Below are 144,179 nucleotides of genomic sequence, written 5' to 3' on the forward strand. Positions count from 1 at the left end.
AAGAGAGACATAGCAGACTTTGTGTCCAAGTGCTTGACTTGTCAGAAGGTGAAGTTTGAACACTAGAGACCGTCAGGGAAGCTGCAAGAGCTCCCTATCCCAGAATAGAAGTGGGAAATGATCACTATGGATTTTGTGACTGGGTTGCCTCGTACCACGCGAGGATATGATTCGATATGGGTAATTGTAGACCGCTTGACCAAATCAGCTCACTTCTTACCTGTAAAGACTACATACTCTGTGGCACAGTATGCCCGGCTCTACATTCAAGAAATAGTCAGATTGCATGGAGTTCCGGCTTCCATAATATCTGACAGAGGGCCCCAGTTCACTTCTCGGTTTTGGAGAAAGTTGCAGGAGGCACTTGGCACACAGTTGAACTTTAGTACGGCTTTCCACCCTCGCAGCATCGGACGATCGAAGGACAATCCAAACACTGGAAGACATGCTTCGCATGAGTGTTTTGGATTTTGGAGGTCAATCGGATGATCAACTAGCTTTGGTGGAGTTTGCCTACAACAACAGTTATCACTCCAGCATAGGAATGGCACCCTATGAGGCACCATATGGAAGAAAGTGTAGGTCTCCTCTGTGTTGGACAGAAATGGGGGAAGCGAAGGTGCATGATGTAAACCTAGTGCAGTACACTTCAGAGATAGTTCCTTTAATCAGGGAACGATCAAAACTTTCGTGAGGCGTAAGAGTTATGCGCACAGACGGAGGGATGTGGAGTTTGCAGTGGGCGACTATGTATTCCTGAAGGTTTCTCCAATGAAGGGAGTCATGAGATTTGGAAAGAAGGGCAAGTTGGCACCTCGGTATATTGGACCTTTTGAGGTTACTGATAGAGTTGGAGCAGTTGCCTACCGGTTGGAGCTACCACCCAACCTCTCTCACGTTCATCCCGTGTTTCACATCTCCATGCTCAGGAAATACATTCCCGATCCTTCTCATGTACTGCAGCCGGATGTGATAGAGCTAAAAGAGAACTTGACATTTGAGGAGCCATAGTGGACTACCAAGTGAGACAGCTGAGATCAAAATAGATCCCTATGGTTAAGGTTTTGTGGAGGAGTCAGTCAGTGGAAGAGTGCACCTGGGAGTCAGAACGGGACATGCGTAGCAAGTACCCTTATCTGTTCAATGTATAATCATGTGCTTTATTCTGCCTTGTGTAAAATTCGAGGACGAATTTTTACGTAAGAGGAAGAATGTAACACCACTGATTTTTATATATTATTATTGGGCTTCGTGTAGGTATCCTCAATTCGCGGAAATTCGACAGTTGTCCGGATCTGTGAATTTCCTACGCGATGCACTACGGGAAAAGTCTCTGAATTGGATCGAGGTTTTGGCTACCCCACCATTGTCAGGCATTCCGAGAGCGTTCCCGAAGTCGGAATCGGCAAAGGTAAACCCGAACCTTGCTTTTTCGTAATTTTCTAGTGCTTAAATAGGATTAAAAATCCATAAAATATTCGTGGTAGCTTAGAAAATTATGATTCTTTTTGCAATAGCTTAGTAATATTTCTAAGGACCGCGGGGCAGAGTTTTATAATTTTTAGAGCTTATTTGAGCAGTTTTTGCAAAAATGATCAATTATAAGGACTAAATTGAAATTTTACATATTGTGATGAATGATTGATTTGATGGGCCCAGGAGGGGCTGTGTGATGTGATTGAGTTGTGGATATATGGATTGTGGATATAGAAGTGTGTTTTGAGCCCTTTTGCAGGTTGGGTAGGTCCTAGGTATAGGGGAGACTATGCCGGATTTTCGGCACGACTTAGGACGTATTGGGTCTTTTCTTGATTTGTATTGAGTCATTTGTATTAAATAATTGTAATATAATTGTCAGGTGAGCCGATGCCTTCTTCCTTCGCCCACCACATGATGATTGCCACAAGTCTGTGAGTAAAATATTAATTTTAATTGTAATTTCGATATTATTATATGTCAGCATGCCCATGCATCACTTATATGCATATAATTATGTTAAACTCTAGGCACGATTTATGTTGCATTGATAACTGTTAAAGTGCCATGAATGTTGTTGCGGTAATTTGGAGCAGTGTGCGTGCGTTGGCGTGCGTGTGATGTGGTGTGGACTATGGATAGGACGGGTAGTCACGGCTTGAGTTCTTCGCTGGGACCCGATCCTTCGAGGGGTAGTCACGGCTTGAGTTCTTCGCTGGGACCCTCGATTTGGTTATTAAGTGGAAGTCCGAGCTGAGTTCTTCACGCACCAAAGTTGGATTTAAGAGAGTCAGATAGGGGATCAGCTCCCATATATTATGATTGATGTTACAGGGTGCGTGAGTGCTCCAAATTTACCTTTTTGATGTTATGATGTGAAAGTGTTGTTGCTGTTGCATTTCACTCCACAGGTTGCATTAGTACTAGATAGTTATAGAGATTATAGTTAAAATTGATATTTTACTCTCTGAGTCGAACGCTCACTCCTGTTCAAAAATTTTTACAGGCCACAGGAGGATATTTTGTTCTGGGTTAACCTGCTTTTCTCCTTCGCAGGTGTTTATCAATAATTGTGTAATTTTATTTACTCCTAGAATTTCCGCATGTGTTAGCAGTAATTATTTGAATTTGGTCTGTAATATTATATTCATGTTGGACCTGTAAACTTAATATTTTAAGTCTGTTTTGATGGATTGGATGAGGGAGCTGAGCTCCCATTTATTATTATATTGATGAGTATGTGGAGGGTGAGCTGAGCTCCCCAATGGATTGTTTATTGTGTTTACAGGTCGGGTGAGTCGAAAACTCCCCGTTAGAAAGTCCATTTTATGGCCGGACTCTGTCCGTTTGTTTTCTTGAAATTGGGCCCAAATGGGCCTTAGAGTTGGGTTAATGAATAGTTAAGGCTTACTACGGGCCTCGGGGGCTTTAGGCTGGCCCAGGTCCTAGTGCCGGTCCGGCCCATAGGTTGGGTCGTGACAGACCACAAAAGTCTCAAATACATATTTGACCAATGTGATTTTAATCTTAGGCAAAGGAGATGGGTAGAATTGCTGAAGGATTATGATTGCACCATACAGTATCATCCTGGAAAACCTAATGTAGTGGCTGATGCTCTAAGCAGGAAGTCTTCTGGTAGTTTAGCCCATATATCTACCAAGATGAGGCCTCTGATTGGTGAATTACATGGGTTGCTAGATCAGGGAGTAGAGCTTGAAATCATAGCTAGATCATTCTTAGCACATTTTCGAGTTAAGCCTATCTTGATTGATAGAATTAAGGCTGCTCAAAAGAGGGACTCTTAGCCATGTGTGATTATAGATAGTATTCATCAAGGCCAAGCTCAAGGGTTCATGTTAAATGATGATGGAGTTCTTCATTATGGCACTAGACTTTGTGTCCCCAATGTTGATGAGTTGAGAAGAGAAATCATGGATGAGGCACCATTCTGCTTACACAGTACACCCAGGTTCAACTAAGATGTACCATGATTTAAGGGAGCATTATTGGTGGGGTGGCATGAAGAGGGATATTGCAGACTTTGTTGCTAAATGTTTGACTTGTCAGCAGGTTAAGGCAGAACATCAGAGACCATCTGGGTTACTTCAGCCGTTGCCTATCCCTAAGTGGAAGTGGGAGCATATTGCCATGGACTTTGTTGTGGGTTTACCTAGTACACGAGGTGGTTACAATGCAATCTGGGTGATAGTGGACAGATTGACAAAATCTGCTCATTTCCTTCCTGTGAAGACTACATATGATTTTGCTAAACTTGCACAGTTGTATATAAACAAGATTGTTAGTCTTCATGGAGTTCCAGTTTCCATTGTCTCTGATCGTGGTACTCAGTTTACTTCTCGATTTTGGAAGAAATTCCAAGAAGCTTTAGGAACACGAGTAGACTTTAGTACTGCTTTTCACCCTCAGACGGATGGACAGTCAGAAAGGACCATACAGATATTAGAGGACATGCTTCGTGGATGCGTTATGGATTTTGGTGGCGGTTGGGATCATCATTTGCCTTTAGTGGAGTTTGCTTATAATAACAGTTATCAGGCAAGTATAGAGATGGCTCCATATGAGGCATTATATGGTCGAAAGTGTAGGTCACCGGTTTGTTGGGACGAAGTTGGAGAAAGAAGGCTTACTAGACCAGAGTTGATACAATTAACTTCAGAGAAGGTTCGACTAATTCGTGATCAACTTTTGACTGCTCAAAGTCGACAGAGAAGTTATGCTGACCCTAAGCATAAAGATGTAGAATTTATGATTGGTGATCATGTATTTCTGAGAGTTTCCCCTATGAAAGGAATCATGAGGTTTGGGAAGAAAGGGAAGCTTAGCCCTCGTTTTGTTGGTCCATTTGAAATTTTGGAGAGAATTAGAGCAGTTGCTTACCGTTTAGCCCTTCCACCTGGTTTTTCACATGTACATCCAGTTTTCCATATTTCTATGCTTAGGAAGTATGTACCAGATCCATCTCATGTTTTACAACCTCAAACCATGCAAATTAGGGATGATATGTCATACGAGGAACAACCAGTAAAGATTTTAGATCGACAAATTAGGAAACTCCGGTCTAAGGAAGTGGCTTTGATCAAAGTCTTGTGGCATAATCACTCAAATAGTGAGGCCACATGGGAGGCAGAATCTGAAATGCGAGCCAAATATCCTCACTTATTTAATTCTTCAGGTTAGAATTTTGTCTATTCAAATTCGGGGACCGAATTTTTTTTAAAGGGGGAAGTATGTGGAAACCCATATACATTTATTATTTATTATTATTTTATTTTAATTAGCTAATAATAATTTAATATATTTATAAAAATATATATATATTTTATTGGATGGTCTGCTTAATTATTTTTAGATATATATATTATTTTTGAAATTAAATATATATCTGCAATCTGAACAACCCAGTTCAATAATAACTCTTATCCCATTCTACACCTAATATGTCACGACCCAACCTATGGGCCGGACCGGCACTAGGACCTCGGCCAGCTTAAAGCCCCCGAGGCCCGTAGTAAGCCTAACTATTCCTCAAATCCATAACCAGGCCCACAATTTAGGCCCAATATGCATATAAAATAATTTAAATCAAACTGTTATAATTTCATTTCGGGCCAACTTAGCCCAGAAATTTTCAGAAACTAAAATCAGGGGAGCCCACTCAACCTCAATTACCTCATTTACAAACTGTTTAAATACCATACAAATCTTCATTTATTAATCTTAAAAATTTAAGTTCACACAACCTCTACCAAGGTCCACACTATTTCTAACACATGCGGAGTTCTAGATTTTTAATTTAGAAAAGATAGTAAAACAATTAAATAATTGACGTTAAACCTGCGAGGAAGAAAACAGGTTGCTCTGTAAAATAACTCCAAATAATTTTACTTTCATCATATATTTTTCTTAGAATTTTTCTCCAATTTTTCCTGTTTAAGAAACACTGTATTTATGCTCCACAGACAGAGAAATAATAAAAATTGTCTTACCCGAAGTTTATCTGTGTCTCAAAAATTCCAAAAATTTATGAGGAAACCTCTGGAAGTTGAACCATCTCCATAGCTCACCGGGCCACCGCCGGCACCACCGCGCACGGTGGCCGGCCGCCGGTCGCCGGCAACATTTTTCGAATCTGATCATACCTCCATGTTCCTCTCCTCTTCCTCAGTCCATATATGGTCTCGGATCGTCGATCCAATGGTCGGATCGTCGTAGATCTGACGAAAAAGCTTAAAAAATCCGAAACTTCTCTCCTCCATATCTCACTCATCCGACCTACATTTGCTTCAAAATTAGTGTCAAAAGAAAGCTCTCGGAACAAGCTTTCCAACGCCACCGGAATCGCCTCGATCGGACGTCGGACGGTTTGAATCGCGGAAGCCGCCCATCAGGCGCGTTTTCTCTCTCCTCTTCCTCTCTTGCCGCCGTTTCTGGTGGTCCTGGACGTCGCCGGAGGGTCGCCGGCCGGTGGGGAGCTGCTTGGGACGTCGCCGGCCGGTCACCGGAGAAAGGAAGAAGAAGAAGAAAGGGAAGGAGAGGGAAAGAAGAGAAATGGGGGGGGGGGGTTTTCCTCCTCCCGTTTTTGAAATTTTTTTTTTTTTTTTTTTTTTTTTAAAAAAAAAAAAAAGCTGCTGTGACAGTGGGAAACCCACTGTCACACGCCAATCCCATTTTTTCAATTTTTTTTATTTTTTTTATTTTTTAAGGGTTGTTACATTCTTCCCCCCTTAAGAAAAATTCGTCCTCGAATTTTCGAATAAACCAGAGATATGGAAAAGAAGATTATCAGAACAAGTGCAATCATTACTCCTCCAGCTATGCAGAGATTGGTAAAACATTTATTCTTCAAACTCTTTGTACATTATATATGACATTCTATTACTCTCTTATTCTACTATGGTGTCCTATTTGTCTTCATCTCTATCTAGAGATACTCTTATCTCTTGGCTATTCATTGACCATTCTTCTGACACTTCAGGTATTCATTATAACTCTATTACTCTCGACTTGATATCTGTTAACTTTAATTAACCTAGGCGCTTACCTCACTTTTATTACGCCCTAACGTGTCTCTTGGTGACTTCAGTCATCATTCCTTTGTTTTAATAATCTCTGTTTTCCCCAATGACATAACTTATGTTCCTTATTCCATGGTATCCTATGAGTAGCTTTCCTGTAGCACCTAATCTAGGCATCTTGTTCGAGATCTTTACTCTTCCTATGACTTTAGTGGTCAATACCTATAAATCTTCTCCTCCCATGATACTTCAAATTTTTAATCTCTTTTGTGTCATTACTAAGGTACTTAGACCAACCTCTATCGATCTTATGTAACTAGTCAGGTAGAGTCTCCTCCAAGGGCCAAGTGTATCATTTATCAATATTGGAAAGTAAACTGGGTCTCTCCTTCTAGGTAACAAAAGTGTTTATATTCTCTGACAACTCAACCCATGCGACTTATCAACTCTCACTCCTTCTCTGGAATATAAATATCTAGACTTCTTCCTACAGCTTCTTAGTATGTGGCCTACTTCTGACACATTAGCACTCAGATCGAGGCTCTACTACTCCTTTAATCTATCATCTCATAATAACTTGTTTTAAACGTCTCTTAGTGTGTTCCTAGCATACCTATTCCTCCTTATCCTCATCATTATAACTGGCTCTATCGAGCTCTTTTTCTGTCCTTTGCATCTTATCCACTTCCTTTTTCCTATTTCTAGTATTGTCGATATCTTTTCAACCTGCTGTACTTATTCTTGAACCTTTGTTTTCTCTCATTCTTATACTTTATCCTTCAAGGATGTCCATCCCATCATCAACTTCAACTTTCATTTTATTTCTTAGTCTTATCTTGATTACTAGTTCTATTACTTCGAGAATTCTAACCTTACAATTTACTCCTACCGGCACATTCTTCACCCTTTGTAACACTTATAATTAACCATAGAAAATTCTTTTGGTATCCCCTTTTTCCAACTTAACTATCAGAACATTATCATTCTCTACCAGCCTCAGTAGGAAATTGCTCATCCTGGATGGATAGGAGCCCTTGAAACTATAAGTTCCATCTGAACTAACACGGCTGTGGGAAATGTGTGCCATGCCTTAATTCTAAACAAAATACTTCATGTGTTCATTCTCCTTAATATAATCACATATATTGCCCATAGCTTTCCAAACTTCCATAGCTTTCCAAACTTGAACCTCAACTTCTCCTATTAGCAACAATCTCATTCGCTGCAACTCATTCACTATTAGTATTCTCTCCAGCTCATAGTTTAAAACAGTTGCAAGCCTTAGTAGCTAACTCAATTTAACTCCTGTCATTACTCTGGTCATCCTTTCATACTTAACACTAGGTATGTACTTACTGTCATTCTCATATCAAGAAATTGTGTATGAATTGGTGCCTACCAAACTCTCAAATAACTCGGTCTCCTTGACTCAGTCTCCGTTCCTTATATAACCCTCTTATATTCAACTACGCTCGATTGTCCATATAATAACGTTTAATCTATGTTTCTTGGTCTTTCTCTTCAAATTTCATCATCTCTTAGCACAATTGTGCTCTACCTATAAGATATCATCTGCATGAACACTTTACCGTACCATTATCCTTCCTGACATAATATTTTATAATTTATTAACTTTACTTATACTCGACCAATGATTCATATCTATCATCGTTTATATTGTGCCCTTAACTTTTGTTGATTCCTGAAAGATTTCTCTCACTAATAAATTCTTCCAACACTAATTCCACCCTTATCTATGGTCATTAATTTGATCCTTGAACTTTCTAGTAATTTATTACCATCCATACTTGTCACTTTTCATTCTACCCCTACTGTTGTTCTGTCGTTATTGCTTCACTGCAAAGTGATTCTGTTGATCACACTAAAAATGTTTGCCTGACATTCATAACGAACCTCTAACTACCTTCTCACTATCTCAAAAGTCTAACCTAAAACTTATGTGTCATTATCTATAATTCTTTCCACTCATCATACCTATTTGATCCCGTAGACTGACTTTTATTCAACTTACTATTTACTAACTTCTTTTTCTCTACCTAATTAGGTAGTCCGCAATACCATCGCACACCTTCTAGCATTTACTCATTATTATGTTATTCCATACCTCCATCACTATTCTCACTAATGTGGTCCCATTTTGGGTTTTCCATCCTTGTCATTCTCCTTGCCAAGAATAACACTTAGTCTACCCTATATCTTAACTTTATTCCGTTTATTACGCGCCCTTCAGATTGTCCTTTCATTCATTTCCTTTGTCTTACCCAAAATAGAACTTGACTATTCTATCCCTGGTTTCATTCTTCTTCCTAACATGACAAATTGTATTTGCCGACTATATCTTTCAGAGTCTCTGCCGCGTTATCACATATCTGTGCTACTCAGATTTGGTCCTTTGACCACTCTAGCTGGTATTCCCACTGGCATTTAGATTATATTGCATCTGCAATCAATTGTCCAAACTTTCGTTCTGTACTTTTTCTATCCATTGGCCTTCTATAATTTATCTTTGCTAATTTATTTCTCTTAACACTATTATAATTAGATTATACTATTATTTTGATCAATATGAAGTTAGAAAAGAACTCAGGAAATTGCGGTCATACCTTTATCGTATGATTTCTATTCTTATCCTTTAGCTTACATAATACCTTTACTACCTCGAGAACTGATTCTGCAGTAATTTTATTTATTTGTTATTATTATTATTATTATTATTTTTCATGTTTACTCAATTTGCCAAAACTTAAGATTCCGGGCACCCAAACCCGTCATCCAATTCAAAGGATTTACATCCATCGTGATCTGATTATATATGATTCCTATAATGAAACTTGTATCCTCTGCGGGATACCCGAGCCAACTACTCTCTACCACACTCTACAGTCCCATCTGGGGCACTATTTGGTTGGTCACCATCATTAGTAATAACTTTCGATCCCTTCTGAAAAGATAGGACTACACCCTAACTTGCTGCAACAAAGGTACTACATTTACCACCTTGCCCAAACCATGTCAAATTAATGACTCTCCTATCATATCATATCTCTGTAAATCATCAATTCATAGTTTTGACCGTCCCTAGGTAGTAGGGTTGCACTTTACACCTTGCTAATACACACAAGGTATCCTATTCTCACTAAGTTCTAAGCAAAACGTCTGTCATTCTGCAAAAATCATCCAAAATTCCATACCGAAGACTAGATGGTCTCACTCTATAGGTGTCACTTTTACTTTGTAACTAGTCCGAAACCTCTAGTCTGATGGCAACTCTTAATGCAACTCTAGCTCATGCTAGGGTAACCGAGTCATTGACTCTAGTTACCACCTAACTGTAACCTTTCGATATTCTAGCTCTAGACTCTTAACCAGGAGTTCCCAACTCCTTTGCAGATATAGAACTCTGTTCTGGTATTACTGTACCAAAACAGAGGCCATCAGTAAACACCCTCATTATGGAGCACCACGGGGATGCACGCAGCTCTACACAATAATCTCATGCCTGCAATCAGCTTACAGAGCAGACATTGAGAACATTGTATAGTTACTACGATACGTCCTGACAGACTAGGTCTCCTAATCTCTTATCTCTCCTGAATCTTTTATTATCACAAACTTATTCTGACTGAGTCATCTACTGATGACTGCCAGCAGTGGTATCCTCATCCTTATCTAGGGCAACTGTACTTTCAAGACTCACCTTTATGTACTCGTGCCTTGCACGAAATGGGCACACCATTTAAACCCATACAGACAGAAACATAGCATTTCTTGGAGTACGTATCCTCATGATAGACCTCACATGTCTACTAACTCTATTTCACATTTCTATGTACTCCACGAAAATCAAGACACTAATTGAGGCACTTTTATATTTCCCGAGGTATAACGCAGAATCTAGAAGCAAAGAATTACAGAAAAAGACAAAACAGAATCCTATACTCCGCATGTAACATCCTAACAAGACTCCTTTTACACTCCTAAGTATTTTATTTCCCATGAATCTAGAGCCTAAGCTCTGATACCAACTTTGTCACGACCCAACCTATGGGCCGGACCGGCACTAGGACCTGGGCCAGCTTAAAGCCCCCGAGGCCCATAGTAAGCCTAACTATTCCTCAAATCCATAACCAGGCCCACAATTTAGGCCCAATATGCATATAAAATAATTTAAATCAAACTGTTATAATTTCATTTCTGCCAACTTAGCCTGTAAATTTTCGAAACTAAAATCGTGGAGCCCAGCTCAACCTCAGTACCTCATTTACAAACTGTTTAAATACCATACAAATCTTCATTTATTAATCTTAAAAATTTAAGTTCACACAACCTCTACCAAGGTCCACACTATTTCTAACACATGCGGAGTTCTAGATTTTTAATTTAGAAAAGATAGTAAAACAATTAAATAATTGACATTAAACCTGCGAGGAAGAAAACAGGTTGCTCTGTAAAATAACTCCAAATAATTTTACTTTCATCATATATTTTTCTTAGAATTTTTCTCCAATTTTTCTTGTTTAAGAAACACTGTATTTATGCTCCACAGACAGAGAAATAATAAAAATTGTCTTACCCGAAGTTTTTCTGTGTCTCAAAAATTCTAAAAATTTATGAGGAAACCTCTGGAAGTTGAACCATCTCCATAGCTCATCGCCATCACGCACCACCACAAGACGGTGGCGCCACGGCCGGCCGCAACATTTTTCGAATCTGATCATACCCCCATGTTCCTCTCCTCTTCCTCAGTCCATATATGGTCTCGGATCGTCGATCCAACCGTCGGATCGTCGTAGATCTGACGAAAAAGCTTGAAAAATCCGAAACTTCTTTCCTCCATATCTCACTCATCCGACCTCCATTTGCTTCAAAATTAGTGTCAAAAGAAAGCTCTCGGAACAAGCTTTCCAACGCCACCGGAATCGCCTCGATCGGACGTCGGACGGCCGAATCATACGAAAGCCGCCCATCAGGCGCGCGCATTTTCTCTCCTCTTCCTCTCTTGCCGCCGTTCGTGGTCCCGACGTCGCCGGAGGGTCGCCGGCCGGTGGGGAGCTGCTTGGGACGTCGCCGGCCGGTCACCGGAGAAAGGAAGAAGAAGAAGAAAGGGAAGGAGAGGGAAAGAAGAGAAATGGGGGGGGGGGGGGGTTTTCCTCCTCCCGTTTTTGAAATTTTTTTTTTTTTTTTTTTTTTTTTTTTTTTTTAGGGGTTGTTACATAATAGAACTCTTGAAATATATATATACCCTAATCATCTCTTCTGCTAAACTTTGCTCTCAAAACCTGTTTGTCACCTCCTTTTTCTATCAAATACTCTCAACAGAGAATCCCTAAATTTTTACTTCTCTATTCATCACATTCGATTCTATTTTCAAGGTAAAAATTCTCATCCCTTGTTCAAAAATGGGTGAATCTAATTTTATTTTATTTTCTTGATCTATTACAACTACTCTATAAATTTATTTTTTTTATAATTGATATTGAATTAGATTGATCATAATTATTATTGGACAATAATTGATTGTTATATATATATATATATATATATATATATATATATATATATATATATATATATATATATGTCAGTATAACCATTCCTCCCACATGCACAAATCCTCCACCGCAAATCCCCAAACCATTCGTCTCGCATACACATATCCAAATCCGCAAATGTATATATATATATATTTTTTTTTTATTATTATTATTTAATATTTTTTCTTTTCTCTTTTTCTTTCTTATATTTTGGGTGTGTAGGAGATTTGAATATTCGATCAGTCAGTTGAAATTGTCTCTCTTCCATTGAAAATAACTATTGTCTTGGAGATTCCAGGTGAGTGGTAATTATAGTACATGGCACCGTTTTAGTCTCTTTTAAAATTTATTAGCATTAAGTTTGTTATTAAATAAAATTTTAAATCAATATTTTAACAATTATTTTATATGTGATTTTCTAGAGTTTTATTTTATTATTGAATTTTATTTCGATTTTGATTAAATAATTGATTTTGTCAACTATCTCTACATTAGACCCATTAGGATTCCGGGAACAGGCCTTTAATGTATTTATATTGATTGATATTTGACTATAAAATTTACCGATGTGTTACTGAATTGATTTGATTTTATTGACTCTCTGAAACTATTGAAATATACTATTAGAATTGCACTATCAGTTATTATTTGCTATCTGAAACTTTTTATTGATTTTGATTGATTTGTACAAATTGATTTTCTATTTTGAATTAATTTGCGTGCCCTGATTCATTCGTTATCCGCCCCGCCGTGTGGACTATCACGGTATTAGGTTGCATTGTCGAGTCATGCATCATTGCAGTTTATGGTTTGCATTAGTATCATATGCATTGATATCTGTGAAGGAGGAGGAATGTATCTAATATCTGGTAGCACGCTTACCATCTAGCCTTTGGTGATGTGGGGTATCATCACCCTGGTGCACTGTACCATAAAATTTTTATTGAATGAATTTTTTTTATATATATGTTTTATGAAGTTATTTTATTAATGATTTTTGGCAGCATGAGCATGATTTTATTGAATAGAAAATTTATTGTGAAATTAATCAAGCGTCTGCCTGTTCCTATTCCGTTGTGTGCTATAATTATCATTCACTGAGCATCTAGCTCAAACCACGTTTTCTCATGCATTATCTGTTTGCATCAATAGAATTCTGCAACTGATCCAAATATTCAGTCCATTTTCTAGAGAGAGACAACTTTGATTTGTTCTCATGGTATGCCCGAATTCATATTTTCTTGGGCTAATAATTAGTTTAGTTTATTGAACAGTTTAAGTTTTTATTGAAATCTGTAGAGACTCTGCAGTTTACCTATGGGATATTTATGATGTTTATTCAGCATTTTATTTATTTGGATTTTGTCTATTTTTTTGGGGATTAGTAAGTGACAATATATTCATTCAAGATACTCTGATAAGGCTTGCATGATTTAAGAATACTTAAATTATGCGCCAGTCACATTTCAAAATTTTCGGTCGTGACATTTTGCTACTAAAAAAATGAACATTTTTATATGAGAAGAATTTAATATATATTATTATTTTTTTTAAAACTAGGAAAAAAATAAGGGGTATCCCATTTTTAAGTAGTTTAAGGGTGCCCCCTTATAGCCACACAAAAAGTATTTATTATTTTGTATGAGAGAAAATCCCCTTTTAAAATAAAAGGGTTTTAATTTAATCATAATAATTCTTTCCATTGGTATAACCCAATTTGACCAAACCATTATAAAGTTATTGGTACATTTTTATGAACCATATCAAAATAATATTTTAGGGAACGGCTCTTAATCTATAGTGAAATTCATCACACTGAAACATCATAAAACATTTCACACTTTGATCCTTAAACTCACCAATTTTTTCAACATTTGGGACACCCTTTACCTATATAACACTATTTTTGAATTATTTTCATAACCCAACTGTAGATAACAGCATATATATTTAAATGGAGAAACATATATTCCCACATGACATTAGAGTTTCAAACAGTCACTACATTCATCACTCAAGGCATAAAACTAGGTATGTTTATATCATATTATCAATATCAAATCACAAAAAAAAATGAACTAATAAAATGACAATTGACAAATGTATGAATTAAAAAAAAAAAAGAATGGTGATATCAATCCTCATTATACCTTCATCCTCTTATTCTTATAAAGAATCACTCCACACTAACCAACTCAAACATTTTCCTACCCATACTCACCAAAATGGGACGAAGATTGATTGTGGATGACCTTGACAGTCCCCAATATTCTAGATGGGTCAAAATAAAGTATTATGAACTGGTGGAATGAAGTCCTTGTGCATCCGCTACTTACCTTGCGACGCGATTTAGAAAGAGTTTGATGGAGAGTGAACTAAGTTTCCGTGGGTCTCTTTATAAGTAGATCTATTCTTGATATAAACGATGTAGTTTTTGAAGAACTTAAAACTGTTTCCCCCTTTCTGAACAATTAAGGATGGTATTTATAGGGAAATAAAACCCTAAAATTAAGGGCGAAGATTTTAAAAAACAAATAAGGGAAGATCTAGAAGTACCAAATTTTATTTTATTTTAATTATTATTTTTTTATCCTAAATATAATGGTAACAAAAAAATAAATAAATAAAATAAAAATCAAAGGTTTAGATTAAATTAGGATTATTTTGTTTCTACTTCTTTTAATCCAATGGTCAAGAATCCAATCTTACAAATTTGATCAAAGGTTGAAATTAAATTGTACAAAATTTTTGTTCTTTACTTTAACTAATTCTTGATCTAATGGTGGGAAATTAAATCTCAAAAAAAAAAAAAAGGCTAGGATTTAATGGTACTAAAATTTATCTTTATTTCTTTAGCAAACCCCTAATCTAATGGTCTAAAATTAATTCCTAAAATATTTAATGGCTATGATTAATTTGGGACTATTTTGTCTTATTACTTTTTGATCTAAGGGTTTAGATTGATTTTTACAAATTAAAAGGCTTAGATTAAAATGTACAAAAATTACTTTAACCAACTCTTAATCCAAGGGTGGAAAATTAAATCCTAAGAAAATAGATGGCTAAAATCACTTTGTACCATTTTGTCATTTTCACTTTTAATCCTAAGGTCTAAATTAATTCTTACAAAAATTAAGGGTCAAGATTAAAAGGTTTAAAATGATTTAACTAATTTTTAATCTAGGGGTGGAAATCAAATCCTTAGAAAATTAAAGGTTAAAATTAAATTTATTTTTATTCTCTTAAATCTAATGGCTAAGAAATAAAATTAAAAGGAAAATAAAGAGTGAGGATTAATTAAAACAATTTTACTTTTTTTCTTTAATTTTTAAAATTAAATTTTAAATCTAAAAAATGAAATTAAATTTTTATAAAATTGATGGTCAAAATTAAAATCAAATTACAAATTAGAATTAAAATAAAAGTGGAATTTAATAAAAAAACTTAAATGAGTTAGGGAATTAAAAGTAAAATAAAAATAAAATTGAAAATTAAATTAGAATTAAAGTAATAATGAAAACAACAACCTAATCGATAAAATTGTAATTTTATGTTTTTTAATTAATTAAATCTTACTTATTATTGTTTTTTTAAAAGTTTTTATAGGGCCAAACAAAATATAGTATCTAAAAAAAAAATTATTAGTCCGGACAAAATATAGTGACTATAGTGCGACTCATCACTTCACTCCTACTGTCTTTCTTCTTCTCCTCTCTTTTTCTCCCACTCACTAGTCCTACTCGCCTTGCCTCTCTTTTTCTTCAGTGCATTGGTGCGATCTCTTAGAAGACCATTCGAAGATTGCACCTCCCTCCTTGTGCTGGAGCATTATGTTGGTGAGTGAGCTCCCATTTTTCTACACTCTATTGTTGATTTTCTTTATCTATTTTAGTCTATTAATTGCTAAAACAAATGGATTATTGTTTGAATAGATTATGCCTTCATCATATCACTTCATTATCCTTCTAACAGCCTGTGTCGCCGCACTTGGGTAAGCTAGCCTGCTTGATTTCTTGCTTTTTTTAATTTTTTTTATGCTCTTTGATTTTTTATTGTTGAGTTTATATGAAATGAAATACTTCGTCTAATGTCTACTCTTGTGTGATTTAATATTGTGTTTGAAAAACAAATGACTTGTTCATAACCCAACAAAAGAAATTGAACTAGTGGGGAACTTGTGCCTTTAGGAAGCATGCTTATCTTATTCATTATTGCATTTCCATATATTAAAGATCAACCTCCACGTTCCATAGTTAGTATTTTGAAAATTTAAAATGATATTTCTTTTTTGTTTCGACCACTACATTCATACTTTCAATATATTAAGAAAACAGAACACATCATAAATATTATCAGAGGCTTTAGCATATTAATTTTTTAACTATAATGATACTAAATGGAGATTTTGACATGACCTCTGCAACTAAAGTAGTTTCTATTTCACGTTTGAGAGACTTAACTGGCTTCTACTTCCTAATTCTTAATTCCTTAATTCTATCCAAAAATGAGAAAAACATATTAAATTATATGGGTTAGACTTTTATCATGATGTGGTCTCATTCATACTTTATTTCATTTGCAGAATATTCCTAAATAAGGCTAGGTATAAATGTTGAGCTGTTTCTTTTTGTTTTATTTTTATCAATTACTAAATTATGTGGTCCCATTCATATTTTATTTTATTATACCTAAATGAGGTTAGGTATAATAATTCTTTATCATTTATCTTGACTTTACTGATTAATGAGAATATTTCTTCTACTTTTAAACTTACAATACTATGAGTGTGAGTTTGTGAGTTAATTATTTGTTTGTTATATTATCTATATTAATGAGAAATGAGAATTGCATATATTATTTAAATTAATGGGAATTTTTTTTATTTCTTTATTATTTTTAATAGCTCAACATGGATTCTTCTAGTGGGCAAGAAGATGCAAAAGCTTAAAGTATAGCTGATTCTAATCAAAGTAAAGCTGAAGATGCAGTAACATCAAATACAAATACAAAAGTGAAGAGATAGTCAGTTAGGCAAGGTCTCTAGTTTGGGACCACTTCACCAAGTTAAAAAATAAAGAGGGATAAATGAAAGGCAAGTTTAATTATTGTAGCAAAGAATTTTGTTGTGATCCAAAGAAAAATGGAACAATTGCACTTAGGAATCTCATGAATGCATGCAAAAAGCGCCCACATGCCATGGAGACAGGGCAAACACAATTAGCTTTGCATCTAAATTCAACTAATGAGAATGTAGAGGATGTAGGCACACTTACTACTTCGAAATATGATGAAGATGCAATTAGGAGACTCTTGTACAAATGACTATCTTTGATGAATTGTCTTTTAGATTTGTTGAAGGAGAAGAATTTAAAAGATTCATGAGAGCTTACGTACTAGATTTAGGATCCCTTCCCATTACACTATTTCACAGGATTGTTATCAAATGTTTGTTGAGGAGAGGACAAGGTAGAAGTCTTTTTTAAAGAGAAATTGTCAAAGGGTGAGTCTTACTACTGATACATGGACATCATTGTAGAGAATAAATTATATATGCATCACTGTTCATTTCATTAATAATGATTGAAAGTTGCATAAGAGAATTATTAATTTTTGTCCTATTTCTAGTCATAATGGTAAGGCCATTGGTAGGGCAATTGAGACTTGTTTGCTAGAGTGGGGGTTAGATAAGATTTTCAGTATTACAATAGATAATGTAAGTAGTAATGATGCAGCTATCTCTTATTTGAAAAAGAAGCTTGCAAATTAGGTTGCTAGTATTGTTAATTCTAGTTACCTTCACATGAGGTGTATGACACATATAATTAATTTGGTTGTCATTGATGGCTTAAAAGAAGTTAATGATTCAATGATTAAGGCAAGGGATGCAATGAGATACACTAGGAGTTCTCCATCTAGGTTGAAAAAGTTTAAGGAGTGTGTTGAATTTGAAAAAAAAATTGAAGGTAAGACTTCATTGTGTTTGGATGTGCCCATTAGGTAGAATTCGACCTACTAAATGTTGAACACAACTATGAAATATGAAAGGGCATTTAAGAGGTACGAGTCACAAGAACCTATGTTCAAGATTGAAATTGCAAGGAATGGGATTCTTGATTTTTATGATTGGTCTCAAGTTAGGGAAATGACTGATATGTTGGGACATTTTTTTGAGCTTATTTTGCGTATTTCAGGTTTCCGTTATGTCACATCTACTATGTTCTTTAGTAAGATAAGTGACTTGGCTTTTATATTGAATGAATGGATAGGTAGTAATAATATTGAGATGAAATTTATAGGGAAAAGAATGAGGGCCAAATTTAATAAGTATTGGGGGGCTATAGATAAAATGAATAAACTTATTTATTTTGCTATTATTCTTGACCAAATTTGAGCATATGGAGTATTTATTTTTCCACATGTATGGTAAGAAAATGGTGTGCAGTTGTTCTAGAAAGTTAAAATGTCATTGAATGAATTGTTTAACGAGTGCAAGAGAATGTACCAAGCCAATGTTGAGCAATGAAGATAGTAGTTCACAGATCTCAAGTGGTATTGTATGTTTTTCGGTAACTGTTAAGCCAAAATTCTTCTTGAAGCATCACTACAAGAAGCAAAAGTTGGAGGCTTTTGGTGGTGTAGATTCAAAAACAGAGTTGGAGGTGTATTTGAATGAGGCGATTCAAGAGGAAAGGGAAGATTTTGATGTCTTAACATGATGGAAGATTAATTCTGAAAGATTTCTATCTTAGGAAAAAATGAAAGAGATATACTGGCAGTTCTAGTTTCTACAATTGCCTCAAAGAGTGCTTTTAGAACTAATGGGAGAGTGCTTGATGTCTTTAGGAGTTATTTGACTCCTAAAATTGTGGAGGACTTGATTTGTGCATAAAATTGGCTTCATTCATCAAATAGATCAATAAATGTTGAGGAAGATTTGGAGGAATTTGAAAAGTTTAAAGAGGGTATGGAATAAATTCATGTATTCATTTCAATTTTGTTGTTACATATTCTTCATTTAGATATATATTGAGTTTTTTTTTTTTCTAAACACTTCAATTTTCAGTGCTACCACCTATTGGAATTACATATGGTTTAGTAGGATCAAGTTCTACCCCTACCTCTCAGATGTAAGTTTAATTATTGAAATTTTAGTATTGATTTATGCTTGTTTTAGTTTGTGCTTTTTTATTCATTTTTTCTCTATCTTCTTTATGCAGCTCTAGGTTTCAAATAGACTCTAAATCTTAGACTGCTCTAGGACTCCTATCTTTTTTGTGATGCTGTGATGTTAGACTAGCCATTTTTGTGATGTTGTCATGTTAGACTAGTAATTTTTGTGACACTGTGATGCTGGACTAGTCATTGATGTTGTGATGCTAGTTTATCTTTATGAACTTTTATTTATTAATTTTAATCCATTATGGCTATGGACTTCTATGTAATATTGTGTTGTGCGGACTTTTATCTAGTAAACTAGTAATGTATCGTGTTTTAATCTTATAGACTTTTATGTAGTTTAAATTTATAATTTTATGGAACTCTTATGTAGTATGGATTTATAATTTTATGGATTTTTATATGAATTCATAATTTTATGGATTTTTGTATGAATTCATAATTTTATGGATTTTTGTATGAATTTTGATGTATTATTTGTATTTATTTCTTAGGAGTAAACTGATTTTTATGTAATTTTATAAAGATTTCAATTTACCATAACTAAACCGAACCAAACTGTCTATTTTCGATTCGATTCGATTCGGTTATTCTTTGCAGGTTAGTTTGGTTTGGTCTACTTTTATCTTTGATTTGGTATTTTGATTTTTCTAGTTCAGTTTGATTTGAAATCGAACCGACCGAATGCTCCTCTAAATTTTAGGACCAAAGTTTTTTCTTTTTAAATCAATGCAATATTTTTTACTATTTTTTTAAAGCTTGTCTTTTGCTTTTAAATTAATTATATTTAATTAATTCTTTAACTTGATTATTTTATTTTTTTAATATAAAAATTAAACCGATTCAATCAAATATTTTAATTAAAAATAAATTCTAACCAAATTTTTATAAAAAAAATCCAATAAAAAGACAAATATAAGTCTTATATGGTGGGAGTAAGTAGACTAAGGAAATAAAATTTTGCGTAAAATACAAAAAATTCTCTTATTTAGTTTGCATTCTCAAACTAAATTATTGAGAAGTAAACTATTCTACTTTAATTTACTTAAAAATTACTTAATAAGTTGCGCTTCCTTAATTAACTGTAATATAATTTATTAATTTATCTTTTAATTTATTAAATTTCACATATTATCTTTTATAAATTAAGAGAAAATTCACTTTATGAAAAATTAATTTATATACTAAATATATTTATATCATACTTAGAAAATAAATTTTCTTATAGTGTTATTTTAAAAAAAAATAAATTTCTTATAAAATTGGTCATTTTTAATTGAATTAAGCAAATTATTGAATGTTCTTGATATATATATATGCCATCACTTATAAAGCAGTGAGTCTCATATTATAAAATTTAAGAAATAATTGATTTTTGATAAGCAATGAGTGCACCACTTTTTAATACACAATGTACACCATATAATTTATCTCAAACCAATCCTTAATTGATTAATTTGATTTTTATATTCAAATGAAATGGACAAATAATGCACCCATTTACATATTTAAAAAAATAATCATTTTTTTTTATCTTAACAATCAGCAAAAGTTAAAATTAATCACATTTAATTCATTAATAAAATGTAAATATTATCAATATTGCACTTAATTAATGCTCCACCAATCATCATCTTAATCACATTTCTTAATCATGAAACTATAATTTTGTCAAAAATATTTGAATATTAGTGTTCTTCTTAGGTATACCTTACGGGTGATCATGTACAATCAAAAGCCAACCATTCAATGGGTCGGTTTGCCGGGCCTCATCGGCAAAACAACAGACACCTATCCAATTGTCGTGTGTGGTCAAGCATAGTCACGCTCAACAAGGTGTTGTTATCCTATTGGCTAAAGGAATCCAAAAGTCAGAGGAAACTTCCCAATTCAATCAACCACATATGATGTCAACTTTTGATAGGAATCATAGCTTGACACGTCCCAATTCACATGGTCTAAACTGTGTTAATGAATTACTAATTGGATTTATTAGGTCTTCTTGTAAACTAATTGCCCTTCTTCTTGGAATTGGAATGCAACAAGCAAATTTTACATTTAAGGATTTATTTATTTTATATTTAAATAATTATATATAATTATTTAAATATAAAATAAATAATTATTTAAATATGAAATTTAAATGTAAGAATTATTTTACTAATAAAATAAAACTTTAATGATTAAATTATTTTAAATTAAAATGTAATTAATGACGAAAATTATTTTATTAATGAAATTTAAATTTAAAAATTAAATTATAACTAAAAAAAATAAACGAATTTTGATATACTTCAAGAACTTAATTATAAATTACATTTTATAAAAGTAATATATTTTATATTTTTTTAGTTGAAATGATTTCAATGCCACCGAACTGATAATATAATTATAAATATTCGATTATAATTTTAATTTTTATAATGAGCAAAGGTGAATGAAAATTTCAACCACAAGTTGGTAATGTGTCCCTTCTAAAAGTGTCCAAGAAAACAAGAAGGGTCTTGTTAGTTTAGTCAGCAAAAACGACCCACTAAGATATAATTAACACCCATATTTTTATTAAAGTGTCAGCTACGTCATTGATCTTTACAACACATAATGACGAAGAATTTCCAAGGCCTTTTCACATCAACACCCCGTGATAGTCATAGAGAGGTGTGGACTATTATTATTATTGACATGGAAAGAGGCTTAAAAAGATTGAAGCAACGGGAAGCTTCTCCTGCTTTACTGGAGCTTTTGACAAGGAAAGCTCTCTTTTGGTTATATCATTGAAAGGGTGAGAGTTCTTGCTACTTCTTTAGCTTTTATATCTATAATTCCTGGGTTTTTGGAATGTTCTTGCTTGCTTCCTTCTGTGTTCTAGACCACATTGCTTGCTCTGGAATTTATTGAAATTGTTCTCTGTTGACTTTTTCTTTTCTTATATGTTAATGGTGATGGTTGTCTTGTGTGAGTGTGATTGATGTTGAGGGCTGCATCTCTTATAGGTTCTTTCCAAGCTTTTTTTCCAATGGAGATTTCTTCCATTAGTGGGTTAACTGAACTGGTATGATCATTGTTTAATGGAGGCACTAATTATCGAATTCTGTTCATTATTTGTAAGTGTTTTTAGAGTACAGTGAAGATTAAATTTTTACTAAAAAATTTGAACATCAATTGATTGATAGGAAATGGAGGAACCCAGCTTCATAGACCAGTGGCCCATGAACTCCATTGATGATCTAAGCTTACTACCACTAGTATCTGCATTTGGAGAGAACATGCAACATTCTTTGTCTCATCACCCAACTTTCAACCTCAAAACCTCCATGGAAGCTTCTTCTAATACTGTAGGCACTGTTAGACCCTCAAAGCAACTGAAACCAAACGGCTTCAATTCAAGCAAAACTACAGATTATAATCTGCCAAACCCCCAAGCTGCTTTTTCACCAAACATTCTTTCGTTTGCCAATTGCACCAACCCATATCAAATGGGAATGGCAAAGCCTGAAGAGGAGGCTGTTTGTTTTAAAAACATCAATACCCTCCCTTCTGATACGCTGGTTTCTCCAGGGAACCAAAACTATATGTTCAAGGCATGCCAAGGAGCTAAGAGGATCAGCACCAATAACAGTAGTAGACATTCTCAAACCCAGGATCACATTATAGCAGAAAGGAAGAGAAGAGAGAAGCTGAGCCAGAGATTCATAGCTTTGTCTGCTATAGTTCCAGGCCTCAAGAAGGTATCATCTTCATTCTTGATTAATTATCCTTTCTTTTTGTTCCCCCTCAAACCCAGTTGCTAATTTACCCAGAAATTTTGGAAATTTGAACATTTTAAGACGGATAAGGCTTCTGTTCTTGGGGATGCTATCAAGTACTTGAAACAATTGCAAGAGAGAGTGAATACACTTGAGGAAGAAACAAAGAAAAAAACCATGGAATCTGTAGTCATTGTGAAGAAATCTCAACTGCTCTTTTGTGACGATGAAAATTCTTCCTCAGATGAGACTTTCTCCGAAGGCTCTGTAGATAAGCCTTTGCCGGAAATTGAAGCAAGAATCTGTGACAAACAAGTGCTTGTAAGAATTCACTGTGACAAAAGGAAAGGAGTTTTGGAGAAAACTGTGGCAGAAATTGAGAAACTTCACCTTACAGTGGTCAATAGCAGTGTTCTTTCATTTGGGAATTCTGCTCTTGTTGTTACTATAATTTCTCAGGTAATTAATATCCCAGTTTTATACAAGTTAATTCTGCTCATAGTCTCAATTTGTATCAGCAAAATCACTTAATTTTAATATTTTCAGATAGATAATGAATTTGGCATGTCAGTGAAAGATCTTGTGAAGAATCTACACTCAGCTTTCAAGTTGTTCATGTGAACAATCCCCAAGTTTTCTCAGTTCTTATAATATTCAAGAATCTGCTTTCTTTACTATGCTTCTGCTGGAAAGTTTGAGAGATGCTAGGAATAATCCTTCTATACATAGACAGAATCGGTCATAGACAAGGCCTGGAATGCTCCACCATTTTATATCGTTACTTGTAAGCTTGTTTTGCTGTGAGGTTCATTTTGCAGGAGGGTGTTTTTCATTTTTTTTTCCCCCTTTTTCTGATCATTTTTGCATGGATAGAACTGGACACCCACCTGTTTTAAAAGAGGGACCTTACAGCTTGTTTGGGCTCTTTTTCTAGTGGGAGGTAGAGAAGTCAGCTGAACATGTTAAGTCCCTTTCCCACCTAAGGTGGTTGAATAGGGAAAATGATTTTTTTTTTTTAGACAAACAGGCCTTTGTTATTGTTGTATTAAAGTGTTTTAGAGGCACATTCTTGGGCCTCTTTTTTATTAATTCCTTTGTAATGTCTAATGGTTTGACAATAATGGAATAACTTTGCTCAACTTACAATTAATTTGCATATTATTATTATTATTATTATTATTATTATTATTATTATTATTATTTAATAACATTCCAGCTTTGAAATCCCAATACCCATTTGGATTTTCCTTGACCTAAATTATTTGTTTTAAGGAAAAATATGTCCCTTTTTGAAAATGAAACGCCTGTAATTTTGTTATTATATATTGATTATATTCTCAAATTCTTTTATCATATATGTATATTTTTTAAATTATCATTTTTATTTTAAAAAATTATCCAGGAAACTTAATAAGAAATTTTGTTGCCTTGATCCAATCTGCCATAAATTCAATATACAAGATATATGATGAGATCAATCTATTAAAATAAAATTCTTGTCAAGACTCGGTCTATTATGAACTTAAGATACAAACATATGGTAACCTTTTTTTTTTTAATTTTAATATGGTAGCTTTTTTTTAATGAAAAATTTCATTAGCCTTCAAAACTATTTTCATTTTTTTTTTTTTATTATAAATAAATTAGATTCATAATTGACAATGGCTTGTGGAACCGACACATTGCCAAACATCATCTTGACAAAATTTTCAGGATTGACAAATTTTTGTTCCTTGTGTTAAAGTTCCAAAGTCCTTACCCATTTAAGACAATAACAATATGCCAAATTTTAATGCAATTTCTGGTGCCATTATTGCCATGTAGGTGCTTACTATGGATAGAGCTCAGCTTTCTTGAGCTCAGCTTTCTGGTTGGTGCTTGATGATGACCATTGAAGAATTGATAGTCTATATTTATTATTGTTATGTGACTTGAATTTTAGATATATTTTTATAAATCTAAATTATGATTCGAGTTGAGATTTGAAAGTTTGCATTGTGATTAATTGACACATGATGTTAGGATTTGAAAGTTCTGAGTGATTGTATATTGCTTTTTTTATCATAGTAAAACTTTTTTTCTTGTCTTGCCCGTGAATATAGACTTTATAGTCAAACTACGTAAATCCTGTGTTATTCTTTTTATCTTTTCTTATACTGTGTATTCCTTAGATTTGTATTTCTACTATTATAATATTTTTTTATAAAAAAAAAATAAAATTATAAAAAGAACATAAATTATATGAAATTAAGAATATTAATAAAAATTGATATAGTTGTCGGTCAAAATCTTATTTGACTTAAGTACAATTAATTTATCATTATAATCATACACCTTAGTCCCCACTAAAGATTATGATCTTTCCATGATTTTAATTATTTATCTCTCTAACAGAAATTTGCAAAATTAGTTTCTAAAAATGATAAAATGATTAGATTCCTTACCTTAAAATGATGACAAATAATAATGGGCTTATTTTCCTTTATTATTTGATATGACATTGCATATACTATGGATGATTTGATAGAGAAGAACATAGAAGAAACATTTTGCAAATTTATATAATTCCATTTCCTTTGTCAATATTAATTTCAAAATTTGTCTTATCAAATTAATGAAACTTATAAATGAATGTGATAGTTTAATGGTAAGCCAAGTTAGATGGTGTGATCTTATCCTTATATTTGATTTTTCATAATAATGTAATAATTAAATATTATTTTTATTTAAAAATGTGATTAATTTATTATGAAATGTTTTAATATGCATCTTATTGAGACTTACCTCGAATATAAAGGTAGACCCTCTCTTATGAGTAATAGATAAATCGAAAATCATAATCGATATCTCTAAGCTTTAGGCCTAAAGAGACTAATATTATCATACTTGAGAATTTTTTTTTTTCTTTATAAAAGTTAATGAGAAATTTAGCATTCATGACTTTTATGTTGATAAATATATCATTTTCTTATAATTAGCGGATATTTTTGACAAAACTCATAAACCTTTCATTGATTTTGGTATTCTAATTTTTTTTAATTTCTTGAGAAAAAAAAAATAAAAGTCTTGTAGTCTCTAGAATAAACTTGAATAGTTAAAATTTTTAAGCAAATTTCATATTTTTTTAGCATCATGAAATATTTGAAAAAATTTTAAAATTTTAAAATTATATTAAAAATAAAAAATTGATCAATTAAAACGGCACATCGTTTAACACCTTCTTGGCATTTGGCGCACAATATAAAAGGGCGCACAAAGACTTAAGCGGTGGAAAGCAAAAAGCGTTTCAGAAAAAAAAATTATAATTTAAAAAATTTATTTCATTATTTTATTATTATTTTAATATCTAAAATTTAAAAAATTATTATGCAATCTTTAGGTTCTCCGATATATTACATTTTAGTTTGAAAATTTTTGAAAAATTAATTATTTAACTTTTTTATTTTTAATATATAAAAAGATAAAATTAAATTAAGACTCTGTTTAATTTAATTTTATAGGAAATTCATTTTATTTATAAATAAATTCTATTTCTTTATTTAATATATTTTATATGAAATATAGGATTCATTTTAAATGAAATAAATTTGATATTTAAAATAAATAAAATAAAATAAAATGATATATAGTAAGAAGATAATTTTATCACTTGAAATATATATAATTTTAAATTTAAAATTTATTTACAAATTCTATTAATTTTGATAGAATTTAGTTTAGTTATAATAAATTTCATAAAATTGATTATTAAGATTTTTAAATGAATTTTCATTTAAATTAAATACTAAAATTTTAAACTTATAAATGAATTTTACAAAATTTAATAGAATTTATTTATACCACATACTGCCTAAATCGATTTGTTTCATTTTATTAATTATGGACTGGATTTAAACCTTGTTTAGGTTTTATTTTTTTAAATAATATTTAATAATATTTAATTTTAATTTCAGAACCAATAATCAATTAACAAAATAAAGAAAGTTAAAATATCCAAAAAAGCATTCATTTTTTTTACTGTAAATTAATAATAATAAATAAAATTAACAAAACGAGATAAATTAAATATTTTTTTAAAAACACAAAAATTAAGATTTTATTTATAAATTGTTATAAAATAAGCTGCTACAATCAATAAAATATAATAAAATTTACTGATTTTAAATGAAATTCTATTAAAATAAATTAAAAAGTGAATATAAAAAAATATATAAAGTACTCATGTAATATAATCTCTTATAAGTTAATCTATATATATATATATATATATATATATATATATATATATATATATATATATATATATTCACATTTTAATAGCATCATCAAAATTTAAAAAAAGACTACATCTTTTGAAAAAAAGAGAATTATTTTTCTTAAAATTGATTTCATTTTCATTGGATAAAAAATATTTTTCATTAACGTATTTATTAAATACATTAAATATTAAAAAATATAAAAAATATTTTTCAAGAAAATATGTTTTGCAAAAGCCTACATCTTTTAATATTAATACACTTGTAAAAGAACTTTTGAAGCAAATATTAAAATATTTGGATCAAAAGATTTTTGTTTTTTTTAGAATGTGTATAGTGTGGACTAGGCTAAATTATAATCATTAATTTATAGTATTTAATAAATTTAATGTTTACAAAAACTTTTCAAAAATCAATAATTAATTAAAAATTATATTATATTATTAAAAATTAAAAATTTTCTTTTGAATTTTCAATTATTTACTTTAGTCTTTGATTGCCATTAATAATTAATTGTAACAATTAAACTAAACATTTGATAAACTTTTTATCCAATTCATTCACCAATTTTCAAATGAATATTACTAGGAATTACAATACATTCCTACTATATTTATATAATTTTATTTTTTTAAAAATTAAATATTATTTTTGTTAATTTCATCCCCACTGTCATCTGAGAATTTGCATTAACTTTTTCAGGAAATAATGAATTAACAGAACGGTGTCGTGGTGTAGTTGGTTATCACGTCAGTCTAACACACTGAAGGTCTCCGGTTCGAGTCCGGGCGACGCCATCTTTTCATTTTCACTCCTCTTCTGCAACGACATCGTTTTACACCAGTCTAAACAAAAACACAACAACCGTATTTAATAAATTTAATTAAAGCAATTAAGGCGCTAAACTCTGCGAAAATTTCTTAGAACCCCAAAACGGTTCTTCCACGTCATCACTAAGAACTTACCTTGAAATCCAACGAATCTGAACCAATAATCTTTGCGCTCCACATCATTTTCTCTCCTCTCATTGGTCCAGCCATGCCACGTCAGCACCACGTAGATGCTCCGCCATTAATCCAGAACTCTCCCCTTTATAAACACCAGAGCCAGAGCCTTCATTAAAATATCAAATCGTTAAACCTAATTCATTCCTTTCGTGATCACAATGGCTTGTAAGGTCTCGCTTTCTTTGCTGACACTGGTCTTCGTCGTATTTACGACTTTGTCCTCCTCTGCCGCTCTTCTCTCCACCTCCGATTTTCGTTCTCCGCCGCCGACGTCGTATCCCAAAGCCATGTCGGTTAGTTTTTCTCTTGAGTTTCTAGCTCAATTAGGTTATAATTCTGTGTTTGTTGGTTTTCGATCTGATGATTGTGTTTGGTGTAGGATTTGAAGGAGGCGATTGTGAAGGGGTTAGGGTTTCAGGCGGATGATTTTAAGATTTCGGGATTTGATATGAGAGATGCGTTGGTGGGCCGGTCGGTGGCTTACGAATTCGACACTGAAATAGATAACCAGGTGCTGCCGTTCAAGTTGTTGGAGGATGTGAATCGATGGGAGTATGTGGATTTGCCCATTTTTAGAGTTGAGGAAGGAGGACCAGTTAGCCGTGGTGATGAGAATGGGATAGTTAAGCAGAGTGTAAAGCCGGACAATGGGTTGCCTGTTCTGGCTCCGTTTCAGCTTGCTGGACCCATGGAGATCTGGATTCAGGATGCTAAGGATATGCGCATTTCGTTGCCGGTATTTATTTATTTAAAAATTAAATTTTGATGCATTATTTGATTGCATTTAATTTAAAATGTTGTTTGCTTTTGTATGAATTTTGTATTGATTGGTTTCTTGGTAGCTAGATTTTTGGACAAAGATGATGCCTACCTGTCCTTGAGCTGTGTGCTATTTGTGATGGGTTGGTTCAAATTTTCATTTATTGAACTTAGGGACGATTATGGGGATAATTCTAATGGTTAGGATTGATGATGTTATAATTAGATAAGTGTGAAAAAAGGATGTGAAAAAGGATCCTGAAGCTTATGATCTTTCAGCCATTTGAGTTACTGGTTTAAAACTATTTAACATGACCTTTAATGTTGTGGGATCATGACTGGATTATGACCTTTATTGATATTGAAAATTGAATTGTGGAGCTGTTTTTAATTTAAGTGATCATGCAATTGGTGTGGTGTGATGCCTTGCACTTTGATTCCCATTAATGTACCTATCCCATAATCATAGATGAGTTATAGCTATTGTGCCAGGCTTCTTATTGTAATCAAAATTCAATTATGATTCTGTTCATTATTTATGTGTCTAATGAATTGTGATTATTATGCAGCACGATGTGGATGCTGGCGTCTTGAAGAAAGTAGTACTGGCAGATGGTGCAGTGGTTACGGTTAAGGGTGCTAGATCAGTTAGCCTACGCCACCCAGTTGATCTCCCATTGCCCTTCAACCGAAGTCAAAGTGGTTTCGCCTCTGGTCTTCTGGCCCTTGCTGAACAGCTTCGCCATGCTTCTAGGACCCAAGGAGCTCCACTCCTATCTCTTCGCATTGTTGGTCCTACCTCCCTAGCATCTCCATCATCATCTTCTTCTTCTTCCAGTAACAGACTAAGGCTAAAACGCCTTGCCCCAGGCCTTGTGGAGTTATCATCATTTGCAAAATCACAGCCCGTTGATGCCCTCTCTCCTCTTGATTTGGAAGAAGCCGGAAGTGTCCTAACTCCTAAACATTTCACTACAATGTGGCCCCTCGCTTCTGTAAATGGCTCAAATGCAAATTTGCTGGGTTTTGAGAAATTGCTGGCATCTGTGTTGGGTCCCAAGGCAAATAAGAAAGGTTCATTCAGGTTGTTAAAGGCAGATGTGTCAGCTCAGACATTTGTGAAGATAGGATTTGGGGTTGAAAAGAAGTTGAAAGAAGGGGATGGGTTTGATTGGCAGGGCTTTCCCGAGTGGAGGACAAAGCCTGAGTCAGTCAGGATGCATTTTGAGGTTCTGGCTAAGGTTGATGGTGACAAGATTGTACCAGAGAGGGTGATGCAGGTTAACCCTGTGGTTGTGGAAGATGCTGTGGCATCTAATGTGCTTGTGGGGAATGTGACCATGTCTAGGGTCCCTGTTGTGCACACACCTTCTAACCCCTTGACTCTGTAAATGGTTGGAGCCTGGGAGTTGAGTTAATTTTGCCCCAGTTATCAAAGTGTGTAAACCTTTTTGCCTTTTCATCTCATTTATATGATTGGTTGGAAGAGATGTAAATTGTAAAGCAATTGTGCATGCATATTATAAAGGTTATGATTATTTTTTTTCCAATTTCAGCATGCTGAATTATTATGGGTATCCAGATATCTTAGAAGGCCTCCCTTCTACATGTGAATGGTAAGTTGTATTTGTTTCTTGCAGATTAAGATTATGACTACTGCAGGGCTAGCCTTAGAGACAGATTTCAATAATTTCTGAGAGGATTTTCAATGGTTGTAATAGTTTATCTGCCCCCGGTGGCTCAGTTTTTGATCCATTTCATGAATGCTGAGAAGGTGGGTTTTCTTTTGTGGTCCTAAGGGTGATATTCTTGTACCTTGGGCATATATCAATGGAAAGAGAGCAAACCATCAACCTTAGCTGCATAACAACAACGCTCAATTTCTTCTACAACTTAACCATCTGCTTGCGATGAAAAAGATGTTAAAAATGATGAAGCTCTGTTAGTCTCTAGATTGGCTAAAATTTATTGGAAGGATTCATTTTGAAAAGGACTCGTTATAAAGAGGATTTCCGTTTTTAAACAAAATCATACAAGTTCCCTACAAGCACTCGATAAATTTACATGATAAGCTTTTCCTTGAATATGAAACTATTTCCTGATAAAGGAAACTCCTTTCTGAATGCTTGCTTCCAACTCTTTCTTCGCCTTTTCCAACCCAATTCTGTTGAGAGATTTAAAAGGTGAATTAACTGAATACATAATTTGCCAACAAACAAATCACAGTGGATTGATTGAGCTTTATATGCATACCTCTCATACTCGTTAAGGGGGCCAAGTTGAAAGATTTCCTCAGCTCCATTACGACCAAGTCGTACCTTTGTTGCGAAGAAAGGGAGTTCTGTCACCTGTTACAGACAATATGCTAGATTATTAAAAAGTTCATGTAGAAATCCACGAGATGCTCACAAACAAAGGGTTTTCAAAATTACCTCAGAAGCTACAAAAGAGCATTCCACAACACCAGCATCTCCTCTCAAGCCACGAAGGCACGCATCTGCAAATTTAACAGCTGCATATGCCTGCACGTGTCATATCAGGCTTTTCTTTATTTTCTTCAACATGTTCATAAAGCAAACTTTTTGAATCAATTGGTTCAAGAAGAGTTACAAATTGGACAATAAAAAAAGGAAATAAAATGGGCCAACCATTGACAGTGTTGCCGAGCCGATCCCAGCTTTTGCCTGCCAATAGAATTAAAAAACTCAACTCTATATAAATTAAGCAATCAAATATATCAAGTGGATAGAAGTGGCAAATATCATAAGCAGTTCAAGTAACTTGTGTTGTTTTACAATAGGAATTGCACAACTTGGAACAATGCATTAGGAAATGTTAACATATAAATGAGAGATTATGGACCAAAAGCATAAAGAAAGATTATAATAAAGCAATCTTGACAATGTTTAGCCTTAAGAAGGGAGTCCTCTCAGAACATACTCTCAGAAGAGAATTTAATAGTAAGGTTTCTAAACTTAAAACACTGCCACTAGCAAACTTGCCCTGGATGAATTAAGCAAAACTATTCTCCCATGAGAAATCAGGACTCTTCCTTTCAAAGTTACAATTACCCTCCAAAAAGTTCCCATCATTTTCCCTAAACTAGAAAAAAAATCCCTTCATTATCTTCTACTTATATATTATTTTTTATTTTTACTACCGTTCACAAGTAACATTGTTGATAATTAAAAAAAATCTTGACAAGGCATGATTAACAAGCAAATTGAGCAATTAAATTATAGGCTGTATGTATGGAGAAATACATTGGCTGTAACTTAAAGCTCTAGATCTTTGTACAAGCTGACAAGCAACAAAAGGAATGGAAGGATGCATCATTGATGCACGTTATTTGCTCATATCCCATGTTTCAAGCTTACCTGAACAACTTCTGTTCCACCATCTTGAATACGTTTGGTCAGGTATTCAGTTTCTTCCGGCGTGAAGGAGCAAGGAGGCTTAACCTGCGAAGAGTGCATCAAGTTCATTACTTCTATAAACGCTCCCAGCATATGTGCCACTAATCAGATGGTAACAGTTTAAACATCTAATTGATGTGAAATTTGTCAAATAATCTACAGCACCTGCGACAAAAGGGGTAAAATTGTAACTCCTGCATGGCCTCCAACAACTGGAACGTCAACTTCCCTAGGATCAAGTCCCAGAACTTCTGCCTGTAATCACGAGAAAGAATTTAGAAAGCTTCTGAATACAACTAACTGAAGGCAGAAAAATTGCAAATCATATAAATCCTTGTTAGAGCTCTTCCAGTAACTATTACATTGTTTGGCAAATTTAAACAATTTTTACCTTGCAATTCATTGGTGCTAGTAGTTTATGTAAATGAATATTGATTGTTAGTCCCATTTTCAATACATACCACAAAAGTGTTTGCTCTCACAACATCAAGCATTGTAACTCCCAAAAGTCGCTTTGGGTCATAAGTCCCGGCTTTCTTGAAAACCTCAGCTGCAATTGGAACTGTAGAATTAACTGGATTACTGATCAAATTGACAATTGCTTTGGGGCAGGACTTGGCAATTCCTTCACAAAGGGTTCTGACAATCCCAGCATTGATGTTGAAAAGATCATCCCTAGTCATTCCTGGCTTCCTTGGAACACCAGCAGGTATGATTACAAGATCCATGCCTGTAAGAGCATTCTCAAGTTGTGGCTGCCCTAGGAAACCACGAACCTAGAAACCCAAAGAAAACAGTTACTATAAATTGCTGTATAGTCTAACTCATTATTTTTTGATCTTCCCCTTGTCTAACTTTTCAATTACTTGGCTAAATGATTCTAAAAATTTTGAAAAATTTTAAGTAACAATTTAACTCCCAGTCATTAAATTTTAAAAAAGAAAATGCCAACTAAATCTAATTTGTTTCAAATTACTCCACTTGACTTCCTAAATTAACAGCAAATATATCAGAGTAATTCAATCTTAAATACAAAAACTAATTAATGGGGATTAATTACTACCACAGCACCAGTGTCCATGTGGCTAATATCGGCAGTAACACCAGGTGTATTCACAACATCATAGAGATGAAGAACTGAGACCAAAGGGTTCATCTTCATTAGCATAGCAAGAGGTTGGCCAATGCCTCCAGCAGCACCCAAAATAGCCACCTTGAACCCAGGTGCCCCTCCTTTAGCCCGGCAATCAGCCCTCTTCAGAACAGAACTTCCCTCCATCTATTCACAAGGCATAGTCCACAGAACATTCAACAACACAATCAAAACCCGTGAAAAAAAAGGTTCAGTCTTGGCTACCATTTATCAGTTATTACATGTATTACTTCAAAATTCAATAAGAAAAAAATTAAAATAGGTAAATAATGAACAATTTTATCAGACCCTGACAAATCTGGTGCAGAAAATTCTCTGTCGAGCTCATTTTCGAATGGTTATGCATATCCAGTTCCAATTGAAAATAAAATGAACAGTTCAGGTTTTGATTCATTACCCAGAAAAACTATCAGGAACAACACAAAAATGCAAGATACTATTCCTTAATCCTCACAACTTGCAATACTCGAAAAAAGTGAAAAGAGAGAACCTGGAAATTGGGAGGGAGGAGATGAGCTGATATCCTAGCAATCCGCTGTGTAGCCTCTGCACATGACTCCATGGCTATGTGTTATGATAGAGAGCTAGTAAAGATACCACAAACTACAAGTACAAGAAAAAAAAAATATAGAACTTATTTAAAGCCAGAATGAAAATGAAGAGATAAATGTGAAAATTAAAATATAGGGAGTGGGAAGCAAGAAGTTGACATTTTTGTTTTTAATTCTCCATCAAAATTTTACATTTTTTTTTTTTGTGGAAACAAATTCTTGAACCCTTATCCCCATCTGAATTATTGAATTGTTGTGGCTCTCATATTTTCTTCCCAAAAAAGAGTTCTGATCTTTTCTGCTCTTTACTTCTCAGTTCTCACATTTTTTTCGAGTCTCTTGATCAAATCCACAACCCAAGGCGTCTGTTGATTTGGCAGGCAGAGTGGTTGTATGAAGAAACATGAAAGGATCTGTTCAGAGGCCCAAGAGTCTTGAGACCTCTCCGAACCACCTAGAAAATTTGTTGGATCAAGATCAACCATAGCCCAGTTATCTAAAGACTTGCCCACAAATTTCTGGTTGTGGAGTAACCCTTAAGAAACTCAACATTGAAATTGAACTATGGAGGGCTAGTGGGCTTGGGATTTGCTTATCATGTGATATTCAGGAAAACAATTTTTATTTGAAATGGCCAAAAACACATTTCCTTGTGTACTAACCGTTTTAATAGTTATCGATTATATTATTAATTACTAGTAATTAAATATTAGTTATTTATGATTAATTATTTACATATAAATTTAAAGTAAAAGTTAAATGTTTTAGCAACGGTTAACTGTTAAATATTATTTGTTTATAAGTACAAGTATTTTGTAAACATAATTATTAAATTATTTATGATATCATCTTATTGATTCTAGTCAAAACGCTCTGTTTAAAAGTTAAAAGAGTAACTTTTTATAAATCACTCCCTTAACTTCTGGATATTACTATAAACATTATGGCATTGAACAATATAAATAAAAAATATATTATTTTGATTAGTCAAAATACTAAATGCTACTTTAAAAGTTATTATAAAATAGGTTATAAAACTCTTGTTTTTTTAATTTTAATAAGAATTTAATTAAAAAATTGATAATATTTTTTATCTTTATATTAGTAGTGAATGGGATTAAATTCACCTATAAAGTAGGTCACAAATCATTTATGATTTGATTCATTAATTTCAAGATTTAATTCTTAATCAATATTGTAAAGAGAAAACATACTTGTCTATTGAGTTTTTTTTTCACTTTATTTAATTTAGAAAATAATATAAAATGGGATGAAATATAATATATTTCATGTCGAATAATTATTTTTAATTTATTTAATTTTAAATTTAAAATAACAATTTAATGAAATAAATAGTTAATAAGTCTAGCTTTTCATTAAAATTTAAAATTCATAAAATTATTATACGTAATTAATATCTTTTAAAATTTTTAGATATTAAGTATTTCTTTGGTATTGCGTTTAAAGGGCTAAAACTCCTTTTTTAAATAAAAATATCATTTTATATGTTATTGAAAAAAGTAATTTGAAACAAATTATTTTATTATTTTAATACTCTTATAACTAAAACTTATCAAATTTAATTTTAAATTATTTTTTAATACTTTCTAATTAGTATATATAAAAAAGATGATTTTATTAACAATAATTTCAATAGTAACAATATATAAATAGGTGAATAACTTTTTTATTTTTTATATTTATTTATCTTTACTAGATAATACATCTTAAATTAATATTTTATTTCTAATATGTATATGAAAATATTTAATAAAAGTTGAATATAAAAATTTAAAAAATATTAAAATAAATAAAATTGCCTAAATTAAATTTAACCTATTTAACGTGAAAATCAAATATGCATAATTTTATAATTTAATTTGATGATTTTAATTTTTTTTTAAATTAATTTCAAAAAAAAAACACACACAATATAAAACAAACTTACTGTATATACTTACACTTTTAAATAATTATTGATTGTGATAATTTTAATTTAAATATTTTAATTTAAATATTATTAAAATTAATTTTATCAATCTGAATTAATAAAATACATTAAACCCATTCAAATCTACCCATATATAGCCCTAGGCCATGGTACCTTCAGCCCCGTAGCCCCATAGAATCAAATATATACATATGGTCAAAGGGTCAAAAAAAGAGCAAATAAAGAAACAGATTATAGTCAAAGACAAAGAACGATGAGTGTTATCAGTGTCAGAAGAGGAAGCTATTGAAAACTCTGCAAGGTTGATTTATGCAAAGCATAAGAACAAAACTGGGCGACCTTCTAGCCACCTTCACACAGAAGCAATTAAGTGTGTCTTGGAGTGTGTTCATACTGATATATGGTGACCAACAAAGACTCCCACAAAAAGGTGGTGGAAAATACTTTGTAATTTTTATTGATGATATTTTCAAGAACAAAAAAGTATATTTCATGTAGGAAAAACTATGGTATTTTATAGGTTCAAGCAGTGGAAAGGTGAAGCTAAGAAATAAATTAGCTTTATTTAAAAAAAAATATTTGCAAGAAAAAATTTAAATAAATTTTCATACAATTATATTATTTTTAGTATAATTTTTATTTATTTTAAAATTGTTTTTTAATAAAAAAAATTAAATTTTTTTTACCTATTAAATTTTTAAATATAAAAATTAATAAAAAAAATCAATTTAATTGAATTTTTATAAATTTTTAATTTCTAATCAGGTCAACAAAAATTTAGGTTAAATGCATTTGATCAGATGTAAAGCCCAAGAGTTCTTGGATTTATGCAAATGAGAAACTTCATTGTTACATAGGGGGTATGGATAACTAGAGATATTGATTACTTTAATTTTAGGTTATGTTTAGTATAGCGTAAAGTAATATAATGTAATCAATTATATCATATAATTAAAATTGTAATATAATATAATGTAATTATTATTATATTTTTTTATTTAATTATAAATAAAAATATAAGTAATGTAATGTAATGATAATTTTTATTTTAATATTTAATTTATTTATAATTTTAATAATAAGTGGTAATGATTGCAATAATCGATAGTTGAGTAATAGTGGTAGCTAAGCGATGGTGGTGGCAGTGGCCAGATGATGGTAGAGGTAACAATAACTCAGTAGTAATAATGATAGTAAAATAACGATGACAATAGGGTGGTGGTGGTAGCGGTGGTAATGATAGAGTAGTAGTGATGATGGTGATAATATTGATAATAAAAAAAATTTTAAATAAGTAATGATGATTACATATATTTTTGTATGTAATAACCATTACGTTATTTTAAGTATAATTAATTACATTACGTAATCATCATTTTATTATATCAATTTTTTTTTATATTATCAAATAACGTAATAAAATATGTAATGTAATCACGATTACATTACAATTTTGATTACACTATACCAAACATAGCTTTAGAATTTTTAGTTGTCAAATTTAATTATGGATATATGTTTTCACTTGAGAGGAGCTTTGGGAGGAAGCTAGAGAGAGGACTCAATGGCTTTGTTTGAAATAAATCATTTATAAGAAAAGAATTTAATTGAATATTCATGTAATTATATTTGATTTTTATTTTTTAAATAATTTTTTTAAGTTAAAAAGATTTTAAGTATGAAAATTGATAAAAAAAAAAAAGTAAACTTGTAAAATTCTATATTTTAAACAAAAACCTGAAATGAAAATGGAATTAAAGCCCCAAGTAGAAGAAACAGAAAAGTTGTAGTAAAAAAGAGAAAGAACTTAAACCACAAATGGTAGAGATACATATAAAAAATTAATTTAATTTGAAATTAAAATTTTAAAATCTAATTTTCAAAATAAATTGAATAAACTGAATGGACAATTCACTAAAATTTTATGGACTTTTTCACTACAATAAATTAAAAAAATAGCTACCAAATATACTAAAATTTCGTAGGTAATCAGTGATTACCAATGAAATTTTTTCATTCACAAATATTAGCGTAGGTAATTTTTATTGACGAAAAAAATGTTGTTGCTAAATTTACCGAGGAAAAAAATATTATCGCTAAATTTACAGACGAATTATTTTGTAGGTAAATTTAAATTTTTTTGTATGTAATTTCATAAGAGATTTTACTCTTATAAATTACCAACTATTTACCGATAAAATTTTTCGTTGGTAATTACCAATAAAAATAAATTTTCACAGTCAATTTTTATTTAATATTTTTTAATTTGGTCTTTACTTTTTAATTTAATTTAATTTTTAATTTAACTTAATTTAAATTAACTTGTAAATTTAATTTAAAATTTTCAAATTAATTTTTTAATTTTTTTAATTTTTAATTTTTTTAATTTTTTTAATTTTTAAATTAAATATTAATTATTAATTATTTTAATTTATAATTTTTTAAGATTTAATTGACTTAAAAAAAATTACTAGTGGGTCTAAAGTAGGCCCCATATATGTGACTATGCTACAGTTGCTCTATGTTGGGGAGTAGTTTTCTTTTTATAGACAAATTCACTACCCTCAAATTATTCCCAAATGATGTGAGAATTTCACATTTTTTATGATTTATCGACGAATTACCGATTAAATGTATTTCGTAGGTAATTACCAACGAAACATTTTTTGTAGGTATTTTTTTAAAATTTTATTTTCTATTTTCTCCTTAATATTACATACGAAAATCGTTTCGTTGGTAATTACCGACGAAAACCGTTTCATTAGTAATTACCGACGAAAATAATTCGTAGCTAAAATTTTTTAAGTTTTTTAAAATTTTTTTCCTATTTTTTTCTTAATATTACCTACGAAAAGTATTTCGTCGGTAATATTACCGACGAAATACTTTTCGTAGGTAAAATTTTTTTAGTTTTTTAGAATTTTTTTCTCTATTTTATCTAAAATATTACCTATGAAAAGTTTTTCGTTGGTAATTACCGATGGAAACAATTTGTAGCTAACAGTTTTTGAGCTTTTAAAATTTTTTTTTTCCTATTTTCTTCTTAATATTACCTACGAAATGGATTTTGTTAGTAATTACTGACGGAATAATTTTTGTAGGTAAAATTATTTTACTTTATTAGAATTTTTTTTCTCTATTTTCTCCAAAATATTATTTAGGAAAAACTTTTTATTGGTAATTACCGACGCAATAGTTTTCGTAGATACAATTTTTTTAGTTTTTTAAAATTTTTTTCTTTATTTTCTCCTTAATATTACCTACAAAAAGCCTTTCGTAGGTAAATTTTTTTTTAATTTTTTAGAAATTTTCTTCTCTATTTTTCTTTAATATTACCTACGAAAAGCTTTTCGTTGGTAATTACTGATAACAAATTTTTTGAAGGTATTTTTTTAAAAAAATTTATTTTCTATTTTCTCAATATTACCTACGAAAAGCGTTTCGTTGGTAATTACCGACGAAAAAAATTCATAGCTAAAATTTTTTAAAGCTTTTTAGATTTTTTGTTTTTTATTTTCTCCTTAATATTACCTATAAAAAGTATTTTATTGGTAATTACCAATAAAAAATTTTTTGTAGGTATTTTTTTTAGAAATTTTCTTCTCTGTTTTTTCTTAATATTACTTACGAAAAACTTTTCGTTGGTAATTACCGATGAAAAATTTTTGGTAGGTATTTTATTTTAAATTTTATTTTTTATTTTTTTCTTATTATTACCTACGAAAAACGTTTCATTGGTAATTACCGACGAAACATTTAGTCGTTATTGTTATTATTTGGTAGCTAATTTTGTCGCCAATGTTAGGTATCACTTTTACCTATGAAATTACATTGTCGGTAATGTTTTGGTCGGTAATTAGTTGATAAAAATTAGTTTAAATTTTATTTCTCTTTTTCGTCGGTAAAGCGTCAGTAATTCATCGATAAATTACCAACGAAATTCTGTAGTCGATAATTTTTATAGTTATTTTTAACATTTCTTGTAGTTTGGTGACCATTTCTTATATATATATCTACTGGTTTATTTTTCTTCAACTGAATATAAGTATTAACTACCATTGACCCCAAACAAATAGAAAATTAATTGTAACTAAGTTTTGGCAAATCTGCAAATTAATTACCTTAAAATTTTTTTTTAATCCAAAACTACCTATCATATTTAGAATATTAAAAATATTAATTATTTTTTTAATTTAACTTAAGGTTTTGAAAACCGATCGGTTTAACTATTAAACCTTTATTTACAAGAATTGGAGAAAATCGATTTGAACCGGTTGAGTAATTGACGAGCGGAAAATTCAAATGGATTTGAATTAATTTTCCGATCCGATCTACTAAAAAAAGAAAAAAAAATTACAATGTGCAGCAATAAATATTGAATCCAAGACTAAATAATCATTTTTAGCCAACAAGCCACTAAATCATAACATTGTTTTGCAATTATTTGATGATATATATATATCAAATTAATTAATAATTTTTTTGAATTTCATTCACTTATAATTTTAATAATTAAACATATTAATAATTTATTATATTACTATTTTAACTTAAATTATTGAATTATTTTCCTATTATTATTATTATTATTATTATTAATGTTTAATTTTCATTAATATGAATAAAATTATTATAAAAAAATTCAATTTTAATTTTTAAATAATTTAATGTTATATTTTAAAATTTTTAATTAAATATCTAAATCATTTTTTAAAAAATTACACATTAAAGTTTAACTAATTTTTTAGTTATTATATAAAAATATTAATTATAATGAAGTATCGTTATTAATAATTATATATTATTTAGTTAATAGTACATCGGTTTAATCCCAATTTAACTTGGGTTAAATTTTGAACTCTTAACTCTTTGTCTTCACTGGTTCTATGACCGGTCCCAGAGTAAAATCTTGTTTTATCATTTATTTCTACTGAATATAATAAATATTTATATAATTTTTAAAAACTAATAAATTAAAGTAATTAGGTGAGATAAAAGGGTAATTTAGTCAAATACTATTATATTTTTATAAACATGAAGTTATCCAATCATTTTCTTAATTATTGTTCAAAACCTAAATAAAAATGAATGGAGGAAATAATTATTAATATTATAGGTTTAAATTTGTTGGTTTGAAGGATTAAATGTTATGGTATTTTAATGCACTTCAACATAAAAAAAAAAAAATTTCTAATTATCATTCTCTTAACATTTTTTACAGAAATATTTCTGATAAGAGAAACTCTTGAAGAAATAAAAAAATAAAAAATAAAAAGATATGGAATTCATCTTCTCATCTTTTATTTTGTTTTATTTTTTCCATCTTTCTTTTTTAATTTTTCTATAGGACAAATTACTCTCAAATCCCTAGTTTGCCAAAATTAATTATTTAGTCTCTACATTTTTAAATCCTAATTAAAATATCCTTTGTACAATTAATTAAACTCTTTAGTCTTTTTATTCAAAAAAGACGTTAATCAATTTATTATAACCTTGAATATTTATACTGTTTAGTCCCTCACAATTTAGTTATTTATATTATTTAGTTCTTATAATTTTAACAATTAATACTATTTAGCTCTCTAATTAAGGTTAAAATAAATTGATTAACATTTTTTATAAAAAAAAAATTAATAGAAATATAAAAAAAAAATTAAAGAGTTTAATTTTTTAAAATATAAAATATTTTAATTAAATTTAAAAAATACAACTTAATTTCCACAAACGACGACGACTTGATATATTGGTTGGTCCATGGCCCTCCATTCTATATGTAGACTAGACTTTAGCATTGACAAAGGGAATGGTGCACTGAATCTCTCCAAATACCTATCAATTTGCTTTGCACTTCTTCCTTTTTTAATTCAGTCAATAAAACAAATTAAACAATTATAGTTTCTATCATTTTCATATATACCTAACACTTCCATATTCTCTATCCATTTCTTCTCTCGTGATCACAAAATAATGTCACTCGCTGATTTACCAAGATTTCCTTCAGCTACCTTTTGAAATAAACTAACTTTATTTCTTGGATTTGTATTGTCGTTGAGGAACATACATATCTTGTATTAGAACTTCATAAAAAGAAAAATTAATTAAATATGTACTTTTAGTATGATGTAATGATGCCTTATAAGAAGATCATGCATGAGAGTTTATCAATCAATAATTATTTACCTTTTGTATGATTGCATATGGAATGTAGGGCTAAGCATTCGCTTCAAATCGAATCAAATATAATTGAATCAATTGAATTATTATATTTTAGAAATTGAATCGAACTGAAATGAATTAAAAATCGAATTAAATTGCTCTATTTCGATTTCGTTCAGTTTTAATCGATTGGTTTTTGAGTTTTAATTAGTTTTTTATTTAGATTTGATTTTCAAGTTATTTGTTCTGATTTTAACCTTAATTTGAATCTAATAACTATTAATCAATGAAATTAAATAATTTATATATAAAATTACATATAATTTATAAATTTTCTATAAAAATAAATCGAATTAAAAATCAATAAAATAATTTGGTTTAATTCAGTTTAATCAATATTTTTGTCTTTAAAAGCAAATTAAACCAAAATAACAGAAATTCTTAGAATATAAAATCAAATTGAACTAAATTATTTTAAAAATCGAACCAAATTATAAAATTAAAGCGATTCGATTCAATTTATTCGACTTAAACAAAATAGTATTTACCCCTAATGAAAGGTCATAAAATCTAGTTAGTAGTAGGTGGTTTCCTTAAAAAAAAGTTAAGATGGTTGTCTTATCTTGATTTTAAAAAATTTCAAAAATGCCAAAATAATTTCCTCCATTTTCCTCTAAATATGATAAAACTATCTTCTATTTTAAGATCACAATATATCATAGAGGTTATGTTCACTATAAGGGTAATAATCTCAACAATGAATAAGAGTCCCTTTATTTTAAATTATGTTATTTCTTCATCATGTGCTAAAACCAAATAACCTATTTTATAATTTAATCCTAATCATGATAGAAATTTATCTTAATTAGTAACAATATTAAGTCATAAAAAATATAGAAAATAATTATTTATTTAATTAAAAAAATATTTCTTCTACTTAAAATATTTTAATATGGGATACAAGTTTACCATGCAATGGAATTAAATAGTAAAAAATGTTATTTTTTTAATTAATTATTTATTTTTTTATTGAAATTCAACTTATTTTGAATTAATTTGGAATGAGGCATTTTCAAATAAAATCATATGAAATCTTGAATTATTCATTGATTTTTTGAGTTATTTGAAATTGAATTATTTAAAATTGAAAATAGCAAATCACATTGGATTGGATTGACTAATAGAGATAATAATTATTACTTCTACTTTTTTTTTTTCCTTTATTTTTTGATATTTATTGAGTGTTGAATTTACAATTCTATTTTTGTGGACGGACCATCTTTGCTAAATTTCAATTTAATTAAATATAAAATAAATGATTCATCAATTATATGCATCACAATTTGATTCTGAATTATTATTAATAAAAATTTAATTTCAAAAACATCTTAGAAGATTAATTTTTAATTACCTTAAATTTTACATACATGATCTATATAAATAGAAAATTAATGTAATTGAATGTAAATTTAACTGTGACATTGCTTATTTTGTGAAATTTAATTAAAAATTCAATATATTATTATTAATTAAGAAAATTCCATAGTGAAATTGATGTAGTGTGAGAATTTGACAAAGAAACATAAGAAATATCAACTTTCCACATCATTACAAAGAAAAAGAAAAAAGGATGATGAAGAAAGAAGCTTTCCATTGAATCATTGGGGTGCATGAGTTTCCTGGAAGATCAAAATCAAATGACAGCTACTTAATCCTACTTGTTCTCTCTCTCTCTCTCTCTCTGGCCATTTGACTGAGACAAAATGATAAAATTTTCTCAATTAATTAATTATCATTAAGTCTATATTTATTTTACAAAAATATTTAATTAATAATATATATTTATTTTTTTAAATGATTTAATTTTTTTAATTAGAAAAATATTTTTTATTAATTTATTTTTTAAGTACTTCAAATGTTAGAAGATATAGAACAATGAAGTGTAATAGATTAATTTATTGAATTTCCATTATTTATATATTTGCTTTTTAATATCCAAGAACAGACAAAACATCCATTATCAATCCAACAAATATTACTTTGCATGGCTTTCTTTTCTATTAGCCACACACTAATTTCAACATAAGCACTTAGTCATTGAAATAATAATAATAATTTCATAGTCATACTTGTATATAAAAATAAAAGATTGGTAAATGAGTCAAAGTTGAACCAATTTGAATTTATATTATTTAAAATTTAATTTTTTGAATAAATTAATTTAGTTTGAGACACTCAGCTTACAGGTAGAATATTTGATTTACCAATTTCATTGCCATATAAAAGATTTCGGATCAAATTGACAAATAATTCGAATTGTTTTGCGTTTGATCTTTTAAAATATTAATTTTTTTAAAAAAATTATTTAAAAATAAAATTTATAATTTTGATATTTAGATCAAATTGGAGTTGATTTAAGAAATAATATAAGTTCAAGAATGGTAAATACAAAGTGAAGAAAAAGAAAAACCCATTCAGATTTTTCAAGAAGAAATCTCTTTGGGGAAAAATATCCAATTCTGATAGTTGTTTTAAGATTTGATGATAAGTAAACTAAAGTGGTAGAACTTTTTGGGAAGTGTAATGAATTTGTCAATTAATTTAGGATAAATTATAATTTAGTCTCTGAGATTTGATAAAATATATAATTTAATCTATGTATTTTTAAAGCTAAATAATTTAATTTTTAAAATTTAATAAAACCTATAACTTAGTCCTGTCGTTAAAATTTTTGTTAAGTTACTATTAATTTTAGTAAAAATAACTAAAATATTTTTAACTTTATTTTTAATACAAAAATAATTTAATATTTGAGATTTTATTTTATTGGTAATTTTATCTCTAAAATTTGATTAAACCTATAAATTAGTCTCTATAATTTTAAAATCAAATAATTTACTCCTTAAAGCAAGTAATTTTATTTTTTATTTTTTAAGAAATATAATATTTTGAATAAAACTCTGCCTAAGTAGTTTGCGCTTAGCCGGTCCCAAGCCCGGATAAAGGAGGAGGGTTGCGGTAGGTGACAACCAGCGTAAAAATTTCGTCACACCTTATAATATGGATTCAAATGATATAAACGTTGGGGTGTCCTATACTAACGACGCGCTACATCGGAGCCCGAGTGTAGTGAGAAATATGCAAGAATGTAAGGCGTTCACCGAAAGTAATGCGCCGTGCTGGCACCCGGGTGTGGTGTTAAGTGAGCAAGGGTTCTCACATCATGGACGGGTGTGGGTAAAGAAGTTAGTCCATAGGACAGATACTAGAACAGATAGTGGAACAGAACACAAGATAGACATAGAAAATAATAGAAGATATCATAGAAGGAGACCAATTAGGAAGGAGCAGGAGGAGGATCAAGGTTGGTACTTGGAATGTTGGATCACTTATAGGAAAATTAATGGAGCTTGTGGATATCTTGGAAAGGAGAAGGGTGAATATTGCTTGCATTCAGGAGACTAAATGGGTAGGAGAGAAAAGTAAGGAAGTGGGTAATTCAGGGTACAAACTGTAGCTTATCGGAAAGGAGAGAAACAAGAATGAAGTGGGCATAATCATAGATAGGATATTGAAAGATGCAGTAATAGCTGTGAAAAGAGTAGGAGATAGAATTATACTAGTAAAGCTAGTACTAGAAGGAGAAACAATAAATATTGTTAGTACTTATGTCCCATAAATAGGACTCGACAGTGAGAGTAAACAAATGTTTTGGGAAGATATGGATGATTTAATGCAAAGCATACCGAATGAAGAGAATGTTGTCATTGGTGGAGATTTGAATGGACATGTAGGAAGTGATAGATAAGGTTATGAGAATGTTCATGGAGATTTTGGTTTTGGCAGTCGAAATGAGGAGGGAAAAAGCATCCTGGATTTTGCTATGGCATACGACCTAATACTAGCAAATACCTACTTTATAAAAAGAGAGTCACATTTAGTGACTTTCAAAAGTGGGCAACATAGAAGCCAAATCGACTTCCTCTTAACCAGGAAGACAAATAGAGCTCTATGCAAGGATTGAAAGGTCATTCCAGGAGAGGCTTTAACAAGTCAACATTGGTTGGTGGTTTTGGATGTCAAGTTTAGGAACAATTCAAGTAAGGTTAGAAGAAATAGTGTAGCTCAAACAAAGTGGTGGGAGTTCAAAGTAGTAAAGCAAGTGAAGTTCAAAAATGAGCTTCTCGAGTCCGAAGTATGGAAGCTGGATATGGAGGCCAATGATATGTGGATACAGATGGCATCAAAGATTAGAGAAGTAGCTAGAAAAGTACTTGGAGAGTCTAAAGGACATGGACCACTCTCAAAAGAGAGATGGTGGTGGAATGAGGAAGTACAAAAGGCAGTGAAGAGAAAAAGGAAATGGTATAAGAAATTACCTAAATGTGATAATAATGAGGCATATGAACAGTACAAGATAGCAAAGAAAGAGCCAAAAAGGCAGTTAGTCAAGCAAGAGCACAGGTCTTTGAAAAGTTATATGAGAAACTTGGAACTAAAGAAGGGGAGAAAGATATTTATAGATTAGCAAGGAGGAGAGAAAGGAAATGTTAAGATCTCAATCAAGTTAGGTGCATTAAGGATAAAGAAGGAAAAGTGTTGGTGAAAGATGAGGACATTAAAGAGAGATAGAGAAATTATTTTAATGATCTCTTTAATAATAGTCAAAATGATAATAGCGTGAATATAGATTATAGAACAATAGAAAAGAATGTGAATTATACTAGAAGGATTAGATCTTTAGAAGTAAAGGAAGCACTTAAGAAATGAAAGTGGGTAAAGCCTGTGGACCCGATGAAATACAAATTGAAGTATGGAAGTGTGTTGGGAGATATGGGAGTGGCATAGTTAATTAAATTATTTAATAAAATTCTAAACTCAAAGAAAATGCTTGATAAATGGAGGAAGAGTATTTTAGTACCTATTTTTAAAAATAAGGGAGACATACAGAGTTGCTCAAACTATAGAGAAATTAAACTCATGAGCCATACTATGAAGTTGTGGGAGAGAGTTGTGGAGCATCGACTATGTCATGATTCTTCTATCTCTCTCAATCAATTTGGTTTCATGTCCGGTCGTTCAACTATGGAAGCAATCTTTCTCATTAGAAGCTTGATGGAGAAATATAGAGATGTGAAGAAAGATCTACACATAGTTTTTATTGATTTGGAGAAGGCTTATGATAGTGTTCCAAGAGATGTCTTATGGAATGTGTTAGAACAAAAGAGGGTATCTATTAGGTACATACAAGTGTTGAAAGATATGTATGAAGGAGCAACTACTATTGTGCCCACAGTGGGAGGGGATACAAGAGATTTTCCGATCTCAATTGGATTACACCGAGGATCAGCCATAAGCCCTTACCTTTTTACATTAGTTTTAGATAAATTAATGAAACATATACAAGAGAGTATTCCTTGGTGCATGATGTTTGCGAATGATATTGTTTTGATAGATGAGACACGAGAAGGAGTCAGTAGAAAGCTAGAACTTTAGAGAAGTACTCTAGAGTCAAAGGGTTTTAAGTTAAGTAGAACGAAGACAGAATACATGCATTGCAAGTTCAGTGAAGGCCAAACTGGTGATAGGAAAGAATTTAGTTTGAATGGAGTGGTACTGTCCCAAAGTAATCACTTTAAATATCTAGGCTCAGTCCTTCAAGTAGATGGGGGATGTGAGGAGGATGTTAGTCATAGGATTAAAGCCGAATGGTTGAAGTAGAGACGTGCTATGAGAGTTTTATGTGATCGTAAGATTCCCAATAAGTTAAAAGGAAAATTTTATCGTACAGCCATATAACCGGCTATGTTATATGGTAGTGAGTGTTGGACACTGAAAGAGTCATATACGTCTAATGTAAGAATTACAAAGATGAGAATGTTAAGGTGGATGAGTGGTCATACTAGACTAGATAAAATCCGTAATGAGAGTATTAGAGAAAAGGTAGGAGTGGTGCCAATTGAAGATAAGTTTAGACAAGGGAGATTGAGGTGGTTTGGTCATGTGAAGCGTAGACATACGGAGATTCCAGTTAGACAAGTAGAGGACATAAGGTTAGAGGATAGAAAGAAAAAAAAGGGTAGACCTAAATTGACTTGGAGAAGAGTAGTACAACATGACCTAGAAGCATTACATATTTCTGAGGATTTAAGCCAAAATCATTTAGAGTGGAGAAAGCAAATCCGTATAATCAACCTCAAATTTTTGGGATAAAAACTTAGTTGAGTTGAGTTGTATAATATTTTGAATAAATAAGACCTGGAATCTTCCAAGGGATGAAAAGAAAGGAACTGGATTGTTTAACGAGCTGCTTCAGAAATTGTAGTAGGTGGTGGACTATTTTGACAAAAGGTATAAGGGAGGAGTGGAGTGGAGTCATCCTTCTTCACTATAAGATTTCCAAGTGGCGGGCAGTCAATCTGGGCGGCCGTAGCCTTCCAGTTTTGTGCTTCTTTTTTCGCAGCCTGACATCTCTTGCCTACCCTAAAGTAATAAAGGTCTACTTAATATTGCAGTTATTATTTTAAAAAATATATTTTTCATAAAGTAATTAAAAAATATATTTTTCATAAAACGCGAGGAGTTGTTCCCTTGAAAAGGGCATTTACGTGCCCAATTTTCCTTCTCTATGAAGGTATTCACATGTACATTTTCACATGAATTGTCATTGCATGGACAAACTCACCCCAATATTCAATCCAACCTCGTGCCTAATATGTAATAGCCTACCAAATCTTGAATTTCCACTGCTCTCTTACTACAAACTCTGACCATTGAAAAAAAAAAAAAAAATTCGCCCCCTAAAACTCTCATAAGCCCCGCCGGCATGTCGGTCGGAAAATATTCCCGGCAATGTTATTCTTTGGTATTTTTCTTTCTTCTTTTTCTTATGCAAGTTTCTCCAACCAAATCAGATGAGCTTCAAATGCTTTTGAACTTGAAGGCCTCTCTCAACAAATCAAAAACTAATGTGTTCAGCTCATGGACAGGAGAAAACTCTGTTTGCAGCTTCACTGGAATTTTTTGCAATGCTAATGGACTCGTTAAGGAAATCAATCTTTCCCAACAACAGCTTCAGGGTGTTCTTCCTTTTGATTCAATATGTGCTTTGCAATCGCTGGAGAAGATTTCTTTAGGATCAAATTCTCTTCATGGTAGCATCACTGAGGACTTGAAGAATTGCAGAAGCTTGCAGGTTTTGGATTTGGGTGGGAATTTGTTTTCTGGACAGGTTCCTGACTTGTCTAGTTTACGAGAATTGAGGATCCTGAATTTAAATGGTAGTGGATTTTCAGGGTCATTCCCATGGTATTCACTGGAGAATCTTACCAATCTTGAATTTTTAAGTCTTGGAGACAACCCATTCGATGCAACAAGCTCCTTCCCTGCTGAAGTTCTGAAGCTTAACAAGTTGTACTGGCTTTATCTTACTAATTGTAGCATCAAAGGCCAGATTCCAGAGGGTATATCAAATCTTACTCTGCTTCAAAATCTTGAACTCTCTGATAATCTTTTATCTGGAGAAATCCCAGCAGGAATTGGAAAGCTCAGCAAGCTTTGGCAACTTGAGATTTATAACAATTCCTTGAGTGGGAAACTTCCGGTAGGATTCAGCAATCTCACAAACCTGGTGAATTTTGATGCTTCACATAATAAGCTTGAAGGTGAGCTTGGAGAGTTGAAATCCTTGAAACAGCTTTCTTCTTTGCAACTATTTGAAAACCAATTCTCCGGTGAGATTCCTGAGGAATTTGGTGAACTGAAGTACCTAACAGAGTTATCTCTTTATACGAACAAATTCACCGGTTCACTTCCTCAGAAGCTAGGCTCTTGGAGCGACTTCATTTACATCGATGTTTCAGAGAATTTCTTGACAGGTCCTACACCTCCAGATATGTGCAAGAATGGAAAAATGACTGACCTTCTTATCCTGCAGAACAAGTTCACAGGCCAAATCCCAGATAGCTATGCGAATTGTAAGTCTCTGATTCGTTTACGTGTAAACAACAATTCACTTTCAGGTACTGTCCCTGCAGGAATATGGGGTTTGCCAAACCTTATTATCATTGATCTTAGCATGAACCTATTTGAAGGTCCTGTGACAACTGATATAGTTAATGCAAAGTCTCTGGGGTTATTAATTCTAGCTAACAATCAATTTTCTGGTGAGTTGCCTGCTGCAATTTCACATGCTTCTTCCTTGGTGTCAGTCCAGTTGAGTTCAAATCAATTTCATGGCAGAATCCCGGAAAGTATTGGTGAATTGAAGAAACTAAACAGTCTTTATTTGAATGGAAACTTGTTTTCTGGTACCATACCAGATTCATTAGGCTCATGTGTATCCCTCACTGATATAAACCTCTCTGGCAATTCATTTTCCGGGGAAATACCTAAGAGTCTGGGATCTCTTTTTACTTTAAACTCCTTGAATTTATCAAACAACAAACTTTCTGGTCAAATTCCAGTTAGTTTATCATCTCTGAGGCTAAGCAATCTTGATCTATCAAATAACCAGCTGACTGGTCCCATACCTCAATCTTTATCCCTTGAGGTCTTTCGTGAAGGCTTTGATGGAAACCCAGGTTTATGTAGCAATAATTTCAGGAATATTCGACCTTGTTCAGCCACTTCTAGCAATTCCAGTCACCTTCGAGTACTTCTATCTTGTTTAGCAGCCGGACTGCTAGTTTTGGTCATTTCTGCTGGTTGGTTATTGCTTGCGAAGCAAAGACTGAAGAATCTTGATCATCCACTGAAGCAGAGTTCTTGGGATATGAAATCGTTTAGAGTACTAAGTTTTAGTGAAAGAGACATCACTGATGCCATTAAATCGGAGAATTTAATTGGCAAAGGAGGATCAGGAAATGTGTACAAAGTTGTCCTTGGTAATGGCAATGAACTGGCTGTGAAACACATTTGGACATCCAATACCAGTACTGATCGGAAAAGTTTACGGAGCAGCTCAGCCATGCTGACAAAAAGGGACTTCAGATCAACAGAATTTGATGCAGAAGTGGCCACATTGAGTGCTGTGAGGCATGTGAATGTGGTGAAGCTGTACTGTAGCATAACAAGTGAGGACAGCAATCTACTGGTTTATGAGTATCTACCCAATGGAAGCTTGTGGGATCAGCTACATTCTTGTAAGGAGATCAAGATGGGGTGGGAGTTAAGGTATGCAATTGCAGTTGGGGCTGCAAGGGGATTGGAGTACTTGCATCATGGGTTTGATAGACCTGTGATTCACAGAGATGTGAAGTCAAGTAATATTTTGTTGGATGAGGAGTGGAAGCCAAGGATTGCTGATTTTGGACTTGCAAAGATTGTTCAAGCTGGTGGTGGAGATTGGAGTCATATCATTGCTGGAACTCATGGTTACATGGCTCCTGGTAAAATCCTCTTCCCCTGTCATTTACTTCTTAGCTTCTCTCTTCTGTTCTTAGATTAGGATTTAAATGCTTGCCTAGCTAGTCACATTCTGCAGTCCAAATTGGTGAAATTTACTGTGCATAATCAAAATTGTCATGTTTTCCTATATATAATTTTTTGGAACTTGCTGCATAATTTGACTGTTTTCTGTGCTATGGAATGCAGAATATGCATACACATGCAAGGTAAATGAGAAGAGTGATGTGTACAGTTTTGGAGTAGTCCTAATGGAGTTGGTCACAGGAAAAAGGCCAGTAGAACCAGAATTTGGAGAGAACAAGGACATAGTATACTGGGTTTGCAGCAAAATGACAAGCAAAGAGAATGCACTTGATTTAGTGGACTCAAACATCTCAGAGAACCTGAGGGAGGATGCCATCAAAGTTCTGAAAATCGCTATGCACTGCACAGCAAAAATCCCAGCTTTAAGACCATCAATGAGAATGGTAGTTCAGATGCTGGAAGAGGCTGAACCACATAAACTTACAGATGTCGTTGTGGTCAAGAAAGAAGGTGGAGCTAGTCCAGATGAGAAATTGAAGGCCACCAGCATATATGATCTCAGCACTTGAAATTTTCTTTTGAAGCTTATTCACTTGCAGTAATGAGCATGTAATTTTTAGTTTAGTAGTTTACTGATATTATAGAACTCAGCCTGTGAAATTTGCAGCAGAACTTTAGATTTCTAGGTAGGAGAAGAACCTTAAGCATCTGAAAGAACAAGGATCTGTATTATTTAGATCTCATCTTTTTGTATTGAAGTTACACAAAATGACATTTTGCCTTGCAAATGTAATGCGTGTTCTTCAGGATGGCAATGCCCTTAGCAATTGCCAATGTGAATATGTTGGTTTAATTTCATTTATGGTTTGATTATTTAATCATTTAAATTTGATTTTCTTGATTTCAATTTGCATAAAAATGATTTAATGTTAACTTGGAATTCAATTTAGAATGAATCTATATCACAATTCACCAATAGAGATTTAATTACAGTACAAATTAAAATTGAATAATTTTATTGATTAAAACTTCATTTATTTCATGAAAATCCGTATTTTTTAGTGTTTAGTTGCTCAAAAAGATGGGTTGGTCAAAGAGAAAAATCAATCATTTTTAAAGAAAATAAATTTCTCTTTTAACTTTGATTTTCTATTTTTAAATTTTGATAATCTTATTAAAATATAAAAACACATATATATATATATATAAATATATATAATATTAGTTTAATATTGTAATTAAATAACAGAAAATATTTTTATGAAATTTTTTTTTCAAAAAATATTTTCTATAAAAAATATTTTTTTATATATAAGCTATTTTTCACGAAACAAACTCAGCCTAATTAAAATTAAATGATAATGATTATATTAATAAAAAATATAATAATTATTTTTAATGGAATTTTTTGCTATAAGAAGGATTGGGTTTGGGCTAGATAATATATTAAATTAAATTATTTATGTTTATTTCTTTTATTTAAATTATTAGAATTTAAATTTAAAACTTTATAAATTTAGAGAAAAACTTATTGATGTGTCTATGCTTAATTTATATAATAAAAATACAAAATGTTATTTTAAATTTAAACCAATTTATCAATTAAATTAGTCTTGAGGTTAATATTTTTTCCTTTCACTATTTGTGGAAGCTATTTTTTAAGAAGTAATAGGTTTTCAAGACATTATATAAAACTTTAATTTATAACTAAATTATATTAAATTAAAAATATTTTCTTAATATTAAAAAAAAATCTAATATCTTTCTCTTTCTATAAGCTAACTCTCATATAATTAAAAAAAAAATAATATTCTATTTTTCCTCAAATCCTTTTTTTTCATATATTTTATTTATAATAAAAAGAATATTAAAGAAAGCATTATAACAATTAATAAGTGGTTGTAAACATTTCTTCATTGGGGATAAGAGAATAAGTAAATTATCTTCAATTTTACACTTAAAAAGTGCTCATTAGGTTTTAGCTTTTGGAGAAGCCCTAATGTAAGAAATAAAAAAAAAAAAATTTCCTGCTTTTTATAAATTATAATTATAGTTAATTTTAGTTATTTTTAAAAGTTTATTATTTTTTTAATCCAACCGTTAAAATTGAGAATAGAATATTTTTTTTTAACAAGAGAATAGAATAATTGAGGTTGAATAAAGACTAGAGAGAAAAAAAAAATCCATGTTTTTTTACATTTTAATAGTTAAAAAAATTCAGTCTTTTCAAAAAAAAAATTCAGTTTTTTTTTTATTTTTAACTTAAAAATAATTAATTATTTTAAATAATTTAAATATTTAATTAACAAATATTTAAAAGTAAAATAATTTATCAAAATAAAAAAAATAGAAAGTTGTGTGGTATTTTTATGCTGTAGAGATTGCTAAAAAGATACTATTATTATTATTATTTTTAAATTATAAGAATAATATAATGTTTTACTTAATTAATAGTAATTTTAAAATAAATAAATAATAAAAAAATAAAATATTTTACTCGTCAAATTTATTTATAAGTAGAAAATAATAAATATATTAATATTTAATTTAAATTAAAAGTTAAAATAAATTATTTAAAATAAATCAAAAATAATTTATCTATTTATCTTAGAATTAATATCGACGATGTAAAAAATCATGTTATCTTAATAATTTTTTTTAAAATATTAATTTTATCTTCATTTTAATATCTATAACACTTAATTAGATATCTTTCTATACGTCTAATAAATTAAATTATTTTTAAGAACTTTTTAATAAAAAAAACTTAAACTACTTATTAAGTATTTTTATTAAATAATTAATTATATATTTTTAATTTAATTTTTAAATTAAAAAATATATTTTAAGTTAAAAGTAAATTCTGTTTATTTAAGAAATCAAACCAAACATTTTTAAGGTGAACTAAAAAAATAATAAACTTTAAAATTTAACTAAATTATAAAAAGAATATAAATAGAAAAAGTGAATAAAGATTAAGGGAGTTTCTGGTAATAAACTTTTAAAATTTAACTAAAATTATATAAAAAAAAGACTATAATTACAAAAAGTGACAAAAAGATTAAGGGAAAAATGTTTCTAAAAATTATGGTTTTTATAAAAATATCTTTTTGTCCACTTTTATTTATGTTATTTTATCAAGGTTATTTGTTATTTTGAAAAATTAAAGAGTATTAAGTGATTATTTTCTATTTTTATTTTTATTTTATTAATTATTTTAATTATTTTTTAAAATTTATCTTATTATTTTAAAATAAAAAGTAATTTCATTAAATTAAAAAATATTTTATTATACAATAATATTATGATTTAATTATTCACTTAATTATTCTATTAAAATTTTAAATCATAAATAAAAGTGTAGGAAATTATAACTCTCACATAATTAATCAATAATCTTCTAATTTTCCTCAAATCCACTTATTCCCATGTTTTATTTATTTAATATTATTTTTTGAAAGTGTACAAATGCAAAGAACAGGAGAGAATAAAACAGAAAGCAAAGCATCATATGCAATTAGGCTGGCATTTTTTCATTGGGGAATCAGAGAATTGGTAAGTTATCTCTTCAATTCTTCACTTTAGAAATTGGTGTAGATGCCCAATCACTAATGGGTTTATTAGGTTTTAGTTTTTCCACAGTTTCACTCACTCCTTCACTCGCTTCCTCTCCTCCCTCTCTCCCTCTCCTTCCTTGTCATCTTCCTTCCCTCTCTCATCCTTTCGCCAGTTGAGTCTCTCCCTTTATCTCTTTCTCTTTGCATTTATAGCTCTTAAAAAACTGATTTGGTGTGTTTTTTCTTCTTGTTTATGTTTTTCTTTTTGTGGATTTGTGTAATTGTGCAGGAAGGAGTTTAGTGTTACGTGTACGAAATCTTGGGTATAAGAGTGAATCACAACTTTTTGAGTTGATGGAACCGGGGAAGGCGATATCATCTGAGCTTAATCGGAATCTTTATGAACCAATTGAGCCGTATAGTACTGGTTTTTTTAAGGTTTCTGATCTTCACACTATCTACTATGAGCAGTCCGGAAATCCCAGCGGGCATGTGAGTGGTCATGCTCCATACTTGCAATTTTCAGTCTTTTCATGTAAATTTTGCATTTGGGTTTCTTGTGTTTCTCAATTTTTTTTTTGGTTTGTATTATTTACTTTGGACATGTATGGTACACTTGTGCAAGCTAAGAGCGGATCATCGCTTTGGGGTTGGGTCGGTGGGTGGATGAAATTTGAATAGCTTAACTGCTTAGGCTTTGTTTGATGGAGTGGATTAGTTTAGAGCAGCTTTGAAACTAAAATCAAGTGAAAATGAATACTGAACCACTAATTTTTCTTGTGAAGGCCTCCACCTCCTTTTTGAAATATCATTGCTATGATGAATCCTTTATTGCCTGGCATAGGCGTGGCGGTGGTCTTTATAGTTGGAGTTAAGGCCCATTTGTTTAACCTATGGGTTTGTTAAAATTATGTTTATTATATAGAAAATAACTAATAAAGATGTATATCATATTATTTGTTTTATTATTGAAATGGACATTTAATTATTAATTTATCACATATATGAGAGATAAAAATATAATTTTTTAAATATATTTTTTTATGTATATACATATTTTTTGATCATATAAGAATGAATACTTAATATTATATTACAATATTTTTATATTTATCCATTATTTCTTATAATTACGAATAATTTATTGATTTAAATTGAAATAAAGAGGTCTTTATATAATTCTTTGGTTGATCACTTGATCGAACTTGTTATTATCACATACAAGAGTAATAAGAGTTTTCCCTGTTGGAAAATGTCTGCTGATATGCCTGATCACTTTAACAGATGGTGATACTGAGGACTTGGACAGTAGTAGCATGTATTATAAGGTTGAATGAAGTCTGGCATTCTACAATGCTAATATTCTCAATGCTTTTAAAAGTTACATGCCTAGCTGTTGGCACGTGTAGAAGGTGATTACAGCATAAAATGAATTTTAGATTCAATGGTCTTACTTGACTTAAAATAGTTTGTCTTTATGGAAGTATCTTCCTGTGATTCTTCCTATCGAAATTTATACATGATTTCTTTTGTTAAAGAACAAAAGATAATTGACAATGAGTTTTCATGTTGTTTATCATATTATTAAACCCTTGTTGCAGCCGGTTGTCTTTCTTCATGGAGGCCCTGGAGGAGGAACCACACCAAGTAATCGTAGATTTTTCGATCCAGAATTTTACCGAATAATTCTATTTGATCAGGTTAATATTCTTGCTACTCATCATCAAGCTGAACTATATGCTGCATCTTGTCTCTAAATCATGCAAGTGTGTGCTCCTTTTTCACAGAGGGGTGCAGGAAAGAGTACACCTCATGCTTGCTTAGTGGAAAACACCTCATGGGACCTCATTGCTGACATTGAAAAGCTAAGAGAACACTTGGAGATTCCAGAATGGCAGGTCAAAATATTTTTCTGATTCTTAGAAAGGAAATTTGATGTTAACTTTTTGTGGTGGATTTTAATCTTCTTCTACCATACAGGTATTTGGTGGGTCATGGGGAAGTACACTAGCTCTTGCATACAGTCAAGCTCATCCTGACAAGGTGCATAACTGCTTTAGTGAAATTCTATTTCCCAGATAATTTAAACCAGGTTTTTTGAAATATAATAATAAATTCTTATGATGTAAAATTGATTCACGTCCCCCGTTCATTTTTATATTTTTTGCAAGGTTACTGGCATGGTCCTCAGAGGGATCTTTCTTCTGCGAAAGAAAGAGATTGAATGGTTTTATGAGGGTGGTGCTGCGGCTATTTACCCTGATGGTATGCTAAATTTAGATATCATAGTGGGTAATGTATTAGCAATCTAAGATATAACTTAAAATTTGCATTGTAGATTTTGTGGAAACTAATAGGAACTTAGTTGGCAGTTGCTACTCAGTGCATGTTTTAAATTAGATATCATTAATAAATCTTACATGTAAGCTTATTCATTAGCTTTTTGAAGACCTGCAGACATGATGATGATTTCTTTTTTATGATTTAATTTTATAGAAGATACAGAAAATTTGTGGCTGCAAGCAATTCTCCATTTCAGGGTATTTTTGTAACATGTGAGGTGAAATCTGACATTTGAAGGCTGCACAACTACCGTGCAGCCCTTGTTTCGGAGATAATAAACAATAAAGAAATATCAACCTTTTTTCAGCTGCAAAATAACTTGTACAACCAAATATTAAGTAGTTGGGAGAGAAATGTTATTTTATTGTATTGATTCTGATTAAACATGTAGAAGTATTCTTAAGTTGCTTGTGTATATGTTCTCATTGTACAGCTTGGGAACCATTTAGAGATCTTATCCCAGAAAATGAAAGGGGATGTTTCATTGATGCTTACAGCAAGAGGTTGAACTCTGATGATATGGAAACACAAGTAAGACTCTAAGAGTTGTCATCTTCTTTCAACAAATGCCTACATTTTCAAATTCGCACTTATAATTCTATGCATATACAAGTGTGAAATATGATGAGAATCAAGTGCATGTCTCTAAATTGCATTTGAACCAGATTCTTATTATAGAAATGATGGACACATTGCCTTTATAATTGCTTAGTACGCAGCTGCTAGAGCATGGACCAAATGGGAAATGATGACTGCCCATCTTCTTCCAAATGAAGAGAACATCAAGAGAGGGGATGATGATGATTTTTCTTTGGTAAGTGACTTGTGGGTCAAATATTAAGGTTTCTACCCTTTTCTCTTTGAAAAGAAAATTTTGATGCATTGTTCTATTTGAAAAAAAGAAAAAAACAATTCAACTTACTATTTGGAAAGAAAATAAGTTTCAACAATTTTGCTTAAATTTTTATGAGCTATGTTCTTATTGAATACCTATTTAATTACATATGAGGCATGTCTAGGGTATTTGTCATGGAGTCCATGCTCTATGTCCAATCAGTGGGTTTTATCTATTTCACTATGCAAAATATTCATACTAAACTTCATCAACTTATACGGTATTGAATAACTAAGTGTATTATTCTTGTACATTAAAATAAATGGCCTCAAAATGCCCAAAGTTTCTGCATTAAAAGAAAAAGGTTCATTGGAAAATTTTCTCAGTTGGGTGCTTGAAATGTTAACAATGCAGGTGAAAGTTAATCCATATGGTATAATTTTCTTGCATACTTTTATATTTGAGTATAATATTGTGAACCTGTCATCTTTCATCCTTTTGGCGCAATTTATTGAATGTCAGGCAGATTGATCTAGTTAATTTCAAACTGCTTAATAGTGCATGGGTAGGATGATTTAAATCTTGACTCGACATGTTTGTGCTGTCACTTGCAGGCATTTGCAAGGATTGAAAACCATTACTTTGTGAACAAGGGCTTCTTTCCATCAGATTCTTTCCTATTAGACAATGTTCACAAAATAAGGCATATAAATACTACAATTGTACAGGTATGCATTGCCTTCATTGCTATCCGTCAGAGAGCTCTTGTGGACAGATGGATTCAGTGATTAACCAATTAATCCTGAAGAAGGGTTCAAAACAATCAGTGTACCCTTTTTGATATTTCATCTGTTTCAGTGAGCAGCTGCTTACCTTTGTTTTTTTTTCTTGGCCTATTTTTGGGCACAGTTTGGAATTGGCCTTCTGGAGGATTGCTGCGTGATAAAGTATATTTGTTTTTTTCCATCTATAATATGATCATTTCCTGCTGTTTGGCCATATTGTCAAAATTTTATTTTTTATGGTTGTCTGAATGATACTGCTAAAGCTGTTGATATTGAAGTTATCAGTATTTCTTGAGCAGCATGAGGAGGTGGCACTTGAAGTTTGCCTCATCCAGATGAACCTTTTCTTGAATTCTTTTGCAGGGAAGATATGATGTTTGTTGTCCTATGATGTCTGCTTGGGATCTTCACAAGGCTTGGCCAGAGGCAGATTTTAAGGTACAAAAAATTTCTGGATGATGTTATACTTTATTCAAAGCAAATGAAGTGTGCGTGTGTGTGTTTGTGAGAGAGAGAGAGAGAGAGAGAGAGAGAGAGAGAGAGAGAGAGAGAGATGTGTTTCACTGTCCCCCTACAATTCATTTAGTCTCTAGGCATGTCTGATGTTAGCACCTATCTTCTAGTGTAGATTTTTGTTTCCCAATGAAGTGTATGCGTGCAGATTCTCCTACTCTGTTGCATATTTCAACATTGATGATGAACTATCATGGAGAGTTCTGTGTTAGTTATTAACAGTTCTATTGTGGAGTACAGCGTAACCCAATTTGTAGATGACCTTTTCAGTTTTTCTTACAAGTTGTAACCTTCCAAGTATCCATATTATATGGTTGCTGGTTATAAGCCTTTCTGAATTCGTCTTTTGCAAAATCTTGTAAGGGCATAAGAAACCCATCCATTGATGATTTGTTCTTTTATCTTTGACAAATATTTGTGTCAAAATTTGTTTTGTTTCTATCAAATGCTCATAATTTCTTTCAGCTGATCTAACTTGACAGTTGACACTAATTTTTATTATGGATATCTCAATGCCTTTGTATGAATTCTTAAAACGTTTTATTCAGTAGGCTGGTATTGCATCTGCTATTTCTGTTGACGGTCTAAATAGATTGGGGGTGAAGCATGCGGCTAGATGAAGCATTGGATTGAAGTTTGATCCATGCTTGGAGATCATACGTTTTCAATAATTAAAGATGTGATTTTGTTGTAAGATGATGTGTTTTCGCTGCAGGAGCAATTTTCTTTGTGTCCAGTAGATGTGACTACATGGAATTTTCCATTTCATTACTTCATTTCTCCTTTTTCTCTCTCTCTCTCTCTCTCTCTCTCTCTCTCTCTCTCTATATATGTATATATATTGGGATAAATTACTAAGTGAGATCACTTTGAACAGGTTGTTGCAGATGCAGGACATTCTGCTAATGAACCCGGCATAGCTGCAGAACTTGTGGCTGCAAATGAGAAGCTCAAAAACATTATAAAGAATGGATCCTGAAAGGAGAGGTGCACGAAGCTGTCACGGTGTAAGATCACAAGCAGATACTGCGACAGATCCTTAGGGACATGAGTTGCTATCAACTGAGAAGTTTGATGCATGCTTTTAGCCGAACAGAATAGATCTTGAAAATAATGAGGAACTGTGTTATTCCCTAGTATGTCTTGCTTTCTTCAATGGAAGGGTGGATTTTCCTAGTTGGTGTTGAATCTTCAATCCGTCTACCTGCTTTGCTTACTCAAACTGTGAGAATAATAACAATGTAGATGCTTGAAGGATCTGTGAAATTATATGTCAAGTAATGTCCAAAGAGGTCGCGAATGATCTCTCTCTCTTGATATCCTGGTAAATTATAATCCCATGGTGGTTTTATTTTTTATTTTTTATTTTTTAAGTTTTTGAAAGGAGGCTGAAAGGTTGCAGGGTAGAATGGTTACTATTTTGTGGTGAAATTTATAGGGGAAATTATAAAAAAGTGATTAAAAATTTTATTCTATTCTATTTAATCTATTTTTAAAAAATTAATTATTAAAAAATAATACTATTTAATATTATTTTTAAATAATTATTTGAAATATTATTTCATCAATTTAATTAATAATTTAAAAATAAAGTAAATTGAATGAATAAATTAATAGTATTTAAAAAATCTTAGATAATTATTTAAGACTATAAGTAAAATAAAACAGTCAGGAGACTTATTCAAAATTGTTTCCATTTTTATATTTTATTTTCTGATTCCACGTCAAATTAATTTTTCTATGCAATTATAAATTAGAGCTTAAAATAAATTAAACTGAAATGAATAAATTATTTTTATAAAATAAGTGAAATTATTTTTATTTTATTCGATTTTAGTTTAATTTATCTCATCAATTTAATTACTAATGTAAAAGATTTAAGTAGAATGGAATAAATTTTTTTTAACCACTAAAATTATTTTTTAATTTATTTAATTTCAATTTAGTTTATTTCATTAATTTAATTAACAATTTTAAGAATAAATTAAATTGAAAATTTAATATTTTAAAATAATTATTTCTTTAAATTTATATGTTTCAATTTAATTTATTTCATCAATTCAATTAATTTTTTTAAAAGTTAAATTAAATAGAAAAAACTAAATGCCTTTACTTGAAAATGTGCTAAATTGTAAGCTACTTTTTTGTATTCTACCTTATTTTTTAACAACATTAAAGGATTTTTGCTTTTTGTTTTTTAACATTAAATACAAAATTCATGTTTGGTGCAAACTAAATCACAACTTTATATTAACAAAGTGTTAAATCACAATACTTTACCAATAAGCTTTAACTCAGTGATATTGGAGTAGTCGTTAAAACTGTAAGGTCTTGAGTTTGAGTCCCGATCGAAATTAATTATAATAGAAAAAATTATAATCTCATCTTTTATAAATAGATGAGAAATTTGAATGTAATACCATTTAGCTTTTAATTAAGGGTCTTTAAAACAAAATGTTAATGCAGCATGGAAGGACCAAGCAGATTTTGGAAATTTTCATCCCCTTGTCGTTATGCATTAGAGCATAAAGAGACCAATAATTGGATAGGATTTTCAAATTTTAATTACCATTGCCTAGTCTAATATGTGTATGGATGAAGATGAAAATGGAGTTGGAGCGGATTTAGAATCAGTCCTGATTTTCAATTTGCTAGATGGATTACAATTACTATTCTATTAATTTTTTTTATTTAATGGAGACCTAATAAATCAAATAACAATTAATAAGCTATACAACGAGAATTAGCTATCTATATTCTCACCACAAAGGTGAATTATCTTAAAATAGATAGTTGGAAAGACTTGCGCTCGAGATCTCTCCACTTCTTATATCTTAAAGACGAAGGAAAACTAACTAGATTGCTTGATTGACACTATTTTATTTAATTTTAAATTATATTCAATTTTTAATTAAAATATTTATATATCCACTCCATTAATATTTGTATAGATTGAATAACCAGGAGATAAATATTGATGGCTAAATGATATGCATCCACCATTGACTGCCTGCCAATGCCAAATATATAAAATTTGGGAATGAACAAAGTTAGTTCACTGAAGATGTTGAGTTGCATGTTGACCCAAGTACGCCATGTAAACGGATACTACCCGAGTCAAATAGTCAATGCTCAGATCAATTTGTCCAACATAACAGTCAAAATGTCTACACTCGTTCAAAGAGTCTAAACCAAGTGAAATGCTACTTAAATAGAGCAGTATTGATATGAACAAAATGTAAATCGGTCTAAACCCAGATTGAACAATAATATTTTTGCTCGCTCAATTAGCCGAGCAAAATTTATACTGAACAAAAACAATATCAGAGAAAGGAAGGCCGAATTATTAAGAGATAACCTCAGAATGTTAATCCGAGATTACCTTCGCAATTAAGATAATGACTATTTTTTAAAAGCCTATAAATGTTGTAGAAGGACCAGGAACAAGGTATGCATACTCACTATACAAAATCAATACAAAGTTATTCTCTTGTTCTCTCATCACTATTTTTTTGACTTGAGCATCGGAGTAGTTGGCCAAAGAGCCATTGACCTCACTCTTTCTTTATTTTACAGATCTACATGGTAATTGGACTGTACCCTTAAAGCTCACAGCAACATTATAAATTGGTGGACAAAGGATCATTAGATGTGACTTCCATCTCTTGGAGGAGTAGAAAGAAATTATTATTATTTTAAATGAAAGTTAGTGGTTAGTATTTGTTATCAACCTAGCAATCAAAGTAAAGAGAATGAATTAGTAAGTAGCACTATTTATCAAAGGTGATTGGGACAATCATTAGTTTAATGTGTAATTAGTTCATCTAATCTCAATCTTACAAGTCTATTAACTTTAATTCAAAGTATATATATTTTCATTGGAAAAGCTTACATTGATCTAATTTATTATTAGATCTAATTTATTATTATGCACTTATAATATAAATATTTAGGTCTTATTAAGTTTATTAACTTTAGTTTGAAGTACATATATTTTGATAAAAAAAAAACTTATTTAAACTCGATTTATTATAGATTCAAGATATAAATATATGGTTCTAAAGGATATATTCATTTCCATCTTCGAGCAGTCCCTCCATGATAGGAAAGGATTATCAATTACCTCTTGCTCTATTAGATATTTAATTCATTCATTATAAATTATTGTATATGTTGTGTTTTGAATTTATAATATATTGGGTAAAGGCAAAAATTTCCTATACTTTGATATGCTTCCATTCTCCCTTTATGCATGTCAACTATTTTGAGTATTTTTTTTTTCAATTATCTGATCACATGCACATTAAAAGTGGAATGAGAAGATTTAAGTGGAAGGAGATGGTGAAGGATTATGGTAATAGCTCCCAGGGTTTAAAAATAGGGGATGGTGGTAAACCGGCCCACCAGGGAGGGGTGGTGCGCCTCAGTGGGAGACCCAAAATTGCAAGTGCCATGATGCAGATATACTATCAACCCTAACTATATGTTATTAATAATAATATAATACCAATATTTTTTTTAATATAATTAGAGATATCTATATCTATATTTATCTATTATAATTTTGACCTATTGGTTGGATAAATCTAATGTTTTCGTTGGTCTTGTTTTATTTAAATCTTTTGATTTTGGATAATTAATTTAAATATTTTAAAATCAAAGAAATTTTATTTAATATCTAAATTAGAATATTTGGTAAATTATAATTTAATTCATAAGATTTGGTGAAACCTTACAACTTAATCCCTATATTTTCAAAATCAAGTAATTTAGTATATGAAATTTAGCAAAACCTACAACTAATCCCTCAATTTAAATTTTATATTTAAATAGTATAATAAATATATTATTCTTCCATTCTCTCTCTATATATATATATGCATTATTCTTTCCAAAACTAATTAATTCTTCTTTCTGTCAAGAAATTTCTAGAATTGTTTTGAAATTTTTTTCAAGTTTTCCAATGCATGTTTTTAGATTAATAAGCGAAATTTTGATTTCTTAAAATTAAAAAAAAATTAATGTCCAAAAAACAAAGATATAGTCAGGTTGGATATATAGGTTGCAGCCTGTAACATCTAGATCGAGGCAAGTAAGCTCGTGGCTTCTTATTTATCTCTCCTAGAAAATATACAGAGTTAAAAATATTTTGGCCATTTTTGCAATAATTAATTGTTAATTGGACTGAAAAACTAAGTTATAAGTTTTGCCAAATCTTACAGATTAAATTGCTTGATTTTGAAAATACGAAAATAAAGTTGTATGTTTTGCTAAATCTCAGAGATTAAATTATAATTTATCTATTAGAAATTGGGGATACTCGTTTCTCTCTTCTAGAAAATATACGAAGTTAAAGGCACTTTGGTCATTTTTGTAATAATTAATAATCAGTTGGACTAAAAGACTAAATTACAAGTTTTGCCAAATCTCACATATTAAATTACTTGGCTTTGAAAATATGAAAATTAAATTGTAAGTTGTGTCAAATCTCAGAGACTAAATTATAATTTATCTATTAGAATTTGAGGATAAAATTTAGTGTTGAATAAAATTTCTTCAATTTTAAAAAGTTTATTTTAATTGTTAATTGGACTGAAGGGCTAAGTTGTAAGTTTTGCCAAATCTCACAAATTAAATTGCTTGGTTTTGAAAATACAAAGATAAAATTATATGTTTTGTTAAATCTCAAGGACTAAATTATAAATTACCTATTAGAATTTGGGGATACTCGTTTCTCTCTTCTAGAAAATATACAGAGTTACAGACACTTTGGTCATTTCTGTAATAATTAATAATCAATTGGACTAAAAGACTAAATTATAAGTTTTGTCAAATTTCACATATCAAATTGCTTGGTTTTGAAGATAGAAAAATTAAATTGCTTGATTTTAAAAATACAAAAATTAAATTATAGGTTTTGTCAAATTTTAGGGACTAAATTATAATTTACTTGTTAGAATTTGGGGATAAAATTTAGTGTTAATAAAATTTCTTCAATTTTAAAAAATTTATTTTAATTATCTAAAATAAAAATATTTGAATAAAATGAACAACAAAAAGTAAATATTTAAATACAATACACTGCCCATTGGCTCTTGTTATGAGTACTTTAATTCCTTATACAGTGCTAAAGTCCTCTTTCTTTTTCATTCTAACAGACTCTATAATTTCTCTTTGACGATGTGAGGATGATAAATTACATCTTCCATTGCAATATGCTTTTTTTTTTTTTTGAATTTATTTTTTTTTATAAGCATGAAAATTTCATTAAATTAGGATTACAGCTGGAAGACCAGTTATAGGAGCCAGCTAAAACAAAACCATTAAAAAGTGGCTGGAAACGAAACTAAAATGATGCAGCAAAACCAAATTGATGCAACAGCCAAACCTAACAACAAGCTACCCAAAACAAAGAGGGAGAGTTGCAGAACAATCATAAGTCAAAACCTAAACCAGAACTAAAGGTGAGCAGTAAAAGGTTTCGATAGAATGAGAGCTTAAATGTCTTATATAACACTTCCATAAATGCCCTAATTTAACTAATGAATGAAACTAGATATATCAAATGAGTTAGAATAATCAACAACTTTATAAGATGATTTCAATTTTTGTTCTACACTTTCACGACATGTATATATATATATAGAGCAACACATGTTTCCATTTCCGTCTCTATTATGATCTATCGACTGATGAGTTACAAAATCTATAAAGATTAAAGGCGTGGCAACTTATTATGTATCCAAGAAATAAAACTTTCAGATGAGGGCTGACCTTTTATGGATTATAAGTGACTTCTCAACGCATGCAATATTGTATGGGATTTTTCTTGTGGTTTGAACCTGCAAGACAAGATAAGAGAGAGAATAGCGGTTGAGTTGGCTTTAGTAATCTCTCTTATGTTTAAGTAAGTAATGGTACTGAGCAGAATATAGAATTGATTAGAGAGAATGATGTACCTGACTGTAGAGGTTGAGCTCCTTATATAGGGTAGACTCCTATTTAGATTAGAAGCACGATCATATAGGGTTTCTATCTTAGATGATATACAATTAGAGTGAGATTCAAAATCTGAATAAAGTGAAATACCTATATTAGTTAATAGTGTTTGTATTGGATTATAATTAAATATATTTGGGTATTTTTGGTGTATTGTGGGATAGCTAGGAAACCTTGTCCATATTGCATAGATGAGTCATAAGCTTTTAATCTTCTTAATGTTGGAAAGCACTAGTTTGATTGTCTGGTTTTTCCCTGGCGATCATCTGTAAAGGCAGAATAAGAATGATATTGTAAATGACAAAACAATAGAATCGCATCCACCACCTACATTAAATGAAGACCAACTATTGGCTCTGATTGATGACTTGCGATTGAGTAAGGTTACAAAAATGGAGGTGGAAGAGCAAAATGCTCCTATTTGCAAGACATGTGGGTGGAAGAAACATAATATCTTTTAGGATTTATCCCATGAGAGTCCAAATCTAATTTGACATAACCTCGATGTCATGGAAATCAAATATGTTTGAAAATATCTTTGACATAATAATATACATTGATGGCAAAACAAAGGACAATATTTTGTAGGCGTAAAGAGCTTGAGTTAATGTGGCTCAATCCGTTGTTAAATTAAGGTTCAATTTGTTGCTAAACAAGGCGACATAGACAATATTAAGGCTCAAGAAGTTTTAAAAATATTTTGTAGGCATAAAGAGCTTGAGTTGATATGGCTCAATCTATTGCTAAATTAACAATGGATTGCAAATCAGTTACTAAATTTTGAAGGGAAAAAATTATTATTATTATTATTATTATTATTACTTTATCAACACAATTTAAATCCCTTAACAATCCATTGGTTAATGGTGTAAGTTGGCAACACTTTTTCTTTCCTCATTTCAATACTCATGCTTTTTTTTCCTCACGTTTCTCTCTCTCTCTCTCTCTCTTTTTTTTTTTTTTCATCTTTTCTCTCATTTTCTTTCTCATCTTTCTCTCATCTATTTTCTTTCATTAAAAAATTTTTAATTTATTAATAAATTATAATTATTAATAATGTATTTATAATATTTTTATTAGCAACGAAATAGTAAATTTTTACTAATATAATAATTTGTATTAGTAGTTTATTTTTTTTAGTTTGTTTATATATAACATATTTATAGTAATTTTTTAATAATTAACTTGTTTTTTTTAATAATATTTTATAGTAATTTTTAACACTACTCTATTTTTATTAGTATTTCACTAGTAACAATTGTATTAGTAATTTATTTGTTTTTAATTTTTTATTTTAATATATTTATGGTAGTTCTTGTTTAATATTTTTAAATTAGTTATTTGGTTTTTAATAATATTTTTATATTATTTTTTAGTTCTAATTTATTTTTTATTAGCAATTTATTTTTTAATAATTTTTATTATAATATATGTATAACAATTTTTTTTTAAATTTTACTAACAATTTTTAAATAATATTTTCACAATATTTTTATCAGTAATTTATTTTTATTAGTAATTTATTATTTTATTAAAAATTTATTTATTTATTTATTTTAAATTAGCTATGGACTTGAATCTAGTTACTAATTCAGCAATATATTGTAATCCGTTGCTAATTAGTAATAAAAAATTCTGTTAGCAATGAGTAATATAGCAATTTAATTTTTCTATTGTTAAAAAGAATTTGCATTTTTGAGAGTAGCAACGGAAAAGCATATTGCAGAGAACATTCTTGTATATTATTCCATAGAAAGCACCTTCCCATCTGCAGGTTTCTTTGATTTCATGGCACATCTTCTCGTTCGCTTACCCTATCAAGCAAGAATTGTAAGACCAATTTAGCATTGGTGGACGTACGCAAGTTACTTGCATAAATTGAAGAAAAATGTAACAAAGAAAGCTTGGGTTGAAGGATTGATGTGTAATGGATACTTGGTAGAATAAGTTTCAATTTTTAGTAACAACTGATAGACTATATAATGAGAAAGAGTATCTCTCTTTCTCGGCATAAATGTAAATTATATTATAATATGTAGATGAGAATACTTGAACTCGAAACCTCCCATTCCCTACACTTTAAAGATATAAAAAAGGCTAATTAGGCTACTCCCTAATCACAAACTAAACCATAAATTCTTATTAACAGATAATACTAATGCAGCATTGAAGGACAAGGCAGATTTTGGAATTTTTCATCCCCTCTTGTAGCTATGTGTTAGAGCATAAAGAGACCAATAATTGGATAGGATATTCTAATTTTAATTACCACAGCCTAGTCTAATATGTGAATGGATGAAGATGTTAGTGGAGTTGGAGTAGATTTAGAATTAGTCCTGATTTTCAATTTGCTGTATGGATATTGCAATTACCATTTTATTTAATTTAAATCATATTGAATTTGTAATTAAAATATTTGTATTGATTGAATAACTAGGAGATAAATATTGATGGCTAAATAATATGCATCCACCATTGACTGCCTGCCAATGCCAATTACATAAAATTTAGGAATTGCCAACGTTGTTAGTTAACTGAAGATGCTGAGTTGCATGGTCACCTAATTCTGCCATGTAAACTGGTGGACAAAGGATCAATGCATGTGACTTTCATCTTTTGGAGGAGTAGAAAGAAATTAATATTATTATAATTTTAAATGGAAGTTAGTGGTTAGCATTTGTTAACAACCTAGAAATCAAAAGTAAAGAGAATGAATTAATAAGCAGCACTAGTTATCAAAAGTGATTGGGACAATCATTGTGGATCATTAATTTAATATGTAATTAGTTCATCTAATCGATTTGAGCATATCAATTGTGTAATTCACACGGTATTACAATCTATTTGAGTATTTCTAAAAAAAATTATCTGATCAAATGCACATTAGAAAGTGGAATGAGAAGATTTAAGTGAAAGGGGATGGTGACGGATTATGGCCATTAGCTTCCCATGTTTAAAAATAGTGGATGGTGGGTAAACCGGCCCATCAGAGAAGGGTGGTGCGCCTGCTGGTCCCCTATCCTACCTATCAACTTAGCTATATATTATCAGCTGGAAATCCAAGTTGAAATTGAATTACGAATTGAGTGGATAACATGCATTATATCTCATGGATTGATAAGTGTTCGATATATAAAATCGACAGTAAAACGGGGAAGGAGTCCAATTTGCTAGAAGAGGAGACGTGGTGTGCTTATAAAAGGACAAAGCTTCAAAGGCCAAGAGTTGAGTGGAGAGGCTAGCACATGCACAGTAAGGCCAAGAAAGTTGAGAAAGCAGTTAGGCCACCGAAATTATTGAAGTGATTTGTCGTGCAGTGCAGTACACGGGTGTGGGCATTTGTTATAAAGTAGGATTTTACCGAATCATTTTAAATTTTGTGTTTTTAATTTATGTGATTGTGTATTTACATCATTAAAGATGATATAATATCAATGGCTCTTTTTACTATACTTGTATATGTATATTTACGTATTATAATTTTAAAATTAAGAGAATGTTTGCATTGTTAAGGAGTGCTAAAATCAGACATGGATGATGTGAACTGTTGATTCATATGGGTCTCATTTATTTAATTCATGTGGAATGCCTAGCTACATGAATTAAGTTCAAATATATTAATTGCATCACTTACAATTAATTGGTACTTATATTTCTCTTGTCACTATAAAAAATTGCCGTTTAATTTTGTTGGTAATATACAAGTGTAGAATTCCCACATCAGAAAAAGATGGAATGAGTGAGAGACATAAGTAGAAAGGACCCATAGACTCATTGCCTTAAAGTTTTGGGTTGGATGTGATGTCAAACTCATGAGTGTGTTCTTTCATAAGACCCATTAAGAAGGATTCTCCCTAGACCCTAGGTGCTTTAAGCTCCTCGAATCTCTAACAAGTGGTGTCAGAGCCTTGGTTTGAAAAGGCTTCCGTTTAAGGGGGAGCAGGCCTAATAAGCTCACATAAAAGTGTAAAGGACCTACAGACTCATTGCCATAAGACCCATCAAGAAGAATTCTCCTCTCCCCAAGTACTTTAGGCTTCCCAGATCTCCAACAAATTTGTTATGATATGTTGATAATTTTGTTGTCCATGAGTTCTTGGAGTTAAGTGTGAATATCTATTTAAAATATTTTAAAAATAAAGATAAAAAAGAAATAGTGAGAAATGACGAAGGAAAAAAAAAAAAATTAAAATGATGCATTTTTTAAAATCTTCATAAATTTCTATACTCCTTTATTTCCATCCTTTATTTTGGTACAGTAGAGAATCGAATTGCTTGCCGATTAAAGTAGATGTTATTTGGTTTCTCTTAATTAGCCTGTTGACCCAATTCTTAGATTTCATGACTTGCTTAATAATAAGATTAACTATTAATTTCTCTTTAACTGCTTTCTGCTATATTGAAAAAGATATTGCTAAATATTTTAATATAAATTCACTATTAGATATTTTCATGACTTAAAAGAGCGATACACTTGTTTTTGTAATGTGAAATATGATAATTGAAACAGATTGTTAGAAAGTGTTTAATGTCATGTTAACTGATGCTTAGGATTGATCGAAATTTGGTCAAATTTGTAAATCATTTTTATCTCGAAGTTCTAGTGTGTCTCTACTTTGAGTTAGGCTCATACCTCCCCAAGTGCGGCTTTACTTTATGTGAGTCCCAGATTTTGAGAGAAGCCTCCAAACTTTTTATGTACTATTTTGTATTCTGATGTTTTTATAATAATTTTCTTTTTTTTATATCCGAGGCTCTATATATATGTATATGGGTAGGGGTGAGCATTCGGTTCGAACCGAACCGAACCGAACTGAATTAAGTTATAAAAGCCGAATTATATATTTTAGAAATCGAACAGAACCGAAATGAGTGAAAAATCGAATCGAATCGAATCGAACCACTCCATCTCTGTTCGGTTAGGTTTAAATCGATCAATTTTGATTTTTGATTATTTTTTAATTTAGACTTGATTTTTAAGTTATTTGGTCTAATTTTGATTTTGGTTTGAACCTAATAACCATTAATCAATGAAATTAAACAATCAATATATAAATAATTAAAAATAATTCATAAATTTCCCATAAAATAAATCAATTCAAAAATCGATTGGGTTCGATTTAGTTCGATTTGAACATGTAAATTACTATTCGGTTCGATTCGATTCGGTTTAACCGATTTTTTTCTCTTTAAAACTGAACCGAACCAAAATAACTAAAATTTTTATAATGTAAAACCGAACCGAACCGATTGAATTTTAAAACCAAACCGATTGAACTGAATTGACTCAGTTCGATTCAATTTTTCAGTTTGAACTGAAATCTGTTCATCCCTATATATGGGTGAATCTATTAACATGACTGTAATATAGACATTTCTAGTTAATTTTTTTTTCTTAAAATTAATAAAATATATAATTTATAAAAAAAATATTGAATATTAATTATTATTTGATAGAAGTATAATTTATAAATTTTTATTTATTATAATATTTCTATGACTATTTAAAATTTAACATCTTCATATTTAGTCTTGCATCTACCTTGTGTGCATGACTTAATTTTGAGTGGAGTTTGTTGTCCCTCTATCACTGCGCCCAACACTGCATGGTTTGCATGCACTACTTTAAATTTGCATGCTTATTTTATTTTAGTGCAATCTTACTTTTCAGAATGCGATTTTACGTATAGTCTAAGCTGCACGTTATTGGTGGATTGTACTGTATATCACGGAGACTGTAATTTAGCCTCCATTTTTTTTTTAAATTATGCTTAGTGCTTATTTGTTGATTAATCTGATCTATAATGTATATATATGAGCAAAATGCTCCTATTTGCAAGACAAGTGGGTGGAAGAAATACAATATCCTTTAGGATTTACCCCATAAGAATTGTTGTGTATTGAAAAAGCATATAAATTATAAAGAAATAAAGTAAACACACAAAATATTAATATTTATGTGGTCCGCTCTTAAATATAGGGCTACATCCACAGCCATGGCATCTCTCACTATTAATAGAAATAAATTATCATTACAAGTTCAAAATTATGTTACCTATTAATCCAATTACACTCAAGAAAATCCTTACTACATATCTGCTCGTAGTAAATATATTAGTTAGTTATCTCAGTCTCATTTGGACATAATACAATGTATTTACTATTTTAACTATTACATCGTAAATAGTGTCTTTAACTATATGTGCAAGAGCCCTTTCACTAATAGACAAGAATTCATTCCTTTTAAATTCTGTGTCCTCTCTACCTTTAAGTTGAAGCCTCTTTCCCCTATGGTATTGTAATGGGCGACAACCTCACTCTATGAGCTGAAACCACTCTTTTCAATGGGTGAAGCCACTGTCTATGGGCAAAGCCACTCTCCATGAGTAAAGCCAAATAACCTTTTTACTATTCTCTTATTTATAGTATTAATTCTCTCAATCCTAATTTGATAAGGAGTTCCACTCAATTTAGGAATAATATTAAAGTAAGAGTTTTACTTTATATAGGAAATATTCCTTCATCCTATTAAGGTATATTTCTTCCACTAGAATTAGGAAAACGTCTTTTCAAATCTTATTAAGATTTTGAGTCATAATTTTGACATGAATACTAATCAAATTCAACATAACCTTGATGTCATGCGCATTGAGAAAAATGTGTTTGAGAATATCTTTGACAAAGTGATGGACATTGATGGGAGAATAAAGAATAATGTTAAGGCTCAAGAAGATTTAAAAATATAATTTATAGAAGTAAAGAGTTATTTGGTTGTATATATCAGTCTGTTTATTGATTTCTCTACAATAGGGGTGAATGTTAGCATATTCTATTTTTTTCCATTCTATTTTTTTCCATTCTTTTTGACTTGTACTGGATGGATGACATGATTATATAGCGAAATAGGTGGGGTCCACTTGCCATGCTAGATTAAGAGCATAGAGAAATTTACCACGTTAGCATATATTAATGTCGTTTAGCAATTTTGTTCGGATAAATTTCAATAACTGTCTCTGACTTATCCTTATTAATGCCGTTTTGTTCGCATAAATTTCAATAGCAATTTTGTTCGCATATATTAATGCCGTTTAGCATAAATTTTGTTCAGTAATACTACAATCCTTTAACTTTAAAATGTAATATAAAATCCCCTAAACTTTCAAATTTTACACAGTAAAATCCCTCTGACTTTCAATTACTGATTTTTCAGTTAGAAACTGATGTGAATAGCTTCCGCATGGCACTTATTTAACATTTCTTTCTCCTCTTTTATGCAAAGTATAAAATTATTCTCTTTACGTATAAAAAATTATTCTATCTATAGAAAGAAAAATGATTCAATTTACATATGTCTTGAGAGAGAAAAGAGAAATATTGACTAAATTTCATGCTGGAACTGTCCAAGTCAGCGTCTGACTGAAAAAATGGTAATTGGAGGTTAAAGGGATTTTATTGTGCAAAATTTAAAAGTTGATGGGGTTTTATGTTACATTTTTAAGTTGAGGGATTATAATGTTATAACAAAATAAGTTCAGGGACAGTTATCAAAATTTACCAATTTTGTTCTTAAGTGCTAACAACATAATAACACAAGCCCATAAAAAAAAAAAAAACTCAAGCCCCTTTTAATAAAATGTGCAAGGCACATAGTACTAAAGTGTACTTGTCTTTATTTTATATCTTTATTTTATATCCAACCTTTAATTCAATATCATTTATTCTTTTCTGTCTTTAGCCTATCTTCCCTAAGCTCAGTGCCCCAATCCAATATCAAGGTATAAAACCTTTCATTCTTCTTCCTCCTTTCTGTTGCACTAGCCCTACAAATTCCTCAGCTTCTTCATTCTTCTTCTTTTTCTTCTTTACATTAAATCGTTCTTTCATTTTTTATTTTTTTATTACCTTTTTCTTTTTATTAAGAAATAGGACCATTCCTTCTCCTCTTTCTTTTTTACGTTGAGTCTTCCTTTTATCTTTCATTTCAATTTTCTCATACCTTTTTCTTTTCATTAAGAAACAGCTCCACCTCCTCCTTATTTATGCTAAATTTTCCTTTTATCTTTCGTTTCATTCTACACGATCATCAATAGTTCAGAGTTTAACTGACAAATTTTTTTAGTTCATGGTGGAATTGCACAATTCTCAAGGATTAGGGTTTAATTGATATATTTTTTTAATTTAGGATGAAATTACAAATTTTTCAAAAATTTAGATATATATATTTTTTTTATAATTTCCCCTCTTTAAAATTAACTTTTTGAAAACTTACATTAAAAAAAAAAGTAAAAATTTTGGATGAGGATGTTGAATTCTAAGAATCCTACACCACTTAAGTATTCTTTAATAATCTACTAAAGAAATTAGAATTTTTTTTTTTCTCTTCCTTCACAATTATTTTATGCTCAATTTTATTGGCTGAGTAATGGTGGTATTCCACTTTGCTATATATTCTCCTTGGTATTTGAGAGCCTTTACGTGGTAGACAAGCAAGCGCACCAAAAGATGAGGAAAAATCTAGTATGAGTTTTGGCAGACACATGAATTGTCTGTTGGTATATCTAGCCATTATTGGAAGCTAGCTAGCTGAACATGGCCATAAATTATCCTTTTGTCCATTTTTATTGGAAAAAGCTCGAGCGATCAAGGAGAGCTACATTAAATGTAAAACAATAGGGATAATAAAGTTATTTTATGCATAAAATTTAATTCATTTTACTAAAATATCCTTTAGACTATTTTTATGGGAGAATGCAGAGATTTGAAATTTAAATTTTAAATTGTCTACTATATTTATTATAACTACAAATTTCAATACAAATTAAAAGTTTCATTTACTTTCTTTCTCTCCTCTTTTCTTTAATTAACTATTTTCTTTTTTTTTTAAACTAAGTTTACATATTTAGGAAAAAAAAGTTATTTATGTAAAAATAAAAATAAAAATAAAAATAAAAATAAAAATAAAAAATATATTTTTATTTATTTATTTTTATTTTAATGTGTAAATTAATATTAAAAAAGTACGATATATATTACTTTATTATAATTAAACAAATGATCAATCTGAATTTAAATTGGTTAAATTAACTCAATTAAACTAACAATATAAATCAATTAAATTGATTCGATTAATGTATATATAATAATAAATAATTAATTAATATTATAATTTAAAATGAATTCAATTGACTTAATTAAGAAAAGTATTTCATATAATTAAATTATATATTTTTACTCAATTGAATCAATTAAAGGATTAATTCACTAAAATATATGGGTTAAATTTTAACAACCATCCCTGAACTTATCTAGTTGTAACATTACAGTCCCTCAACTTGAAAATGTAACATAAAACCCTATCAACTTTCATATTTTGCATAGTAAAATCCCTCTAACCTCTAATTACTGGTTTTTCAGTTAGACGTTGACCTGGACAGTTTCAGCATGGAGCTTAGTCAGTATTTCTCTTTTCTTTCTCAAGCTGTGTAAATTGAATCATTCTCCTCTCTATAAACAAAATAATTTTTCACGTGTAGAGAGAATAATTTTACACTTTACATAAAAGAGGAGAGAGAAATATTGACAAAACACCATGTGAGAGCTGTTCACATCAGTTTTTAACTGAAAAATCAATAATTAAAATTTAGAGGGATTTTACCGTACAAAATTTGAAAGTTTAAGGGGTTTTATGTTACATTTTAAAGTTGAAAGATTGTAGTATTACAACTATATAAGTTCAGAGACAGTTATTAAAATTTATCCAAAATATATGATCAATCTAACATGTCACATATTTAATTGATTCAGATGACTGAAATATATATTCAATTGAATCATTTAAATGATAATTGTTATAGTTGATCCAAATATATATGAATAATGTGACATAATGTGACATGTCGCATACTCAATCGATTCAATTAACTAAAATATATATTTAATTGAATCATTTAAATAATAATCGTCACAATTGACTCAAAATATATATGGTCAATTTACACGATCATCAATAGTTTAGAGTTTAACTGATAATTTTTTTTTAGTTCATGATGGAATTGCACAATTCTCAATGATTAGGGTTTAATTGATATATTTTTTAATTTAGGATGAAATTACAAATTTTTCAAAAATTTAGATATTTTTTTTTATAATTTCCCCTCTTTAAAATTAACTTTTTGAAAACTTACATTAAAAAAAAAAAAGTAAAAATTTTGGATGAGGATGTTGAATTCTAAGAATCCTACACCACTTAAGTATTCTTTAATAATCTACTAAAGAAATTAGATTTTTTTTTTCTCTTCCTTCACAATTATTTTATGCTCAATTTTATTGGCTGAGTAATAGTGGTATTCCACTTTGCTATATATTCTCCTTGGTAATTGAGAGCCTTTATGTGGTAGACAGGCAAGCGCACCAAAAGATGAGGAAAAATCTAGTATGAGTGTTGGCAGACACATGAATTGTCTGTTGGTATATCTAGCCATTATTGGAAGTTAGCTAGCTGAACATGGCAATAAATTATCCTTTGTCTATTTTTATTTGTTATATTTAATTTTTTTAATTATTTATTATATTTAAAAATTTAAGAAATATTAATTATTTTTTTAATTTTATCATTTATCTTTGTTAATTATAATAGAAATAATTAGAATAATATAATTTTATAAAAATAAAGTTATTTAATTTTTTGCAATTATCATATAAAATTTAAATTTAACAAATAATAATAAATAGAGATAATAATTACAAAATGTATAAAAAAATTAATTACAAGCTGTATCAAATCATTATTTTTTTTTTCAAAATAATTTGTGCATTTTTCTTCCTCCCTAACTGTCGTCTTCTTCAACAATCATTGATAAATTCCTTTCAACTAGACTCACTGCCTTATCTGGAGTTTGGAGTTGTATACGACAAGATGGTGCCTGCACGCAAGTAACTTTGATGATGGCATTGATAGAATACGTTTATCTGTGGTGGCCAATGCTAATAATTACATATAGGGGTGGCAATTTTGGACACGACCCGCGAACACGACACGAATATGATACGGAAATATAGGGTTTGGGTTAGGCTTATTCGTGTTCGTGTCGAATTCGTGTCAACCCATTTATGATACGGTTATAATCGTGTCGTGTCACGGGTTAACCCGCTAACCCGACTTGACACGTTTATAACACGATTTAATATTTGTGTCACGTGTTGACCCGTAACCCACTAATCCATTTGACCCACTATGACCCATGAACCCACTTATGTAGCATGTTAAATGAGTTATTTCGTGTTAAATGGGTCGTGTTGTGTTGAATACACCTAGTACAATTTAATATTAATCGTGCCGTGTCGTGTAACTCGTATAATAGAATGATCGTGTTCGTGTTTATGTTTAAATTTTTGACACGATTTATTAATCTTGTAGTGTTCGTGTCGACCTTAATCGTATTTGTGTCGCGTGTGGATACGACACGAATACGACCCATCAACCCGAATTGCCACCTCTAATTACATATATTCTCATGATATGTTGACAAATGATTGATTTGAATGGCGTTTAACTTAATGCATATTTGTCTTAATTTATAAATTGATCAAATCAATTTATAAATTCTAAAAATAAATTTGTCTATTTATTTATAACATCTTTAAAAATACACTTATCAGTAACTAATAAGAATATGTTTGATAAAAAGTAAGTTGTAAGTATATTTATTATTAAAATTATTAAAAAAAATTAAATGAAATATATAGTAAAATTTTAAAAAGTAGAAGAGGGTAACAGAGTAAAATATTAGGAAAATTACTATTTAGTTCTTGTATTTTAACGAAATTAACTATTTAGTCCTTGTATTTTAAAAAATATACTATTTAGTCCCTTTAAAAATTTATATTAAATTATTGAGTCCATTCATCAAATTTTTCGTTAGTTAATATTGATCAATTTACTATTTAATTATTCTATTTTAGTGAAACTAATTAGTCAGTCCCTATATTTTAGAAAAATGCATTAGTTAATTCACATAATTTTATTCTATTAACTATTTAGTTCCATAATTATTTTTTATACCTAAACTACCCTAATTCTCTTATCTTATTTCTTTCTTATCATTTTTTTATTTCTCTCTCTATGTTTCTTTTCCTTTATACCTACACATTTCTTCTGCTTATTCTCCCTTTGTTTTCATCTGTTAATAAAAATTGTGTAAGCAGTTTGCGCAAAAAAGTTAACTAATTTTTTTTAGATTTCTAAATAATTAAGGAAAATTATTTCTTTATTTCTAAGTAAAGAAAATATAATAATGATGTCTAAAGAATTGGAAATTTAAAAAAATATATATAAATTAAGATTTAGTCTCCACATAGCAAAATTTGAATTTTTATCTAAAAATATATTTTTCAGAATACATGAAATAACTAATTAGTTTTACTAAAATAGAAGGACTAAATAGTAGTGTTTTTCAAAATATAAGGATCAAGTAATTTATTTCTTTAAAATAGAAGAACTAAATAGTAGTGTGAATAATATAGGTAACGGAAAATTTGACAAAGGAACTAAATAGTTTAATAGAAATTTTTATAGGAACTAAATAGTATATTTTTTAAAATACAGCAATCAAGTAGTTAGTTTTGTTAAAATATAAGAATTAAATAATAATTTTTCCTAAAATATTTGATTAAACTAACTTATAAGTATAGGATTTAAAAGTATCGAAATGAAAAGTTATTCTCCCACCAACTTATTATTTTTTTTTAACTTATAAGCTGAGCTTATAAATTTAAAAACTGTTATAAACAAACAAATAAATTTTTTTTTAGAGCTTAGAAGCTGGTAAACTAGTCATTGGATACTCTTCGTGGTAGTTTTTTTTTTTTTTTTGTAATAGCAAAATTAATCTATTTTATAAAATTAAACAATTAGCAGTTAGTAATTGTTTGAGCACAAAATAATTGTTGGTTCTAAAAACCAATTAGAACTCCAACAAACGCTACATGAGCCAATACAACATATTCAAGAGGAGAAATAATTTTCAATGAAACAATGAAAGTGTTAGAGACTTAAAATCCCACATCTAAAAAATATAAAAGAGATTTAATGTTGAAAATATGAAATCTTACAAAATTCGGTTTGATCGGTTTAAAACCGAATCGAACCGATATTTATCAATTCGGTTTGGTACCCTCTTAGTGATCGGTTTGGTTCGGTTTTCAAAATTCTTGATTTTTAGTTTTCGATTTTATTGATTCGGTTCGGTTCAGTTCGAAACTGAACCGATCATTTGCACACCCCTAAATTATCCTTATCATCCTTCTCAAGCTCCTTTTATTTCACGAAAAATATTTTCTTGAAAATATTTCTTCCATTTTCTAGCATTTGGGGTGTCAAGAGTCTCATATTAAAAAAGAATAAGAAACTCAAAGGATTTATAAGGGTAAAAGTTCAACTAACTAATTAATTAGTTCTAACCTTTTAGTAATGGTTGGTCTAAACTCGAGTAAGTCCATCTTGCATGTCACGGACTCTTACCTCGACCCACTCACTCACTTTTGCTCGTTAAATTTCCTAGTAAAGAAAAGCAAATTCCTCTTTAACTTTGACAATATTATTAAAATGTAAAAATACTTATATATACATAACATAAACACATACCATTAGTTTAACACTACAATCTAACAATGGAAAATATTTTACATATACAAGTGTTTCCTTAAAAAACAATTTTGATTGTCTCACAATTTATGGTTTGCGGACGTGCCAGATATTAAGTAATCACCTAAATGCACAACTAACTTTTTGAATCAAACAGTTATGGAAACTGACTAAACTGAATGCAACTTTGTTAATCTCGCTTATAAATTAAAGTTAAGTGAACTAGAAATTTGAAAAAACGTTCTAATTGATTGATTATAAAATGAACATTTGAAAATAAAGTTTGGAAAATTAAAGGCTGATAAAATAAAGATAAAATAGACTGATTTGTGTTGTTGATTTGAGTTTTTGGGTTGCTTGTCTAATATTTATGTCTCTCCTGCAGATACCTTTGAAAGAATCTGAAAGCCACTTTCAAATTCTACCAGTGTTGGCTGTTACCTGCCCACTACTTTGTAACTTCTCTCTTAATTTGTAATGCCCCCGCTCCAACCACTAGAGGAATTGTCCGCTTTGGCCCTCCCCATCCTGAGCCTCATGGTTTTGTCCCATAGGTATAATAGAGAACCTTCTAGGAGGTCACCCATCCTGGAATTTCTCTCAAGTGAGCATGCTTAACCCTATAGTTCTGTCAACTCTCCAGGCCATTCCACTAAAACGCTCCTCTAGTGATTAGTTTTTTCCCATTTCAATGTATGATTCGGTTCATTCCTGCCCCCCATTTGGTCAAGGTCTCAAGCAAGGCCCCGCCTCTAGTAGTAGATAATTTCCTCTTGCTGCACAGGATGTTATAGGCCCACCAGCTTTGGCCTGGTTCATCCCTGAACCACACATCTACTGGAGGGGTCCAGCTCTGATACAATCTGAAATGCCTCTGCTACAACCACAAGAGGAATTGTCCACTTTGACCCTCTGCCTCACGGTTTTGTCCCATAGGAATGGAGAACTTGCCAAGAGGTCACCCATTCTAGGATTTCTCTCAAGTGAGCGCTCTTAACCCTAGAGTTCTTCCAACTTTCCAGGCCATTTCACTAAAAAGCTTATCTAGTGATTAGTTTCTCCCATTTCAATATATAATTCGGTTCATTCCTGCCCCCCATTTGGTCAAGGTCTCAAGCGAGGCCCTACCTCCAGCCGTAGATTATTTCCTCTTGACGCACAGGATGTTACATAATTAACCACCCATACACCTAGTAACTTTCTTGATTTTTTATTTATTAACCATCTTAGATCTTTAATTAACCAAATTAATAAAATAAAATTAATTTAATTAATTTTACAAAAAATTAATTTAATTAATCTTAACCTAAAAATAATTAATAAATAAAATTAATTATTTTAATGTAACTAACAAGTCATTTTTCACGAAATAAATGAAGCATTAAACGTAAAGAATTTTCATTTAAGCATGCTGTGCAATACTTAGCCTAATCAATCAGAAAAACACATTGCTTTAGACGCTATCTAATTAAAATGTGTGAATACAAAAAACCAGCTGCATAATCTGAAAACAAGTAAAAATAACACAAAAATATTAGATTGCTGACAGTTGAACGCTGTGAGAAGAGATAAAGGGAGAGAAGAGAAACTTTTGAAAAATTAGATAAAAACTTGGTAATATTATATTAACTATTTTAAAACTGAGATTTATAATATTTATATAGATATACAAATTATTAAAATATGCTAAATTTGAAATAAAAATTGGAGTAATATCCTAAATTATTGAAGTTACACAACTAATTAAAACTTACATAAAAGTTTGTTGATAAGCTTGATAGAGCAGAAGAGGGACATAAGATAAAGGAGGAAGAGCTCTAAACTAAGTCCAAAGTAGTAGATAATCTCCCAAACGCCAACCTAAAGAGCAATACCAACCATACATAGACAATGAGGCAGATACAGGATTTGCAAAATCAAAATAATTTATGAATTTTAAAAAAATCAAGACAACCCCCAGTTTCAACAAAATGCCACCAAAGAGATTAAACCAAATGGAGGAAATTAAGTAAATTTTATAGGAATAATAGAAGGAATATTTTTAAAATATTTGATTTGTAGTGTTCAAGGAAAGTAAATTTTATTGGAATAAAGAAGGATATATAAATAACCCTCTTTCTTTAATCACTGTTAAATTCATTATGCTATCCTGTGATTGAGATGTTGTCTTTTCTGAATTCTTTGCACCAATTGTAATTCGACAGGTTGTTGAAGATCTTAGTGATATTTATTCTATTTATCAATTTAATGCAAACACGCATTTTATTTTTCAGGAATATTCTCAATTGCCTTCAGTCCTCTTCTCATTCATTAACAAATCTCACTATAGAGTTGATTTGATACCCACTTCAACTATTAGAAAAAATAAATGCCATTCTGAGTGGAATTTACTGTAGAATTTCCTCTATATAAACCATCCAATTACAGGCAAAGTCTAGAAATTGAACTTTCCTCCACAAAAGATGAAGAGCTTTGCATATTTTGGTAAGAAATCAGAGCATCTTTGTAAGTTGTCATGCACAAAAGTAAATTGTTTCCACGAAAACTGCAAAAGTTTAATCAAGTCATCATTTCGTTTCTTGGGCTTTCATGTAAACCCATTTTGGATTCATCTAGCTTATTTTATAATCATCTCTTTTGTTGGGTTTTTGGCTTTGAAGGTCTCAAAGCCAAGAACTCCTCCCTCCCTCTGGCCTAATGACCTGGATATCTTCTTCACTTCCGTGTCTGCTGCTACAGTTTCTAGCATGTCAACAGTGGAAATGGAGGCCTTCTCCAACACCCAGCTTATCATCATGACCATTTTGATGTTAGTGGGTGGAGAGGTCTTCACTTCCATGCTTGAACTTCAATTAGAAAGGTCCAAATTCCCTAGCCAAGGTCTTTCGTACACTACAAACTCTTTAGAGTTGGCTCCTGCTGCTGTTTCTCATGACTTAGCAGAAAATGAGAAACCAGCAGACACTGACCTAGAAAGTAACAGAAACTCCTCAGATAGTGATAGTTTAAAGTATGCTTCCATCAAGATTCTGAGTTATGTGGTTCTGGGCTATCTCCTGGTAATTCACATTAGTGGTTCTATTTTAGTTGCTTTGTACACATACCTAGCACCATCTGCCAGAGAAGTATTAACCAAGAAAGCCCTTCAGGTACAGACATTTACTCTGTTCACTGTGGCATCAACTTTTGCCAATTGTGGGTTTGTTCCTACAAATGAAAACATGATAGTTTTCAAGAAAAATTCAGGCCTCCTTCTCCTTCTAATCCCTCAAATACTTCTAGGAAACACACTATATGCACCCACCGTGCGATTTCTCATATGGGTATTGCAGAAGATCACAAAAAGAGTGGAGTATGGGTACATGTTGAAGAACAGTAGAGAGATGGGTTATACCCATTTGATGTCTAGCGTTCATTGCTGGTCTCTTTTTGCAACATTTATGGTTTTCATATTGGTACAGCTAGTAGTGTTTTGCTCTATGGAGTGGAATTCACAAGCGATGGATGGGTTGAATTGCTTTGAGAAGTTGGTTGCTGCCTTATTTCAAGTGGTGAATTCCAGGCATTCTGGTGAATCTGTTTTTGATCTCTCCACCATCTCTCCTGCAATCTTGGTGCTCTTCGTGGTCATGATGTGAGTCTCTCTCCTTGCTGAAAAATTATACAATATCTAGTGGTTTTCATTGAAACAGTTGATTGTAGTAAATACATCATTTATAATCAACTATTTATAATAAAATCATTATATATATATATATATATATATATATATATATATATATATATATATATAGTCTCTCTTCATTAATAAAGCTTTGTTCAGTATATAATACAGTGATTATTTGATTTTAATAAATTATATGAAATTTCAAATTAATATAAACTTAAATTAAAAAATTGATCCAATTTTATGTTAGAGTCATAAGTTCTAATGCTTCAACAATATTTTTATTTTTTTTTATAATTTAATTTCATTTAAAATTTTAATTTATGCATTCCACAATAAAATAGAATTAACCATAAATAATAGTAATAACACATTTTATTATTATCAATTTATGATTGCAATAAAATTTAGATTTTGCATTGATTTTTTAAAAATTTGGTTACTTAATTATTTTTAATTTTGTTAATTTATAAATTTATAATAAAATATAAATATGATTATTTTATAAATTTATATCCTCTCATATATTATTGAAAACGTGACCTATCATCATCATTTTGAAGTATATACTTACGCTAATAGGACATTAAGTTTGCACTTTAAAATTTATCCAAAATTTAGAATATATAATTATTGTGAAAGTTCAAGACCGTGAGTCATGTTTTAACCTATAATTTCCTTTTTGCATAAAAAATAAAGGGGGATATCTTTCTTTTTTTAATTTTATTTTAATTTAAAAATAATTTATTTAAAATAAATTTAAAACACTATAATTTTATGAGAATTTATTTAATTTTTTATAAATATTTTTAAAGGATTTTAATATAAAATCATTTAATAAAAATCTTTTTATTATTTTAATCAGAAGAAAAATGTCCTTATATAATTGCTGGAACTTTAGTTGAGAAGTGGTCACCTTCACTTTAAATTGTCACTATACAAATTAAATGTGAACCCACTTCCCCCCCCAAAACCAACATACCTGCAACCCCCAACCGCATAAACACCTGCACGATAAGACTTTGTCATTCATTCATTAGAAGAAATGGTTGTATAATTAGATTGATCACACGTTTAATAAAAAGTGTTATACTTTTCATATTTATACTTTTCATATTTAGAGTCTGTTTAATAAGGATGTCAATGAGTCAAATTTTTGTGGATATCTAATTTGATCGAATTCTAATAAAACAGATTTAGGTAATATATAATTGGGTTTTGGGTGTTCGAATTTAAAAAATAATATCTGTGATGGATTTGGATCGGGTTTGAATTTTAAATGTTGTGTATTCATTAATATAAATATTTAATTAAATATAATATATATTTTTTATAATAATATTTATATATTTTATTTTAAATAAAATAGAATTTAAATATTTTATGAAATTATTAAATTTTTAAATATAAATTAATAATAAAAAATAATTTTTTATATAGATTATTAATTAAAATTTAAAAAAATTAAATGAGTTTGAGTATTTTTCGAATAATAATAATAATTGAGTTTAGGATGGATCCACGTAATTGATAATAAATTTCAATCGGGTTCAAGTTTTGAGAATATTAATTGGGTTTGGGTTCGGGCATGATAATTTTTAAGGGTACTCTACTCGTTATCATCCCTACTATTTATTATTACTGTTAGAGTTACTGTTGAAAAAGAATTTGTTTTTAAATATATTAATTAGAAAGTTAAATTTTAGTCATAAAAGGACTAAAATAATAAATCATTTACTTCAAGTGTTATTATATATATATATGGATTCTTTTTTATTTAGACTTAATTCACTATAAATTAAAAATATAAAATATACGTGAGACTCTGTGACGCCCCTCACCCGTCTACAGTGTAGCCGAGCGAGGAGTGCCACATTCGGTGTCGGAGCACCCTATCTTGTTTTATCATATCTATTGTAAACTTTTGATGTCATTTAAAACATATATTCTATGTGTAGAATTTTATTTTATTTTTTTGTATCTTATATCTATGGAGACTAGGACATAGCCTCCCTTGTTTTATTATCATCTGGCGGGTTTCCACTAATCACCTGTTAATATGTCCATATTCATTTCACACATTTCCATATCATATTCTCTTTTATCATATCATTCACAACTATTTATGATATCTCAAAATGAAGTATCATCTATTGCATTCATATAGAAATTCATACATAATAAATTACAAGTTTTTATTTCAATCTCAAGTTTAATTACAAGTCCAAAATGAAATACATCATGACTAGACATAATGAACCAAAATATTAGTCTATATATAGGCTCTACCAAAATACAAAAGACTAGTGAGGTGACTCTAGTCGATAGCAGATCTGGTCGGAACTCTATCCGAACACTATTGTGGCGGCTGCTGATCTTCAGTACCTACGCGATGGAAAATCAATGAGTTAAGCATAACGTTTAGTGGTGCATAATTTATAATAACAATAATTAAACAATTGAATTTATATCTGCAAATCTTAATTTCTGGGTTTTTTTACATTTTTATTGCTCTTTGGAAACAATTAACATTATCGGGGTCTTTTATGATTACTTATTATATTTTAAGTGTTAATTAATTTTTATTAGTGCCCAAGAAACCTATAACAAGTTATAAAAGCTGGATACATGGGTGTATACTGGTTAGACAGCCATATGTCTGTCCAGTATACGTCTGTCAGGCATAAAGCTAGCTGTCAGGCACGAGATCCGCTGTCAGGCTTGTAAAGCAGAAATAAAGTTAGGCACAATGGCCAATGGGTAGGCATATAGCCTGTAGAACAATCATATCAGACATATATTATCAGTTCATGATTTGCTCTATAAGCAGTACTGCTATCTAGTATACCTATCGATCCAACTATATACATAAAAGCCTAGGCATACTTTGAACAAATTAGTACTATTAAGCACTTATAGTTTTATTATTTCATGCTATGCACTATTAAGGGTTCATAACATATTTTTATTTCACTTCATGTACTACCTATGCTTTATACCATTTCTATATTATTATAATGGGAACATAGGTCCCAAGCACTTATTCGTATAACTTATGTATTTATCACTCTCATTATTTTATGTCATGTACTATACATATTTATAGTATTGTTATTTCATATATGATGGAAACATAGTTTCCAAGTGTATTTTCCTATGACTTATATGTTTAGCAAACCATTTAGGTAAATTTACATTTTATGTATCAACTAATTTCATGTAACCTTGTAGTGAAAAAGTAGGTCCCACATACCTATTTCATGCAATTTAGCATGTAGAGATTTATTAGGGATAAGTTCTTACTAAAAACAATTTAATTCAAGAACCTTTCTTTAGGTTCAATTTTATTGTTTTGACTTTACATATAACGTTGAGCAATTACACTTTATTACTTATTTTTTTGAAATGTACATATTACTTTATAGTGGGAAAATAGGTCCCACATACCCTTTCATGTGGTTTAGTGTTTAATGGCTTGTTAGGGTTAAATTCCTACCATAAGATAATTTATCTCATGGTCCTTTCTTTAGTTTTAGTTTTTGTGTCTTACTTTTACCTATCCATATGATCAGTTTGTAGCCACTGTTTGGCCACACTTCCTTCATGGAAATTGTTCCTCTATGTCTTATCTTTATTTTATCTTTTGAATCATATCAATTTGATTTTTAGAACTCAAGTTATGGTCGGATAACCATAACAGACTCATTCCTAGATTCTGATTCCTTAACTAGGCAGCTTTTGGACTTAAATTTTACCTAATTAATGGAACAGGTTACAGTCACTTTGAAGCATGGTGATCTTCATAAAAATTGTTGCCCTATTTCTTATGATCATTGAGAAATTTGTATCACAATTTTTTTCAAGTTTTGTGGAATTATTTATGGCCAATTAACTGACCTGGGTTCATGTACCCTGTGCCAACAGGGGCTCAGTTCAGGATAGTGATTGCAGGTCACTTTTTAAGATTCTTAAATTCATAATTTGAGGATGGTTCCTAAAACAAAGTTGTAGCCCTGTTTCTTAGGTTTCTGGAAAGGTATGGCTCATCTCAATTGGATTTTTCTAGTGGGAGTTATAACTAAAAGACTATTCTAAGGTCAAGTAAAGTTTGGTTAGATTACAGGTTTTAATGCAGTGACTTATTCTAACTGTTTGATCTAGTTCTCTTATTTTCTGAGTTTTGGTCAAAACACCAAATTTGTAGGTCTGTGTCTTGTGGATATTTTGTCACTAGTTTCATTACATTTGAGTTCTTACAGACTAAGTTATGGCCATTTTGCCAAAACTGGTCGGGTGAGGTTAGATCCAGCAGTTTCTGGGTAACCTAATTCTGGGCAGTTTTGTGACCCAATTTGGGCCAGCAATTTGGTTTGATTTTTAGCATTTCTGGGTTCAGTGGTCTTCATGAAAATTGTAGCCCTATATCTAAGCTTTCTAATGGTATCAAATTCAGGTCATTTGGACCAGTGTAGAGGGAGTTATGACCAAATGAACATGTACTGTTCATTTGGTCATTTTCTGGGTTTGGTGCAGGGTAATCTAGATTTGGGCAGTATTTAAGTCAAGTTTTGGACATAATTTGAGTATGGTTTCTTCATAGAAAATGGGCTATTTGGGGTCTAGTTTCACTTTCAATTGGCCTCATACCAATTGGAGTCACATATTTTCAGTTATGGTTCAAAACTCATGCTGGACTCATTGAGTCCCAAAACTTGCAGAAAACAAGCACTCCCAATTTCAATTTCCTCCATCTTCTTTACTTCAATTGGCATGCATAGCACTTTAATAAGCAACAATCTCAACTCAACCAAGTCAATTTCAAGCATTTACATAAAGTCCCCACATCATATACATAAACCCTAATTCCAATCACCCAATTTACACAAACTCAACTCTTTTACACTTTTTATCATATCAACTATTCAAACATCCTTATGGAACCATTTTTCATCATTTAAAAATAGCAAATCTCACAAGATTCATGCTGCCAAAATTAGGATTCTTCAATTCCTTTTTATTTGTTTTCATTTTCATGGAATACTCACTCATCTCATCATTCTTACAAGATTTAAAGAAGAGAAGGAGTGGTATTTTTGCACTTACCTTTTGACCCAACTTGCAAACTTCAATTTCTCTTCTTCAAATGGGTATTTAAAGCTTTCTTATGGAGTGAGGAGAATTATTTGTGAAGAGAGCGATGGGTTTTGATGGGTAAATGAAGAGGAAATCAAGCTTTAAGCTTGATAACAATGGTAGGGAGGGAGAGACCAAGGGAGACGGCAAGGAGAGAGAGAGAAGAGGAAGAAGAAGATGGTTGGTGGGGTTTTGTCTCTTGTGGGTATTTATATATATACATTTATGTGTATTTTATTATTTTTAAATTTCATAAGTCTATTTCGTTTCTTTTCTTTCCTTTCCTTTTCTTTTCTTTTCTTTTCTTTCCTTTTCTTTTCTTTTCTTCTTCTTTCTCTTCTCATTTTCCAAATTCAAATTCATAAATTTAATTTATGTTAATTATTTTATTTCCTAATTTTAATTTGACATTTAGGTTAAAATTCACCTCTAGGGGTGAAATGATCAAAATGCCCTTCATGGCACTCATCGGTTATTTTTATTATTTTATACCAATTAATAAATTCTCTAAATTTTATTTTATTTCTCAAAATTTTTTCTATATTTTTTTAATATTTATTTCATTAATTTATGCCTCCTCACTATAGTTTAAGTGTAGTTCCAAATATCCTGACTGTCCGAACAGATATTAGTCGTCAGAACAGTAAAATGTACGGACTACAGGGCGTTACAGACTCATTTATTAAATATATAAATTTTATATATTTATATTTTAAATCATGCCAAATATGGAATAAGAATTTTCATTTATTTATATGTCTATACATATTTTTTGAACTCTTCCATAGATTATAGACTATAGATATGATTCTTGAAGTGCCCTATAGAACAAATGCACTAATGATTTTAAATATTATTGAAGCAAATTTTTTGAATAAATTCATGGATATGCAACCACATTTATTGATATATAAATTTCAAGCATAAATCCAATATCCTTGGTCTCTAAATTATTCCCGATTCCAAAGAACACTTCTGCGTTAAACGCACATAAGTACTAATATATATTGTTATCTTCAAAATTATTTGTGGAATATATCAATTTATATATCTATAAATTAAATAATTTTTTAATTTTATAAATTAATTATTGAATTTATTTTTCTATATATATAAATAATTATAGAAATTAAAAACTCTTTAATTTCTAAAAAAATAATAAAAAGATTCAAAATTAAATTATTTTCATTTATTAATTATAAAATTTATTAATGGTATATATAAATAGCAGTAGAGAGATGCTCAGAATTTTCATAATTAATTCATAATGTAATTCTGTTCACATTGTTCTACAGGTATCTTCCACCATATACTTCATTTGTGCCCATGGCGATCGAAGAAAAAGAGGAAGAAATTAAAGCAAGTGGCAAAAAAGGAAGAAAATTTCGAGGGCAGGCACCAAGTCAATTCTTATTATTCTCTCAATTGTCTTATCTTGTCTTCTTCATCATTCTAATATGTATAGTGGAGAGGGAAAAGATGAAGATTGATTCTCTTAACTTTAATGTCTTAAACATCACCATGGAAGTGATAAGGTAACCACCTTCTTATTCTTCTATATTATTATTAAATTACGGCCTACTAATCGTATATGATATTGCCATACATTTCCATCTGATTCATGATTATAAATATTATATATGATTAAACATGGTTGCAGTGCATATGGAAATGTTGGGTTATCAAGTGGTTATAGTTGTGAAAAACGATTAAAGAAAGATAATTGGTGCAAAGATGAATGGTATGGATTCGTGGGAAGGTGGAGCAACTTGGGTAAGTTCATCCTCATCATTGTCATGTTCCTTGGAAGGCTTAAGAAATTCTTCATTAACGGTGGTAAAGCTTGGAAGCTATCTTGACACACCTTCCTGCTTTTGTAGCTTATCCACAAGATGTTTATGTGGATATATAGTATATGTTACGTCGACCTGAAGCACTAGATATTTAGATGTAAATTAAGAAAAATCAAAAGAATCATCTTATTTCTGTAACTGTTCCTCTTTTGTATACAGAAGGAAGAAGAAGAAAAACAAATGCAGACAGCACGTCAATGTCGTTGTTTCTCTCATTTAACTAATTGAGTTAAACTAAGCTAAGCTTAAATATATTTACGGCTCAGTACTCAAACTAAGTGGTATCTTAATTTTATCTTACAGGAGTTGAAATATATCATATCGATTACAGAGTACTAGTCATAGTTGTAACATTCAGAATTTTTAAATAATTATTTTATGTGTAAATTATGATATTTCAATGTATTAAATATGATGGTATTTAATTCAAATTTTCTAGGTTTTCAAAATCGAGTTTTTATTTTTTGAGATAATTAATTTTAATGATTTTAAAAAATTAATTTAAAGACAACGTAGCAAGTTTAAAAATATATTTAGACTCTATAAATTTTTTTGAGTTTTTCGTAATTTTTTAAAAATTTTTAGGCCTCATTTTGGATCCCAGGGCAAAGTAAAAATCAAATTTCGAGTGTCCTGAATCGAACCTGACTGGTCTTTTCTTTTTTCCTCTCCCCTTCTCTTCATGCGACGCACCTCCTCCCTTTCTCTCTTCTTTTTCTCTCTCTCTCCTCCCTTCCCCATCGTCGGCCACTCTTCCCCCCTCCTTCCCTCACCGGTGCCCCTCCAGCAAGCCTTGCCCACCGCCATTGCTCCTCCAGCCAGCCAGAAAACGTGCCCAAACTTCCCCCCTCCCCAAGCTTGACTTTTCAACTTTCCTTGCCAATTTTGGCGAATCCGGCCATCAATCAGACAGGGTCCAGTCCCCATTGTGTTTTACTCTCGGAGAGCTTTCCATGGACACCAATTTTACTAATTTTCATGCAGCAGTTTTTGCGAATTAAGTTCAAAAAGTTTTAACTCTTTTTGACTTTTGAGCTAGATTTCTCCCTAATCGTGAACCCCCACTGAAATTTTGAGACCACCAGCACGCTCCACTCGTCAAGTCTTTTTAATTAAATGAAAATTATATTCTAACTCCTGGTGTTGTGGGCTTCGCATAGGTGTTTCGGGCCAAACAGGCGGATTGCCAAACCCACTTCAGAAGTGGGTCAATATTATAGTGCTTCCAACCATTTTCAAATGTCCTGGATACGTTCCAGGTGTTAAAATTAGCGTAGGTAAACCTGAACTCTAATTTGTCCTTTTTGCCTAATGCTAGGTTTAGAATAAAATTCATAAAATATTTTTGGTTAGCCCAAAAATTATAATTCCTTTTGCAGTAGTAAAATAACATTGCTAAGGACTGCAGGACATGATTACAGAATTTTTGGGGTTAGTTTAAATAGTTTTTGAAAAATATTAATTTTAAACTTAGTAGCTGAATTGTGTTGTTATATGAGTTTTTAGTAGTTTGGCAGGCCCAGGAGGGACAGTATATATGTTATTGTTGTGTTGTGGGCTTAAGGCCATTGGATTAGGAAATGTATTTGAGTTGTTTTGTAGGTTAGGTAGATCCTAAGTACAGGGAAAACTATGCCAGATTTTTGGCATAAAATCTAGGGTGTCTTTAATTCTTTAAGTCCTTTATTCTGTTTTAATATTGATAAATTCATGAATATAATTGTATAGGTGATCTGAGTCAACCCTCCTCCTCTTCTTAGCCACCTCAGTGATCTTCGATTAATCTATAAGTAGATATTGATTTTATTTATAATTTTAATATTAATAATTTATATTCAAGGTATGCTTATGCATTCACATATATGTATGTATATACTTAGTTAAATGCTAGGCACGCTCTTTTATTGCATATTTTATTAACCTTGTTTGTAGATATCGCCTTAAGGTAATTTACAGCTGTATGTGTGCATTGGTGTGTGTATGGTATGGATGTGGACTTTGGTAGGATGGGTAATCGTAGCTGAAGCATGACTCGCTGGGACTTGATCCTTATATATAGATAAGTCGGGGTGAGTATGGTTTTAAATTGATCTCGCTGACTCTTGCATTTAGAGTGTTAATAAAAAGTTTGGCTTGAGTTGACCTCACTGGCAAGTATTGAAATTAAGAGACTGTATAAGGGATCAACTCCCATATATATATATATATATATATATATTGATGTGATACACTAGTGTGTGAGTGCTTTAAATTATATTTTGTATGATTATTGTTTGCTACTATGTGATTATGCTGCATTTCATACATAGGAAATGCACTATATCTAGATAGTTGTAGAAATTATATTTAAAATCAATATCTTACTCTATGAGTCAAATGCTTACCCCTATTTAACTATTTTTCCTCTGGTGACAGGTGAACTTATTGAAAATAACATGCTTTCTTTTCTCGTAGGGTTAACTAGAAAAGTTTAGTTTTACTTTTATTATCTTTTGTTCAATTTTAAAACTTCACTTGTACCAGTAGTATATTATTTTTATATGGGATTGTAATAACTTAATCTTTGAAGTTGTAAACTTATTTATGTGAGAATGCTTGGATGCACGAGACCTTTACGACTGTTGATGGAGGGAGCCAAGCTCCCAAATATTGAATTTTTTAGATTGAGGATTGTGAGGGTGAGTTGAGCTCTCCATATTATTATTTTTATTTGTTTACAGGTCGGGTAAGTTAGTGCTCCCCATTGGATAGTCCAATTTATGTTCAGATTCTGTCTATTTATTTTCTTAAAATTAGAATACTATTTTAGGCTTTATGAATGGATTAAAAATAGTTAGGTTTATTATGGGATTTGAAGGCCTTATGTTGACCCAAGTCTTAGTGTCAGTCCGGCCCAAAAATTGGGTCGTGATAGAGTTGGTATCAGAGCTTAAGCTCTAGATTCGTGAGAAAGTATGCATCTAGGATTTTAAAAAGGGTCTTTAAGGAGGTCACATGTGAAGTATAGGGTCCATATTCATCATTGATTTGTTATCCTTGTATCTAGTTTTTGCCTTATGTGCTTGTGTGTGTTTATGATTGTACAGTTATGAATAATATATTATTTTGGTTCATGGACTAATATAGTTGGGTTTTAGGAATTATGCGTAGAGGAAAGAGAACTGCCTCGGCACAAGAGCCTGAATTGCCAAATGAGATATCAACACAGAATGATGTATCGACTCCTAGAAGGCATGGTAGGAGACCCAGAGCTGCTCAGGTGGAAGAGTAGCCACAACCACAGGCACAGCCATATATGGCCTAGGGTACTATAGATTCAATGGCAACCACCCTTGTAGGACTGTAGAGGACCATAAATATGATGGCCCAGTATATGACACACCCTCCCTAGCAGCTCTCAGTACAAAGGGTTGAGCCATACAAATCAATAATTAATTTTAAAAAGTTAGTGCCTTGGGTATACGACAGCATAAGGGATGCATATAGGTTTTTAAACTCCAGTAAACAGGCTGGGGTGGAGTTACAGTTGACAGAAAAAAGATTAATTGAGTGCATACAGCATGTTTTGGGGATTGTGCCTAGATAGTAGATGACTGACTATGTACTCTCTCGGATTGAAGGGCTATCTTAGGCATAATTTATGGAGTTGTTTATAAATAAATTTGTACCAAAGAGCTTCAGGGATAAAAAATAGTGGGCCTTTAAAGCTTTGAAATAGAATAACAGATCAGTAGATGAATATGCATATGAGTTTCTAGAATTGAGTAGATATGCTCCAACTGCCGTGGCCACTGAGAATATGAAGGTGAAGAGATTTTTAAAAGGACTGGACAGAAGATACACAAACTTGGCTAGATATGCAAACTTGGCTATGCTGTCAGACTAGCCTTTTGATGTGCTAGTAGATAGGGCTCGATAAATAGAAATTAACTACACAGGTGATGATGGAGGTAGACCAAAGAAGAACAAAGCTAAAAGGTCATTTAGTGCACCCTAGAGGCAATAAGAAAGGAGGCCTTAGACACAAATCTAGGGGGTTCAGATCAGGATATGGCTCTAACAGTGGGCAAAGTTTGGGTTAAGCAGTTCAGGGTCTGGTTCGGGATCCTTTTTTGTGCCATGTACTCAATGTGAAACAGTACATTCAGGACCTTGCTTGATGAGTATAGGAGGATGCTTCAGATGTGGCTAGCCGAGTCACTTTGCTAGGGAATGCCCTATGTTTAGTGAGCATCAGATGGGATCCTAGGGTTCTATAGCCAATGTACCCTACCAGCTGCTCCCTGGTACTTCTAGCATGGCAAGTAGTGAGTTTAGTGGCCAGCAGGGCCGTGGACAAGGGAGACGCAGTTTTGGAAACACATATGGTGGAAAAAGCCAGTTTTAGGGTTCTACATCTTAGGGCAGAGGACAGGCTCAGGTTTTCATCTTGATACATCAGGATGCTCAGGCTTTAAATGTAGTAGTAGTAGGTATTCTCATAGTCTATTCTATTAAGGCACATATTTTAATAGACTCGGGTGCTACGTATTCATTTATTTTCCCGGTATTTGCTTTGAGATTGAGTAGAAATCCTATGACTTTAGAGTGTTCCCTATCTGTAGCCACTCCTCTCAGTGATGCTATAGACATAACTATGGTTTTTCCGGATAGCCCAGTGGTAGTAGAAGGAAAGATATTGTAACACCCCTCACTCGACTACAGTGTAACCGAGCGAGGTGTGCTACATTCGGTGCCGGAGCACCCTAACTTATCTTACTTTATTTCTTTAAAAATTTTTGTTCTCGTTATATTTAATATCAATTATTTTTCGACGGAGAAACTAATGGAGTTTCTCCTATTTTATTATTAGTTGGCGTACTTCACTATTCACCTGCTTAAAATTTTCAATAATATTTTACGATAAAAATCTCATCAATTATTCTCATAACCATCTCATAATTCACATCTCATTAATATATCTCAATTTCATATTCATTTCCATGCATTTCCATTCATGCACAATTTATATACATATTCACAAGTTTAATTAATTTACATGATTTATAGACTGATTACATAAATTCATAATTTATATGATCTATAAATTAATTACAGTTCCATAATCTATATTTCAACATACAATTCATAGTTTACATTACAATTAATAACTAATTATAATGTACAAAATACATAATATGATCTATATGGGCCCTATCTACATGCATTGCTGAGGAGGTGACAATCTTGAACACTCTGCAGATCAGACTCCAAAATCTCTGTTTAGTATTCGCTGGGCTTTAACTTCAGTACCTGCGCGAGGAAATAAATCCATCGCGCTAAGTATTGCTGCTTAGTGGTATAATAATATAACAAGGAAATAATATAACAAGTAAAAATAATTGGAGCATATTTTCTATACTCAAGAATTTTACTGGGTTTATATGAAATTTTTCGTACAATATATCTTTCGTCATTTATATTGCTCTCTAGAATCACTTCTTTCATAAGTTTACAATAATCATTTATATAATGTATAAATAAATCTAAAATTTATACTTATATTCTTATGAAAGTCATATTTGTAATGTTATTTAAGTTATAATTCTTCTACTAGTCTTCTCATCACTTCCTTGATACTTTCTAAGCTGTTTACAATCATTTCATAATATTTAAAATTTTTAGAACTAGTTTAATTTACTTTAAATCATTCTAAGAAACAAATTTTTGGAGCTAATCTAATTTATTTCAGAACTTCTTATCATTTATTTACTTTCTAGCATTTTTAATTGCTAATATTCATAACTTATTTTAATAAATTAGACTGTCCAAGTAACCTACGATAGGCTGACTAAATTGGATAATGGGTCATTGGCACTAGACACCGCGGTGCCTCGGTTCGTTATACCATGGGACGCAGAACATTAACCACATCTGCAGTCAGTATGGCTAAAAAGTCATAATAACACATAATCAGGCATTAAGCCATGAGTGCAGGCATAAAGCCATGAATATGGGCATAAAGCCATGAATACAGGCATAAAGCCTTTCGCAGTACTGCTAAAATAATACCCTATTGGCATGCTAAACTATCCAATCTGATACACATGTCTAGGCAATACAAGGGCACATAATATCATTAAATATTAATATATTGTGTTTTATGACTTCGTTATTTCATGATAAATTTTAATTATAATTTATACATTCATTTGATCATTTATATGATCACAATTCACATCAATTATCCTTTTATACCATTATACTCAAAGTACTTTTTCTTTCTACAATAATGAAAACTAATGTCTCATTCATACATTAATATGGTTCATTTATTCATTCATTATGTTATTCATATTGATCATAATTCAAAACAATGGTTCACATGTACCATTGTGTTCAAAACATTTTTCCTTTCTCTCTTGATGGGAACTTAAATCCCAAATGGCACTTTAATCTCATTTATACATTTAACAATCTATTCATGTAAATTACATTTTATACTTCAAGTTGTATTACTAATATGTTATGAACTCCATTGGTGTTGGGAGTATAAATCTCAATTACCTATTCCAAGTAATGAATATTTCATGGATTCCAAATTTCATGCCTTAATTTTCTCTACTAATTTAGTTCTTATACTTTGTGTCTTTGTATTACTATTTATATTACTATTCACTCAAATTGTTAACTTTTTAATACATAATAAGTTTATTGAACCTAAGTTCACCAAGATACCATATTTTGCATTCTAAAGTTGTTGGTATTGGTTGCCAATACCATTTCAAAGCTTATTTCATGTTATTCAAAATTTTCAGATTTCAAGCACTAAGTTTACTGTTCCATTGGTCATTTGTACAGTAGGAATTTGGCAACATTGTCTCCATGAAAGTTGTTCCTTATTGTGTCTAGTTATATTTCTTTTTTCGAATCACTCCATTTGGAGTTTTGTAGCTCAAGTTATGGCCTAAAAACCATAACTGGCCGGATTGACCTGTACCCAGATTTTCTGGGTAATTTGGTTCTGCCAGATTTGATGACCTAAGTTTGGTTGGCAATTTGACAAGGTTTTGATTAGAATTTGGATTTGTGTTCTTCATGAAAGTTGTAGGTCTATATCTCATCTATCTTCTGGTAAAATTTCAGGTCAATTGGACCCCTATACACTGAGTTATGACTAAATGAATAAATACTATTCATTTGGTCATTTTGCTCAGGCAGAATGCAAGTCATCCAGATTAGGGCAATTTTTAGGTCAACTTGGTTTGGTTTTCTGGGCAGGGTTTCTTCACCAAAGTTGTGCCATTATGTGTCTAGTTTCACGTCCAATTAGCCTTGCACCAATTGAACCTATACAACTCCATTTATGGCTCAAACAATACATTGGACTCAAAGGTCCGAATTTCCTACATAAGAATCAACACTCCCAAATTCAATTCTCCCAAATCCACAAACTCCATTTGACATATTTGGCACTTCTAATAGTCATTAAATCATCTCAACATCATTAAATTCCAAGAAATAATACAAAAAATAAGTTAGGTCAAAACCCTAACTTATAATTTCAATCTCAATCATACATCCATGCAATTTGATTTCTAATGCCTTAAACTTCATTAATCAACTTCACTAACTAAGACAAAATCATCAAAACTATCAAATTCATTTACTTCCTAGGGCTGCCACAAATTGAAACTTCAACATATTCTAAGTTTTCTTTTCTTTTCATGCCATTTCAACTTAATCAAGCATGCTTTTCATGCTTAGGAAAGAAAAAGGATATAGTTAGTGCACTAACCTCTTTAACCACTCTCTTGGCTTGTTGAAACTTTAGAATTTTTTTCACTTTCTTCAAATTTCTTGGTAGCCAAACACTTCTCCTTGGTGTGGGTGTAATTTTTACTGAAGGTGGTTAGAGCTTTTAGGGTGAGAAAGGGTGAGAATTCAAGCTTGGAAGCTTGAAAAATGGAAGAAGAAACTCTTCCATGGTGGTGCGGTTGGTTGAGGAAGAAAGAAGCAGATTGCTTTTGTCAAGTTTTGGTCTCTTTTACCTCTTTTTATGTGTTTAATAAATTGTGATTGGTGGAGGAAATTTAAATGACTTTGTAATGGCCCAGCCCACTAGTGATATTGTCCGCTTTGGGCCGAAGCCCTCACGGTTTTAAAATGCGTCACTAGGGGTTTTGGTGAGTGAAAGCTTGGGAAATCAAGCTTTAAGCTTGATAACAATGGTGGGAAAGGAGAGACTAAGGGAGACGGCAATGAGAGAGAGAGAAGAGGAAGAAGAAGATGGTTGGTGGGGTTTTGTCTTTTGTGGATATTTATATATATATATTTATGTGTACTTTATTGTTTTTAAATTTCATAAATCTATTTCCTTTTTTTTCTTTTCTTTCCTTTTCTTTTCTTTTCTTTTCTTCTTCTTTCTCTTCTCATTTTTCAAATTCAAATTCATAAAATTAATTTATGTTAATTATTCTATTTCCAAATTTTAATTTGACATTTAAGTCAAAATTCACCTCTAGGGGTGAAATGACCAAAATGCCTTTCATAGTGCTCATCGGATTATTTTTATTTTTTTATATCAATTAATAAATTCTCTAAATTTTATTTGATTTCTCAAAATTTTTCCTATATATTTTTTTAATATTTATTTAATTAATTTGTGCCTTCTCACTATAGTTTAAGTGTAGTTCCAGACATTTTAACTGTTCGAACAGACATTAGTTGTCGGAACAGTACAATGTACGGACTACCTACGGTGTGGGCGTTACAATTCTTCCCCTCTAATAAAAATTTCATCCTCAAAATTTACACAGTGTAATTAATCGAGGGACCGCTATCTCCTTGTCTTTTCACTTTTTTGTGTTATAATACTTTACTTTTTCTTTAGTCTGTCTTATTAATTATAGTTCTACAATCTTATCCTTATCTAGATTTACTATTGGAAATACGTAGCTCTACATAATAGTCCCAAGTCGGTACTGTAATCTGCAGCTTACAGCACAAACATCAAGAGCATTGCATAATCACCACGGTATAATCCCAATAGACTAACTCTTTTTTTTTTTTTTCTCAACCAGTTCTGTACTCATCTTCTTTCATCTCATATACAGCCTCCTTCTCTTTTCCATCTATTATCTTTGATACGATCCTTTTCGGTTGATAATCTACCATAACCTTATGGTTCAAAGGGTTGGTGACAAGTATGTCATCTTCTGACCCATTTATCGGTATCCTCTTTCAACAAGAGGTACAATGCATATATAGGGGTGAACATAGTTAGGGTCTATCAATACATACTTAAAGGTATTATAATTAGGAAATGTACCTCTGATAACGTCTACCGGATTTGGCTCTTCTCGAGCCATAGCGTACACGCGGGATGCTACTTCAGCCTCAGGGTGTTCTATAGTCTTAGAAGCTCTCTGTGATGTACCAGCTATCTCTGGTCTCATCGGTCTTCTACCCCTCTGTACTGTCGGGGCAGACTTCTGAGTCTGTGGTGGAGCTATGGGAGCACTCCTCCGTGGGCAATCTCTAAAAAAAAAAAAAGCTCTATGGACCCACATCTGAAACATCCACCCGTTAGCAATCTACACTTTCCTCTGTGATTCTTCCTACAATGTGTACAAACTGCCATCGGGGTTGATCTCCGTGCTATAGGACCCACAGAATTGTCAATTGATACACTCATCTGACCTCCTCTCCTCGGGGTAAATCGGAACCTCTGCCTCTGTTCTCTGCTCTGAATCTAACCCTGAAACCCCCTGGGTCTCTTGCTCTCTGTGGCAGTGACTGGATGGCCAGTCTGACCCTCTCTTACCTTTCGTCTCTCCTAAACTGCTCATCATTTCTAACTCTCTCTACTGGGGTCCTACATACTAGCTGGGGAGGTGGTGGCATAGCTCCAGTGACCTGACGGAGCAATTGAGTCATTTGCTCTAGGAAGGCCTGTTGTGTCCTTATTAAAGTACCCAACGATGGTTCTGCTCTACTGCTACTGTGCCCCTGACTAAATGCAGGTGCAGGTGCGTGACTCTCTACTTCCTCCTCTATCGATCATGGAGGTCCGTGCTCTGAAGGATCAGATGCCATCGATCCTATAAAACAGACAAAGAAACATATCTGCATTAATGTCACCTCGACTCTATTTAAAAGCCTATGCATGTGGTGCACTCTATCTATTTCTAACTATTTAGGTCTAGGACCGCCTAAACCTCTGCTCTGATACCACTAAATGTGACGCCCCTTACCCGTCTATTGTATAGCCGAGCAAGAAGTGCCATATTCGGTGCCAGAGCACCCTATCTTGTCTTGTCATGTCTATTATAAATTTAATATCATTTAAAACAGGTAATTTATGTGTAGAATTTTTTTTTTATATATCTTATTTATGTGGAGACCCGGACAGATCCTCCTCTCTTTTATTAGCATCTGGCAGGTTCCACTAATCACCTGTTAACATGTCCATATTCATTTCACACATTTCCATATCATATTCTCTTGTATCATATCATTTACAATTATTTATGAGATCTAAAAATGAAGTATCATCTATTGCATTCATACAGAAATTTATAGATAATAAATTACAAGTTTTCATTTCAATCTCAAAGTTTAATTACAAGTCCAAAATGAAATACATCATGACTAGACATAATGAACCAAAATACTAGTCTATACATTGGCCCTACCAAAATACAAAAGACTGGTGAGGTGACTTTGGACAGTGGCAGATTTGGTCGAAACTCTGTTCGAACACTACTGTGGTGGCTGCTATTGTGATGGCCACTGATCTCCAGTACCTACGCGATGGAAAACCAATGCGCTAAGCATAACGCTTAGTGGTGCATAATTTATAATAACAATAATTTAACAATTGAAATAATAATTGCAATTCGTAATTTCTGGGTTTTATATTTTTTTTTATTACACTTTGGAAACAATTAACATTATCGGGATATTTTATGATTACTTATTGTATTTTAAGTTTCAATTAATTTTTATCAGTGCCCAAGAAACGTATAACAAATTATAAAAGCTGGATGCACGGGTGTATACTGGATAGACAGCCGTATGTCTATCCAGTATACGTCTGTCAGGCATGAGGCCAGCTGTCAGGCACGAGACCCGCTGTCAGGCTTGTAAAACCAGAAATAAAGTAGGCACAATGGCCAATAAGTAAGCATATAGCCTGTAGAATAATCATACCAAACATATTTTGTCAGTTCATGATTTTCTTGATAGGCAGTACTGCTATCTGTAGTCCCTAATTGGTATACCAATTTATCCAAACTAAATAAATAAGTCTAGGTATACTATGGGCAATTAAACATTTTTAATTATTTTAGCACTATTCATTGTTATTATTTTCTAGTACTGTTCATTGGTACTATTAATTTCATATTAATAGGACATTAGTCCCAATTTACATATTCATATCATTTTTAATATTTAATTATCCTTATGAGTATTTTAATTATCATATATAGCATTTTTTCCATGAACCTTTCTTTAGGTTCATGTTGATGTGTTATCTTTATCTAGGAATTTGACTAGGTTAGGATGTCTATTTAGTCACACTTCCTTCATAACAATTGCTCCTATATGTTTAAACTTGAATTTCAGTTTTTGAATCACTGAATTTGGGGTTATAGAACTCAACTTATGGTCAAAATACCATAATTGGTCCGTTTGCCTCTAAGCTGTCCAGAATTTACAATTCCTGGTCAATAGACTTTGACCAGTCATTTGATCATTTTATGGTCATTTTTAGACTTAGGTTCCTTCACAAGATATGTTTCTCTATGTCTTAGGGACTCCCAGGTACAATTTCATAATTTTTCAAGCTTGGTATAGTGAGTTATGGTCAATGTATTAACCTGGACTCTCAGTCCTATAAGGGCAAAAACTAACTTCAGGGTAGTATGTTTGACCCCTTTTTTAGGGTCTTTACATTTGGAATTTGGTAAAGGTGCCTAAATCAATGTTGTAGCCCTAAGTATCATGTTTCCAGATCATATTGGCACATCTCAAATGGAATTTCCTAGTGGGAGTTATGGCCAAATGAACACACGGGTATCAAATGGCATTCTAAGTTCAACTTAACATTTTCCAGATTTCAATTCCTAACTTTGGCTAATATTTTCCCTAGAATGCAATGGTTTCTAGAGCTTGGTCAAAACATAAAAATTGTTGTTCTGTGGCTTATAAAACTTTTGGCACTAGTTTCACTCAATTTGCAGCTTTGGAGACCAAGTTATGGCATTTTTGCCAAAACTGGTCAAGCATACCAAAGGAACAGTATTTTTGGACAATTTCTGGGTTGGCAGTTTTAGTGACTCAACTTGTGCTAACAATTTGATTTGGTTAAAAGCAAAACTGGGTTAAGTAGTCTTCATGAAAAGTGTAGCTCTATGTCTAATCTTTCCATTGATGAAATTTCAGGTCATTTGGACCAGTATAGAGAAAGTTATGACTAAATAAACATGTACTATTCATTTGGTCATTTTCTGGGTTGGCAGTTTTAGTGACCCAATTTGTGCTAACAATTTGAATTAGTTAAAGGCAAAACTGGGTTAAGTGGTCCCCATGAAAAGTATAGCCCTATGTCTAAACTTTTCATTGGTAAAATTTTATGTCATTTGGACCAGTATAGAGAGAGTTATGACCAAATGAATATGTACTGTTCATTTGGTCATTTTCTGGGTTGGCAGTTTCAGTGACCCAAATTGTGCTATCAATTTGAATTGGTTAAAGGCAAAACTGGGTTAAGTGGTCTTCATGAAAAGTTTAGCCCTATGTCCAAACTTTCCATGGGTGAAATTTTAGGTCATTTGGACCAGTATAGAGAGAGTTATGACCAAATGAATACGTACTGTTCATTTGGTCATTTTCTGGGTTGGTAGTTTCAGTGACCCAACTTCTGCTACCAATTTGAATTGGTTAAAGGCAAAACTGGGTTAAGTAGTCCTCATGAAAAGTGTAGCCCTATGTCTAAACTTTCCATGGGTGAAATTTTAGGTCATTTGGACCAGTATAGAGAGAGTTATGACCAAATGAATACGTACTATTCATTTGGTCATTTTCTGGGTTGGATTGCAGGGTAATCCGAATTTAGGCAGTATTTAGGTCAAGTTTTGGATAGAATTTGGGCATGATTTCTTCATAGAATATGGGCTATTTTGGGTCTAGTTTCACCTCCAATTGGCCTCATACCAATTGGGGTCACACAATTTCATTTATGGCCTAAAATGTACACTGCCTTCAACAAACACAACCTGCAGAAAATAACACTTCCAATAATTCACTTCTCCTCCAACTTCCTTGCTTCAATTTGACATTCAAGGCACTTCTAAATATCATCAACACATCTCAACAATCCCAATTGCATGGTATAATACAAAAATACCAAAGTTAGGCTGAACCCTAACTCACAATTTCAACCTCATAAAATCTCAATGTAAATTAACTTCTAATACTTATAATGCATCAACCAACATCATTAAATCACTTTATATACATCATAGTCATCAAAAACCATCACTCACCATGGGTACCAAAAATTCACTCCCCCCATAACTCACCTATTTCTTTTAGTTTCTTACAAATTTCACTTCATTTTAACCTTAACTCAAGGATTAATAAAGGAAGAAAGGAAGATTAGGCACTAACCTCTTGGGTAACTTGTTAAACTTCAACTTTTCTTCTTCTTTTCACTATCAATGGCTTCCTTATGGAGTGGGCTAACTTTTTAATGAAGGGGACTATGGGTTTTGGTGAGTGAAAGCTTGGGAAATCAAGCTTTAAGCTTGATAACAATGGTGGGGAGGGAGAGACTAAGGGAGACGGCAAGGAGAGAGAGAGAAGAGGAAGAAGAAGATGGTTGGTGGGGTTTTGTCTCTTGTGGGTATTTATATATTTACATTTATGTGTACTTTATTGTTTTCAAATTTCATAAATCTATTTCATTTCTTTTCTTTTCTTTCCTTTCCTTTTCTTTTCTTTTCTTTTCTTTTTCTTTCTCTTCTCATTTTTCAAATTCAAATTCATAAAATTAATTTATGTTAATTATTCTATTTCCAAATTTTAATTTGACATTTAAGTCAAAATTCACCTCTAGGAGTGAAATGACCAAAATGCCTTTCATGGTGCTCATCGGATTATTTTTATTTTTTTATATCAATTAATAAATTCTCTAAATTTTATTTTATTTCACAAAATTTTTTCTATATATTTTTTTAATATTTATTTCATTAATTTATGCCTCCTCACTATAGTTTAAGTGTAGTTCCAGACATTTTAACTGTTCGAACAGACATTAGTTGTCGGAACAGTAAAATGTACGGACTACCTATGGTGTGGGCGTTACAAGCCTTGCCTCTCCAAAGGACCGCTCCAGCCGAGATCTTCCTTCTGCACGGGATGTTGTCATGACCCGATCTCACGGGCCTTAACAATATTATAAAGTTAATGCAAAAGGAATTGAAATTTTCTAGCTATCTATGAATATTTTATGAATTTTTATTCTAAATCTGGCACTAGTTAATTGAAGAAATTTAGAGTTTGGATTTACCTACACTGATTCTGATGCTTGGAATGCATCTGGAGTGTCTGAAAATGGTGGAGTAGATTATAAGGTCAACCCAATTCTGAAGCGACTCCGGTAGCTTATCTATCCGGCCCGAAATTGCAGATCGAGGTGACGATCGAATTTCCATGAAACGAAGGTACCTATACGAAGCCCACAACACCAGGGGTTAGATAAAATTATTACAAAATCATATAAGCTCATTTAGAGCTCGAAAAAATATTGTGAATTTCGTGGGACCAACTAAATTTTCGTTATCAAAAAATTTTGAAATTTATATTCTCGTGAAGCTCTCGTCAAGTGGAGCACGCCAGCACTCTCAGAATTTTTGTGGGGTTTCGGTTTAAGAGAAATTTAGCCCAAAAACTAAAATAGTCTAAAACTTCTCGGACAAAAAACTAGACAATCCGCTCAATGAAAATTTGTGATATTGGTGTCTATAGAAAGCTCTCGAAGAGTAGAAGGTGTTTGAGATAAGACCCAGTCCGATTGATGACCGGATCAGCTGAATTTTAGCTGAGAAAGTGAAGCGTCGCGTGGCGCATTGGGGAGGGATTCAAACTTGATTTTCTGTTAATCCAGGCAGGGGCCGGTACCCTGGTGGTGTGCCGGTGAGCTGAGGAGGGAGGGTTGGCGGTGGTCGATGATGGGGAGAAGAGAGGAGAGAGAAATATAAGAGAAGAAGAGGGAGGGGAGAAAAAAAGATCAGTTCAATTCGACCGGTCTGATTTGATCTAATTCAATTCGACTGGTTAGATTCAAGATACCCGAAATTGAATTTTTACTATACCCTGAAACCCAAAATGAGGCCCAAAAATTCTGAAAAAACTTATAGAAAATTCAAAAAAAATTGTGAAATTTAAATATATTTTTAAATTTACCACGTGGTATTTAAATTAATTTTTAAAAATTGATAAAATTTATTGTCCACAAAAAATCAAACCCGATTTTAAAAATTCAAAAAATTTTAAATAAATTTCCAAAATATTTAATAAATAAAATATCAATATTTACATATAAAATAATTATATTTAAAAATTTGGGGTGTTACATCCTTTCTCTCTTACAGAAAATTCGTTCTCAAATTTTATACAAGGTAGAATAAAAATACAGGATTACATATTGAATAAGTATGGGTACTTGCTGTGCATATCCCGCTCTGACTCCCAGGTGCATTCTTTCACTGACTGGCTCCTCCACAAAACCTTAACCATAGGGATCTGCTTCGATTGTTAAAAACGTTTTATATCTATTTGTCCCTGTTGTAGTACGCCAGCTACTGTCCTCCTTCTGAAACTAAACCATCACATTTGACTACTCGTTTACCTTTTTCTGACATCTCTAGTACTCACTATAACTCCACTGTGCTTGACTTTATATCTCATAACTTTAATCAACTTTGGTGCTTACCTTATTTTCATTACGCCATAACGTATCTCTTAGTGACTTCAGTCCCCACTCCTCTGTTTCAATAATCTCTGGCCCCCAAAGACATGACTTGTGTTCTTTATCCTATAGCTATGAGATGCTTTCCAGTAGCACCTATTATATACATCTCGTTCGAAATCTTTACTTATCCTATGACCTCAATGGTCAACACCTATGCATATTCTCATCCCCCATGATACTTTGAATTTTTAATCTACTTTGTGTCACTACTAAGGTCCTTAGACCAACTCCTATCAATCTTATATAACTAGTCATGTAGAGTTCCATTCAAATGCCAAGTGTACCCTACACCATCTATCAATATTGAAAAGTGAACTGGGTCTCTTCTCTTATATGACAAAAGTGTTTGCATTCCCTGACAACCCAATTAACGCGACTTTATCATTTCCCACTCCTCTGGAATGGAAGTATCTTGACTTCTTCCAAAAGCTTCTTATTATGTGATGTACTTTCTGACACATTGACACTTAGATTGAGGCTTCATTACTCCTTTAATCTGTCATCTTACCATAACTTGTTTTAAACATCCGTTAGTGTGTCCCTAGCATACTTATTCCTCCTTATTATCATCATTATAACCAAATTTATCGATCTTTCCTCATATCCATTTGATCTTATTCACTTCCTTTTCCCGTTTCTGCTATTATTGATATCTTTCTAACCTACTATACTTATTCTTTAACCTTTGTCCTTTTGCATCCTTATACTTTTTTCCTTCAAGGATGTCCATCCCATCATCAACTTTAACCTTCTTTTTATTTCTTAGTCCTATCTTGATTACTAGTTCTATTACTTCTAGACTTCTAACCTTACGATTGGCTCCTACCAGCACATCCTTCAAATTATGCAATACTTGTAACTGACCATAGAAAATTCTTCTTGTATTTTCTTTCCCAACTTAACCATCAGAATATTATCATTCTCTACTACTCTTTGTAGGAATCGCTCTTCATGGTTAGAGAGGAGCCCTTGAAACTATAAGTTTCGCTTGAACTAACATGGCTGTGGGAAATGCGTGCTATGCTATAATTCTAGATAAGATATTTCACATATTCATTCTCCTTAATATAACCACATATACTGCCCACAGCTCTCCAAACTTTAGCCTCAAATTTACCCATCAACAACAGTTTCATCCACTAAAACTCATCCACAAATAGTACTTTCTCCAGCTCATAGTTCAGGAGGGTTGCAAGCCCTGGTAACTAACTTGATTTAACTCATGTTACTACTCTAATCATCCTTTCATGCTTAACATTAGGTACACAGTTGCCATCATTTACTTTTAAGGAGAATGTGTTTAAATACTAGGTCACCTTAACACACTTCCCTTAATTATGTAGTCTTCTAGAGTCAAAAGCACAAGCTAAACTTGAAGAGAAAGAGAAATCTCCTCCTACAATCATCAACACACTGTTGTCTGTAGAATAATGTTCAATCCATGTCTCTTTTTCTTCTTGAAATTTCATCATCTCTTTCTATAAGATATCAGTTGTAACAATCCTTCTGTTTTACCACCGATTTGCCTAACATATCATCTTAAGATTTACAATCTTTACTTAAACTTCATTTTTACATTTTATGCCTACCCTCGCTCTTTTACATCTCGATATCTTACTGTATTCTAGAAGATACCTCTTACTAACAGACTTTTCCAGAATTGATTCCAATCATACTTACTGCCATAACTCAGCTCTAAGTACTCATGCCTTGTGTAAATAGGCATGCCACCTAGTCCAGTACTGACAAAAACATAGCATTTCTTGGAGTACGCATCCTGTAGTAGACCTCAACACATCTGCTAACTCAAGTCCACATCACCATGTACTCCATGAAAAATAAGATACTAGATTTAAACACTTTTACACTACCCAAGGAAAAATGCGGAATCTAGAAATAAGAAATTACAGAAGAAGACGAAACAGGATCTTATACTCCACATGTGACCCCTTAACAAGACTCTTTTTAAAACCCTAGACATGCACTTTCCATGAATCTAGAACCTAAGCTCTGATACCAACTTTGTCACAATCCAATCCTGCGGGCTTTAATAATATTATAAAACTAATGCAAAGGGAATTGAAATTTTCTAGCTATCCACGAATATTTTATAGATTTTTATTATAAACTCCGCACTAGTTAATTGAAGAAACTTAGAGTTCGAGTTTACCTACGCCGATTCTGACACTTGGAATGTGTTTGGGGTGTCTAAGAATGGTGACATAAATTATAAGTTCGACCCAATTTCGAAGTGACTCTGGTAGCTTGTTTGTCCGGCCTGAAATTGTAGATCCTGGTGATGGTCGAATTTCTGCAAAACGAAGGTATTTACGTGAAGTCCACAACACTAGAGGTTAGAATAAAATTGTTACAAAATTAAATAAGCTCATTTAAAGCTCGAAAAAATATTGCAAAGTCTATGGGATCCACCGAATTTTCAGTGTTAGAAAATTTTGAAATTTATATTGCCGTAAAGCTCTCGTCGAGTGGAGCACGCTGGTATTCTCGAAATTTTTGTGGGGTTCCTAATTTGGGAGAAATTTATCCCAAAAATTGAAATGGGCTAAAACTTTCCGGCTAAAAAATTGGATAATCCGCTTAATAAAAATTTATAATCTTGGTGTCTATGAAAAGCTCTCGAGGAGTAGAAGGTATTTGGGACAAAATCTAGTCCGATTGGTGGCTGAATCGGCCAGATATTAGCCGAAAAAGTGAAGCATCGTGCGGCGCATTAGGGAGGGATTCAAACTTGATTTTCCAGTGATCCAAGCAACGGCCGGTGGCTGGGAGGCACCATGGTGGTGCGCTGGCGAACTAGGGAGGGAGGGTTGGCAGTGGCCTGTGGTGGGGAGGAGAGGGGAGAGAGAAATCGAAGAGGAAATGGGAGAATGTGCGCAGGAAGAAGAGGGAGGGGAGAAAAAGATCAGTTCGATTCAGTCCAGTTTGATTTAGCCAGTTTGATTCAAGTTACCAAAAAATAGATTTTTACTATGTCTTGAGACCCAATATGAGGCCCAAAAATTTCAAAAAAATTACAAAAAATTCATAAAAAAATTTGTGGAATCCAAATATATTTTTAAATTTATCATGTGATCTTTAAATTGATTTTTAAAAATAGATAAAATTTATTGTCCCCAAAAAATAAAACCCAATTTTAAAAAATTAAGAAAATTTTAAATAAATTTCCAAAATATTTAATAAAATAAAATATTTATATTTATATATAAAATAATTATATTTTAAAATTTGAGATGTTATAGGTAATGGATACTAAACATATAAAATTTGAACTCGAATCCGTCACAGGTATTATTTTTTAAATTTAAACTCGTTCCGAACCCAATTATATAATACCCAAATATATCCCACTAAGTTTTAATTAGATCGGATACTAGCAAAAACCCGACCCATTGTCATCCCTCTCTATACAGGAGTACTAGTCCTAGGCCTAAGCAGTTGAATTAGATGCTCCCTTGGTAATGTCTAATGTATAGATGCGCTTACAGCTTAGGTAGAACTTGAATAAATTTTATTTTAATGTTGATTGCCTAAGCAATGGAATTATTTTATTCTTGTTAGATTTGTGCAATTGGCATCAACTATGAAAGCTCAATTTTTTTATATATAGTTTACTTTAATTGAAATTTGAATTTTAGATTTTATAATCTTAAAAAGCAATTCAAATACAATTGAATTAAAACTAAATGCCAAAAGTTACTACTTCATAACGGAGATTATACCAATGAATTTGCCTGGTTAAACGGCAAATGTGATGGTTTATTATTATTAGTATTATCATTATTATTAGTAACTCAATCCTAAATAAAACTTAGTTTAATAATTAAAGTTGTTTTATTTATAATTATTTATAATTTTAAAAAGATTAAGAAGTATTAATTATATATATTTTGTTAATTTTATTTTTATCTTTACAAAATACAATAACTATTTATGTAATTTTCTAAAATTCATTTTACATCTCCTCTCAATGAGATAAAGAGTAATTTAATCAAATTGAAAAGTATTTTATTATCATTTAATTTTTTCAAATTACATGTGTAAGAGTGTACATTCAATTAACCAAATCCAATTGAATTAAATTTTAAGTTAACTAAAATTAGCCGGCTCTAATTATATTAAGAAATGAAGTTGGGAGAAAGTGGAATCTAATTGAAATCCAAAATATTCTATTAGTTATTATTTATGATTGAATTAAATGAAAAAAAATATATTTTTTTATTAATTAATTAATTGTTAATAAAAATAAATTTTTTATTTTTTATTTATAAAAAATAATAAATATGATTTATTATTAAGAAAAAAATTACAATTTAAATATTATAAATAAAATTATAAAAATAATAATTATAAATAATATAATTATTAATAAAAATATAATTAATATATCAATTAACATAAATTTAACTAATTCAACTATCAAATTAAAAATAGCCAAGTTAGTAATTAAAAGTTGAAAACTTATAAAATTATTAATTAAAAATCAAATCAATCAAAATTATCCTTATTAAAATAATTAAATTTCATTGATTTAGTGGAGGATGTATTTATTATTATATTTATTTAATCAATTTGACAAAATTGATAATGACAAAAAAGTACCAACAGAATAAACAATAAAATGTTATCTCCTCCCCGCAAGAAAATAGAAGAAGGAATCATGTAGAATCTTGAAGCGTCATGTGGTGACTGGCGCAGTGACCATCAGGGGAAGGTATTTCTGGTTTTTTCTCGCATAACAGCTATGAGCTCTGCTTCTCCTCTGCTCACCAGTCCTTCTCCTATGGGTTCGTTCTTCCGAGCTCAGGCCTCTCCGGGTACGTTTCTATTAATCTTTTCTTACTTTGTCTCTGTTTTTCTCTTCAGATTCTGACCCTTCAATTTGATTTTTGCTTTGGGTAGCTGATGATCGTCAAGAGCATCTGTTGGCTGTGGGGGATATTGAAGCAGGTGGAGATGATCCTCAAAACAAGTTTCGAATACGTGATTTGACCAAGAAATCCGATGCCGGAGTAACTATTCTCTCGGGAGTCAACTTGGACATACCCAAGGGCGTCGTTGTTGGGATCATAGGCCCCAGCGGTAGTGGCAAATCTACGCTCTTGAGGTCGATGAACCGCCTCTGGGAGCCACCGTCTGGTACCGTGTTTCTTGATGGCCGTGATATTCGGGATCTTGATGTTCTCAGCCTCCGCCGTAAGGTTGGAATGCTCTTCCAGATTCCGGCTCTGTTTGAAGGTTAGTTTTAATATTCAGTTTTGACTGATTTTTTTTCTTCCTTGTTTCTTGTCCTGAATTAACATATTAAGTTTGTGTTAATTATATCATATTAAGCTCTGGCTGTAGAGTTGCAGTGACAAACTGAGAGAAAATGAAGGGAAACTAGAGAAAATGAAAGAAAGTGGAAAAAAAAATCTGGAAGATTGAATTGGGAGATTGAATTTACTTGGTATTCAAAAGATGCTCAGGATATTTCATTTAACATTACCTATTTATCCAGCTGCTAGCGACACTTGCTCCATTGATTCATATCTGCCACGACACACATTTCTTATCCTTTATTTATAAACAAGCTTGAGCTTTTAAGTAGGAGAAAACTTGTATGAACTTATGCTATGTTTGGTATGGCGTAAAGCAATATAATGCAGTCAAATTTTATATGCATAAACGTTGATTACATTACATTGTATTAGGCTCTATAGCCTTAATCCACTTCTTGTAATTGAATGTTGATTTCGATCTCATTAGGCACAGTCGCCGATAACATACGGTTTGGACCACAATTGAGGGGGCAAAAGCTTCCTGACCATGAGGTTCACAAGTTGCTTGCCCTTGCTGACCTTGATTCTTCCTTCCACAAGAAGAATGGTAATGAATTATCTGTAGGTCAAGCTCAAAGGGTTGCACTTGCTAGGACCCTAGCCAATGAACCAGAGGTAAAACCTGTTTGACAATATTGCAATTTGTATTCTTTTGGACTATATTAGCGATGTTACATTTGCATTTTTTTTTTTTTTGAATGCTAGTATATGAACTTTCTATTGAACTAATATGTGTAGTTCTTCTAATTATATCCCACATTTGAAAGGTTTTGCTACTAGATGAACCAACGAGTGCATTGGATCCAATATCAACACAAAACATAGAGGATGTTATTGTGAAACTGAAGAAGAACCAGGGAATGACAATTGTGATGGTCTCTCACAGCATCAAGCAGATCCAAAGAATTGCTGATGTGGTTTGCCTCCTTGTAAATGGAGAAGTTGTTGAAGTTTTAAAGCCTGACGAACTCTCACAAGCCAAGCATCCCATGGCACAAAGGTTTCTTCAACTCAGCTCTTGACTTTGTTGTTGTTGTTGCTTCTATCTTATCTTGATGTTTCCAGCATTCAAAATAGCAGACTTTTTTATGTAATATTCTGATAAATTCTCTGGAAACTATGAGAATACATTTCTGTAGTTGTGTTTTAATAGATACTGGCAGACGAAACTTGTGCAATTGTTTGCTTATGACTTCATTCTTTGTTTTTCCCCTCTCTCCCACATTCTTTGTTGAATAAAATTGAGTACTCATATTGATAAATGAAGTGAAGAGTAACAGCAAGCCTCTTCTGTATTTAAAATGAATACAAATCATCATGAATGAACAATTGTCTAGAAAAAATGGACTAAAGAATTTCTTGTGGCCCGATAAAGTAACTTGTAGACAACAATAAAGAATTTTCTGGAAAGAATATATAATTCAATGAATCAATTGAACGACAACAAAAGAGATATGGTACAGTCAACAGGTAATTGCGTTTAGTCACTAGTTCAAGCTACTCTCCTGGTGCAGCTCTTTGGCACATGAATAGCATGAAAGTTTGGTTCCTTAGCAATGGTTTTGAACCTTCTCCCCTGTAATGAGGGCCTGGAAACAGGAGAAACAGAACCTTTTCCCCTACTTTCTGTTGGCTTTGCAGCTTTCTTGGCTTCTAAAATTGTTGGAGAGTTTTCCTTTATTGTGCCAAGTTGATCAGTTGTCATAACAGAAATCATTTCCTTTCTACCTGATGCTGCCCTGCAAGAGTTCCCTAAATTTAGTACTAGGGATCATAAATTCTTGATTGATCAAGGCATATTAAAGCAGGAGAAACTCACTCTCGAGGCCTTGCATGTTCTTTCATTGATGGTGATTTGGTTCTTCTCAACTTGCTTCCCAATTTTAGACTTGATTTATCCGGGCTACATTCCTGTTGTGAAGCCACAAGCTTCTTCTGTGAAGAAATTGTATGTCTCAGCGGAGCTGAAGAAAATTTTCTCCCCACTCTATCTTTCGAATTCTTTAAGCTGCAAGTTTCCTTTTGCTGCTCAAAGTAATTATCATTTAGAGGTTTAGCCAACATCTATATAAAAACATAAATGCTTCTAAGTGTTATTTTCCCCTTCACAAAAGTATGAACTCACAGGCTGACTTATCTGGGCTCTGTTCGTTTCCTTTTCAATGTTCTCATTTGTGTGTGTGCAATTCTCAGTTTGCTCAATGCACTTTTCAATTCTCTGTAATAATAAACAGAGTATCAGTTTAGACTTTAGACTCTGGAGCTTCATTGAACCATAAGCACAGCCAATGAAGCTCTGCATTTTAGAGGAAAACTCACTTGGATTGCATTGTGACATTTTTTCTGCAAGCTTCCTCCTGGTACACTTGGGACTGTTGTGATTTCACTGAGAGTTGCAGGATAGAGTTTCTTCTCCTGTTCCTTGAGAATTCCTCTTTCCTATAATAACTCAAATTCTATTAAAAAAAGGAAGAAAAGAGCATTTTCAAAGATAAAATAGCATTAGAAAAGGATATGCATACATCAGTTCTTAGCCGGAAAGGCTTTGGATTTGTAGGCTTAGGTTTTTTATGCTTCAGCCCTTGAGCACTACTGGCAGCAGTGGTGGAGTTTTCTTTAGATTGCTTACTTTTTGCTTCAGTGGTCTGTATCATTTTTTAAATGCGGAAAAGAAATCAGAAGCTGGAAGAAATGGAAACTATTTGAAGGCAGATAATACGAGGCAGGCACCTTTTGATTGCCTTTTGGTGATTCATGCTTGCCAAGAATTTTACGTTCAATATGACTAACCTTTTGATCCGATTCTCTGCACATATAAAGTTCACTAGTAAGTGATGGAAGAAAGCATAAACATGAAGAACATCCATCAAAAAAGAAGAAAATGAAATGAGTGGAAACCTGTTATCATCAGAGGCAGAAAAATTTTCCTTATCATCACTCTCCATGACTTCAGTATCATTTTCCTTGTCATCTGAGGTCGAAGTATGCCTTTTATTATCATTTTCTGAGCTCCTCCCTTCACAATTTGACAGGGAGTTAGAATCACTTCCGCAGGCATCTGATGAAGCTTCAACTTTATTTGTTAAAGGCCCTTCATTCTCGTTTCCTTCATTGTTCTTAAAAGTAGAGCACAATCCCTGAGAACCATTCCTTATTTTCTCCTCAATCTCCGCTTCACTGAAGTCATTTTCATCCCTTTCATGAGGCACAGGATAATGATACTGCTGTGAGTTCTCTTCAGTATTATTTTTCTTTAAATATTTAGAACATTTGACTTTCCGATTCTTGTGATTTTGAGAATGTAGCCCATCAAAAACTCCGCTTTTAACCTCTCGTCCTCTTAATTGTTTTTTAGCAGCATCTGGAGGCAATTGCTTCTTGGCACTAGTGATCTCAAGCTCCTTCATCTCAGCACACAATGTCTTTACAGGTGTATTCAATTCTAGTGAACTCTTTGTTCTCAGTGATTTCTTAGGCGAATGAAATAGCAAAGCCTTCGCTGCCACTCTACTCTTTGGCACTGCAGTGGCTGTTGTTTTCGGGTTCCTAACACTCCGAAATGCATCTGGATTCGATAGCTGCTTTTTGGTCCGTGGAGTTGTCAAAGCCTTGGCTACAAAAGAAGGCTGCTTTGCCTTTACATTTGGGGTTACAGTTTGCTTAGAAATGGGCTTCACTTTCACTTTAGGATCTACTATCCTTCTAGATATCGAAGAAATCAGGGCCAGTCTTGATACTCTAGACTTCGAAGGTTTTGCAGGAACTGTTCGTGGACATTTCAAATTGGTACTATTGTATAGAAATAAGTAAATGGTGTTAGTATGCGTTCAGCCACAGGTACAAGAGAAGAAACACCTGCAATTGTAGTTACTAAAAGCTGTGTGCTCACCCTGAATCCTTTCTATACAGTGCTTTTCGAAGACGAACATTGGGACTTCTTGCAGCCATGACCTGCAGGGCTCGACAGCTTAACACCCAAATTCTAAATTGGTCTGTTACATAAACTGATATGGAGAAGAAGAGTATAATGTAGAACTTGTAACTAACCCGAAGAACAAAATTTTTGTAGATTGCTTCAGAATCCATTTCCTCTTCATGCTTTTGGTCGCAACCTGGGAGGCACAATCACAATGAACGAAAGCATGGAAATCAAAAAATTAGAATTTGAAGAACCATGTACATGTTCAAGTAAATGGAGAAAGAAGCTAATAAGAAGACGAAATTTTGAACTCCAAAAAGCACAGGAGCACCATTCACCACTTTCGAAGATTGTAAATCCCACAATCTACTGGTTGCAGGCAAGAATTTGAGAAGGAAAATGTAAACTCTAAAATCAATGGTAACAGAGAAAAGACTCCAATCTATGATCCATGTGGCAGCTGAAAATGAAGGAGAAGCGCAGGAATAGTTAAACTGAACCTGAGTTAAGTTAGTAATGCTACTTATAATGTGTCATAACAGCCAATTATTGTGCATTACTGATGAGTTCATACTGATCAGGTTGATCTCTTTATGTTCAGATTCGAATCCATTTTTTCATTTTTAAATGAATCTAATAACAATTAAAGCAAATCCTCAAAACCCATCTTTTTTCTCTTTCCTTACAGGCTATTCAACGACCAAAACAGAGAGTATCGCAACTTCAAGCTAAAGTGTAAACCCAGAAAAAATATATACATATTAACTCACCAACTCGCAAGCAGAACCAGTAGCGATCATCGCCGGGGTTGTAGGGATCGGGTGCGGTGAGGTCCACAAACTTGGGGGCCTCGATCTTCTCGTAGAACTCGTCTCCATTCTCTTCTTGGTCGTCTATGTCCAAAGACTCAGAACTGTCCATTGCGTAGAGAGGCTGGGAAGGGGTTTAGAGAAGGAGCGCGTAGAGGTTAGGTACTCTAGGATTGAAGTTTGGTCATGGCGAGACATCCAAGAAGAGATTTTAAAATCTGGCTTCACTGCAGAGTAGCCGTTGAGAAAGGCTACATTCGGACAAGATGGTCATACCAACAGATTCCTCGGTATTTTCGTACTTTAGTTAATGAGCCAGGATTTTTTGGGCTGGGCCGAATTCCGAATTTGGGTCCTGCCCGACTTTTTTTTGTTGTATTAAGATCCGACTACCATTGTCCACAGCGCGGCTTCATCTCAGCGTGGAATCCTTAGATCCACATGAATTTTTAAGAATTTCAATTAAAAAAAAAAAAAAAACTGAATTGAATGTAGTATTCAATTGGGTATATACAGTTGAACAATTTGATTACAAGAAGTATGATTTCAAGTATAATCCGTTACGAACCATAAGAAGAAATTCATAGACTTGGGTCTGAGGAGCAGAAGATGCTTGATGAAAGTTTCAATCTTTCAACTGTTGAGAATCCAAAGACAAGCCGATCGACAATGAAGATATTGACAAAGAAACACTCTTGCAATTGACTATGCTATTTTCTTAGTCTACAATTTCAATTCCATAGTTTTTCTTTCCTCTGTGGTCTTTTTCGAGATCTTGAAAACATTTTTAACCTTACTTGAGTTAAATTTTTATGTACCTGTCCACAACTCAAGTCACAAATTTTACTTCATCATTCATTTGGAGACCCACTCTCAAGTAATTGTTTGACAGGTTGACCTGCTTAACTTATATAAAGGAGCCAAAATGAGTTTCATGTACGCCACAAGTTCACAACTCAAGCAATAGGGACTCACCGCCACCTCCTAAACAGAGAAAAAAAAAAAAAATCCCATCCTTTCTTCTTTAAGATTAGTTTTGGAAATGGAATATCTATATGTGTTGGGAGGAATCATAGCTTCTGTTTACAGTTTTGTATTGCTGTATAGATCAACAGGAAAGAAAAAAACCACAGCTTCAAGGGAGGTTGGGAGAGATCAAAGATTGCAGGGAGATGAAAATGGAATAAATGAGGCAGAAAAAGCCATGAATCCAGATGTAATTATTGTTGGTGCTGGTGTTGCTGGTTCTGCTCTTGCTTACACTCTTGGCAAGGTGACTCTCTCTCTCTATCTATATTAGTTTGTGTGCCTGTGTGCATCTGCTTATTGTGTCTTCTATGGGGGATGGAATTAATTATTTGATTCCTTGATTCCTTCCTTTAATTGCAGGATGGACGAAGAGTACAAGTGATTGAAAGAGACCTGAATAAGCCTGATAGAATTGTTGGAGAACTCCTACAGCCGGGAGGCTACCTCAAACTAATTGAGTTGGGCCTTGAAGGTAAACTAGAATTAGGCTATGAAGTCACTTCATTTGAACTTGAAAATTTTTATTCTGCAAACAATGTTGTTATTTATATTTCTTACAAGTAAATACATATGATTTCAGATTGTGTAGAAGACATCGATGCTCAACAAGTATTTGGATACGCTTTGTATAAGGGTGGGAGAAGTACAAAACTTTCCTATCCCTTGCAAAGTTTTGACTCAAATGTTTCGGGAAGAAGCTTTCATAATGGGCGTTTCATTCAAAGGATGCGGGAAAAAGCTGCTTCTCTATCCAAGTAATCTTTCTTTCCCTTCATATGCCATTATAAATAATCAATATATTGTGGTACAACTTGTTCATCCTGCGGAAAGCCATGGTATCCTTTTTCCAATAGCTAATACAAAATCTATTGTTTGATTTCACGTATGCAGTGTAAGATTGGAAGAAGGAACAGTAACATCCTTACTTGAAGTAAAAGGAACAATCAAGGGCGTACAATACAAAACTAAAAGCGGTCGAGAACTTACTGCTCATGCTCCACTCACAATTGTATGCGACGGTTGTTTTTCAAATTTGCGACGCTCTCTTTGCAACCCCAAGGTCAAGATTATATTTCAAACTTGAAATAGCAATTTCTCTATGAGATGGATTGCTGGCTTTTGCACTACTTACTTCTTGGGTTATGATAAAATGTGTTGATTCTTACTTTGTGTTCATTGAACATCACATAAACATTTCAGCTCTCTAATCTTTCAATCGTGCTTTGTAATTTATGCAGGTCGATATTCCCTCTTGTTTTGTCGCTTTGATCTTGGAAAACTGTGAACTTCCGTACCCAAATCATGGACACGTTATTCTAGCGGACCCTTCACCAATCTTGTTCTACAGGATTAGTAGCTCTGAAATTCGTTGTTTGGTAGACATACCAGCTGGCCAAAAGCTACCTTCCATTTCAAATGGTGAAATGGCAAACTATTTGAAATCCGTGGTGGCTCCCCAGGTACGTATTCCAAGTTTCCTTGGCATGTTATATGTAAATTGTAAATCTATCACTGGTGGACGATCATGTGTGTTGCTAAGGCAGTGTCATGAATAGCATGATAAGAAGAATTTTTTTTTTTTTTTAATTTAGGCTGACGTAAATTGATACTCTCAGCTTTTAGCTTTAACGTGGGTTTAGAGATGTTTCAATTTGTAATAATTGATTGGGAGCTTTTTGACTGCAAGTCATTTCTCTTTTCTGCTTTCAACTGATGAGGAACTTGCACATATATCAGATCCCTCCTGAGCTCTCAGAGGCTTTCATTTCTGCCGTTAACAAAGGAAACATAAGAACAATGCCTAATAGAAGCATGCCTGCTGCTCCTCATCCCACTCCAGGTGCTCTTCTTTTGGGGGATGCGTTCAACATGAGGCATCCTTTAACCGGAGGAGGAATGACTGTGGCACTTTCTGATATAGTTTTGTTGCAGAATCTTCTCAGACCTCTACATGATTTAAGTGATAAATCAACACTTTGTGAATATCTTAAATCTTTTTATACACTTCGCAAGGTAAACCAAATCGTACTTTCTCTTGTGAATAGAAATGTTCTTGGAAATGATTCTTACAAGTTTCAACAATGAGAGATTTAGGTATTGACAATTTATGCATTTCATTATTGTCTAGCCGGTGGCATCTACCATAAATACATTAGCAGGAGCCTTATACAAGGTGTTTAGTGCATCACATGATTCAGCACAAAGTGAAATTCGTCAAGCATGTTTTGACTATTTGAACCTTGGCGGTGTATTTTCGAGTGGTCCGATTGCTTTACTCTCAGGTCTAAACCCTCACCCACTGAGCTTGGTTGTCCACTTCCTTGCTGTGGCTACTTATGGTGTCGGTCGGTTGGTATTTCCATTCCCTTCAGCTACACGCATGTGGACTGGGGTTAGAATGATCTCAGTATGTATAGCTAACTACACTTCTAAATATGAGTTACAGTTTTCGATTGACCTTCATTAAATTCTGCTTATGTTAATGCATATATATGCAGATATAGTTTCTATTTTTTTTTCCTGCTTGACATTGTTCTTGTTTGTTTAGGTTGCATCGAGGATCATCTTCCCAATAATAAGAGCTGAAGGAGCTCAACATATGTTCTTCCCTAGGACAATGCCTGCATATTGCAGATCTGCAGCTGTTTGAAAAGCAAGAAACTAAAAGATGCAAAAACAATGAAACTTGGCAGAATAGCTTCTCCTTCTCCTCCTTTCAATTAAGTGATGAAGCAACAATATGAGGCCAGATGAAATGAGAAAATGTTAAATTTTATACTAGATCATCGCTAACAGATTCATTTATTTATTTATTTTTCAGATTGGATGAGAAATTTACTACATCCAGTCAAGTTTCCATTTTCGAAAATCATGTAAGTTATTTATTCATTCTTGTTCTGATATTCCAGTGTAATTGTACATTGTTGTGCAACTGAACTGATGATCTGAAATATCAGTTATCCACTTATCACTGCTTTAGCTCATCGATTAACAGAATTTCAAAGTTAAAAAAGTTTTTTTTAATTATTTTATTAAATATAACTAAAAAACAATTGAAAAGTTATTTTGTTAATTAATTTTATATTCTTAAAACATATCAATTTTTATTAATTTTTAACACTTTTTAATTAATATATTTAAAAAAAAAATGTTTTCCATGCTATCAAACTGACCCGTAGAGACTAAAATTGATATTTGAGTATAAAATAAAGTTCAGTAAACAAAACGTTAAAAAAAAAAATCACAAAACAAAAAATTACCTTGCATTGTTAAAAAGGCCTGTTTTGGACTTTGAATTGGGCTACGGATTAATTAAAGGGCTTTATCCTTCAATCCTTGCCCTCGTATTTCATTTTTATAGGCCCATAGTTTCTTGTGGTAATCATTTTCTCTAGTCTCAATGTCAACCATTTAATCCATGGTTATCAACTACAAAGAAGAACCTTCCCCTGGAATATGAAATGATTCCAGGGAACAACCTCCCTCAGATAACAAAGGGATCAAGAGTCATTTGCTCTCTGATCATTGAAAACTGAAAACTCCCAGATAAACCTTATCACTTGTGAAATTAGAATTTTATAGAATTTTATTTAATTATTTTTTTTTATCAATCTATAATTAAAATGTAAATATTTATTTTTTTAATTAAAAAAAATCATTCTAAAAAAAAAAAATTAAAGCATGAGGCCAAGATCTTGATTACTGCAAAAGAGCCCCAACTATTTTGGAGTACAGACAGCAATCACTTTGGTTTCAAGTTAGCACTCCGAAGACATCAATAATCACCTATGGCTCCCCTTCCACGGAAACACAGCTGTGTGATAAAACCAGCAACTGGTTATGAATCTTGCCAAGAACAAGTAAAAGGAGACTGATTGTTAAGGTACTTACCCTGAAATTTTCCCAACAAGAGACTGAGGAGCGATTAAACCATTCACCGGAGAGACTTAAGCCTCATGTCATTGGAAAATATAACGGCAGAAATGTAGGATAAGTTGCCAGAAACTGAGATGGACATAGAGATCTAGATTTTCATGAACAGACAATCCGGATGAGACGGCAGATTACATCAGTGAGTGGTGGTGTTTTGATAACAAAGATACAATCATGGAGATGTTATCTCCTTATCTTAATCAGGATTTAATCACTCATCAACTGCATATCCAATCTAATTAACCTACAAATTGAAATTACAATAATCTATATTCACATAGAAACTAATAAATTGGAGAAAACTCAAACAAATTAAATTGAGGAAATCGAACTAGCTGAGAGGGTTAAGTACTGAAATTCCAATTCACCTTTTCACCTTGACGATCTTCATATGAATCCAATCATCATAGACAGCAGCTCTACTCAATTACCTTTGCAATCGAAAGTGGAAGCTCTTCCAATTCCTATCCAAGTGCTTGTGAAAAAGCTTCCACTTTCGAACTGCAAAGGGTATTGGGTGAAAGCGAAATATTATCATCCATCCATGAGCTTCCCTCTGCAACTGCAAGTCTTCAATCTGCGCCGGACTTTATATAGTAGTGGAATTATATTTAAGTTAGGGGAAAGGAGAAATCTAGAGGGTTGAAAAAGTCACTAGCTTTATCATTAAGCGACAAAATAGGAAAATTTATTGAAGTCTTCAATTTGGACTTTACAACTCAGTGGAATCCGATTATATGACGCCTAGATTTTTCCTAATAAAGAACAGTTAGATTTTGAAAAATGAATTATAATAAAGGGTGCAATTATTATAGATATTATATGAAAATGTATAATAATTTTTAAATTAAATATTTGTATATAAATTTTAATTAAAAATAATTTGATTAATATTTTTTATATTTTAAAAAGATAGAGGATGAGAAAGTTTGGTATTTCAATCTCTTTATCTATTTTTTTAATTATTTATTAAAAATAATTATCTCTTATTATGTAGCTAATTAGTTATACGGAGTTTTTGTGCTTTCATTTTATATATATATATATATATATATTAATTTTTTATATATCTGAATATAAATATTCAATCTAATCTAATGAATATAAAACTTATTTTCACATGAGATTAAACTTATATGAAAAAAATTTTTTAAATTCATAATATAATAAATATAAAATATTTTTTTAGGATAAATATAAAATATAATTAGTTGAACGAGAATATATACTTTTCTTAACCTCTACGGCCTTATCATTAAGGGGCAAAATAGGAAAAGAAAAAAGTAGCTGAAAATAAGTTAAATTATAATTCAACATTTAAAATTTGATAAAATCTATAATTTAATTTTTATATTTTTAAAATGAAGTAATTTTATATTTTAAATTTAACAAAAAAAAATAACTTAATTCTTATCATTAGAATTTTAATTAAATTACTATTAATCAAATTAAAAATGATCAAAATACCCTTAATTATATTTTAAATTTGAAAATAATTTAATTTTTAAAATTTTATTTTATTATAATTTAATCTCTAAAATTGTTTTAAATGTACAAATTAGTTTATGTAGTTTTTAAAATCAAGTAATTTAATTCTTAACATTTTAATAAACTTATGAGTTAGTTCCTAACATTAAAATTATGATTAATTCCTATTAAATTTAGCAAAAAATATAAAATTATTTTTAACTCTATTTTCAATCAGAAAATAATTTAATACTTGAAGTCTTAATTTGATAACTATTTGCATCCGTAATTTATTATATATAACAATGTAATATATTATATGAGAATATTATAAATTGATAAATATATATAAATATATAATTATTTATATATTATTAAAATAATAATAATATAAATAGATTTTACAAATTTATGAGGGTTTGTTTATAGAAATTTATAATACTTAGGGATTAATTTTTAAAATATATGGATAATTTTATAATTAACTAAAATTTTAAGGATTTTAAATTAATTAATTTATATTTTAATAATTTAAATTTAACATTTTTAAATTTAATGGAGCTTATATTTGAAAAATATAGAGATTAAATTGTTAATAAAATAAAATTTCAAGAACTAAATTATTAAGAAAATAAAACTTTAGAAATTAAATTATTTTTTAATTAAAAATAATGATAATTTAATTAAATTCTAATGATATGAATTAAATTATAGATTTTATTAAATTTTAAAAATTAAATTACTTAGTTTTTAAAAATATAGAATTAAATTATAAATTTTATTAACTTTTAAAAATAAAATTGTAATTACCCAAAAAAATATGGGAGAATATCGCGAGCAGCGTTGGGAAGAGGAGGGGAGAACTCGATATGGGCAGCGGCTAAACCAATTAATTCCAGCTAAAATTTTAAATTTGACTAATTTAGACTATAAATGTTTAGGATAGCAACGAGTATAATATCTGAAAAATTGAAAATATTTAATTTTCAATTTTAGACTATAAATATTTAGGATATTTAAATTTTATTTGGTTTTATTTTTATTTTAAAATGAAAATAAAATCAAGCATAATTAAAATTTTGATTTTAATTTAATTTAGTTTTACTATTTTAATTAATTTCAATTCAGTTTAATTTCAATTTTGATTTAATTTAATTTTTGGTATTTTGATTCAAATTTCAATTGCATTTCAATTCAAATTTTAACACTCATTCCTAAATAATCTCAAATTTATTATGAGAATAAAAATTATTTATAATCAAACTTAATTTTAATTTATTAATTTATAATTATTAGTGTATAAATAGAAAAATGAAAGGTACTTTTAAATACAGCTTATAATTTATTTTTTGCATAACTTAATTAATTATAATGAAGTCAATTATATATATTCAAAAGACTAGAGGTAGTATAAATAGGCTAACACATATAATTAAAGATTATAAAATAATTTAATTCATTTATAATTAAAGTTAGTAAAAACAATTAGAGAAAAAAAAATATAATACTAAGTTGTGTATAGTATATAATTATAATTATTGTATATGTATATATATATACACATACTTTATAATTTTAATTACATATAAATATAAAATTATATAATACATCTAAAAATCATATAATGGTTATTTGGTTTAATACAATTTTAGTATATTTCTTGATAACGAATCAAAATCAAATCAAAATAGTAAAAAAAATAATAATAATAATGGCACAGGAAAATTCAAGATTGCAAAAACAACTAATAAAAGAATGACACAGTTTTACACACTAATTTATTAAATAAATCATAAGAATGATAATTTTATTAACTATTATTAGAATACTAATTTATGTAAGGCTTTTTCATTTTTGGCCAAACCTTTTAATTTTGTTAATTTGATCTTTCAACTTTTATATATGTTTCAATTTTAGCAATTAGCTTAATTGAATGATTTAATTCACAAAAATAATTCAAATATGTACCTACATTATCAATGTTAGTCCATCTTTTTTTTATGAAATTTAATAATTATTCTCAAATTGATAAAAATATCATTAGATTAAATTAAATTAAATATTATTTTAATTAATTTCTCTCTCTCATTTTACTAAATCAAATAAAATTAATATTTTCTAGGATTATTAAATTTTTAAATATTGTATTTAAATAAATAGAATTCAAATATTTCATAGAATTATTAAATTTTAAAATATAAATTATTATTAAAAAATATATTTAATATATATTACTAATTAAAATATATAAAGCTAAACAATATTATTTGAGTAATAATAATCAAATTTGTAATAAACTCGCATATTGAAAGTACTAATCAACTTTAGGGAGATTTTTCGCAAGTACATTACCTGTAGCCATCCTTGCTTTTAGCCTCTTGATGTTTTGCTCTTTTCCAGGCGTTAATCTCCTTTTAAGATCAAGCCTCTGAACTTTTGTCTCCATTTTATGGAATCTAGGGTCAGTAAACTTATCTCTCTCTCTCTCTCTCTCTTAGAATTTAGCCATTGCATGTTCTGTTGGACCTCTTATTAGCGAAGGAGGTATTCTTGCAAGTTGAACCTCACATTTGGTAGCTCTAGGGATCTACTTAGTCCGCTAGGCTCATAGATCTCAAGCATCTCAATGCAGGGGAAGCCTTAGCAGGGCTTGCATTGCCTTTTCCACAATTCTCATGAGTTAAGACATGGTTAGGTTTGTGCAGTTGGCCTTTTAAGAGTTGGACGAAAAAGTTCACATGTTCTCTACAAATGTTGCCAATTGATATGATCTCAAAATCTGCAAGTCTTAGGATAAAGAAATAAATGAATAATTATTATTTAAAAATAGGCCAACATCTTCTTAAATGATGTCACGTACACAGCAGCATGAGAAGAAATGTTAGGCTGCCTAAATGTTTGTTAAAATCACAGAACAAGAAAAGTACCAAACACACATTTGCAATACTAATTTTCAATAAGCCAACCGAAAGAGAGACCTGATTTAATTTTCTGTTAGCCTAAGAGACCTATATATATATATATATATATATATATACCCTGAACTTGAGGGAAGATGAAATGTTTGGTTGCATTTTATGCTTTTCTTTGAATTTCTGGTCCCTATCTCTCTTCTTGGAGTTTTGATGATAAATTGTTTACCAGGTGCATGTGCATGCCATGAGCTAGCATAGCTTGAAAGTAGGTCTTACCTTCATAACTATTTCTGTCTTAGAACTCAAATAGATTGATGGATTGTGTTCTTGTGTTTGGTCTCTTCTCTGCAAGGAAGGGACGGCAATCGAGTTGCACATGCATTGGATAAAGTATGGAAAATTTTTGTCTAAATTTAACCTATTATAGATTTAAAATATAAATATATGAGGCCCATATATTTAATAGATGATGTTTATTATATATTTTGTATTTTAAATATATGATAGATAAGGTTTAAACAAGAAAAATCCAGTTAAGTACTGTGTAGGCAGAGGTGAAGTCAAGAAATTGAGCAAGTGGGGTTAAAAAAAAATTTATTTTATTTAATTTAAAAAAATATATTGTTTATAATAATAAACTATCTATTGGAAGACAAAATAATAATGTATGTAAAATTTTCAATATGTAACAATATGAAATAGAAAAGAAAAATAATTTAATAAATAATAAAATTTGCCTACAATCTTACATTTATAATTTTTCTCAATGAATTTTTATTTTTTTAAGCATTTTTTATCGCTTCTTTATTAATGTTATTAAAGACATCTTTCGATATATATAAAATCAAAGAATCATTCGTCAATTAAGTATTCTTAATTTTGATTGCAAAAAAATACCTTTTAATACTTGCAACTGAAATTGGTAATATCAACACTAATTTTACAAGTAAATAAACTAATAAATACACTAAATTTTTAATATATTATATGTCAATTGTAAAAATGATAAATATAATAGTTATTAATCTAAATGCCAATAAAAAGTATGATAAGTACAATTATTGTCTAAACAATACGTCTAAATATATGATTTATAATAATATTTTAAAGATTTTGATGGAATAATGAATTATTTTATTGGTTATATAAGTAATTAATACAAACTATATAACCAAAAAAAAAAAAAAAAAATTGCAAGGCAGCTTGGGATTACTTCGGACTACCAATTACTTTGGATTTTTTTCAGTGGGGTTCGATTAATTTTGAGTTATGAATTCATCGGAGAAATCATCAAGTCATAAAAAAAAAATTGAATTAATTTTACGGATCGTGTGTAATTTCGGCAATGGTTTGGGTTGAGCTTGAAGCTAGGCCAAAATCAATGATTTTGCCTGATAATTAGGTTCGATTTGAATTTTGAACGTTTAAATAAAAATCAAGCATTTATCTTAAATTTGCTGGGTTAGGTATATAGATTTTTTTTGCTATTTAACTCTGTTTAAGACTAGTTCTATATTTTTTATGAGAGTGAAATATAAAAACTTTTCAATAGGTCACTCATTTTGATATTGTTCGCGTCCAAGCATGTTTAACTTTAAAGTTCTCATGAGATTTTATTATAATTCTTTATAATTTTTTATAATAAATAATAATTAATATATTAAAATTTTAATTTTATTATAATTCTTATTTTAAAAAATACTTATAAATATCTTAACTGATAAATAATTTTATTAATAATAAATAATATTATACAATTTAAAGGTTTAATCGTAAAAAATTATTATTTTTAAAATTTTTACAATGATAACTAATTCTTTTTTATCATTATTTTGTTTTTAAATTTTAGCTTGGTGCAAGAATTTTTTTTTAATTCATAATTAAAATTGATTTAAATAAAATAAAGCGCGCTGTTTTTTAACTGATAGTTTTTCTCTCGATTAATTGACATATTATAATTTTGACCATTAATCTATTTTAAATTTCACCACTAACTAAAAATATAAATATATAAAATAAATATAAAATTATCAATATTAAAAAAATTAACTACAATAGTAAAAAGTTGAAAATTTTCAATTTTTTTACTGTCAAGATTAATTATTTTTTTAAAAATTATGAATAATAAAAAAATTAAGAAAAAAAATATTATACCTAATACGACAAATATTTAAAATAACAAAATTAAAGATATTATCTGTAAATAATAATGCATATTGTTTTGTTAAATATATAAAATTAAAATAAATTAAAGTGTTTTTTATTGTCTGTATAGCTTTTTTTAATTTAGATCTTTATTTTATTTTTTTAGTTTTGTTGCATAATTACATTTACTATGAAGAAAAATTTCCATCATTTTTAAAATTTATCAATTAATTAATATAAATATATATTTTTAAAATGGTATATAAAGAATGTTAAATCACCAGTACTAACAAATGGGTGTAGACAATGTGATATATATATATATATATATATATATATATATATATATATATATATATATATATATAAATATATATATATATATATAAAATAAACCAAACTCTTTATTAACAAGGTTGGATTTTTTTTGAAAACTTTATTTTTTATTTTGAAATTGAATGATAACATGATAGATCGACTATACAGTGTAAGATTCTTCCTTTTTCTATATAAAGTGAATAATCCCATAATAGAAATAACGAGACTCGAATTGAAGGCCATCTCATAACAATGAGACTTTAATTCGAGACCTTACCATTTGAGAAAGATTAATTAGGCTATCATAATTGAAAATTTTAATTTGTTTTTAAGGGTATTGCTATATAAAGACACCCCGCAGGCTTTGATCCAAACCTCCTTCATAAATCCTTTTGATAAAGGCTGAAGGATTGGGCAGTGAAAATGGAGACTGGTAGTGGACGTACAAGCAGTTTTAGCATGTGGAGGAATACTTCCATGGAAGCTTTCTCCAACTCTTCTCGTAATCAAGATGATGATGATGATGAAGCAGCTCTCAGATGGGCTGCTTTGGAGAAGCTGCCAACTTATTCACGTGTAAGAAAGGGTATACTCACTGAAGAAGAAGGCCAATCCAGAGAGATTGATGTAAAGAACCTTGGATTTGCAGAGAAAAAGAGTCTGCTGGAAAGGCTGGTAAAGAATACAGAAGAAGATAATGAGAAATTCTTATTGAAGCTTAAGGACCGGATTGAAAGGTATATTCATCTGTCCATTTGAAGTTCCGTTTTTTCGGTTTAAGGGATTATCCGGAGTCTTGAATCAAATTGAACAACTATTTCAATGATTTGATTTGATTCAGTTTTGATTCTTTATTAAAAATTAAAAAAATTATAAATCTTATTTTAATAATTTAATTTAACTTAATTTTAATTTTTTATTAAAAATTAAATTGAACTCATACCAAACTAAATCAAAAACTGATTTCATACTATATTTTTTTAATATGTATTATATATATTTATATATATATATATATATATATATATATATATATATATATATATATATATATATATATCTTATAGTTAAGTATTATATAATTAGTAAATAGTAGGTATTTGCATTGGCCTATACAGTTTTCGGTGTGAACTGAAAAATCAAACTGAACCGAGCTATTTCGATTCAATCAGTTTGGTTTTTTAGTTTAATCGGTTTGGTTTGGTTTGAAAATTTTAATATGTTCGATTTTTTGTTCGGTTCCGTTTTTTATCAGTTAAAACTGATTAAACCAAATAATAAAATGGGTCAAATAATTTTTCAGCTCAAGATGCATAAACCTCAAGGCCCAAGATGCATAAGCTCAGCTCAAAGAATAAAAATTTCAATATTTTCGGTTTTATGCAATGGAACCGAACCATTATTTTTCGGTTTGGTTCGGTTCGATTATCCTTAGGTGATTGATTTAGTTCGGTTTATATTTTTAAGTGATTCAATTTTTTTTTTCGTATTCGGTTCGGTTTAGAACCGAACCGACCGAATGCTCTCCCCTAATCTACACTACTATATTATTATAGATAAAAACAACTAAGTATTATTCTTAAATATTATATAATATGCTTAATTTTAAATTATATGCGAACTTTTATAATTCAATATTATATAATTTAAAAATAATTAAAATATATATTATATGATATATTATGTATTAATAATCAACTTTAACATTTAAATACTAATTTAAATATGAATTTTTATGGAAAAAGTTGCATATCAAAACTTAAATCGGAGTAAAAAAATTAAGAACTCAATCAAATTAAAACTGAAATATCAAAATACCGAATTAAAACTTTACTGAAATTTCAATTCAGCTCCGATTCTTGAACAGAACTGAACCAGAACTAGAATCGGACACCCTAATGGCTTATATGCTTTTTATTTACTTATTTATTTATTTTTTCAATTTCTTGTCAAAATTTACATTGCAGAGTAGGACTTGACATGCCAACTATTGAAGTCCGGTTCGAGCATTTAAGTGTTGAAGCACAAGCATATGTTGGAAGCAGGGGATTACCTACTATGTTCAACTTCTCTGCTAATATGTTCGAGGTACAACAACTCCAGGATCATCATATTTAAATATCTAGATAATTTTCATACCCAGTTTCCCAATCTGAATTCAATTTATTCACCGTGTATACTGGCTCTTTCCAAAGGGATTCTTGAATTTTCTTCATATTCTTCCAAGTAGAAAGAAACCATTAAAAATCCTCCATGATGTTAGTGGAATCATCAAGCCCAGAAGGTTAGTAGAAAACAGTGTTAATTAGATATCAAATTCTTCAGAGACCTTTTTCAGTCGGTTAATTTCCAACTTTTGCAGAATGACACTACTGTTAGGCCCCCCAAGCTCAGGCAAAACCACATTACTTTTGGCTTTGGCTGGAAAACTTAGTAAAGATCTGAAAGTAAGCGGACAGGATTACAAGATATTAAATGGGTTCTCCAGGAAATTGTTTAGCCTTACGATATAACATTTTTGTTTGTGAAATTTCAGTTTTCAGGACGAGTCAACTACAATGGACATGGGATGGAAGAGTTTATACCCCAAAGAACATCAGCTTATATAAGTCAATATGATCTCCATATAGGAGAAATGACTGTTAAAGAGACTCTCTCTTTCTCTGCAAGATGTCAAGGGGTTGGAACCCGTTATGGTATGCAACATACTATTGTTTCTGTTAAGTCTTCAGTGGAGAAATTATAAAGGCTTCAATTAATTTCATCAAATTGTGAAATCATGCAGAGATTTTGGCAGAATTATCAAGAAGGGAGAAGGCAGCAAATATAAAACCAGATCCTGATATTGATATCTTCATGAAGGTGAGAGAGAAATCAACAATAAGTTGTTATGTGTGAATTTTATGTGTAATTTTGATATCCGAAACACTCCAAAAGTCTTCTATTACATCATGAATAGTGTTTTTTAAAAAATATTTTTTTACCATTTAAAATATGCTATAATATTTGTGATTCCATAGGCAACTGCACTAGAAGGGCAAGAAACCAATATAGTTACAGATTATATTCTCAAGGTAACAACTTAAAGTCCAATTAGGCTTGTGATTTTCAGGAAAAAAGGTACTTCGTGGGATATCTATATAATTAATATTTCTGCATATAAGTCTATACAGATTTTGGGACTTGAAGCATGTGCTGAAACCATGGTGGGTGATGAAATGATACCAGGCATTTCTGGTGGACAAAAGAAGCGAGTAACAACAGGTAATGAAAGTTATGGCACTATTGACAAATTGCAACCATTTATCTTAGTATCTTCTGGTCTACACAATGCAGGGGAGATGCTGGTAGGACCAGCAAGAGCACTCTTCATGGATGAGATATCAACTGGTTTGGACAGCTCAACAACTTTCCAAATTGTGAACTCACTCAGACAATCAATTCACATTCTCAATGAAACTGCTGTTATCTCTCTTCTCCAGCCAGCACCAGAAACATACGAACTTTTTGATGACATAATTCTTCTGTCAGAAGGACAAATCGTGTATCAAGGTCCACGCGAAAATGTGCTCGGGTTTTTTGAACACATGGGCTTCAAATGCCCTGAGAGGAAAGGAGTTGCTGACTTCTTACAAGAAGTAATTCTGAAAAGTACGATGTGTTTTGTATACATTGTTGAACTCGTTTGTGAATTTTTCCATTTGGGATGCAACAGGTAACATCAAGGAAAGATCAAGAACAGTATTGGGCATGTACTGACGAGCCTTACAACTATGTTTCTGTGGAGGAATTTGCAGAAGCGTTTCGATCATTTCACATTGGGCAAAAGCTTCGTGATGAACTTGCTATAGCATTTGACAAGTCCAAATCACACCCTGCTGCTCTAAAAACTAAGAAGTATGGTGTTAGCAAGAGGGAGATATTGAAAGCTTGTGTTTCAAGAGAAATTTTGCTCATGAAGAGGAACTCGTTTGCTTACATCTTCAATATGTTCAAAGTGAGTTTTATGGTGTTTACCTTTATTGTTCCTTTCTATTTCACCCTTTTTTTCCTAATGTAAAAGTAGTACTGTTTCTTAAACTTATGAAATAATAGATATCTTATTTCTAAGTGGTTGGAAATATTAATTTCATCATTTATGTTATAGGGCTTAATTGTGCTTTCATTTTCAGCTTATTCTAATGGCTTTCTTTGGAATGACAATATTTCTGAGAACCGAGATGCATCGAAACACAGTAACAGATGGTGGAGCTTATTTTGGTGCCCTTTACTATGCAGTCGTAACAATTATGTTCAATGGACTTTCAGAGCTTGCAATGACTGTCATGAAACTTCCTGTTTTTTACAAACAAAGAGACCTACTCTTTTATCCTTCATGGGCATATGCTTTGCCCACATGGATTCTGAAGATTCCAATCAACTTGTTAGAAGTTTCCATATGGGTGATTTTGACATATTATGTTATAGGCTTTGATCCTAACTTCGAAAGGTGCAAAACCAGTAACTCTCAATGAGTTTGTTCCTGTGTATACTTAAGTTTCCAGATTTTCTTAAATTTCTTAATGGCAGGTTTTTCAAGCAGTACCTGATGCTCCTAATTACTCAGCAGATGGCATCCTCACTGTTTCGACTAATGGCAGCACTAGGGAGAAATATGATTGTAGCTAACACAATTGCAACGTTATCATTACTTGCAACATTGGTTCTAGGTGGATTTGTCCTATCACGAGGTGAGATATATTTGTTCATTAAAACATATTTTCATTTTTTCATTGGTGATGTAATTTAAATTCAGATGGTGATGAAAACCCAATATTGCTTCAGATGATGTGAAGAAATGGTGGATATGGGGTTATTGGTTGTCACCAATGATGTATGCGCAGAATGGAATTGCTGTGAATGAATTTCTGGGGAAGAGTTGGAATCATGTAGGCTTCATTTTTTTAAACTTTGGGCAGGCAAATACAGGAAAAAAAATTACTTGGTCAGCAATGCTAACTGTTATGTGGAAATTCTGCTTTTGCAGTTTCCTGCTAATTCAACAGAGACATTAGGAGTTATGGTCTTGAAATCTCGTGGAATATTCCATGAAGCTTACTGGTACTGGATTGCTGTTGGAGCTCTGATCGCATATATCTTTCTATTCAATCGTGAGTATTTCCATTTACATTTTCAGTTCCGAGACATAGGGCTGACATTCTGATCAGTCAATCTGATTGCAGCATTTGAGAAGCCTCAAGCAATACTTTCAGAAGAGGCCTTTGCTGAGAAAAATGCAAACAATACTAGGGAGTTCACAGAAATTGGGAGTGCAAGCAATAGGAATTCCTCATCTAGGATGCCATCTGTTAGGGTGAGAAACTTTAGCGATGCAAACCCGGACACGAAGCAGGGAATGGTTCTCCCATTTCAATCCCTTTCCATCACTTTCGATGAAATCAGATATGCTGTAGACATGCCACAGGTACCTTAAAGCTTTTTTTAAGAAGCAGCAATGTTTTAGGATTAGAATCCTGAATTTTTACATCACATACTTGCAGGAAATGAAAGCTCAAGGTATTACTGCAGATCGTCTAGAACTTTTGAAGGGTATAAGTGGTGCTTTCAGGCCAGGAGTCCTGACAGCCCTAATGGGTTCTAGTGGTGCTGGAAAGACCACTCTAATGGATGTATTGGCTGGAAGAAAAACTGGAGGTTACATTGAGGGAAACATCACAATATCCGGATACCCAAAGAGAAAAGAAACTTTTGCTCGGATATCAGGATACTGTGAGCAAACTGACATCCATTCCCCTCATGTTACAGTCTATGAATCATTACTTTATTCTGCATGGCTTCGACTACCAATTGAGGTTGATTCTAATAAAAAAAAGGTACATTTACATTTTATTCAGTTTTCTGTCTTTTTTTGTTGGAGATATAAGTACTGACATTGTATTGAACCCAAATAGCAAAAGTTAGATAGAAATCAGAACGCAAGAAGAGCATTTTCTATTTATGCATCAGGCTTCTGACTGGAAATTTAATTGATGGCTTTTAGCTGTTCATTGAGGAAGTAATGGAGCTTGTGGAACTGACTTCTTTAAGAGAAGCACTTGTAGGATTGCCTGGTGTGAATGGCCTTTCTATTGAACAGCGCAAAAGGATGACAATTGCAGTTGAGCTTGTAGCTAACCCATCAATCATTTTCATGGATGAGCCCACGTCTGGCCTTGACGCCAGGGCAGCAGCCATAGTTATGAGAACAGTGAGGAATAGTGTAGACACAGGGCGAACTGTGGTGTGTACAATACACCAGCCAAGCATTGATATTTTTTGATGCTTTTGATGAGGTGAGACACTTTTCTTGGTTAAATTTTCTGCTATGTACAAGTTCTAATTATTTCATTGTCACATTACAGTTATTTTTGCTGAAAAGGGGAGGCCAAGAAATTTATGTCGGTCCAGTTGGACGACATTCCTATCACCTGATCAGATATTTTGAGGTTAGGAGCTAACAAATGCTTGGTACTAGAATCATTCTATTCTTCCCTATTTGCTACTAAATTTATGACATAAGAACTCAAATTTTTTTATGTAGGAAATTGAAGGAGTTCCCAGAATTAAGGATGGTTATAATCCAGCAACCTGGATGTTGGAAGTTACTACAGCAGCACAGGAAGCAGCTCTTGGGGTTAACTTCACTGATATATACAAGAACTCAGAACTATACAGGTCAGTTGATCTTAACATTTTAAAATTATAGATTTGATTGATTTTATACAGATATTGACATTAAATGCGTTTCAAAAATTTTAGGAGAAACAAAGCCTTGATCAAGGAATTAAGCAAACCTCCGCCAGCTTCAAAAGATCTGTATTTCCCAACTCAATACTCAAAGTCCTTCTTTACACAATGTATGGCTTGTCTTTGGAAGCAGCATTGGTCATATTGGCGAAACCCACCTTACTCTGCAGTGAGACTTTTAAGCACAACACTCACGGCTTTAATGATAGGAACAATATTCTGGAATTTGGGCTCCAAAAGGTACAGAAAAATGCGAGAATACTTTCTAACAAAGGCACAAACCTTCCCTTGCTTCCTCTCTAACTTGAGTGAAATACCTTTAAATTGCAGAAGCAAGCAACAAGATATCTTAAATGCAATGGGTTCCATATATGCTGCTGTTTTCTTCTTAGGATTTATGAATGCTTCATCAGTGCAGCCGGTTGTGGCTATTGAGAGAACAGTATTTTATAGAGAAAGAGCAGCTGCAATGTATTCTGCATTGCCATATGCTTTTGGACAGGTAATTAAATCCATTGCATACTCTGTTACTTCTTTCAGTCTTTAAATTATTACAGAACCTAATCATTGTTTGCTTTGCAGGTTGTGATTGAACTCCCATATATTTTATTTCAGACTATAATGTATGTAGCAATAGTGTATGCCATGATCGGGTTTGAATGGACAGTTAGCAAGTTCTTTTGGTATATTTTATTCATGTATTTCAGCTTCTTATACTTCACTTTGTATGGGATGATGACTGTGGCTGCTACACCTAACCAAAACATTGCTTCTATAGTTTCCACTGTCTTCTATTTAATTTGGAACATTACATCAGGATTTATCATTCCTCGAAAGGTAACTAGCTTCTTCATGCCTTTTATTTTCAAGTAATCATCAAAAGGTGCCATGATTAAATTTAATACGGGATTAAATATGATAGAGAATTCCTGTGTGGTGGAGATGGTGCTACTGGACGTGCCCTGTTTCTTGGACATTTTATGGATTAGTTGCTTCACAATATGGAGATGTGAAGGAGGCATTAGACACTGGTGAGACAGTGGAACATTTCTTAAGGAGTTATTTTGGGTTTCGACATGATTTTATTGGAGTTGTCGCGATGGTACATGTTGGGATCGCTATGCTCTTCGGGTTCGTCTTTGCCTTCTCCATCAAGTCATTCAACTTTCAGAAAAGATGAGAACCTTTAATCTTCGTCAAGGAATAAACACAATGTAATCTTTTGTATAACTACTTTGTAAAAGTTTGCAAAATGCTAATTCACGATTTAAAATAAGTTCTAACATAAATACGAAATTAAATTATGCTACCAATAACTTGCTGCCTCATGTTACAGTTGAACTAAATTCTCTCAATATTGGAGGACAGAGAGAAGAAAAGAGAAAATGAAGAAGCATTCTTGACCATCCCAACAGTTTGTATTAGGCTTCTTCTTTCTTCTCTGAATGTAAAAGAAATATAATTTGCTTGGAGGGGAAATACTACTTTTATAAAGAATAGCTTGGTCCATTTCCACAATTACCCATTCCTAATGCTGCAAAATGTTATCATTCCCACATTCCTAATCCACAGGGAGAACTCTAAAGTAAGCTGGCAGTGTTGCAGGAAAAAACATTTTTCTAAATCCCTATGCTTTTATGATAGGAGAAATTATGCGTGATGCACCCTTAAAAAAAGGTAACTAAACACTGTGTTACATACAATTTTCATCCAAATGAAGAATTCTGTGGAGAAAAGTAACCAAAAATATGAAGTCATAAATGAAGAGTAAGGAAGACACCCTAAAATTAATCTAGCCCCAATTCACCTGCATTTAGGCGAAGGAAATGGAAGTAATAAGCGTCCAACACGATAAACTGCCACAACAAAGAAATGGAGAACCAAGTTCAAGGGGTGAGGCTTTAGGCCTGAAAGTAAAGCTATTGGTCCATGTAAGAATCTGCCATCAAGTGTCAAATAGTCGAAACATGATTGTCGCAAGGGATTTTGCGGTCGCCTGAATGAACCCTCACCGAAGTGGAAAAGAATGAGGAGTCGCCACCTTAGTTTTGAGGAAAACTAAAGAAAACCATTTGTGAAGACAAATTGCAATAAAACCACTTCAAAACAGAGATTCTAAGTTCGGGGTCCGTAAACGAGTGGGGAAGATGTTAGGCATCCCACCTCGTCCCTTAATAAGGGTAAGTAGATTTAACTTTGCATTTTTATAAATTAGTTAGGAGGGCTTGAATGGAAATGTTAATCCTTTTTAACAAAAGGAATATTTGATTTTTCACTAAATTCGGATTACCCAGATACATAAATAAATGAGACAACCTCAGTGAATTGACGTCGCATGTCATTTTTGGTTTTGGGATTATTTTGCGTACAGGTTAAAATTTGGCGTGAGAATCGGATAAGAACTCTCCTCCGATCTCTTTTAAATATTTATTAAAATTCTGAGTGGAGATCGGATAAGAACCCTCCTCCGATCTCTTTTGAAGTATTTAAAATTTAGGATTGAGAATCGGATAAGAACTCTCCTCCAATCTCTTTCAAGTATTTATTAAAATTTTAGCTCGAAGATCGGATAAGAACTCTCCTCCGATCTCCTTTTAAATGTTTATGGAAATTTCAGATCGAGAAACGGATAAGAACTCTCCTCCGATCTCTTTTAAGTACTTATTAAAATTTTGAGCTGAGAATCGGATAAGAACTCTCCTCCGATCTCTTTTGAATTAACAGGAGCCTGAAAGGGACTTTTCCGATCTCCCGAATTTTAATTTCAGCTACATGTCCTAAGAGCCTAAAGCTAAGGATTCTGGCATTCAAAGGTGCTGGGGATAAGGCTTCTTTTAACTAATTGATACCTTGTGATTAGACGGGGGATACTAGACTGAATTTACCGACCTCCCATGTGGTCACCTTACCAATACCTATTAATGCCCGATCTATTCTATTTAGTTATCCAAGGTTTGGTTTCATTTTGTCTTATGACGTCTTGCCTAATGACCTATTGGATTTTCCTAGTGATTCGGCTTCACCATTTCCCTGTCTTATTATTTAGACCTTTTATCATTATAAAAGGACTTTTAAGTTGCCGTTACCTACATTTTGTTTAATTACTTCTACGCTATTCGGGATCAGAACTCCTGTGCTAAGAAGTAATGAAGATTAATCAAAGAATAGACTGATTAACAAAGAAGTAAACTCGAGAATGACCGTCTCCGTGTTTAAAATATAGTATAAACTTGGTGAAAATTACAAACAGAAAAAGAATAAATGAAATACGTGAATAAAGAAGAACATTTGATAAAATAACGATATAGCACTCACCTGTAGGGAGTCGAATCTACTAAACTAACTATGGAATCACTGAATGTAACAGATCAGCAGTTGATAGCTGGAGGACTAAGGTTCGCCTCGGAATGAAGGATTCTTTGTTAAAATGTAAATAGGTCAAAATAACCAAGCTTGAATGAAGTTGAGCTTGGACAATATGAATTGGAAATAGAAGATAACAAAGACAAAAGGTGAGAGTGTCACAGGATAATGAACGGACTGAAAATGAAGAATTTCAGTATTCAAAAATCCCTTTGCAAGAAAACACTTCAGAAAACTGGTTTCCAAAGTTTTTCTTATGAAAGCTACAATAGCAGAGTAACGAACTGAATTAAGTTTCAGAGTTCTTTCACTATGGTCACTGCCTTTTTTCTATTTTTCCTCCCTTAAACAGTTTTTCATGCAGGTATTTATAGGGACCGGGTGTTCCCCTTGAAGGGTCAAGATCTATCTTAAGGGAGATGGAGGGTCAAGATTTCAAGGGACATAATCCTAAGCTCAAGAATTAAAGAGAATCAGAACAGACGGCCGAGATCCACTTCAGAATATTTGTCTTCTTCCTCCTCTAATCTGACGGCCCCAAATTCTCTTGTCCGGGGCGATCCAAGGGCTAGGAATGAAAGACGCTGGTTTTGTCGTCTTCTTCTTTGATCCAAGGGCTCTGGGCTCGTCCTTACAAGTTGGATCAACAGTGGAGATTAGGATGTATAGCGCCGTCCTGACGTACGCATGTCAGAAATGTGGGCGATTCTAGGGCGTGCGGTTGAGATTTTACCTGGCAATGCTTTAACTACCTCGGCTCTGATTATGGTGACGGCAGTAGGCGCCCTTTTGTTTTCTGCTCTCTCTTCCTTTTTGATCTTCTTAACATGGTCCTTCTCCGATCTTTCATACCGATCTCCCCTCTTCCGATCTCTATTATTCCAATACTTCCCTTAACCAGGCCCGGTCTAGTCAAAGCATTAATTCCCCTTGATTCCCGAAGCGTCCGCTTCGTTTTCTGCTTAGCAATAAATGCTTGATTTCCCCCTATATATACCCCCTGACCCAAAAACTTTCTCCATCTGATTTTCCTCTTTTCTTCTTTACTTTCCTATTCTAGTTATTCCTAGCTGCTCGGCAGCTTGTTCCGCAGATTGTGGTTTTTGATCTTTTCGATGGACCTTTTTATTCCCGATCAAAACTCATGACCCGGTGATCGAATAATCGTGATGACCTTATCTCGATGATGGTGAGAGAATCAATCAATTAACCGACCGATTGCGAACCTCGACAGCCGATCTCGAGTCGTTCAACTGGCATAATCGGCGAACCGATTTTGGCCGAGCAAATTGCTGATGTTCCGCCGACCCTTGACGGTTGCTCTTCCAAGTTTATTCGGTTTCTCACCACATTGGGTGTTTCGACAGCGGCTTTCCTCCACATTGGGTGTTCCGACAGCGCCTCGGTTCTGGTCGGTGACACCCCTTTAGATCAATCACAATGTGACATTCCGGTCCCTAGAGATCGCCCAAATGATGTATTTTGTTTTCAATGTAATCCGATCTCTAGAGATCACAGAAATGATGTAATCCAATTTTAGTGTAATCCGATCCCTAGAGATCGCCCAAATGATGTAATCCGATCTTTTGAAAATAAAGACTTTATTTTGTCGATTATCATCTTATTATTATTGCATTGATTATTTTCCGATCTCTAATGTGATTATCCAATCTAGTTCTTTACCTGAATGACACTTATCCGATCCGTAATTCGAAACACCTGGATCTGCCGCTCTATAATTAACAGATCTTGGGAATATGCGTGAGACGTGTCAGAACAGCTGGCGAATCCCGTTAACCGATGCGCCGCCTAGGACAGAGTGAGCATTAAATGCTCGGATGAGTATAAATAGAGGAGGGGCCAGCCATTCGCTCTCTTATGTCATTTTCAGTCTCCCGCGAACAACCCCAAAATCCTTCCATTTTCTCAAGTTCCTCCGACACCGATCAGACTCCGGTAAGGGTTTTGATCTTTCTTTTAGTTTAAAATCTTTATTTCCTTTGAAAATGAGCGGTGCCGAAGGTCAGAGAGCGACGAGCCCTCCTTCCATTCAGTTCTCGTGGTCGTCTGATGAAGTAGAGGTGGTCGAGCCAAGCGCACGACCAGAACCTCCTAGGGTCTCCGTTCCAGCCCGGGGGCGGACCGCACCATCGAGGCTTGTACCTTCTTCAGGGAGGGAGAATCTTCCTGTGGACGAGCTGCCATCAATCTTGCAAGAAACCGATCTGCAATCGTTCAGCCAGGAGTACAATATTCGTCCTGATTCGTACGAACTTATCCGGTGTCACGGCGATTACTGAGCCGATCACTTCTTTGAAGAGAACAACATGGTTATGGTATACGAGGAACAGTTAAAGGCCGGTCTTCGGTTTTCTCTGGACGACTTCTTCAAAGAGGTCCTAAAATATCACCGAGTGTGCATTGCCCTAGTTCACCCTAACTCATGGCGGATCTTAGTAGCCTTCCGAGGCCTGTGCCGAGCTAAGGGAATCAGTCCTACGGCTAAGGTGTTTGCTGAACTGCACAGGCTAACTCGCCGAAAGGACGACGAGCACTGGTTCTTTTAGGCGAAGCCTCATTGTGGGCTCTTTACCGATCTGCCCTCCTCCCTTAAGAATTGGAAGAACCGCTTCTTCATTCTGAGGAGCAAAAATCCGAACTACTTTGAGGACTTCCCTCGTAGCTGGTGGCACCAGGGGCCCTTGATTCCGAAGCGTATTACCCTGAACAAGGAGGAAGGCCTAATAGTGATGGAACTGAAGAATCAGGCGGCCACTCAAAAGTTCTCCTATTTAGATGCGGTGACTGCCGAGCTGCATCATTGGACTATACAGCTGATCACCGGCCAAGATCGCGAGCTTCCGCTCTCTGACCTCGGCATCGGTACTTTCTACATCTCAGATATCAGGACCTTAGCGATCTCACTGACCTCTTCTTTGTGCAGGTATGGTGGGTGGTGAGGGTTCCAAGAAGCGGAAGAAAGAAAGAGAGATTTCCCGGAAGATAAAAGAGATGAAGCGTTCGGAACTGCTTCAAACACCCGGCCATGAACCTGGGGAGATACAAAGAGGCCTGCCTCGACCTTTGGGACCGCCGATCGCAGAAACTGTCCGATCTCCTCCTCGATGAGAAGAGCCGCCTCCACTTCCTCCAGTTGCTCCAAGCACAGAAGGGGGTCCTTCTCAACCTTCTGCGAGGCCCCCTCCTCGTGGCGCTCAAGTGCTGATCGCTTCCCTGGAGAAGAACCGGACTGTTCAGGAGAACCCAAGTTTTGCCAAAGTCTTGGGGTCTTCCATCTGCCTTCGGGAGGATCGAGACCGACTGTCTCCGGACAATCTCAACGACATCCTGACCCGATCCATGAGTCTGAATGTAGAGTGCCTGGTGAACCAGCACATAGTCCGGGAAAAGGCTCACTGCCTAGGTAAGGAGGTCGAGAAGAAGAGTCAAGAAGTGGCATCCCTCTGATCCCAACTCTCATCCACTCAGGATTACATATCTCAAATTGAGGGGCATATGAAGTACTATGAGGATAAGCTGGCCGAACAGGCTCATGTTCTGGCTGAAAGGGATCATGCTCTTGGAGAAGTCCAGCGCCCGGCCAACGGTCGCCGGGTCGCTCACCTTCATCGAGGAGCTTAAGGCAAAAGATGAAGAGATGGTGACAGGAATAGCCGGTGCTTATGTGAATGCTCACAAGGATCTCTTGGCCGAGCTCTAGAAGCGTTACCCAGAGGAGGACTTCTCTTGGATGGCCGACCTGGCTCTCGGAGGCGAGGGTGAGGGTAGTGAGGAGGAGGCTGAGGGTGAGGGAGAAGACGGACAAAATGTAGATCAGGCTGGGGGTGATCCTCCAGCTGAATAACTTGTACAAATTTTGAAATGAAATGAAATGGAATGCCTCTTTTGTTCGATGAATGGTTGTGATCGAAAAATTTCTAAATTATTAAACACTTGATTGTTTGAGTATCTTGAAAGAACTGAAAGTGATTATCAACCCAAGTGTGAGAGATCGGAAGACACAATGAGCATAAGATCGGTAGAGAACCAACGCTAAACGGAACTTGATTAAAATTAGAAATTTGGCTTGAACATTTAAGATCGGAATCATCCTTAAACCGGAACGGAACCTTTGATTATTCTTAAACTTTTGAAAGGGAGATCGGCAATAAAACTGGTAAGAAAAGATCTAGTGTCAGTTCATTTCGTTTGTCAACAAAGATCAGGAATATACTTGACTGGTCCGGAGATTCGACAATGGGTTTGAGAGATCGGTGAGTGATTTAATAGTCAAAGGGATACTTGGTATTGGGGATCTGTTTCAAAGTTTATTGATTCTGGGGATCGGTTTCAAGGTTTATTGATTCTGAGGATCGGCCAAAATATGGTGTCGACAGCTGCCCCTCTTTACATAATTTCTATTAAAGGGAAAAATTTCCCGTGTAGGAATTATGTAAAGATTTAGATCCATATTTTGGACGATTAGGTGTTCGAAGTTAGGGAACTAAGGCATACCTAAGTTAGTGACCTAGAGATCGGCAACAGAAGTTAAAACATTAGAAAATTAAAATCAACTTGGATCAAGGAACCAGAGGTTGATAACAGGAAATGTAAGTTGCAGGAAATTAAAATCAACTTAGATCAAGGAACAGGAAATTTAAATTGCAGGAAATTAAAATCAACTTAGATCAAGGAACCAGAGGTTGATAACAGGAAATGTAAATTGCAGGAAATTAAAATCAACTTAGATCAAGGAACCAAAGGTTGATAACAGGAAATTAAAATCAACTTAGATCAAGGAACCAGAGGTTGATAACAGGAAATTTAAATCGCAGGAAATTAAAATCAACTTAGATCAAGGAACCAGAGGTTGATAACAGGAAATTTAAATCGCAGGAAATTAAAATCAACTTAGATCAAGGAACCAGAGGTTGATAACAGGAAATTTAAATTGCACTTACAAAGCAAGCTTAATCCGGACACAAGAAGTTCTTCCCCAATGAAGTGTACTTAACAGAAACCCGAAGGCCAAAGATTAATGGAGGATGAGTTGCAAGACTTGACCTATGACCCCACTTTTCAAATACCCTTCTTCTGTTTTCGACTTTTTCCCCGAAAAGCACCCTTGCGGGTTTTCA

At 31.9% G+C, this 144,179-nt stretch overlaps 9 protein-coding genes, 2 long non-coding RNA genes, 1 other non-coding gene and 1 pseudogene across 18 annotated transcripts; 10 read left to right on the top strand and 3 right to left on the bottom strand.

Moving 5' to 3' along the window:
• The first annotated feature begins 2,270 nt into the window (after positions 1-2,270).
• Positions 2,271-2,703, top strand: LOC131172637 (uncharacterized). Its single transcript, XR_009143209.1, has 2 exons — positions 2,271-2,311; positions 2,483-2,703. It is a non-coding gene; the product is annotated as an uncharacterized LOC131172637 (long non-coding RNA).
• A 19,172-nt stretch (positions 2,704-21,875) lies between these two features.
• Positions 21,876-24,078, top strand: LOC110646460 (transcription factor bHLH25). Of its 2 annotated transcripts, XM_021799901.2 has the most exons (5): positions 21,876-22,025; positions 22,237-22,295; positions 22,417-22,971; positions 23,071-23,448; positions 23,536-24,078. In XM_021799901.2, exons 2-5 carry the CDS (start codon positions 22,260-22,262, stop codon positions 23,608-23,610), a joined length of 1,044 nt encoding a protein of 347 aa, XP_021655593.2. In that variant the 5' UTR covers positions 21,876-22,025; positions 22,237-22,259; the 3' UTR covers positions 23,611-24,078. The 2 variants fall into 2 exon arrangements, with proteins under 2 accessions (XP_021655593.2, XP_021655592.2); XM_021799900.2 differs by lacking the exon at positions 21,876-22,025 and having other exon boundaries at positions 22,034-22,295.
• A 3,890-nt stretch (positions 24,079-27,968) lies between these two features.
• TRNAV-AAC (transfer RNA valine (anticodon AAC)) lies at positions 27,969-28,042 on the top strand. The gene has a single exon. It is a non-coding gene; the product is annotated as a tRNA-Val (tRNA).
• Positions 28,043-28,356: 314 nt separating this feature from the next.
• On the top strand, positions 28,357-30,561 carry LOC110646458 (protein TUNICAMYCIN INDUCED 1). 2 transcript variants are annotated; one of them, XM_058134002.1, is made up of 3 exons: positions 28,357-28,545; positions 28,632-28,988; positions 29,581-30,561. In XM_058134002.1, exons 1-3 carry the CDS (start codon positions 28,411-28,413, stop codon positions 30,400-30,402), a joined length of 1,314 nt encoding a protein of 437 aa, XP_057989985.1. In that variant the 5' UTR covers positions 28,357-28,410; the 3' UTR covers positions 30,403-30,561. The 2 variants fall into 2 exon arrangements, with proteins under 2 accessions (XP_057989985.1, XP_057989986.1); XM_058134003.1 differs by having other exon boundaries at positions 28,397-28,541.
• A 447-nt stretch (positions 30,562-31,008) lies between these two features.
• On the bottom strand, positions 31,009-34,486 carry LOC110646459 (malate dehydrogenase, glyoxysomal). The gene is made up of 10 exons (XM_021799899.2): positions 34,324-34,486; positions 34,071-34,183; positions 33,491-33,706; positions 32,889-33,203; positions 32,593-32,682; positions 32,389-32,472; positions 31,660-31,695; positions 31,444-31,533; positions 31,265-31,359; positions 31,009-31,175 (listed from the first exon to the last, which is right to left on the bottom strand). Exons 2-10 carry the CDS (start codon positions 34,140-34,142, stop codon positions 31,103-31,105), a joined length of 1,071 nt encoding a protein of 356 aa, XP_021655591.2. The 5' UTR covers positions 34,143-34,183; positions 34,324-34,486; the 3' UTR covers positions 31,009-31,102.
• A 14,360-nt stretch (positions 34,487-48,846) lies between these two features.
• Positions 48,847-52,528, top strand: LOC110647263 (receptor-like protein kinase 7). The gene is made up of 2 exons (XM_021801007.2): positions 48,847-51,627; positions 51,833-52,528. Exons 1-2 carry the CDS (start codon positions 49,065-49,067, stop codon positions 52,237-52,239), a joined length of 2,970 nt encoding a protein of 989 aa, XP_021656699.2. The 5' UTR covers positions 48,847-49,064; the 3' UTR covers positions 52,240-52,528.
• A 2,694-nt stretch (positions 52,529-55,222) lies between these two features.
• Positions 55,223-61,061, top strand: LOC110647262 (proline iminopeptidase). The gene is made up of 10 exons (XM_058134830.1): positions 55,223-55,719; positions 56,829-56,927; positions 57,015-57,125; positions 57,208-57,270; positions 57,399-57,492; positions 58,004-58,101; positions 58,283-58,384; positions 59,020-59,133; positions 59,554-59,628; positions 60,581-61,061. The coding sequence occupies exons 1-10, from the start codon at positions 55,582-55,584 to the stop codon at positions 60,680-60,682; spliced, it is 996 nt and encodes a 331-aa protein (XP_057990813.1). The 5' UTR covers positions 55,223-55,581; the 3' UTR covers positions 60,683-61,061.
• A 21,649-nt stretch (positions 61,062-82,710) lies between these two features.
• Positions 82,711-91,207, top strand: LOC110647255 (sodium transporter HKT1). The gene is made up of 3 exons (XM_021800995.2): positions 82,711-83,978; positions 90,440-90,679; positions 90,805-91,207. The coding sequence occupies exons 1-3, from the start codon at positions 82,807-82,809 to the stop codon at positions 91,001-91,003; spliced, it is 1,611 nt and encodes a 536-aa protein (XP_021656687.2). The 5' UTR covers positions 82,711-82,806; the 3' UTR covers positions 91,004-91,207.
• Positions 91,208-111,652: 20,445 nt separating this feature from the next.
• LOC110647265 (ABC transporter I family member 17) lies at positions 111,653-113,535 on the top strand. The gene is made up of 4 exons (XM_021801010.2): positions 111,653-111,853; positions 111,939-112,274; positions 112,785-112,972; positions 113,125-113,535. The coding sequence occupies exons 1-4, from the start codon at positions 111,781-111,783 to the stop codon at positions 113,377-113,379; spliced, it is 852 nt and encodes a 283-aa protein (XP_021656702.2). The 5' UTR covers positions 111,653-111,780; the 3' UTR covers positions 113,380-113,535.
• A 221-nt stretch (positions 113,536-113,756) lies between these two features.
• LOC110647264 (uncharacterized) lies at positions 113,757-117,353 on the bottom strand. The gene is made up of 10 exons (XM_058135654.1): positions 117,047-117,353; positions 116,405-116,469; positions 116,247-116,308; positions 115,256-116,146; positions 115,088-115,163; positions 114,880-115,002; positions 114,677-114,796; positions 114,483-114,575; positions 114,177-114,382; positions 113,757-114,096 (listed from the first exon to the last, which is right to left on the bottom strand). Exons 1-10 carry the CDS (start codon positions 117,195-117,197, stop codon positions 113,850-113,852), a joined length of 2,034 nt encoding a protein of 677 aa, XP_057991637.1. The 5' UTR covers positions 117,198-117,353; the 3' UTR covers positions 113,757-113,849.
• Positions 117,354-117,894: 541 nt separating this feature from the next.
• LOC110647259 (squalene monooxygenase SE1) lies at positions 117,895-121,086 on the top strand. Its single transcript, XM_058135655.1, has 8 exons — positions 117,895-118,358; positions 118,475-118,586; positions 118,695-118,869; positions 119,006-119,174; positions 119,353-119,574; positions 119,852-120,127; positions 120,243-120,521; positions 120,663-121,086. The coding sequence occupies exons 1-8, from the start codon at positions 118,128-118,130 to the stop codon at positions 120,762-120,764; spliced, it is 1,566 nt and encodes a 521-aa protein (XP_057991638.1). The 5' UTR covers positions 117,895-118,127; the 3' UTR covers positions 120,765-121,086.
• Positions 120,210-122,807, bottom strand: LOC110647261 (uncharacterized). 5 transcript variants are annotated; one of them, XR_009143670.1, is made up of 4 exons: positions 122,416-122,691; positions 122,006-122,291; positions 120,573-120,735; positions 120,210-120,486 (listed from the first exon to the last, which is right to left on the bottom strand). It is a non-coding gene; the product is annotated as an uncharacterized LOC110647261 (long non-coding RNA). The 5 variants fall into 5 exon arrangements; XR_009143669.1 differs by having other exon boundaries at positions 120,210-120,735; positions 122,416-122,670; XR_009143668.1 differs by lacking the exon at positions 120,573-120,735 and having other exon boundaries at positions 122,416-122,669.
• An 8,020-nt stretch (positions 122,808-130,827) lies between these two features.
• LOC110641303 (pleiotropic drug resistance protein 1-like) lies at positions 130,828-137,186 on the top strand (annotated as a pseudogene).
• The last annotated feature ends 6,993 nt before the right edge of the window (positions 137,187-144,179 follow it).

The sequence above is a fragment of the Hevea brasiliensis genome, chromosome 14 (genome assembly GCF_030052815.1).
Source record: "Hevea brasiliensis isolate MT/VB/25A 57/8 chromosome 14, ASM3005281v1, whole genome shotgun sequence".
In the NCBI taxonomy this organism is placed as follows: Eukaryota; Viridiplantae; Streptophyta; class Magnoliopsida; order Malpighiales; family Euphorbiaceae; genus Hevea; species Hevea brasiliensis.

Bases quoted from the DNA above. Each gene is read 5' to 3' on its own strand.
- LOC110646460 (XM_021799900.2), top strand. From the start codon at position 22,212: ATGTTGAGGGCTGCATCTCTTATAGGTTCTTTCCAAGCTTTTTTTCCA. The intron at 22,296-22,416 runs GTATGATCATTG...ATTGATTGATAG, and splicing joins TTAGTGGGTTAACTGAACTG to GAAATGGAGGAACCCAGCTT. The intron at 23,449-23,535 runs GTAATTAATATC...TAATATTTTCAG, and splicing joins TTGTTACTATAATTTCTCAG to ATAGATAATGAATTTGGCAT.
- LOC110646458 (XM_058134002.1), top strand. From the start codon at position 28,411: ATGGCTTGTAAGGTCTCGCTTTCTTTGCTGACACTGGTCTTCGTCGTA. The intron at 28,546-28,631 runs GTTAGTTTTTCT...TGTTTGGTGTAG, and splicing joins CGTATCCCAAAGCCATGTCG to GATTTGAAGGAGGCGATTGT. The intron at 28,989-29,580 runs GTATTTATTTAT...ATTATTATGCAG, and splicing joins ATATGCGCATTTCGTTGCCG to CACGATGTGGATGCTGGCGT.
- LOC110646459 (XM_021799899.2), bottom strand. From the start codon at position 34,142: ATGGAGTCATGTGCAGAGGCTACACAGCGGATTGCTAGGATATCAGCT. The intron at 33,707-34,070 runs GTTCTCTCTTTT...CCTTGTGAATAG, and splicing joins TCCTCCCTCCCAATTTCCAG to ATGGAGGGAAGTTCTGTTCT. The intron at 33,204-33,490 runs GTAGTAATTAAT...TTGGGTTTCTAG, and splicing joins ACATGGACACTGGTGCTGTG to GTTCGTGGTTTCCTAGGGCA.
- LOC110647259 (XM_058135655.1), top strand. From the start codon at position 118,128: ATGGAATATCTATATGTGTTGGGAGGAATCATAGCTTCTGTTTACAGT. The intron at 118,359-118,474 runs GTGACTCTCTCT...CTTTAATTGCAG, and splicing joins TTGCTTACACTCTTGGCAAG to GATGGACGAAGAGTACAAGT. The intron at 120,128-120,242 runs GTAAACCAAATC...ATTATTGTCTAG, and splicing joins CTTTTTATACACTTCGCAAG to CCGGTGGCATCTACCATAAA.
- LOC110647264 (XM_058135654.1), bottom strand. From the start codon at position 117,197: ATGGACAGTTCTGAGTCTTTGGACATAGACGACCAAGAAGAGAATGGA. The intron at 116,147-116,246 runs GTGAGCACACAG...TCTATACAATAG, and splicing joins CTGTATAGAAAGGATTCAGG to TACCAATTTGAAATGTCCAC. The intron at 114,097-114,176 runs GTGAGTTTCTCC...GAACTCTTGCAG, and splicing joins GAACATGCAAGGCCTCGAGA to GGCAGCATCAGGTAGAAAGG.
- LOC110647255 (XM_021800995.2), top strand. From the start codon at position 82,807: ATGAAGAGCTTTGCATATTTTGGTAAGAAATCAGAGCATCTTTGTAAG. The intron at 83,979-90,439 runs GTGAGTCTCTCT...ATTGTTCTACAG, and splicing joins GTGCTCTTCGTGGTCATGAT to GTATCTTCCACCATATACTT. The intron at 90,680-90,804 runs GTAACCACCTTC...ACATGGTTGCAG, and splicing joins ATCACCATGGAAGTGATAAG to TGCATATGGAAATGTTGGGT.
- LOC110647265 (XM_021801010.2), top strand. From the start codon at position 111,781: ATGAGCTCTGCTTCTCCTCTGCTCACCAGTCCTTCTCCTATGGGTTCG. The intron at 112,275-112,784 runs GTTAGTTTTAAT...CGATCTCATTAG, and splicing joins GATTCCGGCTCTGTTTGAAG to GCACAGTCGCCGATAACATA. The intron at 112,973-113,124 runs GTAAAACCTGTT...CACATTTGAAAG, and splicing joins CCCTAGCCAATGAACCAGAG to GTTTTGCTACTAGATGAACC.
- LOC110647262 (XM_058134830.1), top strand. From the start codon at position 55,582: ATGGAACCGGGGAAGGCGATATCATCTGAGCTTAATCGGAATCTTTAT. The intron at 57,271-57,398 runs GTGCATAACTGC...ATTTTTTGCAAG, and splicing joins GTCAAGCTCATCCTGACAAG to GTTACTGGCATGGTCCTCAG. The intron at 58,385-59,019 runs GTAAGTGACTTG...TGTCACTTGCAG, and splicing joins ATGATGATGATTTTTCTTTG to GCATTTGCAAGGATTGAAAA.
- LOC110647263 (XM_021801007.2), top strand. From the start codon at position 49,065: ATGTCGGTCGGAAAATATTCCCGGCAATGTTATTCTTTGGTATTTTTC. The intron at 51,628-51,832 runs GTAAAATCCTCT...TATGGAATGCAG, and splicing joins TCATGGTTACATGGCTCCTG to AATATGCATACACATGCAAG.